Source organism: Artibeus jamaicensis, unplaced genomic scaffold (genome assembly GCF_021234435.1).
Source record: "Artibeus jamaicensis isolate MK-2021 breed Jamaican fruit bat unplaced genomic scaffold, CSHL_Jam_final scaffold_369, whole genome shotgun sequence".
NCBI classification, from domain to species: domain Eukaryota; kingdom Metazoa; phylum Chordata; class Mammalia; order Chiroptera; family Phyllostomidae; genus Artibeus; species Artibeus jamaicensis.
The window spans coordinates 11,006,678-11,150,856 of record NW_026522042.1 but is presented as its reverse complement, the minus strand read 5'-3'; the positions used below and the strand labels follow the sequence as shown (position 1 = coordinate 11,150,856).

The following is a 144,179-nucleotide window of genomic DNA, read 5'->3' as shown; positions in this document are numbered from 1 at the left end:
TCCAGCCACCAGCCTCTCTGTCAAGTTTCTTAGTGAAAGAAATATACAATTCTTAAAGCATAATAATGAAGTTCTTAAATAACACTGAGTTAATAAAAATTAAACAAAGGATTGCACAACTTCCACTGAGTGACAATGAAGTGACATGGACCACAATTACCCTCCCACCTGAAATCAATAAAACGCTGGACAAAATATATAAAACAATGGTTTGCAAGACATGGAACATTAGGTAATGAAGGACAATGAACATTCAAAGATGAGAAACAAATGAGTTCCACAATTGTCTCAGTTTACTGCCTAGAGTAAGTTTACTTGCAGAAGGTACTGGAAAGAACAGGGATGCCCAGAGAGCTCTTTAGGTAAGTGGATAGTCCACAAGTCTCCAACTGGGGGTTGAGCAATATGTGTGAGGAAACGACCCAAGGCAGGGGGAGAAAAATGAGATTAGATTAAAGGGATCAATACCCAAAGATTATACGATATCAAAATAACCAGTTTCTGCCCTGGCTGGTGTGGCTCAGTGGATTGAGTGTCAGCCTTCCAGCCAAAGAGTTGCTGGTTCAATTCCCAGTCAGGGCACGTGCCTGGGTTGCAGGCCAGATCCCCACTTGGGGGTGCACAAAAGCCAACCACACACCGATGTTTCTTTCTATCTCTTTCTCCCTCCCTTCCCCTCTCTCTAAAAATAAATAAATACTCTTTAAAAATATACAACAAATTTTTAAAAAATAACCAGCTTCTGTTTCCACAAAACAGAGAAGAGAACTTCCGTAATTCATGGTTACCAGGTAGCATATACTCAAGAGTTTTACCTTGGTAAAGGGGAAAAATTAGTCCTAGACTAACAGCCATTCTGGTCTTGCCTAACAAAACCTAAAAGCAAGTCCCAAGAGGATCATACAATTAGATTAGTTAACTTAATGATGCTATAACAGAAACTATTCAAAAAAAAAGGAAAGAAGAAAAAATGGTAAACAAAGCATCAGTGATACATGGAACTTCGAGTGGCCTGCAAAATGTGTAATTAGAGTTCCTGAAGTAGGAAGACAAAATAGAAATAATGGTCAAAAAAAAAAATGAAAATTGTAAACTCACAGATCTCAGACATTCAACAAAACCCGAGAAAAAGAAACATGAAGAAAAAAAGTAAAGCATATCTTGAGATTACATAAAGCCAACAATTAAAATGAAAATATTAAAAGCAGGGAGAGAGCCCTGGCTGGTGTGGCTCAGTGAACTGAGCGAACACAAGGTCATCAGTTTGATTCCCAGTCTGGGCACATGCCTGGGTTACCAGCCAAGTCCCCAGTTGGGGGCATGCGAGAGGCAATTGATTAATTTCACTCTCAAACACTGACATTTCTTTCCTCTTTCTCCCTCCCTTCCCTCTCTCTAAAAATGAATAAATATAATCTTTTTTTAAAAAGTCAGGTAAAGGAAAAAGGGTCATTATATGCAAAGGAACAATGATAAAAATTACAGCAGACATCTAGTGAAAACAAAGCAGTCAAAAGGAACTAGAACAACATGTTAAAAGTATTGAAATAGAATTCTATACCCAGCTAAAATATTTTTAAATGCGAAATAAAGACTTTTTCAAAGATATGAAACCTAAAAGAGTATATTACCAGCACACATTCATTATAAGCAGTGTCAGATAACACCCATGTCCTAATCTTGGAATCTGTAAATACTTTACTTTATGCAGCAAAAACCACCTTACAGTGGTGGTTTTTGCTGCAATCACTTCATGATTAAGTTAAGGATGCCAGGATGGGATTATCCAGGTGGGCCCAATGTAATCACACAGGTCCTTGTAAGAAAGAGGCAGGAGGGTCAGAATCAGGGAAAGCCATGTGACAATGGAAGGGGAGATAATTAAGGGAATGTACTAATAATATTATGCTCTCAGCTTTGAAGATGGAGGAAGGAACCATGAGCCAAGGTCTCTAGAAGCAAAAAAGAGGTGGGAAAATGGACTTTCCCCTGGGATGTCCAGATGGAACCAACCCTGAAGTCCCCCTGATTTTAGCCCAGTGGGACTGGGTTTAGACCTCTGACCCCCAGAACTGTAAGATAATAATTTTGCATTGTTTTAAGGCCTAAGTGTGTGGTAATTTGTTCCAGCAGAAATAGGGAAGTAATGCAGATGATCACCTTGTTAACACTAATCGAAATAAACCTATTTTAATACCAGTTAGTAGATTTTAGGGTAAAGAATATTGCCAGGGACAGAGAAACTCATTACATAGTGATGATGGAGTCAAGTCTTCTAGAAGACATACCCATTCCAAAGATGCATGTATTTAACAACAGAACTACGAAAATGCATAAAACAAAAACTGATAGAACTTCAGGAGAAATTGTCCAAATCCATAATTATAATTGCAAATTTCAGTGTCCATCTCTCCGTAATTGATAGGAAAAGTGAGTGGAAAATCGGTAAAGACACAAATATCTTGAATGACACTTTCTAGTCACTTGACCTAATTGATATTTCTAGAACACTCTCCACAACAACGGAACATACATTCAAGTACACCCAAGACAATAAAACAAGTCTGTATCAATTTAAGAGGACTTACACCATACGAAGTATTTCTCTGACCAAAATGGAATTAAATTAGAAGTCAATAATAGCAAAGTATCTGGGAAATCCCCAAATATTTGAAAACCAAGCAACATACTTATTTTTGATAGCTTCATTTAGACCTAAGTGACAAAAATATGCATATATATTTAAGGAGTATAACTAATACACTTCTAAATAACACATGGCTCAAAAAGGAAATCAAAGATAAATTAGAAAGTATTTTTAAATGAAAACATATCAAAATGTGTGAGATTCAGTTAAAGTGGAACTTAGAGATAAATGTACAGCAGTAACTACCTGTATTAGAAGTTCTCAAATCAATGATTTCAGCCAATATCTTAAGAAACAAAAAAAAAAAAAAGAAAAGCAAATTAAACTAAGGAAATACAGTAAAGCAATAGGAAGGAAGTAATAAATATCAGAGCAAAATTCAGTGAATAGAAAATCATAAAAACAAAAGCAAAATCAATGAAACCAAAAACTACTTACTGGAGAAGATCAATGAAATTGATTAATGTCTAGGCAGAATTAACAGGAGAAAATCAGAGAAAACAAAAATTAATATTAGGAATGACAGGTGACTACATTTTAAATTCTACAGACCAATTCTATGATCAAAAGAATCATAAAGAAATATATGAACAACTTCATGCCAATAAATTTAACCACTTAGATAAAATGGACAATTGTTTGAAAGATACAAACTAATAAAGTTCATTCATCATAGGTTAGTCTAAAAATAGTTATGCTGAGTAAAAGAAACCAGACAGAAAAGAATACAAATGTATGATTTCATTTATATAAAATTTTAGAAGATGAAACAAATCTGAGAGAAAGCAGATCAGCTGTTGCCGGGGGGGGGGTTGTGTGTGGTCAGGGGGCTTGGTTGGAGGCAGGAAGAGGAATACAAGAAGGGCAAGAGGAAACTTTTGAGGTAGCTAATATGCTCATTATCTTGATTGTTATAATCATTTCTTGGGTATATATATGTGTCTAGACTTTATCAAATTGTACATTTTATGTCAATTGGTAAACCAATTTCATTGATAAAACTGGGTTGGTTGGTTTTTTCAGCCTGAAGGGTTGTTTTATAAATCTCAACTCAATCTACCCATTTTTAAAGTTTGAATTTGCAGGACCATCCAGCTATAGTGAAAAATGAGGCCCACTTGAAACAGGGAGCTCTGTGCCTGCCGTACGCACATACGTGCACAGAAAGAGTTCCATCCTGAAGGGAACATAGGGAGGGAGGCTGTGGGCAGCAAGCTTTTCTGGAGCTACCCCAAGTGCTACCAACACAAAAACTGTTTACTTACCCACCGTCTCCCCAGGCAATACTTTGTGGACCAAGTGAGTGAAATAAATTTTCTTTACTCCTGGCCAGAAGCAGGAGAGCTTGTCCAACTAGCTCATTGGTCAGTTGCACCATCCTGGGCAGGTCACGTGCTCAGCAAACTCTCTTCCAAGTATGTGTCCAGCTAAGCCCCCAAGGGCATTGCTCAGGATCTTGCTGTAGGCATCCAAAGATTTGCGTTCTTTCTTTTTTTTTTTTAAAGCTGGGTGTCTCCACTGAGGGGATCAGGTCTGGTGTCTGGAACACAGTGATGTTTTGTTTGATCTCTTAAGGCAATTGAGATGTTGTAACTCACTTGTGACTGATTTGGTTTCACTCCAAAAGTATTTCCCTCCAGGCTAGACTTGGCTTAGGTGTCCTGGAAATCAGTAGAACTAAACGTGGGTAAAAAAATAAAGAGGTCTGATGGGTGAAAAGAACTTAAGTTCTCTCTGTATAGGAATATTTTAATTACTTGGGAAGTCACGCCTCTCCCCATTATAGTCAGAGGAGAGGTTTCCTTCCACCGGGGTGGGGAGTGGAGCTGCGGGGAATGCTGCCCCGGTGCCCAGAAATGCCACCACGGTTGCCGTTGGCAATCCCTTATTGTGCAATGGCCTTTCTCAGGAAGATGAATACAAGCTGTACATACCAAGCATCAATCAAACACTCAGCAACCACCCATCTCATTAAGCAGAAATTGAAAGGACCCCAGGAAAAAGAAATACAACTAGATCAGGAGTTTGGGGGAGAAGGGAGCAAGGGAAAGGCACTTCCTGCAAAAAACCCAAAGCTGAGTATGGTACATTTTCCTCCCATTCAAGGCAAAGGATACATATGTACGTACGTACATATGTGTGTAAGTACATATTTTTCCACAGCCCTTCATTGCAGCCAGGGCAGTCACTGCTGCTTGTTGATTGAGAACATTGACTAGAAAATCCCTGCTTTATGGTCAGTCCTTCCCAGCAGCTCAGGAACACAGGCATCAATGCAAACCAAGAGCATAAAATAATAAAGAAACAGACCAAGGAAGGTGAAAGAATATTTTATATTCTTTCCAGGTGCTTATTATATACTTTATATTTTTATACATCTTTATACTCCATAATAATTTGACATTATTTAGGCGTTTACGCATCTCTATGATTTATGGGAAAATGACCTCACATTACCTTATAGTTTTTAACTGCATAGTTTATGTAGGAGGTTTTGCCTCCCAGATCTTATCTGACATTCCGAAGAGCTCTGGAATGGTAATAACAGTGTGCTGGTAGTCATTCTCCCATTGCAGTACAGGCAGCATATGGCAAGGTGGAGGAGCACACTGCTCTGGAGCCAGACTGCCTACGTAGGTTGCTTGGTTGGTTGGCTGGTTGATTTCCCCCAAATAAGTAATTCGAATAATTCATTTCTATAGCTTCCATTTTATTTCCTTTTCACTCTCCATTCCCCTCTCCTTGGGCAACCATCAGATTGTTCTCTGTATGTATGGGTCTGTTTTGTTTTATTTTCTTTATTCATTTGTTTTGTTTTCTTAGAGTATACAAATACGTAAACTCATGATATTTGTCTTTCTCTGTCTGCCTTATTTCACTTAGCATAATGACCTCTAAGGTGATTCGTGTTCTCACAAATGGCAAGATGTCATTCTTTCTTATGGCTGAGTAATATTCATATTACTGTGCAAAAACTTTTTAGTCTAATGTTGTCCCATGCACACGTATATATCACATCTTCTTTATCCATTCATCTGTCTAGGTTGCTTCTACACCTTAGCTATTGTAAATAAAGCCGCAATGAACATAAGGGTACATACATCTTTTCAAATCAGTGTTCGTTTTATGAATAAATACCCAGAAGTTGTATTGCTAGGTCATATCACAGCTCTATTTTTAATTTTTTTAGGAACCTCCATACTGTTTGCTATAGTGGCTGCACCAATTTACAATCTCACTAACCATGTACAAGGGCTCCCTTTTCTCCACATGTCACCAGTACTTGTTATTTGTTGGGGGTTTTTTGATGATGGGCATTCTGACAGGTGTGAGGTAGTATCTCATTGTGGTTTTAATTTGCATTTACCTGATCATTAGTGATGTTGAACATCTTTCTACCTGTCTGTTGGCCATCTTTGGAGAAATATCTATTCAGGTCCTCTGTTGATTTTTTAATGAGATTGTTTAGTTTTTTTTGAAGTTAAGTTGTATGAGTTTCTTATATATTTTGAATATTACCCCCTTATTGAATATATCATTATGAATATCTTTGCCCAATCAGTAGATTATCTTTTCATTGTGATGATGGTTTCCTTCTGTGCAAAAACTTTTTAGTTTGATGTAGTCCCATTTGTTTATGTTTTAAGTTGTTGCTCTTGTCCTAGGAGACATGTCCAAAAAGGTATTGCTAGAACCAATGTTAAAGAGTTTATGGTCTAAGTTTTCCTCTAGGAGTTTTATGGTTTCAGGCCTTATATTTAAATTGTAATCCATTTTGAGTTTATTTTTAAGTATGATATAACTTCATTATTTTCACATACTTGTCCAGTTTTCCCAACACTATTTATTGAAGAGACCACCTTTACCCCATTATATGTCCTTGCCTCCTTTGTCACAGATTAATTAACCTCATAAACAAAGACTTATTTCCGAGCTCTCTATTCTAACCCACTGATTTCCATAGCTGTTTTTCTGGCAGTACTGTACTGTTTTGATTGTTGCAGATTTCTTGTAGTAGACTAAAATCAGGGAGCATGATATCTCCTACTTCGTTCTTTCTGAAGGTTTGTTTCTTTGGCTACTCAGGGCCTTTTTGTGATTCCATATAAAATTGAGATTTAGTTTTTCTAGTTCTGAGGAGAATGACATTGCTATTTTCACAGGGATTGCACTGAATCTGTAGACCAGTCTAGGTGGTAAGGATGTTTTAACACTACTAACCTTTCCAATCCTTGAGCATGGGATATCCTTCTAAAGGCCATTTTAAATTATCTCTGTCAACCTGTTTCACTGGTAAAACCCCTCATTTGGGAGCCACAGCAGAAAGACTTGCTGTAAGGAAAGTCTCCCGGGCTGAGCAACATAGTCCTGGCTTCTCTCAGAGCAGAAGATGCACCTGTGGAAAGAACTGAGCACTAGGACTTTTCTAATCCAGACCTGCCTTGTCGGGCAGCAGGGCACTTTCCCTCTGCCCTCTTGAGCTCTTAGCTAAGACCCCTGTAGTCAAAGATAGATTCACAAGACCAAAATAAAAAAGTTTATTAACATGCATACCTCATGCATTCATGAGAGATACCCAGGGAAAAATGATCAAACAAAGAGATGGCTTTAGAATTCCAGATTAAATACCCTCTTACTAAGGAAAAGGGAGGAGGAATGTAGGCCTCATAGGGGAAAGTAACTGAATTGGGGAAGGAGGCCCAGACCCTTAGAAGAACAGCTGAGAGTTTTGATCATCTGCACAAAGGTCGTCTGAGTGTAGTGTGGACTTCCAGTCTCTTCTCCTGAATCAGAGCCAATACTCCCTGCCGGATGAAACTCCCAAGGAGAGGATTTATGGCAAATGAGTTCGTTTTAGAGGATCTGCCTCCTGGCAGATAAGGGCACACCAGACAAGGCCTCTTTCTGCATTTACTGCATTTCTGTTTTTCAAATGCCTACAGCTCAAAATAATCAATATACAAAACAGTGTATTTGGGGGTGGCATGTCCTAAACCCCTGCAGTCACAGCCGGGGTGGCACAGTCTACTGCCCTTCAGCCTCAATTAGTTGTGACACCTCATGCAAGTCCCTTTACCTCCCTGGAACTCCATTTCTTCACCTGCAAAATGATATCACACTCTGGTGTTCCGTTTGTGAGGTTCTACAGTCAGAGATTTAACAATAAAATCCACTTCTGGTTGCGCCCTGGATCTCTGAGCTCTTAGAAAAGGAGTCAGAATTCAGAAGAAAATAAAAATCCACTACAGAATACCATTGTACTTGGATTTGTTTTTGAAGCATTTCACCTTTTGTGTACTATACTTAGCACATACTGACAAAGACACAATTACCCTGAGCTATAAAGAGCCCAAATTGTAAGGGCAGAAATGATTTAGTAAGAAAAACTTGTATTGGCCCTGTGGCCAAAAACTCCTTGCAAGGTACAGTGATCAATCAGGCCACCATTGAGTGTTCAGACTCTTTCTTGGTAGAAAGAAACAAATTCCTATTTTGAATGTTGCATGCAGTCCTCGGTACTAGGCCCTACACAGGTGATCTTAAAGTTTATTGTTATTGCTTTGATTTATCTGGTCTTAATTTCTTGTAATATAAGAATTAGATTCTTAGATTCTATTAACATAATAATATCACATAGCAAAACATCACTTAGCAAGCATCACAGAAGTACTACCATCCAATGTGTTTAGTTGCACACCAAGGAACCAACACGAGCCAGTGTTAGCTGAAGACGAATGTCTTTCTGGAAGGATGTCACTGTGGGATGAATTTTTTTTTTCCTGAGACCTCGAAGTCAGGGATATTATCCAAATCATACCTTCAGACTCCTGCGGCTGCCACCTGGGGAACCCAGTCAGAGAACATCAGTTAACCTTTTCTATTTATTTTTCCAACTTTATTAAGATATAATGGGCATATAACATCTAAGTTTAAGGTATACAACATAATGATCTGATACTGGGTTGGCCAAAATTATTCCCATGCACAGCCTCACCTTCTGGGACTGTAACAGGAGACCTGTTCCCAGTCCCTTTGACCCTTCCTAACCATCCCCTCGGCTGCTATTCAGACCGCATCTGCAGAAAGCTTTGTGCTACAGGGGAAAGATGTAACAAGTTGAAGGGGTTGAATCTGCCCCACAGCTGGCTGCACCAGGCAGGAAGAAGGTGCCACACACTGGGCTTCCTCTCCAAATGGTTGTAGAAGTCAGCCAGCGAGCCTTGTTCTCAACAACAAATGAAATGGGGGGACATAGAGCCCTCTCTAAAGAGTCAAATTTGAAGAAATTTGACACAGCAAAGAAAGAGAAGGATGAACATGTGCAAGAGGTGAGTACCATTGTCACTGGTAGAAACATCAAGGTCGCAAACTAGTCTAGGGAAGTCTGGCCCAGTATTTCTATTCTTTGAACTTTGTGCCAGCAAAATGAAGAGCCCTATGCACCCCACCCCTGCACCTCCCCAAACTTCCCACTTTGTGTTTATCTGTGAAAAGAATATAAGCTGTTGGCTATTTCTAACAACACTTGACAATAAGCAGGGCAATGGTCTAAATTACTCTAAAATGAAAAAAAAAAAAACCATCTGGAAAGACATTTAGCAAGCTAACGTGTGGTTCCTGGTGTGTTCCAAAGAGAGAGGATTTAAACAGAAGGCCCTCCCTGCTTCCCATTCGAGGAGGAGCTCAAGGTATCAAACTCCAAACCAGGGCCCCTCGGAGCAGTGCAATGAGGTCACTGCAGACCAGGCAATGAGGTGAGTGGACCTTAGCCAAGAAAACTCTTTGAAGGTGTCCCTTCTGGTGACTGAACAGATTGTCCCCTGAGGTTGATGCAAACACAGATTTAAGAAAAAAACCACACACGCACTCAGGAAAGCTACTGCGTACAGCACAGGGATGATAACCTGCCTGCTGGCTTCACCTCTGCCCATGGGCTCCAGGCTGTTGTTCATTAACTAATTCCTCTGCTTACCCTAAACTCTAGATCCTTCCATCGTGATGAAGAGGTTGATGGGTGTCAACTGAGTTTGTTTATCATAAAAACGGTATGAAGGCTTCCTTCCACTTCATAAGAACCCAGGAGTTGAAAATGTGTGTATTTACTACCAAAGACTCCCAGGTCTCTATTTACCAGAATAATCTCCCTAAAAAGTCACTTTTACTACCTGATGCTCAGAAGCCAGTGATGTCTCCCCATAGCACATAAAAATGCTTTATAAATAGCCTCTCTGGCATGAGTCTGGTCCTGGACAGAAGCATTCTGTTCATTGGAGGCCAGCTTCACACTCTCCCACCAACACACCTTATCATTGACATCTATGCCTGAGCACGAGCTAACTTCTCTGCTAAGTGGACCTGCTCATCCCTACTTGTACTTCAAGGTGAGCTTGAGTCCTATCCTTTTCACACAGCCCTCTCTCCCATGGTGGACACACACTTTATTTCCATCCAGTTGTTCATGGAAGCTTTACTGAAGAGAGCTGGGGACCTCCGAGCCCTAAGATCATGGCATCTGTGACCTAGCAACCTGCAGGAACCTGGTTGCCTGAAACCTGATCCAAACACCAGGGTAAAACATATTTCTAATCAAAAATAGAGATGACGTAAAAATAACTCACAGGACATGAGTACAAAGGAGTTGGGGGTATTTCCGTGAGTGGCCGAATAGATCAAGAAAAAAAAATTAACAATACAAAAAAATACACTGGATTGAACAGTTACTACATATTAACTGTCAAAAGAAAATAACAAATACCTTCCTTCTTATTCCAGGCTTAGAGATCTGGTATTATTTGCCCATGGACACATCAAATTCAGTATGTTCAACACTAAACTCAGAATGTCTTACCCTCCATCCCCTAGACGAACTTGCTTTTGTTCTTGTATGCCTTTTCTTGGTCACTGCCACTACTATGCATCAGTCTCCGAGACCTGGGAGACCTCCCTCCTAACTCCTCCCCATCCCTATTCCAACTACCCATTCTCCAGCCAAGCCAGTCCGAGACCTGTGGAATCTAAGACCTAAAATATCTCTTTTATCTATGTCCTCTTATGCAAATGCATCACCCCCACTTTCTAGGCCTTACAATTTCTCACCTGTTTCGCTCCAGTGGTGTTCCATGAGATCTCCTGTCTACAGTTCATCCTCCACCATGCTTCTAGAGAGAGCTTTCAAAGATGTAAACCTTAACATGACATTTAAAAACTTCCTATGGGTCCCCGTAACTCAGATTAAAGACTGAATCTCTTAATATGTCACTCAAAGCCTATCATGATTCAGCCCCCACTTATCTTTCAAGTTATACGTCTGTGTATTTTCTAATATAGAAAACTTCCCAGACCTTCTCCACTGAGCTCCTCTCTTACATACTCCATAGCAAGCTATCTCAAACACTGACATCTCTGACTAGGTACCTGCCCTGCCAGACTGTGCACACTTTGCTTATTGCCAAAAAGTTTTACATGAAGACATGAACTAGAATTCTTCAACTGCCTTCCCATCCAGCCAGGCCACTTACGAGGGAAGTAACAGGAAGTAGGAGGGACAATGGAGAAGAACTGAGGGACAAAGAAGAGGGGAGTCCTGACATTGGAGGGGGAAAGCATAGGGCATTGTGGCCTCTGTTAGTGCATGAAGAAAAACACTGTCCACAACCCAAGCTTGACCACGTGACCCCAGCCAGGATCAAGGAATTGAACCCTTGATATGAGTCATCTTCAAACAATATAGGCAGCAAGTCTCCCCCTGAGCATGTCTGGAAAAAGCGACTAAACAAGCATTTGCTGGATGGATATGGATTAATTCCAAGAAACAAAAGTTTCCTTGTGAATTGTCTTGATCACAGGCCAACAGGTGATTGCATTTAAAGAACTACAGAGTTTTCTAAAGAGTTCTTAAAATGTTCTCATCACTGAAATTTCCAAGGGCAGATCAACATTTCAAAATGAATACTCTGGTCCCAACACAGTAAAAACAACTCCTAGTAAATACAACCATTAAATGTAGTTCTCTGTGTTCTCTCCACACAAACATCCTTATCATTGGTCTCAACATCGAACCAAGCCCAAGTTTATAGCATGAAAAGTAAGACTTTCTAAAATTCTACCTTCTGCAGGAAGAAGACCAGCACACACGAACATTTTGGCCACTTAGTAAACCTATTCTCAACAAAGCTCTCTGCCCCCAAATCTCCAGGGCTTGTAGAGAACAAAACGCAGACTGCAGTTCGAGCTTTGTCGCTGACTCTGCCGCCTGCGGTTTCAGATCCATCTCTTAGCTTTTCCGTGTGATTGACATGTTCTTCTTTACCAACATGGGGTATGAAATAAGGCTGTCTTTTTAAATGTTCACATTCAGTAGCCGTGCCTCCTACTCCTCCACTGTGAAAAAGTACTGTCTCCTTCTTCATGGTGTCTCAACTCCTGTTCTAAGAGAAACAAAACAAGTCTTACGCAGCCCAAGCAGTCAGTCGGGTCATTATCCTGGTGCTGGAAGGAGACTGGACACGATGAGAAGGCCATCCCCTGACGAGTGCCAGGATCCTCGGCAGGTGCTGTGGATGGCATGGCTGTAGAAAGCAGGTGGTTTGATAGTTAAGATATAATGCTTGGTCATTGTTGTGAGAGCAGCGGTGATTCATGACATCTGTGCTGGCCACCCATCCACTGCAGAAAGGGACCTAGATAGCAAGCCACAGCTGCACCACTGGTGTGGCAGGAGTTTCTCAAGGCAGGATAAGGTCGGCGATACTCAACAACACAGCAAGGGCAAACTTACTAGTTACCTGGCTTGTTCTAAGTGACTATACGCAACTGTCTTTGGAGGTATGTCCACAGTGCCAGGAAGGCGGCATCAGGAGGAACTTGCACATGCCGTGCTCCAAGCCACAACCACTTTCTTGCCTTGGTTCCTTTCCCACGTGGGGAATGTCCCCACCTACCAGCGGACCCACACTCTGAGCCTCCTCAGTTTATCGGAGAAGTGGTCTGTGAAGACTAGTCTGTAAAACAGAGGGTGTTGCCCTCACCATCCTAATTCTCCTACCAGTCTCCTCAGACCTTTGCAAATTGCTCACTACCTCAACCCATACATACATCCTAACTGAGGCAGGTGTCTCCGTCAGAGCCCTGGCAGCAAAGAGATGGCACACATGCCAGCTGAGGACAGTCAAAATGGGACTATTTAACATTGTACAGGCAAGAAAATGCAATGCCATAATAGGGACAAAGGTGTAAGAGGCAAGGGGTTGGAGTAGATATCGGAACCTAAAGAGGGTAATTGTAATAAGAGGGCTACCCAGCAGGGGCTGTGGCCTTCAGTAGAGGGACAGAGACGCAAGTGATCCTCAGCGTCCCATACAGCTGTGGGAATAAGCATGCCAACCTCGCTCTTCTCCTGCCCCTCCATTTCCTGCTGGTTGTATCCATTGGCCAAATGCCCAGGAAGCTGGAAGGCAGGAGATCACAATCTCTACATGTTAGCCTCCGGAGGGCAGAGCAGAGCAAAAAGGACAAAGAATAGCACTGGAGGGTAGAGGTGTGGGGGGCAGACCCAACCCAGAGAGTAGGGAGAGAATGTCACATGTATCAGTGGTCTTCACGGTATGTTTCAGGGACTGGTGCCAGTCTGTGAAATGCTGGTGGCCGAACTGCCGTGAAATTAGCACGGAGTTGGAGAGTGTGTGTTTAGAAGCCAGGATAGCGATTTGCCATGACACTTAAGTGCGTAATCATAGACTCAGCTCATTAAATAGCAGACAGAGCAGTTCAGGGCCGTTGGTTCGGGTGAACTGCACGTGGCAGCAGCTACATTCTGGTGAAGCACAGACGGGCTCCGGCCAACACATGAGAGACTTTTAAGATATGTTTGTCAACTGTAACCCAAACTTTTATTTTAAAACCTGTTTTTGCAACTTACTAGTCTATCATTTGAATTGCTAAGTGTGTATATAAAAAAACACATACTTTTCCTTTATTAGATAAATTAGAAAATAGTATCTGTATAATGGTTTTCATATCTGATGTTGGACAAGTAGCTTGTATTTTTCTGCAGATAATGCCAAGAAAGAATTTTAACACAACCGTTTGAAGGATTTGGAAAGCCATGAAAAGCAGTAGAAACTGGACAGTAGTCAGTCTTGGAAAGAAAACTAAATTGGATGAAATTTGTGTATATATTGCTTTTTTGCCTGAGGATACTTCCCAGTCCACACAAGCATAAGGCAGCTGGACCTTACACAGAAAAGACCCAGTGTTATTGGTCTGAGGACTCAAAGTATGGAGTTTGAAAAATGGGTCAATGAATTTATTAACAGATAATAGAAATTATCCAGTATAAAAAGAGGGAAAAAAGGTGGAAAGGAGATGAACAATATATTTAGAATCCCAGAAGAAGAAAAAGAATAAGAATGAAAAACTCTTTGAAGAAGCAATGGCCAAACATTTCCCAGATTTTGTGAAAAACAACATACAAATCCAAAATGCTTAGCCAAACCTCAACAGAATAAATACCCCCCCCCCAAAAAACCAAACCACACACCCATAGGCACACAATTTAAAGCCAAAAATAAAAAGAAACTCTAGAAAACACTAAGAGAAAATAGGTATATTACTCGAAGGCAAGCAGTGACCGAGATGATGAGTGAGTGCACTGCTTGTGAAAAACAACCCAGGCAATAGCTTCAACTTCACACACAGTCTACTGAAGACCGCACAGTCGTCTGGTCTCTGCAGTCAGGCAAACCAAAGAAGCAAAAGGCAAAAAGATACAAAATTAATAAAACTAAACCCTCTCCAATCACAGATACCATAAATGAAAATCCATAAATGAAAATCCTTAGGAATCTGTAAGACTATAGAAATAATAAGCAATTTTATCAAAACTATAGGATAAAAAGTCAACATAAAAATCTACTGGATAGCATTTCCATATACTCATAAGAAACCATTGAAAAATCAATTTTAAAAACAACTTAATTTACAATGGTATCAAAAACCATAAAATACTTAGGGATACATTTAACAGAAATATGCAAAACTCCCACAATCAAAACTATAAAATATGTGAGGATAAAAATTAGAGACCTAAGTAAATGGAGAGCTATACCATCTTCATGCATTAGAAAACTCAATATTGTTAAAATGTCAATTCTCCAAAAATTGGATCTATAGATTCACAGCAATCCCATTTATTATTCCTACAGATATTATTTTTTAAGGATTTTATTTATCTATCTTTAGAGGGGAAGGGAAGGAGAGAGGGAGAGAAACATCAGTGTGTGGTTGCCTCTCACACGTGAAATCAAACCGCGATTGTCTGGTTCACAGGCCCACGCTCAATCCACTGAGCTACACCAGCCAGGGCAGATTTTTTTAAAAATATGTTTTTATTTATTTTTAGAGAGAGGGGAAGGGAAGGAGAAAGAGTGGAAGAGAAACATCAGTGTGTGGTTGCCTCTCACACGTCCCCCACTGGGGACCTGGCCTGCAACCCAGGCACGTCCCCTGACTGGGAATCAAACCAGTGACCCTTTGCTTCACAGGCCTGTGCTCAATCCACTGAGCTACACCAGCCAGGGCTCCTGCAGATATTTTTACAGATGCTGACTAGATTATTCTAAAAATGTATGAGAACTTAACCTCAACTTCTATTTCACCATTCACAAAAGTTAATTTGATAACTTAACAATAAAAGCTAAAACTGTAAAGTATCTAGGAGGACCTAGGAGAGGATCTTTGTGACCTGCAGAAGAAGTTCTAAAACTGGTGAAACTAAATTATTTTTTAAAAATCAGAAAGAAAAAAAAAGCTAATTGATATAAACAAGAGTTAAATTCCTGGGGAATCTCATCCATGTTTTGGTGAAGCTGAGCAGAACGAAGCCAGGCCCCTCTGGGCCCGCCGTGTTGCAGGGGGGCTTTAGGGAGTGGGAGGGGCAGGGTGGAACTCACTGGAGTGACCAAAACGCTCCTCACCTCGAAAATGGTTGTGTTACACAGGTATGTGCATTTGAAAAATCCCATCCCAGTCAGTGTACACTTAAGATTCTACACTTCACTATGTAATTTTTAACTAATGAAACTACAAATATGTTAAACTCCAGTGAGTAAGTTTCTTTTTCACAGTAGTATGGTGAAGCGATTCTGAAGCTACTTTCTGTACATTCTAGCTATGGACAAATGAGAAATTATGTCTTACAGAGGGAGGTACTAGAATGTATCCTGTGGCGTTGGATTGGACTGGATTAATCTGCATATATTCATGGAGAGATTTACATATGCATATGTGTGTGTGCATGTGTGTATGAGTGTGCATGTTAGCACTACCCCTGAGGGGGCCTACAAGCAACGACATTATGTGTAACTATAAGCACACCTAGTTCTTTGATCTTGGTTTACACCATTATTTACTAAACAGCCAGGGTTGCTTAGAGAAAAGGCCGGTTCCAAGCTTGAAGAAGAAAGAATACAAGAGGATCCTGTAAATTCTCGTCATGAAAATTAAAGAAATACTTACAGAATAAAAGATCATATCAAAAGAACAAGGAGCCAGTTTGAAGGAGTTCCCACTGGCCATATTTAGGACAAATGGTAAAATCAACTGATGTTAAATATAGTGGGTAAAAATCTGATTTATATAATCTCCAAGTAACTCTCACAAAATACAGCTCTCCTTTTCGGGGGAGAGGTCTGGTGGACACCACTACCCAGGAGATCTAAGATGAAGTCACTAGTACTGGGACAAAGTGCACCAGGTGTGTCCAGATGTGATTTACTGCGAAGGAAACTTCCCCTATCCCCACCCAAAACACGTGGCCTGAAATTAATCATACCCACGCTGAGGGACATGCCACAAAACAACTTGCTCTTCTCTCAAAAAATGTCAAGGTTAAGAAAGACAAGAAACACCAAGGAACTATTTCAGGTTAAAAAATACCCAAGAGACCTGACAAGTCCTGCTCTGTGTGAGAACTGGATGGGATCCTGGAACATTACTGAGATAAGAGATGAAATTTGAATATGAACTACGGATTAGTTAACAGCATTACAGTAATGTTAAATTTCCTGAATTTAATAACTTCATTTCCAGATAATCTACATGAAATGAGCTAGCAGAAAAGGGATGGAACTTACAATCAAATGCTCCAGAAAAAAATATACAGCCGAACACATTGATCTGAGAGAAAAAGAGAAAAGAGAAGATGCTAAAGTAAATGGGCCAAAATGGAAACTGATGAAGAAATACTGGATCTTCTTGTAAGATTCTTGCAACTTTTCTATAAGTTTGAAATTGCACTAAAGTAAAAACTGAAGATGAATAATTAAAATTATATAATATTTTAAATATTTATTAAGTGACCAACAAATCAGTGTTATTTTACTGGAGAACATGTAACTTATTTTTTTAGAAATTATTTTCAAAAATAAAATTCTTAAAAATTTAAAGTACTGTATCTGAGACAAACCTTTTAATTCTCCTTTATATTATTTGAACATTAAAAATAATAAAAGCAAAATATTTTTGGTACACATTCAATTACTGAATCAATTTTTTAATCTTTGTCTATAGTATCATGTATTTTCATGAAGAATTTTTAAAATATAAAGTTATTATTTTTAATTTTCTCCAAAAATTGCCTGCATTATTCCTTGTTGAATTTTATGATTAATAAATGTGAAATTCATGACAGCTTCAACTGACCCCCTTTCCCTTGGCCATAATATTTTTATTCGAGAAACCATTCTCTCCAAGCTGCTGGAAGCTCTGAGCAAAGTCTGCTAAATAGTGCCTACTCCCAAATTTTAATCTTTAAGTTGAGATCTGTAAATTTTTCAACCCAAATATTTTTACAGGTACTTTTTTCCCCCAGAGTACTATCTTCAACAAATATTTTTAGAGGATAAAATTTAATTTAAAAGCCATCCTTTTTATGATTCTTCTACATGTTTAATCAAGTTTAGATTATGTAACATCATAGGCCTTCTCGATCTCAATCCATTCTAAAATGGAATATAAACTTATCAAATTGAAAATAAACTCTTTATCAGAAGACTTTTTTCATATGTTGAGCTATTTCACCATTTGAGCTCTCATTAATTAATTTGTTCACTTCTTCCTTTACTTTTGTGTGAATAAATAACAATACCTCCCTGTTTATAAGCTTTGGTTTTAATAATTGCAGTTTGCCATAAACTTTAAAAGTTAATGGTTTGGTTGCTCCCTTTGTTGAATAATTTGATTAAATATTTCCAGCTAACTTTTAAAAAAATGCAATAAAAATTTAGAGGATTTCTTTCTCATAGTTGACATTTAAGTTGACTTTCCATGTAATTCTTCAAACATTTACAAGATGTTAAAAGCTCAAACATTCATACAATCCAATTGATAGTGCAGAGAAAGTACATACTGACAAGCTAAAGTTTTTGTTTGTTTTTTAATATCAGTTTCATTACACATACCCCCAAAATGATAATTCAGTTACTCTGTGTACTTACAAAAATATTTGCAATATTTAATCACTATCATCTTCTATTGTAATTGGCAAAATTTGTTTGGATGCAATTAGGAGTTGTAAGTGCCCCAAAATCAATTATATTTCTGCTTCACAGGTTTCACTGGAACATATTTTTACCATGGTTCCAGGCTCTGACAAAATTTGTATTCATAACAGCACCACAGCAATAATTTCATCTTCAACATTGAATTGTTTAAATATTTTATTTACTTATTTTTAGAAAGAGGGGAAAGGAGGGAGAAAGAGAGGGAGAGAAACATTGATCAGCTGCCTTCTGCACACTGCCATGAGGGGACCCAGCCTGCAACTCAGGCATGTGGCCTGACTGGGATCGAACCTGCAAGCTCTTGGTCCATAGGCCAGTGCTCAATCCACTGAGCCAGACCAGCCAGGGCTTCAATGTTGAATTTTTAACTGAATTTATCACAGTATTACAATGATGTCAATAGAAGTTCAATGACTTCCGAAAGCTTTACTTTGATTTCATGAATTTTTCAGATGGAAGAAGAATTTAATCATTACCTGGAATTAACTTGACTGATTTTCTACTTGAAGTATCTGATGACCTTGACATAAAACTGGAATTATTTAACCATTTGCAAAATTCTTCTCTCACTAATGAATCCAACACTTCAACATCACTTTGTACATAAGAAATCTTGAAATTGAAAATGATTGAAATTAATTTAGAAGAACAGACGCTTGATCTAAATGAAAAGTCTCACTTCAAAGAGCAATGTGTAAATGTTACCTTTCCACAGCTGCATAGGTTAAATTGTCTTCTTTGGCCACAATCCTCTTAAAATAACTTTTAACTTTGAAGTGGGTGCTGTTGCTTCTTCAGCAGATGTGTGTCTCTGCTTTTTGTATGTTTAGTGATACCACTGAAACCCTGGATGTCAACAAACATTTGTGCAAGTTTTGTACTTGTAATCAACTATCTTGAGAAAGGAAGGTTTGGGACATTATTTTTTATGAAATATGCTCTTTCAAGTCTTTGGTTTTACTTTGTTGTTACAGCTTTTGCCTTTGAGCTTGTTCATGCTGAAAGTACTCATTGCATATTTCAAAGTAGCATTTCCTTCATGGCATATCCTTTAAGGAGAGTTCGTACTATTTTCTGTATAGCAATCTGTCTCAGGACTGTTCAGCCCTTATATCCAACATATATTTTGTGTATACCTAACCTGTAATTTCCTATGTTTCCCACTAATGGACAGACTCAGGGTTTCATGAATCTCTCTGGCCGTGGTACATGCCTGGGCGTAACTGGCTGGTTGGCCACGTGGCCAGCAGAGGCAACCACTTGTCAAAGAGCAGAAGGAGTTAGCTCAAGTGGGGATACATTTCCTCTTCACAACTAGCCTTCTGCACGCTGTTCTTGACCAGAGGTTAATGGCATTGCACCTGGAAACAGCTGGGAAAAGAGGTATCAGTTATCATTTGGCCTCTTTCTGACTTAACCCGAAGTCAAGTAAAAACTGTTCACTACGCACATATCTTACAATGTGACATGACAGATGCTAAAAGCACAAGGTGAAGGGCTACTCTATCTCATATCCATGCTGTATAACAAATTTCCCTCATCTATGGCATGGGAGTAATAAGAGGTCTACTCATGGGAGTGTTGTAAGGAATAAGAGTTAATATATGTAAATATACCTGGGGCAAGGATACTGTTTTTATCAGAATTAGGTATTATTCTTATTGCTTTCTAGGAAAAAGAAAAAAAAAACACTGTGATTCCTTCAACAACTCCTCATTGTAATTGTCAGAAACCAGCAGTTTCCAGACCCTTCACTGCCATGAATGCTGCCTTAGTGTTCTCCGGGCCAGTTCCTGCCCTCTTACAGTTGTATTTCTACAGATAATACTCCTGTTGCTGCAACCGCAGGAATCAGCTTTCATGGGGAGCCTTGTTACATATTTGCTGGGTCATATTAAACCTAACTTTTTAAAGTAAGTGTATTTCACATAAACTGTTATAAGCCATAATTTCTCCATTTCAAACTCAAACAGCTAGCTTTATGAAAGAACATTCAGAATTTTCTATCTGCCCCTGAATTTTTCATTTTATCTGATCCTTTTAGTTTTTGTTCATAGTTCTATTTCTTTCTAGATCTTTGTGATCATCCAATTATTAGCTTCGGGTTCTTTGTCATCAAGAACATGGGTTTTGATTCAAATAGTTGTAGGCTTAAAAACCAGTTCTACCTTTCATTAACTATGTGAACTTGACCAAGTTCAACCTAAGTCTCAGCTTTCTCAACTGTCAAATAAGAATAATACTATTTTTGCATCACAGGATTCTTGGGATAACTAAATGATAAAATAGCTTGGTATATCTCTTGATATCTTACTGTAGAATAAAGTAACTGCTGTAAATATATTTACTATATTAACATAACACTAAATGTTTTATTTATTACAATAATTAATAAAATACTATGATGGAGCTCTATTCACCAGGCTAAGGGTGATCCCTGTGAAGTTCTAATAGAGACTCTCATCCAGGGAGGCAGGTGATGGTTGAACAGCTACACAGGGACCTATCGACCAATTTCAGAAGCCTACCAGGAAGAAATAAGGTCACTCTGTTAAAAGAATCAACACAAATTTTGGTTGGCATTTATGCTCGGTTCTTTCATTTTTTGATGTGTTACTTTCGTATCCCTTATTCCCATTTTACTCTTCAGCTCTTTGCATCCAAATCAGTGTATGCACCCCAGAAAGTAAGTTCTTGGGCAGAAAACCTGTCTTCTGTCCAGCACCATAAATAAGCACAGAATGGGTGTTCAGGAAGTATTTGATATGATGGTTTTCCTGACAGCAGTTAACACGTACTGAATTCCATCTAAGACCACATGCACAATACTAATGTAAGCACTTACACGGTTCTCGCCCCGTGCCAGGCAGACGTCTCGGTGCTGCACATAAACCTGTCCGATCCTCTAACAGCCCTACAGCTGGCCCTCCTCTTATCCCACTTCAAAAATGAGGAAACTAAGTTCCAGGGAAGTTATGTTTTTGTCCAAGTGGCAGAGCTGGGTCACAACCAGAGACTGTGGCTCCAGAGTCCATGTTTTCCACGTCTAACTAGGCTGCCCTCCTGCTGGCAGAGACAGTGCCTCGCCCAGCGAGCTCACTGGGCACAGACGATACACTGGAGGGAGCACACTGGGATGGAAACCTGCGGTGTGCAAAGCATGCATAGTAAACACATTGCAAGAAACAGATTGCAAATGCTGCAAATACTATCCCAGTCAGAAGAGAAAAAAAAGCCCCCTATTTCAGCTGCACACACAGAGCAGGCATTCCTTACACACAGAGATAACACTCACTGCCCTGCTGGGCTGGTGGATTTCCTCCCCGTTCTGGGGCCCTGTGAAAGTACCCCAGGATAACACACATGTTCCAACTCTCTGAGCCCACTTTCTCTCTCCATCTACGTTGTTTTCAAAGCACCCTACACAAGCGAATCCTTGCTCCCAATGTCCGGGTGGACTTTGGGGGTGGCAGGAAGGAGGGGTGGTAGGGAAGGTCACACTGGATCTCGTACATCGTGTCTGAATGTACAAAGCACAGGGTGTCTCAAGGTATTTCTCCCTCACTGCACAGGCCAAAACACAAAACATAGTTGTCCCGTTCACTACTGTTCTGGCAACCCGTGCTTGGTTTATCTTTTCTTTGCCCTACATTTTTTCCCCCAAAACCCTTTCAACACAGCTTTTCCCAATGCAATATAACGAGGAGGAACAGAGGTAGAGAAGAGATGACTGCGCCTTGTCACATTCTCCACGGTGCTAGGTGACCTGCACCTCATGAGCAGCCACCCCCATCCCTAGACCCCAAGCTGCCTGAGTGCCCTCCCCCACTGGCACCGGGCCGGTCAGACTGCAGCCTGGGCAGCTGACGCTGTCCCCCTTCCCCTGTGCTCCATTTCCCTTTCCTCTGAGTGCCTTCGCTACTGCCCCCACAGCTTCAGGCCCTGGTCCAGCAACTGCTATGGACAGTGCCCTTCTGCCAATGAGCCAGAACGCCCCGAAAATGCCAGAATCTTGCTTAAAAAGCCTACTGGGAAAGTCCGTTCTTTAGGAGCCCAACTCATACCTCCTCCTAGCAGAAGCACAGCAGTGCTCTGGCAGTGCCAGTACTCCGTACTTATGACTGCATCTGTGCCCCTTCAGGGAGAAGCACACTACAATTGAGACCTTGGAGTGTGTAACCTGAGGCCAAAGATCAGTAACTGGAGGAGGGGAGAAAGGACCATCTTCTTCAGTCTCTCACAGATACTCCAGGACTCCCTGCATTATCTCCAGGGAAGGGCTGCTCAGCTGTTCGCTGAAGCCCACAGCTGTGACCCTGGTCCCTCCAACTCCAAACCCAGCATTCTTTCCACTGAGCCAGAAAGAACACTCTCCCAGATCTCTCAGGAAGAAAATCAGTTCCTTCTCAACTCTCCCACAGCACATTGTGGAAACACTCCCACCTCCCACAACCTCAACTACTGTCATAGCTGCCTTTCTTCATTGCTCTCTGGGAGGGTAAGGCCAATGTCTTGTTCTACTTTACAGACAACCCCCTCTCTCCCACCCTGGAGGTCCTCAACAGTATTTGCTGTATGGGTAAGACAGACAAGAAAGCTTCCATTAATATTCAGGACCAGGCTCAGACATAAAGGGGGTTGGAGACAGCTTGCCTTTTTCCAAGGTGATCTGGTGCTAATATGACCCACCCACCCAGCACCACTGAAAACATAATGGGTATCTCCTCCTTCTATCGTTCTATGGGATTTAGTAACAGCCGCTATTATAATACTTAACACAATATGTCAATACAATTTTTGTCCTATTTCTGTACTAGATTGTGACTTCATCAAGGATAGGAGAGCATGTGAGTCCTGTGTGATGATCGAATAACAGTGTTGGATAAATGCTTCTTGAATGAATGAATGAACTGTAGATTGCATAAATGAGATTCTCCACTTTCAATAGGAAGTAGGGTGTGTTGATGTTGGAGGTTGTTAGAGACTTAGACCTATAGAATGTTGGTGTTTAAAGGCACTTGAGAAGTGAAGCCCAGCCCTGGTTGGTGTAGCTCAGTGGATAGAGCTACACCAGCAAAACAAAGGGTTGCTGGTTCAATTCCCAGTCAGGGCACATGCCTGGGTTGTGCATCAGGTCCCCAGTAGGGGATGTGCAAGACACAATCACACATTGATGTTTCTCTCCCTCTCTCCTTCCCTTCCCCTCTCTATAAAAATAAAAAGAAATAAAATTAAAAAAAAAAAGAAGTGAAGCCCATCTCTTCATTTAACTCAGGGGAAGCCTAGGGAAATTGAGCAATTTGCCCAAAGTCACACAGTTAGTCATGAGAAAGGGACCACAGGCCTTTCCAATTCAGTGAGTCCCTTTGAGAATTTGAGACAAAAAAGAGGGAAGACTTAGGAAGCTCCACAGTGACCTCCTTTCTCCATCGGCCCAGGCTTCCCTAGACGCAGCCCTGAACCGCCGTCCTTGCCCACAGGCCGGGCGTGGGAGGCGGCCCCAGGAGGCAGGAAGGGTCTGCGCTGAGGGGGAAGAGGAGAACTACCCCTACTGACGTCCTCTTCCTTTTCCCCAACAATTCCTCCCACTCTCCGGATTCTTCCTGCATATGAAAGGTGGATGAAGTTTTTTAGTCAAGGAAGTTTCGGGACAAAATTCTTTATAATGGTGAAAAATTTACCCAATATAAATGTCCAAAATAGGAGAACAGTTAAAAAAAATCATCATACAATCAATGACATATTATTTCCTTATTGAAATATCATACTTGGATAATATAATGAATTCATACCTGACATAAAAATATTAATATTAGCTATTTAATGAGTGATAAGTCTATGCTAGACACAAATTAAGACATATCTATATCTGATCTTATAGGTATATATGTTACATAGAGAGATACATAATCTCATTTAGTCCTGACAGAAATCTTGTGAAGAAGATACTGTAACTACCCCCATTTTATAGATGCAGACATTGAGGTTTACTTGCCCAAGCTAATACAACAGGTAAAAGCAGATTTTTTTCTAAAATCTCTACAACCTAGAGATTTTAGAAAATGTTTTTATTATAATGTTAGGTTTTTAAAATGAGATGCGCAGCTTTATGTATTACATTATTCCAACCACCTATGTTATTAAAAGGAAATACCACCAAAGGTAATTGTCCGTGCCCAGTGAAAGTATATGTACCTTTTGTTTTCTAAGGGTGCTCAGTGTGTTTCAGATATTCTACAATGAATACATGTCTTCTATTATTGTTCATCTTGTTTATTTATTTAAAGAGACAATAAAAACTTCTATAAAAGTATTGCTCCTAGGAAAAGGGCAGGTGAACCACCAGAATTTGAGAAAGAAAAAAAAAGGGGGATACCTCAGAGAAAGCACATGGGAAAGCGAGGGGCTGAGCCGCTCTGGCTGCCTGTACCCCATTCTCGCCTCTGCCCCAAGATCAAGTTCAGGCCCTGCCTTCACTAGGAAGAACTATCCAACTTGGGACCTGGGGGAGGAGGACAGAAAACCTACACAAAATAATCAATAACATAAGTGGTAAATATGGAGATAAATATAAGAGCCATTTCTTAATATTTTAAGTTTTTAAATAATAATTGACTTTTAAATCAAACCAAAAAAAAAGTACTCTGAGGTTTATACCATATGGAGAAGTAAAATCCATCACAATAATAGAACAAAGACGGACAGGGGAAAGAGGAAGTGGTATATTGCTGTAAAGTTTTAAAATTTTATGGGAAGTAGTATAAAATCAACTTCTTACCTAACCCCTCTAACCCCAACATTTTCTTATTCCCTCGAGTCCCAGTGAACTCAGTCTTCTTCCTCATCATCACTTCCATTCCCTGTACTTCAACTCTGCTAGAATTAATCCCAAGTCAGCAGGACCCCCTGACCACAATATAGAACCACAGATGCTACAGTGAGAAGAGTTGGACATTATCCACTGCAAAACTTCACCTTATAGATAAAGAAAGAGAATTCAGACCTTTAGCTTCTTTCCCTGCAATGATGGGCTTCCCATGATTCTTTGCCTCCATGACCAAGGCTCCGCTTGCCTTGCCAATTCCTGTGCAAGCATCCCCATTCACTTTCTCCAACTTCATCTTTTTATACTCACTGCTGCTATTAATTGCTTAGGAAATTCACTAATAACATCAAGAACCTCTATTGATATTTTCTGCATCTAACTTCAGCCAAGTTTTCAAGCATTGCTTTGCATTTCTTTTGTTCACCTGTACTTAACTTCTTCATGGAATCTATAACTTCAGTCTCAGATGCTTACCTTTCAGTCTTCCTGTATCTTCTCTTATTCTCTTTTCTCCTGCAGCAGACTTTTGTAAAGGTTTTGTTTTCTGACATTGGAATCTTCCATACACCCTTCTATGTTTCCTAGTCCCCAATGCACACACACCTTCTCCCAGTTGTTCAGGCAGAAAAGCTATGAACTCCCAGTTATTTCAACACCAATTTCAGCTGTAATTAAATTCCCACATCAACTGACTTTAAAATAGGAAGGTTATCCAGGTCAGCCTGACCTAATCACGGTAACCCTTTAAACCTGGGTCTAGAGATCAGCAAGAAAGGGAAATTTAAATCACTGATTGGTATTCAATGCCAGAGATACTCTCCACTGCTGGCCTTGATGGTGCCAGTAGCCTCTGCTCTCAGGCTGGTCACTACCTGAAGCCAGCAAAGAAACAAAGGCCTCACTATGACAACCACAACAAACTGGACATTTTCCACAGCCATGTGAGTTTGGAGGAGGACCCCAAGCTCTAGATGAGAAATCAGTCTGACCGATAACTAGGTGTGAGTCTTTAAAACCCTAAGCAGAGAACCCAAGGATTCCGACCTACAGAACTGTGTCATTTTCAGCCACTAAGTTTGTGGTAGTTGGTTACACAGCAGAAAAAACTACACCCACCTATTTCCTTCGGGTGAAAGCAGAAACCAGTCCTCTGTGGGATGCACGCATGTGGTTTGGATTCTGTTAAAAACAAGACAACAGGCCCAAAGTAGAGTCCCTTATGCTAAGCCTCATGCCACCAAACTAAGACTTAAATAGTTTCGTGTCTCCCAGAAATGGAATCTTAAATCAGTCAATCAGAAATTGCCTGATCAACACTAGTTAAGGTCTTTTACCTGATGGGACCCCACCATCCCCTAAAAATAAAGTTAATTTGCAATAACTGACCTGCTTTTTTGCCTCATATGACTTTCTTGTTTCCCCTCTCTTCTGCCTGTCTTTTGTTTTGTACAGCCCCTTGGACTGCCCTTCTATCTGCTAGGTAGGATACTACCAGATGCAAATTGATTTTTGCTCAAATAAACTCTTACGGTTTTAAATAAGCCTCCGTTTGTCTTTCAACAATTCCAGTGTCAGAAGAGGGAACTGAAGGAGACTCCTGTGGCCCAGAGGACTAATGAGCAACCAAGCAGAGATACCTGTGGAGCCCCTTCCACTCGCTGCTTTCTCTCTCCGCATCTGCATCAGCGGGGAAATCCCTCTCAGATCCTAGCCCTGTAGGTTTTGCATTAGGAAATTTTAGGCTTTACTTGAGCATTTCTTTTTCTGGACTGGTTCAGATTGGGTCCAACTTAGAAACTGGTCTGGGTGGGACTGGGTTCTCCTTAGAAACCAGACTAGGTCCAGTGTGAGACTTCAAGTGAGCAAAATTTTAAGGCTAAAAAATATGTTATCTTACAAAAAATAATCTGGAATTTTACAGGCCACAGTAGAGAACTTTTAACCTAGAACAGCTTATTCATTTTGCCCTAGAGAAAGGGTGCTCTCAGCCAGGCATTCCCTATGAAAGGAAAAGGGAAAATTATTTTTACTCCTCTACAGTTTTGCTGACCAGTAGGAGACCCACTGAAACACGCGCTCCCTCCAGATCCTGCAGACAGCAGGCATCCTGGGAAAACTGGTAGCAGCCAGCAAAGTGTGAAAATCCTCAAAGTCAGCTCTCCTGACTACAGCCTCATGTACACTCACTCCTAACCAGGTTGTCATGAATCTTCCAGAGGAGGCTAATTTTGAATCATGAAATGCCTCCTGGTAATTCCTGTTTGAGTCTCTGGCTCAGGACTGGAAAGGGGACAGCCATGGAGGTCAATTAAATTTAAGGATCTGTAGACCACACTATTTCAGCTACCCTTGCCTTGTGTCCCTTTCTCTGTACAGAGCCTAGATGTAAGCTTTTGCACATTTGGACTTGTGAGGCTATGATCGGGAATCTCTCCTTATTTAACTCTTAAGATATTGCAGAGTCTGCTGCTAAAGCAATAATAGCTGCCCAGGAAAAATCTCTAAACTCTTTGGCTGAAGTTGCTCTTGATACTAGGATAGCCCTTGATTGCCTTTTTTTTTTTTTTTTTTTTTTTTTTTTTTTTTTTTGGGGAGGGGTAATGTCCTCCTTGGGGCTGCCAGCGGTCTTTGTCGCGGGGCTTTTGTTGCCTTTTACTTGAGCAGGGATGTGTTTATGCTATGGCCAACACCACTTGCTGCACTTTGGCGTTTCTGGGAAAACTGAGGCTCAGCATTACAAGATCACTGAACAGACCACATGACTTAAGAAAGTGACTACCTCAAATGGAGTCTTTCTTTGACATACTTAATTCTGATTGGTTTAGGTCTTGGATGCCGTGGCTTTGAAATTCATTCCAGACAATGGAAATAATCCTGCTTATGACAATCATAATAGTCTTTCTGGTGTATTGTACTCTCTCAAAAGTTTAAATGCTTGTTCATGGCCACTAACTACTAAGTGAATGCTCTCCCTAAGAATAGAGCATCAGAAAAGCAAGAACAACCAACTTAAAGAATGTGATGACTTGTGAATATCACACAGGAATTCAGCATAAACACAAGAACTACAGAGCAGTAGGTGGAAGTAGCATTTATACCTTAAATTTATACATCATCTCTCAGTTATACTGAGAGTCTAAGGGGCTAATTGTTAAAGACAAAACAAGAGGCCCAAATTAGAGTCACGTATGCTGAGCCCCACATCACCAAACTGAGACTTATTTCTGCTCCGCGTGAAATGGCAACTTGAGCCAGTCAATCCAGAACCACCCGATCAACACTAGTGAGGTGACCTGCCTGATAGACCTTTGCTGCTCCCTAAAAAAAGGTAACTTTGCAATAACCAACCTGCTCTTTTTGCCTCATATAATTTGTTTCTGCTCTCTTCTGTTTATAAACGTTTCTTATTTTGTACAGCTCCTTGGAGCTCCTTTCCAATTGCTAGATTGGATGCTGCCCAATTCCAATCAATGTTTGCTCAGAGGAACACTTTAAATGTTTAATATGCCTCAATTTATCTTTTAACACCTTTCAGATCCACTTGTGCCATATTCAGGAGCCAATGGCCTAATAACAAGGGACTGGGATGGTCTCCCTCTCCTAGGGGTGTTGGTGGCAGCTGCTGGAAGTTGAGGTCCCAGTGTAGAAGTGAGAACCATACAGGCGGTCGGCTAGTGGTGAACAGTGAGAGCCGACATTCCCTGATCCTTATCCTGAATAATCCGGGGCCCTGAAACATGTTGGGTTTCCTCTTTATTCACTTATTCTATCAGACTTGTGAGTTTTTGAGACAATTCCAGTTCTAGTCTTTGTCTGCCTATAATCGAATGAGACATCCTGAGTGAAGATCACCTCACTTAACACTGTCAACCCCATGAACCATGACACATAACAGTAATAAATGATTCTTTTGGTCAATTTTATGCCACAAAGTTCAAGATGGCTTGTCATGCAGCAGGGGAGTTTGTAGTCTAGTGGAGGGCTGCCATTGAACAATCATTAAAAAGTTCAATTATAAGGCACCAGAAAAGTCTCTCATCCCCTGGCTCACAAGACACTTCCTCATCCTGGCTCCTCTCTTCCTTTGTCATCTTCCCTGTCCTCATTAAAGGTGTCACTGTCCTGACCAAGCTGAGGCTGATACATTTTCTTGACCCAATTTCTTCACACCCACACTCAATCAGTTATCACATGCCGTTGATTCTCTTTCCAGAGGTGCCTCACATCTGGCTGTCTCTCACTGTCAGCACTGCCACCCGGGCCCAGTCCAAGCCCGCAAAACCTCATCCTGGGTGTCCTGAAGTGACTTCCCCAACTGGCCACTCACTTCCTTGCCTATCCACTGCTGTCTGACATCCCCTATTTTTCTCTCCCCTGCTAAAAAACTAAACAACAACAACAAAACTGTACTATCTCTTCACTGCCTGAAAAATACAGTGCAAATATCTCTGGCCCTTCATCAGCTGCTGCTGAACGATGCTCTGGCTTCGCCTCCTGCACAGTTCTGCTGCCTGCTGCACTCAGATCATCTGGCTTCTCACTGTGCTACGACCTCACCCCTCTTTGATGCCTCCAAGCTCTCTTTCTCTCCACTTAAGGTGTCTTTTTCCTGACCCAGTGCATCCAGGAGTCTACCTGCTGTGATCTCCCAAGGCTCCTATGGTTGAGATTGTCGCTAGTCCTGTGGCTAGGCAACAGTGATTATATGTACCCCTTAAAAAGAATAAGCATGCCCTCCCCTGGACTTTTTTCTTTTTGGCTGGCTGGGATGTGGTAAGGGCTGGATCAACTATTTTAATTTTAGAGGTGAAGCTACATGTTGAAAAGGGAAGAGATACAGTCTGACCTCCTACCTCTGGACAGAGGAAATAAGCTTCTACTATGCTATGCTACTGGATTTGGGGTCTCTTTGCTACTGCAGTTTAGTCTATATCCTAGCTAATACCATGGCTAATCTTTATATCAAGAGTTTGTTGTGTGGAAGACTTCGTGAGTCACATCCTTTAATCCTCACAATATTATGAGGAAGATAATATGAGAGATGAGGAAACTGAAGCTCAGAAAGGGTTTGCAACTTGCCTAAGGCCACATAGCTAGTAGGTAGTGAAATTAGAACTCAAGTGCAGGCCAGGTGATTTTAAAAACTATATTTTTAAAAAATTTTTATTTACTTATTTTTCAGGTACAGTTTTCTGTCTATTTCTCCCATCCCAGCCCAACCTGCCCTGTGCTCCCCACCTCCCTCCCATTTCCACCCCCCTTAGTTCTTGTCCTTGTGTTCTTCATACTTGGTCCTCCAAATCCCTCCCCTTTTTTCCCCTTAAATTCCCTCCCCTCTCCCCTCTGGTCACTGTCCCCCTATTCTCTATTTCAGTGTCTTTTGTTTTTATTCTGCTTGCTTGTTTTGTTGTTTAGCTTCCTGTTAAAGGTGAGATCATGTGGTATTTGTCTTTCAACACCTGGCCTATTTCACTCAGCATAATGCTTTCCAGTTCCATCCATGTTGTTGCAAAGGGTAGTAGCTCCTTCTTAAAATTATACTTTTTAAAATAGATTTTATTTTTAGAGAGATGGATAAGGGAAGGAGAATGAGAGGGAGTGAAACATCAATGTGTGGTTGCCTCTAGAGCACTCCATACTGGGGATATGGACTGCAACCCAGACATGTGCCCTGACTGGGAATCAAATCAGTGTTGCTTTGGTTCTCAGGCCTGTGGCTCAATCCACTGAACTACACTGGCCAGGGCAGAAACTATACTTTTAATAAGTACTTGTTCCTTTGCTCTGACCCACAGTCATAAAGGCATAGATAGACCTCACTGTGGTTAGCCAAGTGTCCTCCTAAATACTTCGGAAAATGCGTTGTATATAATGGATGCTCAATATGTTTGTTGGATGCGTGATTGATTGGTTTTAGAACAACTGTCTTTTTAAAAGTTTCTAACTATACTATGATACCGTTGTCTCTGGCTACCCAGCAGCCCTGCATCCCTATTTTGTACAACACTCTCAGAGAGAAAATTTTCTCTCTGAAGAATATCATTTTTGCAGTACCTTTGGTCCATGTCTTTATCCATGTCTATACACAATTAATAGAGAACCTATGAGATTACAGCAGGCAGTTGGGGGAAGCATTCAGCCTGTTGCAGTCATCTGTATTTATTTACACAGCTGTTCTTCCCCTTGTTCGAGCAGAAGACTCTGGCTCAGAAATCAGAGATGGAAATAAAATTAGGGGGCTTTTTTGAAGACTGCTGTGCAGGATCCTACACCCTGGGCTCTCAGCAGGGGTGCTGGGGTTCAGGGACTTTCAAAGTCTTCCTTTGTGCTGTATTAAGGGTACCAGAACAAAGTGAATGGTGCTGAGAGCTTGGGGCTGTGGGAGAGGTTATTATGAAGTGCTGATGTCCTGCCGAGAGGACTGAATGTGTTCCCTTCTTCGGGGCTCTTATCTGGAGCCCTCAGACAGAAAGGGAACAGACGAGAATGCCTGAACTGTTCTAGCGTTGCCTTCAGGCCTCTCCTGGGAAAACTTGTAGCAATAAACACAAATCAAGAGGAAAGTTAAAGAATGATTTTTTTAAAAGGTCTTCAAACAGCCAGGCTTTATTTTTTCAAGTGGGGGCACTAAAAGAAGAATTTAGAGCCAATTTTCTTTCTAATTAAGTTCCACAGACCTCCCAAAATACAACACAGATGCTGCGGCGCGATGAACATGAACAAGGTCTTCAGTGGAGTTCACTTGAACTCTGTAGCACTGAGAATGGTTTTTAAAACCAAAACCAAAAACAAAAAACATAAAAACCAGCACACACACAGAGTGAGAGAAGGACCATAAAAGCTTGTTGTAATCCCGACTTGCATGAGTTCTCTGGGAAGTTATGCAATAAAGCTGACCTGCTTTTCATCAGTGCATTCAAAGATAATTGTCTCTTCTCTTTTGATTCTAATGATGTATATTTACGATTATTCTTGCTTTTCTAGGAGCACCTGCTGTATTAAGATAATAGTTTAAAAGTAAACATTATTCTGCTTCAGAACATATGTTTGAGGATAAGGCCCTGTCCTGGAATTCCTAGAGGAACACCAGGCTTAGGAGGAGTTAGATGATTATTGAAGAGGCATGTTTGACCAACGGGTGGGCAGTCTTAGTGCAGCCAGATCTCATGGGATAGGAGTAGAATGGATAGAGGGCAGATGACTGGCCCTGGCTTCAAGTTCAAAGTATTAGAGAGGATGCTGGGTCTCTCCCCCCACCAGTTTTAGGGTCCACAGCAATAATCCCAGAGATACCATCAAGGACATGAAAAACACACTGTGTAGAGGGAACGAATCATGCATGAAAGTTGGTATCATTTCGGGGTTAATTGATCTGAGGTGGGAGGGTCGGAAGAATCGAGCTGGGTGATAGATGCCAAGGAAGACACATGCTGCTGCCTTGAAATTAGCACCACGGGACATAGCTGAACTCGATGTGCGAATCTAACAGGAAGCAGTTGAAGTTTGGACTGAGAGTTATTTGACTGTGAGATAGTATTCAGACATTTGTAAATCATTTCAATGAAGAAAAAAGTCAATGGAGAAATGTATCATTATGAATTCTCTCAAGTTTGCATTGGGCTGAGAGAATATACTGCCATAATTAACGCGGAAATTAGTTGAAGGCAACTCAGGCTTTGCATGTGGAATGAACAGAGGTAGATGTCTGTCCCTAATATCTGGGAATTATGTCTCTTGTTTTAAAAAATGAAATAATTTACTCCTATCAGCATCAAACTGTCAGAAGGGAAAACCTGTTTCCTTTCCTATGAAAAGTAACTTTTCAAGGGCTCTTCCCAACCCCTCATTCACTCCTCCTCCTCCTTTGGCAAATTTGGGAAAAATAAAGTAGACCTTATTGATTCCATTTTTCCTTGTTCTTAGAAGGGAGTGGGCCAGGAGGAGCCCTGATTCCAGAAGTCTTACCTGACAGCTCCCACGTCAAGAGGCTGTCCCCAGGCCAAGGTTGTATGTGACTCAGGCAGGAGTCAGTGGGGCACGGGGTATCTGCTGAAATCTGAGTATCAGCCCATAAGCCCGTTTGAAGGTCATTCCTAACTATGCTACTCAACCTTGTTCTCTACTAAAGCTTACATTTGGATTTCTCATACGCCTAATTCTCTAGATTTTTTTTCTCAATTTGTCCAGAACCTGGACACAGAAAAGAAGTGATACATTGTATACTGAAAAAAATCCCCCCAAAGCCCTGGCTGGTGTAGCTCAGTGGATTGAGTGCGGGCTTGCGAACCAGACAATCGCAGTTCAATTCCCAGTCAGGGCACATGCCTGGGTTGCAGGCCGGTTCCCAGCAGGGGATGCACGAAAGGCAACCATATATTGATGTTTTTCTCCCTCTCTCCTTCCCTTCCCCTCTAAAGATAAATAAATAAAATCTTTTAAAAAAAATCCCCCCAAAATATTGGGATTTAATGAGATATTGTAATGTATAAGTTGATTTGGTATAAGTACACATGAAAAAATAATTAAGCGAGAATAGCCAAGACAATTGAAAAAACAAGAGTAATTAAAGAATGTCTTTAAAAAAAGGGTGTCATGCTCTCTGACATTAGGTGTGGCAGTCGTGGTTTCATGTTGATTTCCACTATAATCTCAAATAATCATGTCCTCATTTTTTAAAAAAGATTTTATTTCTTTTTTTGCGGGGGGGTGGGAAGGGAGGGAGAAAGAGATGAAGAGAAGCAATTGATAAGTGAGAGAAACATCAGTCAGTTGCCTCTCTCATGCTCCCAACTGGGAACCTGGCCTGCAACCCAGGCATGGGTTCTGATCAGGAATTGAACCAGTGACCTTTTGGTTTGCAGACAAGCACTCTACCCACTAAGCCACACCAGAGAGGACCATGTCCTCATTTTTAATTGCTCTATAATTGGCCACTTTAATTCATTTTAGTAGAACTAAAAAAAAAAGGACTTTATATTATGAAACTACAATAATTTAAATTATGATATTGGCATATTGAATATGTGGATAGATTGTTACCAAACAAGAGGTCCGAGGGAGGGGCAATACAATATTCGGCCCACCTAGGGATGCCAAAAACTGCAATACAACAGGGGCCCCTCCCAAGGACAAAATATTAATATCTACTGGGTTCTTCTGTCCGCCGCCAATTGGAAAGACATCTCTCAATGCCAGAGATTTGTGAAAAGGAAACAAAATGCTTATTTAATGCTACTCAGGCCTAATGCCACCACTAAAATATCAAAGTCCTTTAGGGTATACACCTACACCCACACAGCTCTCCCTTCTCCCACTGTCCCAACTCCGGGTACCGTAAATCAGGAAAAGAGCACATGTCTGTGTTGCAGGCCGCTGGCACCGTCAGCTGTGTCACTGTGCAGGCAGGATCTCTCTCTAGTTAATCCAAAGTACTGTGGTACCCTCTCATGGTCCACTGGCAAGAGTTCTTTGTACCAAGTTCCAGTCAAAGTCTCTCCTGCTTTCCAGGCCATGTGGCCAAAGGGGGCACCCCAAAGCCACGTGGGCCTCTTCTACCAAAGCTGCAGGGGTTCGCACTCCACCAAAAGCATGTGGCTTTCTTCTTCACCTGGCGGCAGGGATCTCCATTCTGCCCTAAACGGCGTGACCCTCTCCTCACCTGGGCAGTTATCCCCTCATGTCCCGGAGCCAGTCTTTTCCAAGCTCTCACACAGGCCCTCTCACTCAGGAGCGCAGCCCTAGTTACATCCTGGGTCTCCGCTACGCTCTTCTCCCTCTCCCTCTCCCTCTCCGGCTCAAAACTTGGCCACAGCTATTTAACATATCTATGAAACCAGTTAAAGGTTATAGATATGTTAAATAATCATTCCAGAGGTTAGCTACAAAACTGTTGCTATGCAAAACAGCTCTCAATAGCCTTGGCTCTATTCATCCCTTCCCCCTGGGGGGGGGGGTGAGGACATCCTATATGTCTCTCCAATATTCCTATACACTTTGAATTCTGGACACCATTCTAAATCCTTTTTTGCCCCCCCCTTGGCTGCACCCTGTATCAAGATCAGTAGATTAGAGTGGAAAGTCAAGAAATAGACCTAAATATATGTGGAAATTGAACAGTTATAACAAGTGGTATTTAAATTAAATTTAGAAAAGAAAGGTTATTTAACAAGTTGTATTAGGGCAGCTGAGGGGAAAAATTAAGTTGGGCCCTTACTTTATAGACAGATAACTCCAGATAGATTAAATGTTTAAATTCAAGGAGTAAAATAATAAAAATTCAAGAAGAAATCACTGTAGTCTTTTTTATTATCCCCCAGCAGAAAATTTTTCTAAATACCTAAAACTTCCCCCAAACCACAAAAATACTGATCATTTCAATAAAATAAAAATCGAAATTTATATGTAGCAAAATCCTTTATGACCAAAACCGAAAGAGAAATGACAAAGTGGTGAAAATATTAGAAATTTAAATCACAAAATTAAGGCCAAACTTCTCTAATACATCCATTCTGTAAAACAGTGTGGGGACTGAAATAATATTAGTTCTTTTCCTCCCACATTCTGAGTTCTTCTGGCTGGGCTAATCATCAAATTGACAGATGAACAAGATAAAACCAAGGTTTTAATCCACGCATAAGGGGAGTTCACATAAACAGGAAAATTCCAAAGACGGTGAGGCAACACTGGGTATATAAGGCGTTTTGCACAGGGGAGAAAAGGTGGGAACGAGGTATTCGATTTCCGAAGTGAGAATGGGTGATTTACAGGTAGTTGAGGAAGAGACTGTGCACTGCAGGGGAATTCTTGCTTGGGGACTCAGAGACAATGGGACCGGGGTACCTCGCCAACAGGCCCGGCCTGAAGCCTTCTATTTACCATATTTAATTCAAGTGAGGCTAAGGCAGGCCACATCCTAAGTTCTTCCTGAAGCAGGTTTCTTTTTTTTTTAATCACTTTTTTAAATTAATGTTCCAATACAATTGTCTCCATGTTCCCACCACCACTTACCCACCCCCACCTCCCACCCTGAACCCTACTCCCCTTTGGTGAAGCAGGTTTCTCTGTCTGAACACCTTGGGTAGGAAATGGGGGAGGGTCAAGGTTTCTTTCTGAGTTTTGTTTCTTAATAAACAACTTAAAATCAATATCCCAAAAAGGCAAATTCAGGGTGGCAAAGTTTTTATTCCATTCAACGTAAAAAACAACAACAAAACCTAACAATTCGGTGGGTGAACAATCAAATGGTATGAAAGAGAAATGGCTCTTAAAGACAGGAAAGGGTGCCCAGTATCATTCATCAGAAGAAACATAGAACTCTACAGTGACTTGGGCTTTTTCTGCCTATTGAACTGGCAAAAATGAAAAAACCTGCATAGAACAGTGTGTGGGGGAACCAGCATGACCCACGTGTTATGGGCCAGAGCATAAACTGACACATTCTCTATGAGAATAATTGGACCATATCTGGTATAAATGTGAGTATCCTCTGACCCAGAAACTCCTCTTCTGCATTGTGTTCTACAAATGTGTTTGGATGTGTGCAAAATACATAAGGTATTCACTACAGCACTGTTATAAGAGTGAAAGATAGAAAACTATCAAAATATTCATTATTAGGGAACTGATACAGGGTGCAGGGGCGGGGGAGGGTTAAAAAAAGATTTGGAATGGTGTCCAGGATTCAAAGTGTATAGGAATATTGGAGAGACATATAAGATGTCCTCAAACACCCCCCCCCCCCCAGGGGGAAGGGACGAATGGAGCAGAGCCATTGAGAGCTGTTTTGCAGCTAACCTCTGGAATGATTATTTAACATATCTATAACCTTTAACTGGTTTCATAGATATGTTAAATACCTATGGCCAAGTTTGGAGCCGGGGAGAAGGTAGTGGCTGGGACTCAGGATGTAACTAGGGGCTGTGCACCTGAGGGAGAAGGCCTGTGTGAGAGCTTGGAAAAGACTGGCTCCGGGACATGAGGCAATAACTGCCCAGGTGAAGGGAGAGCCACGCGGTTTCAGCAGAGTGAGGACCCCCTCTTAGTAAGGTGAAAGAGGGAGCCACGTGGTTTTGGCAGGGTGCGGACCCTCTCTTTCCCAGGTGAAAGGGAAAAACCACGCAGCTTTGCCAGAATGGAGATCCCTGCAGCCAGGTGAAAAAGAAAGCCACATGCTTTTGGTGGAGTGCAAACCCCTGCAGCTTTGGTAGAAGATGCCCACGCGGCTTTGGGGTGCCCCCTTTGGCCGAGTGGCCTGGAAAGCAAGAGAGACTTTGACTGGAACTGGGTACAAAGAACCCTTTTCAGTGGACCGTGAGAGGGTACCACAGTACTTTGGATTAACTCGAGATCCCACACAGTGACACAGCTGACAGTGCCAGCGGCCTGAAACACAGACGTGTGCTCTTTTCCTGATTTACAGTACCTGGAGTTGGGACAGTGGGAGAAGGGAGAGCTGTGTGGGTGTAGGTGTATACCCTAAAGGACTTTGCTATTTTAGTGGAGGCGATAGGCCTAAATAGCATTGAATAAACATTTTGTTTCCTTTTCACAAATCTCTGGCATTGAGAGATGTCTTTCCAATTGGCGGCGGATAGAAGAACCCAGTAGATATTAGTATTTTGTCCTTGGGAGAGGCCCCTGTTGTATAGCAGTTTTGGGCATCCCTAGGTGGGCCAAATATTATATTGCCCCTCCCTCGGACCGTTTGTTCAGTAACAGAACTGATTAAATAAATTATGATAAATCTCAATAAAACATAAGCTCTGTGTGGAAAGGAATTTTTGTTTCTTTTGTTCAGACACATCAGAGCTTAGAAATGTGCTTCGCACATGGTGTTTCAATAAATATTTGTTGACTCTATCCATACAATAGAACTTTAAGTAGGAATAAAAGAATAAGGAACCTTCTAAATACAGATATGAAATGATGTCAAAAATATATTAGGGAAGAACAGAAGGGTGAAAAACAATGTATATTATATACTATTTTGTATGTGTGTCTGTACGGTTTATATGTTTGCTTGTATATACATAAATGTTTCCATTTTTGAATACTCAACCTCTTGTTTACCATATTTTAGCATCTTTGTATCTTAAAATTGATTTTTTTTCCTCACTAGAGGATGTGCTTATTGATGGGGGAAGGAAGAGGGAGGGAGGGAGGGAGACACTGAGAGAAACATCAATGGAGAGAGAAACATCAATACAGAGAGAAACATCCATCAATTGCCTCTCATACAAGCCCTGATGGGGGACTGAACTCGCATCCCAGGCATGTGCCCTGACCAGAAATGCAACCTGCAACCTTTCGGTTTACAAGACAATGCTCCAACCAACTGAGCCACACCATCCAGGGCTGTGTCTTTACACTGTGAACCATGTGAATGTATTCACTATTCAGAACATAAATACAACTTAAGCTATTAAAAACTAAATAGTTCATCATCTTGATTGTGGTTGTGGTTCCATGGGTGTGTGCAGATGTCAAAACTTATCAGATGGTACAATTTCAATGTGAAGTTGATTGTATATCAATTGTGTTTCAGTAGAGCTGCTTTAAAAATATGGCAAAGGAGGAAAACATTGACCATTCAGTAAGCGGTGTGGGAACATTTGGCTACCATTTTAGATCCATTTCATGACTGCTGTGATGTTAGATCCTTACATCACAGCAGTCATGAAAACAAATTCCAGTTGGATTAAAGTGCTAGATGAAAAACAAAAACAAAACCCTATAAAAAATGTTGGAAGATGCCAACGTAAGAAACATCCAAAGCTGTAAGAATTTTTATGAGTTTACTGGAGCCAAATTGACAATTGCCAGGAAGCAAAATCTCAGTGGATTGAGAACATGCTCCAGACAAGGGCAGTTTTGCACCTTATTTTACACATCACAGTCTCAGGAGGAGGCTTAAGGGGTTATGTGAAGTTCATTAGTGATGGATTAGGAAGGTGGGAGAAAGCAAAAGAAAAAAAAACCCAGGGAAAACTTCCGGGAGTGGGTAAAGTAGAACAAAAATACACATACTTCTCTTACAAAGGTGGGTACAGTATAGTTAACAGTTAACAATTAACAGTTAATGATAACAATAACAATGCAGGGCTTGGTGGTCTCCTGTTCTGGTGGGAGACTGTGCTCTGAGGGTCTGGAAAAAGGAAGTTACCATGACATTCCAAAGGCATGATGTCACAGATGCAAAAAAACAATAGACAGGCTCAGTTAAAGCAAAGGCTGACTTTGTCAAGAAACTACCGGCCCAAGACAGGACTATCTGCCATGATCTGCTTTACTGTGTGGCCAGTGGACACGAGGTCCTCCCAGAGTCTCAAGAAAAGCATTTCCAGAGACCTGCACACAGGAGGATGAAGTGTGGTTGCAAGGTTCACTGAAGCTTCAGCAAACACAAAGGACTGCCCTCAGGTGCCTGGAGTCTGCGATTCAGCCCTTCACACGGCCAGGTGATTCAGCGCCATCCTGTTGTGGAATAAGTCCAGCCTTGTCTTCACCAAGCCCAGAAAGGCCAGGGTCCAGAGATTCTGTGCCATCAGCTCAGTCCATGCCAAAGCTTAGTTTGGCTCAGTCTCTGTCCCCATCCAGTTAGCTTAGTCTCTGTTACCAGCAGTGCTCTGCTGTGCCCAGGCCCAGCTCAGAGCCCAGGCTTCAGCTCCTTGCTGGTGCTAGGGCCACGTGGCTGCTACGAAGCCAGATCACATGAATGAACGGCGAATGAACAGGTGTTACTAAGAGAGGGGACTTTGTTAAGCTTTGATTATATTACTTCAGGCTTTCATATGAAGCACTCTCTTTTCCAGTCCTTTGCAAGTTTGTGCTGGGCCCTCCCCCAACTAATCCAGTCTTTTCCCCAGACTAGACACCTCCCTTTTATGGGTGCCATCTTGGCTCCTACTGTGCATCCCTCAAAGTAGAAGGACCCCCAACTGAACCGTCTTGGCTTTTACTGGGCATGTGCCCAGCAAAGGGACTACCTCCTCATTCCCCCTATAGTTTGGGCAGGTGAACCAGTTATGCCCTGGGGAGATTGGAAAGCTGATCCTTCTTCCCTGTGGTTGGGGGGAGGACAGAGGGATGTTAATCCCCTTGGCAGGACAAGGCTGCTATTCCGTGAATAGTACGAAGCTATAGCTTCCAACCTAATTAAATAGCCAGCCTTCTCTTCTACTCCTATGTAGCTACCTATGGTAACAGAAAGTGTTCAGACCATCCTGTGTGGTTACATTCAGTTTCTGACTTTGTAAGGCCTCTGTGCAGGCCTCCCCTGAGCTCACCAGGGTTAGAATGTGTCCCTGTTCATCCACAAAGCAAGCATTGGAGAATATAGTTCTTTTATACCTTTAAGCAGGGGAAGGTCTTTTCAAGAAATACTCAAAACACAGAAGCCATGGAGAAAAAGGTAACAATAGCAGACTTCCCTACCTAAAATTTAAATGCTCATCTGAAAAAAGACAGCATGAACAAAGACTGTGTCACTGACCAAAACCTCAGGATACCCAGTGGAATATCACTGCCCCATCCGCGAGAGTCCGGTGGTGCCCAGAAGGGAAGTACATGGAAAGAAACCGAGAGACAGCAAGCGTTCTCCACCTTGCTGCACCATTTTTCCTTTTGGCAGTCTAATGAGGCCTCATTTCAGAATAAAATAAAAAATATAAGTACATAAAAGAAAATACAGTAGATAACAAAGGGAACCAAATATGTTGAAATACGATTACATCTCATATATGTGCTCCTTTACTGACAAAAGTAAAGTTACAGTGTCAGGCCTAATAATGACTGCAATTTTATAGTAACGAAGAGCACGGATAACATTTTGAGATAGCTGGAACAATCGGAAGGAGATATACTATCGTGTTTTTTATTGGGGGCGAGGTCCACAGACTGCAAATACTAATGTGGTTTGTGGCCTACGTTCCTAATTGAAGAAATTACTGAACTTGGATTAAAAGTTCATGAAGACAACGTTGTGATGTTTTGTCCCACCTAAGTTCACACACCCCTGGGTGCTCTCCCCAGAAGCCCCTTCAGAGGGCTTCTCCAACCTGAGCTTCAGAATTCCAAGGAAATGTCCTGACAGAACCTCGAAAGACAAAGTCATGCAAAGTCCAATCAAATGCGGTAGCTGCCCTGTGGTTGCTTAAAAAGTCCAACCTGATTTGAATGTTAGGTTTAAAAAAAAAACAGCCCTGGCTGGTGTTGAGTCAGGGCACATGCCTGGGGTGCAGGCCAGGTCCCCAGTTGGGAAAGGTACATGAAAGGCAACCACACCTTGATGCATCTTTCCCTCTCCCTTTTCCGCTCTCTAAAAATAAATAAATAAAATCTTAAAAAAAAACTTCCAGAAGTCAAGTTATACGACCACCCTGCTTTCTACTTTTCAAATTCATGACACAGAGCTTCTCAGCGTGGCAGTCCAGGGTTGAGAAGCCACGCCTGGACGCCTGTAACTTTCACGTCACATCCAGCCCAAATCTCTGGTCCATGCGTAACACTGATGAGCTGGAAATGCAGAGCTGGAAACATAACTCCAGAACATTTTGGGGGGATAGCATCCCCCAAGTTATTTGGACGGCATAATGATTTTCTTAGTAGACAAGTACATGTGGTCCTGGGGAGGTTTAGAATGAAAGTCAGAGATGATATAAATTAAACCTGTAGAACTCTACGCTTGTGCTAAGTCTAAACAGAATCAGTCACTGCTTGATATTTGAAGTCCTTGCCATGTTTAAGATAATTTGACATATTAGGCAACACTTCTGCATTTTCATCCCTTACCTCACTGCCTCCCTCCAATTCCTCTGCATCTCCTCTGCGTGGAGACGTTGGAGAGCTCCAAGGCTCCGTCCTTGCTGATCTGTCGATCCTTCATCATCTGCTCTCACTCACACCCTGTCAAGATGACATCTCTTCATTATTAATATTAAGCTTTACAATAGCTTTAAACACTATCTAGATGTTGATAACACTAAATCTCATCTCAAACCAGACCTCTACCCTGAATTTCTTCTCTTATATCAAACAGGCTATCTCATAGCTTGATTTGATTTTCTGCCCTGACCACGTCCTACGCAAATCTGTTCCTGGTCTTCCCCAATCAGTAAATCACAAGTACAGTCCTACAATTTATTGGGCAAAAAGACCTTGCTGTCCTTTTTGAACCAATAAACAACTATAAAAATGTGGCTAAAATATGGGGCAGAATAATAGAGATTCCATTAGATATCATTCCAATTTTGTAATGATGTCATAGAACCCTCTGCAATAGTGCACTAGCACGTATAATGTTCACCAAAATAACTGCAACTCGAAGTTTTAGTTGTTCCATTCCATTTCCATGATGAATCTCCTCTGTCTTTATTTTATGCACTCACGCATTCCCTCAGCATGCACATGTGGAGCTGCAGCTTGCAATTTCACATGTGTAAAAAGCCCCAAAACTCAGGGTTGCAGAGTCCTCTTGTTACAGAACAGACATTGCGGGGGGTGGTGAACAATATATTATTACCAAAAGAACCTCCCTTTTTTCCCCATGGATTTCTCCCCCATACTAGGTTCTCTTTGCCCACTGCCAGAGAAAAGACGTCTCTCAATGACAGGAATTGATGAAAAGAAAAAAGAGTTATTTATTTAAAAGTTATACAGATTTAGAGCAATGACTTAATGTCGTCATTAAAATACTAAGGTTCTTTAGAACACTCACAAATGCACACAGTCCTTTGTTCTCCCCGTGCCCAATCTGGGGTACCATATCTCAGAAAAAGAAGTCAAAGTCCATGATTCAGGCTCCCAGCACCATCAGCTGTGTTACTGCCACCATCTCCAGTTAATCCAAAGCCATGTGGCACTTCTCATGGCCCACCAGCAAGAGTCCTTTTACGCCTTCAATCCAAGGCCATGTCCCTCCTGCTGTCTAAGCCCCGTGGCAAAAGGGAGCACTCTAGAGCTGCGTGGTTCCAACTTTCTCTCAAGCTGCATGGTCCTGACCTGGTACAGCTGCCATACCTGGGTTTAAATCCCCACACCAGTCTTCCTCTTCAGCCCTATTTCCAACTCCCCCCACAATCAGTTACACCTGCCAGCATTCTCGAACTTGTCCAGCTTCACTGGGTTGCCATAGTAAGTCCGGGCAGGTATGGCCCGGTTGCATGGAGCCAATCATCTCACGCAGGCACTCTAACCAGGGGGAGTTTCTTCCCAGTTACATCCTGGTTTGAAGTCACTCTCATACCCCTGGCTCAAAGTATGGCCACAGCTATTTAACATATCTATGAAACCAATGAAAGGCTATAGATATGTTAATGACCATGCCAGAGGTTAGTGGCAAAGCTGTTGCTGTACAGAACAGCTCTCAATGGCCCTGCTCCATGTGTTCCTTCTCCCAACTCAAACTGGTGGGGGTGAGGACATCATTATATATTTTTCTTTAATATTTCGTGGACACCCTGAGTTCTGGTCCCCATTACAAATCCCCATTTGGGGACTCCCATCTTGACTGCACCCTGTTACACTCTCCTTGAATGTCCCTGCCACCTCCATTTGGCAACCTGAGAAGGTCCAAAACAGAACTCCTCATTCACCAACCTCTACCCTGAACCTTTGTCTCTGCACCCCATTTTGGTTAAGCTCTATTCTCCAGGTGCTCAAGCCTAAAACCTTAATTTTATCTTTCACTACTCTCTTTCCTATGCTCTTTCCAATTTATAATAAAATCCTGACAGTCGTCTTTCAAACTCTATCCCACTTCTCACCACCTCTCTGGTTAGTTGCCTTCACCAGGGCCCCTGTTGTCTTTCATTGCTGCTTTTTCAGGAACCTCCTAATCTTTCACCCTATGAAGCATCCTTCATGCACCAGCCAGAGTTACCCTTTTATTTACTTATTCAGTATTATTTTGTTGTTGTTGTTCCATTTACGTTTGCATTCATTGGTTGATTCTTGCGTGTGCACTGACTAGGGATCAAACCCACTACATTGGCACATCAGGATGATGCTCTGACCAACTGAGCTACCCATCCAGGGCTGTTTTTATTCTTTTGAGGATTATTTGTGCCCTCGCCCACTCTCTTGTTTGTTCTTCTCCCCTTTGTCACCCTAATCACACCAATTTTGATTCGTGCAGCAAACATGAATGTGGAAATCTCCAGGCAGCCCTCCGCAATTTAAGAGGAGACTGGAAGAAGGACCTTCTTCCTTAAAGCCCCAATAGCTCAAATAATGATTGTGACCTCATCAAGAAGACCCAAGAGATATTTCTAAAAGGCCAGCAAGGAAGTAATGAATTCTCTGTGAGGAGAAGCTGGGAAAACCAGGTAGATGTTCCTGGTGGGTGAAAGGAAAGCCAGAGGTGTAGCTCCGGGCCTGAGGGTCAGTGGCTCCCAGGCCAGGGCCAGTTCCAGGAGTGTAGTCATTGTAGTTTGTGGTAGAAGGTGCAAAGAGTTGTTAACCTGGGCCACACTTACTCTTCAAAGTGCTTCTTTTCCTTAACCCCAGTCCCACACATTTTAACATCTGGGCAAACCCCAGGAGCAGATTAGATTGGGACCACAATGCAGTCACTAAACTGCTCCAGAACAATGGGCTTCATCTGGTAGCTCTGATTCCCTGGAAGAAGTTGAAAACAGAATCAGCATTAAAAGTTCTCAGTCCTGTTGGATCTGGCGGAGGAGAGATGCAGGACTAAGCAGCCCTAGAGAAAGGGGAAACTCTGGCCACCATGTCAAGGATGTGAGGAGTGAGCTCTGTCTTCAACATTACATTTGAAAATCATGACAGACGTCTAAAAAAGGATTCCAGCAGATTATCTAATGAAGGTATTCACTCTCACCCTAGCTGGCGTGGCTCAGTGGATTGAGAACTGCCCTGTGAACCAAAAGGTCGCAGGTTTGATTCCCAGTCAGGGCACATGCCAGGATTGCAGGCCAGGTCCCCAGTCTGGGGTGTGCGAGAAGCAACCCATCGATGCATCTCTCACACATTGATGTTTCTCTCCCTCTCTTTCCTCCTTCCTTCTCCTCTCTCTAAAAGTATATAAGTAAAATTTTTTGAAAATATTCACTCTCTGTCATACCTGGCAAAGGTGCTTTTTCTCATCTTCTCTACCTGCCACATAAATGTTAGCACTTGTTAGCACTGGAGCTCTGATCTCACCAATGCAGTCGAGAATTACAGATTAGCGAGATAAAAGTGGGTGAGAATTTTATTAGTATGTCCTCAAGGGAGAGGACGGTTCGGCTGAGAATAGCGAGAAAGGCTTAGCATAGAAGAAGCAACAGGAGAGCCTAGGCTTGGCTGCCTTCGCTCACCGGGAAGTCAGGGAAAAGGGGCCTCCGGGACGGGTTCAGAGGATAAGCTTGGGACAAGTTGCCAGCTGCCCATTGCCTTAGGGTTTAGGAGATGTGTGCCTGTGAAGAAAGGGGACTAAGGTGGGGGTGCAGGGCAGCGGGGAGAAGAAAGGAAAGGGGATGGCGCCAGCTGCTCCCCAGAGGGAGAGCACATCTGCAGGGTTCCTTTGTCTGGGGGCTCTTATCTCTTTCTTAGGGGCAGGAGAGGTCTCGGGGGAGGGCTTCAGGAGGGTGTTCATCAGTTCTCCAGGGTGGCCCTTCCAGGGTTGAGGTCTCCACTGATTGGGCGGTGACAGGGCAGGGAGTCTTTAGTTATTGCAATGGGTTCTGGCAACCCCCCTTCCCCGCCTGGTTTTGCTGCCTTTCGGGGGCCTAGAGCTGAAACACAACTGAGGCCTAGATATTATCTATGGGGAGGAAAGGCCGGGAGTTTGGTCCTCTGCCAAGTACTGGGGGGCCTACAGCCCTGGTAACAATCTGCACCTGGGTATTCATTGTTTGGCCATTGAGTTCAGCTGTCTGTTGAGTTCCCCTATTCTACTTGCAAAGGAATTCTCCTAGCTTTTTATTATCCTATCTCTCCCTTAGTGAATCTGAAACCAGAAAAGTCAGCATTCATGCTGCCTGTCACTCCCAGAATTAACAAGCAGACACAAGGACTGAATCTTCATGGGGGCTTTATTCAGATGCCAGCGATCTGTGAAGATGGTGGTTATGTATCTTCAAAAACCAGTGTAACATCTCATTTCACACTGACCGTTTTATAAGGAGAAGAAAGGGTAGGTAAGACGTTTAGAAAAAAGTTTAATCGGATAAGAGTTGCTATCCAGGCAGTGATATTCCTAATATTCCTAGTTTTTCTTTATCTATTGATCAGTAATTCTTTATCTGTGTTAAGAAGTTCCCTTCCTGGAACACAATACCTCAGATATGGCTCCTTCACTTGCAGACCCCTGGGGCATGAAGGTTGAACTTCTGGTCGACCTCCTGGAGTCAGGTAAGTCTTGCATTCTAGTTCTTGGAATAACAGCTTTCTGCATGTATTAATCATCTAAGCCTATCAACTGAGGCTAAAATCTTTAACTCTTGAGTTCTCCTATCAAATCTATTGCCCATGAAACAGATCTTCCTCTAATGGAATAGAAGAAAACCAGGTTTTTTGACCAGAGTGTGGAATGAAGTGGGGGTGGGAAGGGTAAGAAGGCATTCTGTTTGTTTCTGCTAATACAGGTGCTGGAATATGGAAAATAAGGCCACCAGCTGATTGCTTCCCTGCTGTCTTTGTGACATTTGGATATATTCCTTTTGGCCCATGAAAATTGGGTAGCCCTTGGAAGGTCTTAGGGGCTGATTTTATTGTGTTTGGTGTTATTGCTTGTTATGACAGATTCTAGAAAATAGATTGAGTGTTCCGTAACACATTAAGACAAGGCCTCTGTTCACTTCAAAAGTCCCACCTAAAGACTTTTTCCAACCTAAGAAATGCTGTTTCCAACTTCTCTGCTTGTCCCAAATATCATATGCTGTATCCCTTTGGTCTTTTCTTCCACCTTTGCCAAGTATTCACAGCCAACTTGGAGCCCCTGCTGGTCCCTCTGCGTCTGGGCTCCCTCGCTGTTTTTAACTGTGGAAAAACTCCCTCATTTTCAAAGCTTCTTCTGAAATGCTGCCTCTTCCATGAAACCCTACCTTCCCCCCAACAACTGCAATGACTCTTTCTCCTTACTGTCCAGAGAGTTTCATTTTTTAATCTCTCACCAGGTTTTGTTTCGTTATGTATTTCACATCTGTCTTCCCTACCGTATTGTAAGATCCTTGGAGACTGCCACCACCTGGCCCCTCTGTGTGCCCTAACCTTCCCTCCGGTGCCTTCAAACCTGCGAGAGTTTGTAGAATTCTGAGGGTGGTTTTTCACTGGGTGTGTGACTTCCAGCTAAGCAGAATTGTGTGGCACTCGAGTGCCTGGGCTTTCTATACAAGTGGCCTGAAACGGCATGCTGGTCTAACAGCTTACCCAGCTGGCGACCTTGGCTGGTTGCTCAGAACCTCAGTTCCTTCATTGGTAAAGTGGGAATAATAAAACTTAGTAACAACAGGGTTGTTGTGACAAGGCAAATGTAACACACTTGGCACAGTGCCTGGCACAGAGGAAAGACTGAATAAATGGTAGCCATTTTTATTATTATTACTCTTACCATTAACATTAAGCCTCTGTACAGAGACCAAAATATTCTCACCACATATTAATTCATTTAAATAAATTAGGAGAGAATTAGCTGGAGAGGGGATTTTGCTAGCTCTGCCAATTCTAAGCATTCCCCTATAAAGAGCAAACACCTCTAGGAAGAGTAATCACTATAAAGTAATGCTATCCAATAGAAATATGGCTCACCTGCGTAATTTAAAATTTTCTGACTTCCGCCAAGATGGAGGCATAGGTGGAGATGCCGTGCTTCCTCACACAACCAAGTTTAGAGACAACTAAATAATAGCAACAGAACACAGAAAATTGAACTTTTCGGAAGTCTGTTAACAACAAATTCTTCAGCCTGACCAGTAAGGGGTGAAACCAGCAGCTGGTGGAGCGGGGTTGCACAGGAAAACTTGGTCAGATGGACTCAGGCGCAGAATCCAGGCGCGCAGAATCCAGGCGCAGGGTTGGACCTAGTGAGCGACCTACCGAGCGACCCAGCGAGCGACCGTAGGGAAACAGCGAGGGAGCAGGGCTGCCGGTTGACTGTCGTCGCACATTTGAGCACAGATAGACAAGCAAGGGAGTGGGCAATTGGACCGGGACCCAGCGGGTCCACACAGCAAGCGGCAGGGAGGGCGCCGCCATTTTCCTGCTCTGACCCCACCTCCACATACAGCGTCATAACCCAGCGACTCTGAGTGGCCCGGCCCTGGTGAACCACCTAAGGCACTGCTCCTCACCCAGCGGTGCGAAACAGCAGAAGGGGTCGCCATTTCCCCGCTCTAACCACGCCCCCACATACAACGTCACAACCCAGCGACCTGGGAGTGCAAGGCGCCGCTCCTCACACTTAAAGGGCACGACGAACAAACCAAAAATGGCTCAAGAAGATCTCAAAGCCCCAGAGCCTAGAAATCTAAGCAATGAAGAAATAGCAAAACTCTCAGACGCACAGTTTAAAACACTGGTCATCAGGATCCTCACAGAACTGGTTGATTATAGCCACAAATTAGACAAACATATGAAGGTGAAACTAATTGAAATGAATGGAATTGCACAGGACATCAATAGCAATGAAAAGGAAACTGGGACTCAAATCAATGGAGTGGACCAGAAGAAAGCAAATAATGGCCAAACAGAAAAGAGTCAAGGAGCAAGAATTCAAAGAAATGAGGAGAGTCTTAGGAACCTCCAGGACATCTTTAAACACTCCATCATCCGAATTATAGGGGTACCAAAAGGGGGAAAGGCACAGCCACCAGTGGAAAACTTATTTGAACAAATAATAAAGGAGAATTTCCCCAATCTGGCAAAGGAAATAGACTTCCAGGAAATCCAGGAAGCTCAGAGAGTACCAAAGAAGTTGGACCCAAGAAGGAACACACCAAGGCATATCATAATCATATTAGCCAAAATTAAAATGAAGGAGAGAATCCTAGAAGCAGCAAGAGCTAAGGGGACAATCACCTACAAAGGAGTCCCCATCAGACTGTCAGCGGATTTCTCAAAAGAGACCCTACAGGCAAGAAGGGGCTGGAAAGAAGTATTCCAAGTCATGAAATCCAAAGACCTACAACCAAGATTGCTCTATCCAGAAAAACTTTCATTTAGAATGGAAGGGCAGATAAAGTGCTTCTCAGATAAGATCAAATTCAAGGAGTTCATCATCACCAAGCCCTTATTATATGAAATCTTAAAGGGACTTATCTAAGAAAAAGAAGTTAAAGAAACATGAACAGTGTAAGGAGAACAAACTCGCAGTTATTAACAACCACACCTAAAACAAAAGCAAACTAAAAGGACAGCTAGATCAGGAGTGGAAACATAGAAATGAAGATCTCAAGGAGGGTTAGCAACAGGGGAGTGGGAGGAGGAGAAGGGGGGAGAAGGTACAGAAAATAAGTAGCATAGACAGTAGATAGAAAATAGATGGGGGGGGGCAAGAATAGCATGAGAAATATAGAATCTAAAGGACTTGAGACACATGATCATAAACTAAAGGGGGGGTAATGGTGGGGACGGGGGGGTAGGGTGGAGGGGAATGAAGGGGGGGAATAGAACAACTGTAACAGCATAATAAAAAAAATAATAAATAAAATAAAATAAAATTTTCTATTAGTCCCATTAAAAGAACTATAAAGAACAGATGAAACTGTATATTTTAATAATATGTTTTATTTAACCCAATATCTGAAATATTGTCATTACAACATATAATCAATATAAATAATTATTAATGAGATACTTCTCATTTTTTTAGATTAAGTTTTCAAAGTCCTGTGTACTTGGCACTCACAGCACACCTTCATTTGCGCTAGCAACATTCAGATGCTTAATAGCTACATGTGGCCAGTGGCTACCATATCGGACAACACAGCTTTACAACCCTGAAACATCCGTCTCGTAAGTGAACCAAATCATACCAGGCTTTCACTGAACATTACTGGTATTATAAGACAATATGTTTCCCCCAAAATGATTGGGGCTGGAGTGAGCACTGGGTTCTGGTCTTGACTTTAACATTCACTTGTTTGACTTTGGGCAAACCATTAAGTGGGCCTGTTCATTTCCCATACCTCTCATGGGGCTTAATTGGGTCACAAGGTCATATATGACCAGTCCCTTAGTCCTGTCTGTTTTATCACCACCACCATCCCCACACTCCAGGCCAAGGGCTGGACCTGAAGTACAGATTACCTGTGGTTGAATTTTCTAAAAGAAATGACACTTCCGTAAGACTTACTGAGGCATCCCCTGTACTGTGTGGAGTTCTTAGAGTGTGTCTTTTCCTTAGAGGTTGTTCTAGTTTATGAGAATGTTATTCTTAGAATCTGAGAACTTTTGAGTTTTCTGATCTAGGTGTTTCCATACCTTGCCCTGGGAACCGGCTCCAAATGGAGGTCCAGATGCTAGCAGTGGAACCAGGGAAGAGGGACAGGGAAGGGACGCGGGAGGAACGCCAAATCTGGTGGCGCGGGGCTCCCTAACCTAGGCTTATCTTTGATGTGCTACACTGCTGTTTTGATGTGCTACAAAACTGCTCTGCCTGGTTTCAGGAATTGTAAACCATCTCCCACGCCTAAGGCTGAGTGAGCCACCTCTGGAATGTGAGCCACAAAGAGACAAAGCTTGTCTCTGGTAGCAAACGCTGCCTCTGCTTCATCCCCTTGCCCCCAAAGTATGATAGGATGGTCAGAGACAAGTGAGACCCCTCAGAGGAGGGGCAACCTAGGCCAGACACAATCACTTGGGAGGCCATCACGGAAGGATTCAAGGGGCTGTGACAAAGAGGGAGTGATGGACCCTCACCCCCCGGCTATTCTGACATAGCCCAAGTCCCCATGTCCTCTGGGAGAAGTGCTTCCTGGCTCTAATCCACTTAAGCCTGAATACCTGTGATGTGGAAGACAGTGCAGCTAGCTCAGGGCCCAGGAAATATGGCAAGATAAAGAATTCTTAACAATCCTGTGAGACCTGCTTTGCTGAGAATGCTTTTAGTTAAATGATAGGGGCCCAAGCAGAAAAAAGAGTTTATGTTTCCAAAGTTCTGTAGCCTTTTAGCTGATAGACCCTGACTTAGGAGAAGCCCTAATGGTTTTTTGTATACTATCTACTGTTTACTGCCTGACAGTGATTAATAAGTTGTACCTGAACTCCTGTGCAAAAAAAACAATAAAAGCCTGTCTAAGCAAGGGTCAGGGCGCTCTTTCTCTCCTTGAGAGAGAGTTGCCAGGCCGCTCCAAGCCACTCTCCTCTTGAGAGGGTGGCCAGGTCGTTCAGAGGCTCTGCCACCTTGAGGGAGTAGCCACGCCGGCCCTTTCCCTCCACAGGACTCGGTAGTCCACGTGAATTTGTCTCATGTCTCACCCATGATGCCGCGGGCACTGCTGGTCAGTGCACGTGTCACTGCTTGTTTCTTCCTGAGATTTAATTGAACAAGGGGTTAAAACCAGTTTGAAACCCAGTTTTTATTTCACCTTTCATTTAGAGGGGGGGACCGTAAGTTTTGCCCAAACTTACACAACCCAGTCTCAGACTCTTTTTCTTCAATGCCATATTGCCTCCTCTACTTTCACCTGTTGATGTTAAGCGATTTTTGAAGAACCTACCGGATTTACCTAATAGAAACATCCTTTTTCAACTGAGTGCTCTTGATAGGAATGAACTGGCCGCCCTGAGTGAACTTCACTTGAGCAGGTGTGATCTTGTGTGGGAAGGCAGGTGGATGAGGAAGAAGGCTTGCCTCTGCCTCTTCTGCGGCCTGGAGGTGACCTGCCTCACCACCTGACAGCGGTTATTCTGCCTGGCCAAAAAGAAAATGGGATCAGTAGGGATCTGGAGGCTTTCTTCCCTGGTATTTCTACTTAGAATCGATCTATAAACACATTAGCAAAAGATGAACATTAACTCAGGAGCGCAACACAAATCTTGAATGTACATTTTAATGCATAAAATAACTTTATTCTGACCTTCCCCTAGATGACTCTAATAGCATCCAATAACCAAAACCTATTTCAGCCATGAAGGTTGATTCGTGTTCATCGCTTAGACAGTTTCTACCATTCACCCTGTTTTCTTAACTCAAAGCTGCATTTTCTCTTGCTTAAAAATTTGCATATTTTCTCAGTGCCTGTTTCTGACTCACAATAAACAATGCCTAGACCTCCTGCCAAAAAAATGTCAAAATGCGAAATAGTTGCTATAATAGTCGTTTTTGTGATGGCAACTTTGAGCTTTGTGCTTTTAAATTATAATTACTTTTTTCCTTACAAAAGATGTGTATCTGTCTTGATTGCTGTAATTATGGTTCTATACGAGCAAACGCTTACAAAAGATTCATGCCATCGCTGTGCTTCATAAAACCCGTGGCCTTCAATAAGCTTCCTCTAGTGAGTGTTTATATGTTTGGGTTTAATTTGGGGCAGAGAAATTTAATGAAAAGCTGTTAATCGTTGAGTGCATATAAAAACTTGTGTCTTTAACTAAATAGGCCAAAGTGAATAGGGCAAGCCCATTATTGGCATGACATGATTTAGAATCATTGTATGTTAATATGGAAAGTGACTCGAGAGAAATAATCTAATCTAATCTCATTTTACAGATAACATTCAAAATGGAGAGGGAGGAACATGTGGTTTAGTGATAGAAAACCCAAGCTCTAAAGCAGGACCTGGCACAGGTTTAGGAATCAGTACAAGATGACCACACTTCCTCATTCATCCCCATTTTCAAGGATGATGAGTTGAATCCACGAACTGATGAAGAGCCTCGGGGGCTTTCCCTGTGGCTTTGATCACCACCTTCCACCCCTTCCATTAGAGCAGCCTCACTTGTATCTACTTCATACTGTAATGATTGAAAAGAGAATCCCTTGGCTTCCTCCCCCACCTTCTAAAAGTTCGATGTTATTGAGCTCCTTTCTCCAAGTCCTAGGATTGGAGATGGATTGATGAACTCTCACTGCTGTGGTTGTGTTGTGCTCATGTATTCCTGCAGCGACTCTTCACCGAGTATTGGTTGACTGGGTATGCAGTAGTTACAAACACAGGCTCAGCTCTCAGAGATCCCACAGCCTAGGAAGGGAGAGTTTCAGGACAGGGTGGTAGCTGGAAATGTAAGTCCGGGGAGCCTTGGGAGCCCACAGGAGGGGCAATTGACCTGGCACAGATTGGAGGGGGAGGAGTTTAGGACTGACTTACCAAAAGGAATAACTGATGGAAGACCTTCCTTTTAATGTTCTTTACTTTCTTTTCTATTTGTCTTTAAAAAAAGCTACTGGGGCTTTTTTTGGAAAATGATGAGAAACCAAAGTTCCAAAAAGTGTAAAGAACACTGCCTGGAATCCTGGGCCAATGGCCGAATCTCTGGAAAGCTCCATGTGCCTCAAAGCATGTCACAAATTTAAATTAGGTAATATGTGTAAAATTGCTCATGCAACTATCAAGCCTTGTATAAATGTTGACTGTTACTGTCGCTAGCACTTTGCTGAAGGCTTACACTCTAATTAACCTACACAATCTTTCCCGATTAACCCAAAATTCATCTCCTTCAGAGTGTTGGCTCCTGTTGAGTAACTGGGGAAAATGCCATTTCCCAATATGACCTGTAATTAATATCAATAATGTCTTCATTAAAAAAGAGACCCTTCTAGTTTTAATATAGAGAAACTGTGTTTAAATTTTCTGAACCCCCCCCATTATGTCCAACTCTTAGCTAACTTGTGATAAAATGGTTAGCACAACTTCTCACCACTTGCAGATCTATTTAGGGGTTCCTCTTCTTCTTCCCCTTTATGTTGGGGTTTACCAGGCCCCCGGCCTTGCTCAGACTGCCCTCTTAAATTTCACCAGCAGTCACACACTAGAGTGTGCTAGGGGAACAGGCTGGTCGCTGCAGTGAATGAACTGGGCCGGCCAAGGACCTGGGTGAGCACACGGTGCATGTAACGGAAGTCTTGATTTCATGCCAGCTTACCCCTTGCAGGGCTTCAATATTGTGAGATTGCCTACATTTTCCAATGGGATTTATTTTTTTTTTAAATAAATAAACTGTCCCAATGTGCAAATGCTCCTCCTCTCCCTTGGCTTCCTAACTCAAGTCTTATTTACTTAAAGGGTTTGCATCAACCTACAAGTAAAATGACTTCTGTGCTTAAATCCTGTGGCTCCCTCTTGCCTAGCAACAGAGTTCAAGCTCTTTACTTTGGCATTTGGGGTCTTCTCTGCATACAGTGTTGAGCCAGGCACAGTTCCTTCCGGAGCTCTCAGTCTCGAAGGGAACCTGGTATAAGGCCTCAGCACAGAGCCCCACAACTCTCCGTGGGGAGCTCCCACGGCGCACTGCATAACAATGTGTTTGTGGGCTCCTTGAGGAAAGGGGCTGATAGTACACAGAGCACAGTACTTGCTCATGGTTTGTTGAATGAATGAATGAAGTAAAGGTTAATTATAGTTCACGTCTATTTGGGCTTTTCAGGCTTCATACAGGCTTAAAATAAACCTAGTCAGTTAAAAATCCAACTAACCAGAGTTCACTACAGATTTTTCAAAATATTCAAACCCAAGAAGGAAAGAATTTTTTTTAAAGATTTTATTTATTTATCTTTAGAGGGGAAGGGAAGGAGAGAGGGAGAGAAATATCAATGTATGGTTGCCTCTCATGCGTCCCCTGCTGGGAACTGACCTGCAACCCAGGCATGTGCCCTGACTGGGAATCAAACCGCGATACTCTGGTTCACAGGCCCGCGCTCAATACACTGAGCTATACCAGCCAGGGCGAAAGAATTTTAAAACAAAACGAAAAAACCGATTACCACAAGCGTTACTTCTAGTCTCACTATTTCTAGTACTTCCGCTGAGGTTACACCTGGTCCCATCCTCTGTGGTAACATTCTACAATTTCCAACTTCTGGAAGGAGAATTGACATTCTTTATAATGATTCTAAAATGCAATATGATTCAAGAAATGATGAGATTCCTCATGAAATTAAAAATAAAAGTGGCAAATATCCAATAAACGTTAAAAGATGTGCTAATCCATTTACTTCCTCAAATTCCAGAATTCCCTTATCTTGAATGCTGAAATCTGACTGTTCTGTCCTGTATTACAGCACCTACTTGTTAATTATCATCACTCACACTTCAACCTAATGAATGGCAGAGTCCATTTAAGGATAGGTTGGATTTGGTTATTTCTTGTTAGAGTAACATTTTTCCTCAAAAAGAAAATTTTACCTACAACAAACTCTATAATAGTATTGATATATTTGAAGAAATTTTTTGAACGATTTTTCAAAAGGGGCAGTATTTTCCAACATATATTTTTCACTCTGAAATACCAAAACTAGTGATTCCCTGGCTCTGTCTTCTACCCAGAGTAGCTTTGAATAAAGTGAAGTATACAGAGGCTTGTTCATGATTGCTTGATATTTTACTCATTTAGTATTTCTGTGAAGGAAAAAATGTTTCAATGCTCAAGGATTTTATTTAAAAGTAGGGCGGAGGTAGAAATATGCGTTGAGTAACCCCAGGTTGCCCCGAGGGCATTATTGTTAGAGTTTTCCAAAAGAGAAAGTGGAACTTAAAAAAAAAGTAATTCCCAATGTTTCTCCCAGACTAAAACCTTGTAATTCAGATGGACTCTGAACGGAGACTCTTTGCATCTCACATTCTCATTAGGTTTTATTACAGCCAACAAAACTTTCAGCGATGAATTACTTCCCTTCTCAAGGGTACACCAGGCTCCCACAATGTCTGTGCAAACCAACATAAAGAAATGGCTTTTAACAGAACTTTAGGGATTAGGAAAAGGGGGTGCTAGAGCCTTCTCATCTCTGTGCTAACCTACATGTGCTTTTACTGGTCCCTTTTCTGCCCTGTGAAAAAACAGGATTAAAAAGCAGAAATGCCACTTGGCTTGTAACTCCATTTAAAATAACTTAAATATTTCTCTTTTAAACCCCCTTGAAATATAGGTCATGTCCACAAGAAAGGTAGACAAATTAGCCTAAAACCCATGGCCCAGAAGGGACTTTGTATAGTAAATAAATGCTTTAAAATGCAGTCACTGTGTTAAGAAACAGCATCAGCACCACGCACCTGGACCGCAAGTGCCAGCATAAAACCCAGTAGTTTTGTTTTAACACAGAAGGTTGAAAAGCATTTTCTTTCATACCCTTATATTATGCCATCCATTTATGAGTCACTTAATGTTTACTATATGTCAGGAGTAAGACTGGTTCTTGTCCTCAAAGAACTTACAATCTAATCAAGGAGCCAAAATTTAACAGGATTTTCTAAAGAAAGGAACAGTAGAAGACTATAATTAAGCGTTGAACAACGTGATATAGATATAGATGCTAAGTGACCTAGGATATCAGTGGAAGAGAAAGATTGTGGAAGGCTGAGACTGTTGAGAGTATGTATTTTCAATAAACTCTTAAAATTATGCCACATTTAAAAGTTGTTATACTATTTACATGATCCACCATTGCTTTCCAACAGTTCGAAGGGGACGTGGAACTGTGGAAGCAGGCAGGAGACATGTCTTTAGAATCTCCCTTGGATTTACTGAGGAAGGAAAAAGCCATACTTTCTTCTTGGGTAACAGACACAGAGAATAAGTAGATCTTGCCTGGGGAATATGAAACTTAATGATCAGGAATACAGACCTCTGGCTGTAAGTTTTGGTGTGGGCTTTTGTTCCTATTAAACTTTTTTCTTCGTGTTAAAGTTTTACAGCTGAGTCAGGATCAAAAAGAAAGTTTTAATTTATTTCCCTTCTTAAGAAAAGTACACCAGAAGTGTAAGATACATTCTCAAGGCAATGAGAATTTTCTAGGTGCTAAACATGGCGGAGGGGATACATGGAGCATCCTTTAAAACTCAGGCGTCTATCTGCACAGCAACGTATCTTTTGAAATCACAAAACTTCCCATATTCATAAAGTACTCCTGCTCATAAAGTACTCCTGCTCATAAAGTACTTTTGACCACAGTTTAGCAAAGAGCCTGGTCTCTGTGTCTAACCATTTTAGTCTTTGCAAACCAGATATTTTGAGCTAAATTAGACTTGTTGTAATAGAGTCTTTAAACTGCTTAAAAAGAGGCATGTCTCCCCACGTGTTCTGAGTAACTTTAGGCAACTTTAGAGAATTGTAGTAGGCATTTTTCCCCTCCATACTTGATTGCGTTCCGAGTTGTCCCAAGAAATGCCACTTGTTTCCCCAATTCTAAAGAGGCACTCTTTCGTAACAGTTGTACAACCAGGCAAAAGAGCACACTCTCGAGTTTCCTTAAAGGGAGGAAACCTGCAATAATGTGGCATAATTAAATTTAGCCTCAGAAAAGTCTCCTTTGCAATGTTCTAATCAAGACTCGCAGCTTTCTGAGCGTGTGTGTTCGCTTCATTCTTCAATTCTTCCTGGTCCCGCTTTTGCATTTTTAATGAAAGCGAACTGGCAAAGCGTGAAAGTGGTCCAAGGAGCAAAACAAAGCCCGCAAGCATGCTCCTGGTGCGCCAAGACTAATCAATATTCCAGAAACCTCGGGCTTCCCGGCTGCGTCCCCGCGCTGTTTGCATTTCTCCCCGCTCCCGCTGCCCGCGCACAGGCTCCGCCCCTTTCCTTAAGTCGCCCCGATAGTAGCCCGCGGTCGCAGAGCACATGCACGCCTGGCTCGCGGCGCTGGGTCGCTCCGCGCTTACCTGCCCGGGAATTCGCGGTGTCAGTGCCTGGGGTCCTTCCGCCACCCTTCGCGAGACCCGGGAAGGTGAGTCTCCCGTCCTCGGTGCCGCCGGGGTGCATTTCTCTCCCCGTCTCTGCCAAACGGATTTGGTTTCCCAAGCCGAGGAGCGGCGAGAGTAAAAGCCATTTTGGTAGCGAGAGTCCGTGTTGGCAGTTTAATGCCAGGAGCCTGTGGGGTCTCTGTGTGTCGCGTCTTGTGCTAACTTGGAGTTTGGTCATTCAGGGAGGTGAGGGGCAGGCAGCGGCTCGAGATCTAGAAAATAATCGGGGCTGAGCTGGTCTGTTTCAGAGCGACGGACTGGTGAGGGGAATCTGAGATTAAGGGGGGAACTCTGACCTCTGGTGTCTTGTGGTCCTCGTTTCTCCCTAAATTTTTCATCTGCCGTGAGGTGTTAAAGAAGATTGTAGGTCTTATTATTCGCTGACCCCACCTTATAATTTTATTTGAAACTCAAATCTGTTCAGCAAGTCTTCTTCCCGAGGCGAGAGCTTCGCTGTTACCTCCCCTGCTGTTGCACACTGCACACGCTGGTAGCTTGCGCTGCCAGATACCGCGTCGCGGGCACAACTGGCTTTTTTCTCGGCTTGATCCGTGGTGGAGATTAAGAATTAGAAATCTTGTAAACCGCAGGAGGTATCCCTTGATTTTTCAAAACAGGGTTTCCACCTCTGGAAAGAATTACTTGGATATATTTTAATAACCTAGGAACACTTTAAAGAAACGAGAAACCACACGCTGTAATGTCTGGAGTGAAAACCAGCGTCATCTCATCTGTTCTAGAAATCCTACAGTTTAAAATACAAGTCGGTGATAGTTTCCTCAGAAGACTTAAGGACACTTTGTGTGTTTGCCACAAAGACCAATACTACTTTGTACTTCTACTTGTAACAAAAAATGAAAATTAATTATGATTTCAGATAACTTATAAATGTGCCCACTTTTCTTATTTCACCAAAAAAAAAAAAATTAAAAAGTTACCCCGTGAAATAGTCAAATGTGTTTCCCAAGTCCTGTGGCTACTTGTGTCCTTTTTCGTGGCCATATTTGTTAGTTGATGTTATAATGATTATTTTAATGGAGAAAATAGTTGTTTTATTATGTATAACAGAAATCTCCAACTGAGAACTATCGGTACTCATTTCCATTGGCCTGGTTGTGCCTGCCCCATGCATACAGCATAAGCCATCAAGTAATCATTGAGCATTTCCTGTGCATTCAATTCAATTGGATGTTTACTGAGGGGGAATATTGTGCAAAGCATCCAGCTAGGTTCTGGGGGAGGGGCTACTCAGTCCACCCGGCTCTGATGAACCCTTTATAGCCTCTCTGGAGGGGGAAAGACACATCTTTTAAAAATAGGGCACAGGTTTCTGCTCATATATTCTGAATTTGTGCACAGTTCTCACACGTGGTCTGTAAAATAAGCACATTCTAGGCACTGTGACTCCAGCCCTTGATTGCTACTGGGATTACGCAGTTTGCCAATAGCTGCTGCCAGTGTGGAGCTCACTGACTTCTCACCCCCAGAGGGCTAACTCTTGCCTCTTTCTCTCCCCTCTAGCTGTGTTCTCCAACCTCAAAGAGGTCTGGTGTTTTGGGGGTGATTCCTAGACATTGAAGTGCAAAGAAGAGACACTCCTAGAGAGGTCAAGTATGACGAAAAGCAATGGAGAAGAGCCCAGGATGGGAGGCAGGATGGAGAGATTCCAGCAAGGAGTCCGCAAACGCACACTCTTGGCCAAGAAGAAAGTGCAGAACATCACAAAGGAGGACGTTAAAAGTTACCTGTTTCGGAATGCTTTTGTGCTGCTCACTGTCACTGCGGTCATTGTGGGTAAGTCACGGGATGACAACCGAAAAAACTGGATCTTGTTGCTCCAGGGCACCTGGCTGCCTGGGAATGTTATCAGATAGACTGATGGCAGTATTCGGAGTGGTACCCCAGCCCAGGCTTTTCGCTGCCTTTGAAGATTTTTTTCCCATTAAATGACCAGCTGTTGGCCTGTTTGGACCAATAAACTCTTGGGGATCTGAAAGAGGCATCATTAGGCATCATGCAAATCAATTGATAGTGTGGAAAGGGAAGTAAATCAAATGTTTTCCTATCTCATAGAAAAACAAGAGTAATCATTCAATCATTAGGCCTCAGCAGTTAAATAACAATAAAAAAAAAAGCAAGCTAGATTTGGCCAAAATGTAATTATTATACAATGTCACTTTCAGTTAAAACTAATTTATACAATGAGTGTACCCAAAATGAGATACAGGTCCCTGAGAGTCATTATTACCTAACTGGTGCTGACTTGAAGCTGAGTATCCAATGTTTAGTTGTGAGTGTGGAATCTTTTAATGTGCATGCACTCTCTCCCAAAGTGACTGGGAAAGGGGAAGTGGGGAAATGTTAACACAGATCTTTCATTCATTGCCTTGTAGTGCCTGCCATAAATAGCTATACCTTTTTGGAAACATTTTATCCTCACAAATTCAGTGTGGTGGACAGCAGTCCATACTAACTAAACATTGGTGCTCTGTTTGATGTATTGGTATCTGAAATAATAGTTTGTTACTTATGGGTGGCATTGATCCTATGTTGTAATATAGCTTAAAAAAAACTGCTCACATACTTGGAACTTTTGGCTGAACCCACATAGAAATCCTTTGGCACATAAACATGCTTTTAACTTAACTTTCTAATAATCTGTCAGCAAAAATGGCATTTGTGTACAGTTTCAGTCTCTACTTCGGTGTTTGCCAAGATCTCCAGCAGATATAAAGAGGAAATGACAATAAAAACTAAGAAAATTCTGTAGTATGTAAATGCATTTATAACTTTCACCCTCCCCCATAGGATTCTCAAATCTCAGTTAAGTCGGAAAATAGCAGAAGAGTAGCTTGTCACAAGACTTTAGATATATTCCATTTCAACATCTTTGGCTCCCTTTTTAAAAATTCTTTTTCTAAAGATCTTATTTATTTATTTTTAGAGATAAGGGAAAGAAGGGAGAATATTGAAGGGAAACATTGATGTGTGAGAGAAAGATTAGCCAGTTGTCTCTCACATGCACCCTACTGGGGACCTAGCCCATAACCCAGGCATGTGCCCTGACTGGGAATCGAACCAGTAACCTTTCAGTTTACAAGCTGGTGCTCAATCCACTGAGCTATACCAGCCAGGGCTTGGCTTTTGTTAGTACTGATTGCTGATGAATGACTTTAGTTCATTTTAGTTCATTTTGAAGACAAAGTGTCCTGACTGAGTGAGGGAAGTAATGGCTTTCTTTAGTAGGTTCCCAGGTTCAAGTACATTCCTGGAGTAAGTATTGCAGGACTGTGTCATTGCCTTGAAAGTTGATGTAAAATGTACACTCACCTTGTTTTTTGCTTTGAATTACAGTCCTTGTCGAGACAAGAAACAGCTGTATAATAATAGTGCACAGTTATATATAGTACTATTCCAGCTGCTTTCTAGGGGTTCTGTACAGATTAGCTTACTTAATCCCTAAACAAGTCTATGCCATGAGTGGGTAGGGATGGTTACTACGATCTTCATTTTACAGATGAGGAGACTGAACAAGGAGAGATCGAGTACCTTGACCTAGAACGTGCAGCTGGTAGTAAATTCCGGAGCTAGAGTCCAACTCGGGCTGTCTCGTGCCAGAGGTGACTCTCTTAACCACTGTGCCTTCCCGCCACTCTGCTCTGCGGACTAGGTAGCATCTTGTTAGAGGTGCCAGGCCAGGAAACCTTGCTGCTTCTTGGTGGAGGCTGACCAGCAAGCAGTGCTGGATGTATTCGTATAGTGCCGTCACCTTACTGTGTGATTTATCTGTTTAAACTCAGCAGAAAACTTACAAATCTCCTACCAGTGATTAAACTGCATCCCTCTCATTCATTAAACAAAAATACCCACTGATTTTGTGATCCTATACATGTAATAATAGAGCTCAGTGAGTATGTTTGGAAAAGGTGCAGAAATGATGATTCAAAATGGTATTCTGAACACTAGAAGAGTTCAATCTCCAGGATAAACATGTTTCAGTTAAATATTCCTCTATTTCAGAGGAATAAAAAGTGGTAAAAACCTGAGCATAGAAAGCAGACTGATGGAGAAGGAAGTTTGTGATTATGCAGCAATAACGGCCCTAATAGAAGGGAGATAATGCCAAGATTAGAGAATCCATTTTCTCTGTGAGTTCCGGGATCATTTCCCAGCCCAGTGAGGACTTTCCTGGGATCTGTGAGAACCGCAGTGAGCTGGCTGGGCCGGAGCAGATAACTTGGCAAGATGCCCTGGTGGTTGGCTTTTCGAATGGAAACTGAGGAGGCAGAAGTAACTAGAAGAAGGCACTAACAAAGGAACCAATAGAAAGAGCTCATTGACAGTCAGAGGGACCACTGAGCCTGCACCAAAGACTTGGAATCACAAATAGACAACTTAGTAGCAAACAGATTTAGGAGAGAAGGAAGAACCCTTCAGTTATCTCTTGGAGCATCTTCCGTGGAGGGCACAGGGGAAAAACAAAGGCTCCATTTAGCTTGTCACTGACCACATGTCTACATCAGCCCTAAAAGAAATAATAGGGAAAGAATGTGTCTAAACATTGACCCTCAAAATAATATTGAAACAATTAAACATGAAATAAACTTAAAAATGAAAATAAATTGACCTCAATTCCCTAATTTATTTGCTGCAGTACAAGAATAAACTGAAAAGAGGCTAGCAAGGAAGAATAAAATAATTATTTTCCCCAAAGATAAGATGAGAAGGACTAGAGCAATTTTTTCACTTCAAATTATTAAGTTTTAATCACTTAAAAGTAAAAATAGACTGGGAAAACCTATATATTGGGATAAATTTTTGATCCCAGTATATAGGAATCAAAACAGATTTTCGATCTGTTTTGTCTTTTAGAAATAAAGTGAATGCACCTTTAGTACGTAGACATGGGAACTAGAAAACATTATGGAGGAGTATAGACATGAGAATCCATATGTTCAGAATAAAGCAGAGAACTGTCAGTATTTTATATCAGCTCCTCTGCTAGCACAGGCTTAAATCCACATGTGCAACTTGATGTCATCTCTAAGTGATGTGGAAGTCTGCATGTGCCACGCCCGTGTAACGCAGCCCACGTAGTAGGAGCAGGTTAGCTAAGGGCCGCATCCCTTTAAGGGGTTTCATTACAAGAGCCGTAAAGTGCCTTCCGAGGCTGGTGCAGATATCTGCCCGACAACCACACTGAGGAGAGCAGTTGCCGTCTTTCTTCCTCCAGGAAGCACGTTCTTATTTCACATCATGGTCAGTTGTGTCAGCATGACCTCAGACCTCTCGCTGGAAGACATGGAAAGTCCTTTGTCATGCCCCTGTCACAGAAGGCCTCCTCTTCCCCCATCCAGAGAATCAATTGCACAAGAAAGATGAAATCTCAGGCCACAGAAATGGCTCATAAGCTCAGCTGCAAGGGGAGGGAATCTGTAAATAGAATCCCATGGAACTGGATGGTGGTTTTACCTGCAGGAGTTCACTCTAACACGGCAGCTAGCACCTTCCTCGGTTGTCAGTATACACATGTGCACGCCTGTACACACACAGAGGTTATGTTTGGGGTGCCTTAAATGGAGTTGAGAGAAATTGGTGAATTTTCAGAAAAGAAAACTTACTGCCTAACTGTGCATAAAGCACCCTTGGCAACTAATCTTTGACTGAAATGGCACTGAAATCCAGTGCAATTTCATAATGTCTCTGAAGGACATGTGTATGAGGAACTAGTCACCATGCAGCCTCTCAAGATAGGAGTTGGGTGCTTGGGGGATGGGATGAAAGAGCTAGCACTTTCTTCTAAATAGTTTTTTTACATAGTTTCACTTAACCACATTCATGTGTTATCTTCTATTACCTATTATCTGCTAAATAAATAAGTTTTTTTTAAGATTTTATTTATTTATTTTTAGAGAGGGGAAGGGAAGGAGAAAGAGAGGGAGAGAGACATCAATGTGTGGTTGCCTCTCACATGCCCCAAATCGGGGGCCCGGCCTGCAACCGAGGCATGTGCCCTGACTGGGAATCGAACCATGACCCTTTGGTTCACAGGCCCGTGCTCATTCCACTGAGCTACACCAGCCAGGGCAATAAATACGTTTTTAAAAAAAGATTCAAATGCTATTCAGCAATTTAATAAATATTAAATGTGGTGTGTCCGGCCCCGTGCTGCTAGGCAACAGGGCGTCTACCCTCAGGTAGTTTAGTGGGAGAGATGGATGCAAATGAGATAACAAAGGACTATACAAGTTTTCAGGTGGTATTAGGGGAGTTTGTAATTCACTCGAAACGTCTTTTTTCAATGAGATCATATTATATGCACTGTTCTGTATATGTCTTTCTGTATTGGCACTTCAGAGGTTCCACTTTCTCATTAACAACCTAAATGTGCCGTGTGGAGGAATAAAAGATACTGCTTGAGGCCTGGATTCATGAGCCAGCTGTACTAGTTAGTAGCCATGTGCTCCTCGAGAAGGTGCATCTCCGCGCCAAGCCTTGGTTTCCTCATCTGCATTACATGTATAACATACACTGCCAACTCGCACTGCGCACCACACCCTGTTGTATGGGTTGTTCGTGCATTAGTTTATTTAGTACTTTCATTCTCATCTTACACGTGAGCAGACTGAGGCTCAGATTCTTATCCCACAGTCGCTGCACGCTGACCGGGATTCAGATCCACCATGCTGTTCCCACATTCACATCTTACCCAGCACACGGTCCTGGGTGCTGGTTGCCGTCCTCAGGGAACGCCAGTCTTGTTTTATTGAAGCAGTTGGTCAAGGGCGTGCACCGACCTATCAGCAGGAGAACGGAAAGGAGGCGTTGAGAGGACACCTCTTTACCAGGGTCTTCCTGAATCCTGGTGATGGATCTCATGGATTGACAGAAAAAGTGCCCTGCCAGGCAGTGGTCCGATTCCTGGTTTAGGTGACCAAGGGGTGATGGTGCCACCAGTAGAGGTGGAATACAGGAAGCAGTGGGAGGAGGGATAACAAGTTCGGTTTGGGGCGTGTTGAGTTTGAGACGTGGGTTTGAGCAGCAGAGATACAGTGCAAGAGGCTCACCATAAAGATCTGTGAGGTATTCCCACTGTCTCTAGACTGAGCAAGGACAGGTGCTGTCTCTGAACATTCACTGAATGACGGTCAATGAACAGGGATCTCCTACTACACGCACTACCTCGTAAGTCTGTGCTCAGGACCGTATGAACTCCAGGGCCCTCGATGACGAAGGGTGGTCATCCCCCAGGAATGCCTCCACGGTGTATCCTGTTTCTCCGACACACAAGCAACATTTCAGGTTCACAGATGTGGTTCACTATCAGCTGGTACTTGAAAGGGACGGGCACCAGGACCAGACTAAGCCAAGTACTTGAGTTAGTGGTGTGGGTGCAGACAGGTGCCCTTGCTGACATCCTCTCAGCTTACCCAAAAAAGGCGTCTGCACAAGGCTACACAACAGGAATCCAGAGAATGGTGAATGGGTTTCCAGGTTCTGATTAATGGTTTCCTCAATACTTCCTGGAGATGAGAAGGAACAGAGAGAGCTTCAGGACCAGGGCTGGGGAGTGGGGCGGCTCCCCGGCAGAAGACTGGGAGAGAAGGGTTAGGCCTCCAGAGCTGAGAAGTGGTGGATGCTCACTTTCCTCTCTGGAGGGATGAGTCAGGAACAGGGTTTAGGGACTAGAGTCCGACCTGCCTTTCTTCCCTCTTCCTTCCTTCCTTCCTTCCTTCCTTCCTTCCTTCCTTCCTTCCTTCCTTCCTTCCTTCCTTCCTTCCTTCCTTCCTTCCTTCCTCCCTCTCTCCCTCCCCCCCCAAGCTGTTAAAGCTCCCACTTTTCTCCCCTTCCCTACCTCCCCCAGCCCCACCTTCTCCCCTCCCTCAGCCAATCCCCACATTGTTGTCTGTGTTCATGTCCAAGTGCAAATAGAGCCTGATGTCTCTCTGCTTGGTCTTCTCCCCTCCCCCCGGGAGCAGAAACACAGGAAAATTGTCAGGGACAGCAATAGCTGTCATGCACTCCTGGCACACTTAGACCCTAGCCTCTCTCCCTCCTTCTCCAGAGGCATTCTGGGGGGCTGCCCCCAGTTGTAGGGGTGTCATCCGGTACAGCCTTGCGGGGTGGGTCAGAGCTGGGGATCCTGGAGTCAGACACTGAGGGTTGTGTCCCAGTTCTAGAACTGAGCCTCTGTGTCTTCATGTGTAAAATAGAGTAATTGTGACACCTCTCTACCAAGATGCATATCCCAGTTCTGCCACTTACAACCATGTAACCTTAAATAATTTCATAAATGCCTGGCATGCAAAATGTCCATAGAAACTCTAAAGCCCTTGTGTGTTTCTGCTTTTGTCTCTGCTCTGGTATGGTGTGAACATACACACTAATTTGAAGCTGCCAGTCTGCCAGGAAACTGGGACCCAGGGGCGTGGGGAGAAGAGGGGGCAGGAAGGGGAGAGGACAGTCACCTGGTTTAGGTCTAGGAGTGGCTCCTATTTCCTCTGCTAGAGAAGTGAGCCAAGAGGGTTGTAGGAAGAGACGTAATAAGTTGTAAAGGGCTTTGAGAAGCAGAGATGAAAGCCGCAGAGTAAGTGATCCTGTTCTTATCTATCCTCTTCCCTACCTGGCCTCCTGGGCCAGAGCAGAAAGTAGTCCCCAGGCAGCTGCTATCACAGCACAGACGGCTCCACTGGCGAGAGCGCCTGGCGGCAGATTCCTCTCTCAGCAACAGGGGACGCTGAAAAAAATGTTTTAACATATTCAGTAGTTCATTTTCGTTCACGCCACTTGGGACGAACATGAGAGTCACCGCCTCCCTTTCTCCTTTTCTCTAGTGTTTTGGTGTCTGCTGCTCCTTAACTGCCACCCCCATCAGACGGGATGAGGGGTTTGGGAAATTTGGGAGAAATGTTCCTGGTTTCTAGCAGAATTAGTAAAAGTTATTTTGAAGGCTTAATGTTCTGAGATGATCTATGGATTTTATTTTGCTCTATTTTCTTCCTGCTAATTCAAATAATGAGAAAACAGAGCAGGCAATTTTCAATTTGTTTCTTTTTCAAGTAGATAATCAAATAAGCAGGTATGTCCGGAACAATTACCTGCCGTGATAATACCTTCCATTGTAGAGCAAGGCAAACCCTTGGCCAGCGCTCCCCCTCCTCACTAGTATCTTCGAGTGTCCGGGATGCAGCTGAGAAAGTTTGGAGAGTCTGGAGTCCTGGTTATGGATCGAGCTCTGCCACCCACTGACTCACTTTATGACTTCAGACAAATCTCTGGGCCTCATATTTTTTCAGCAGCAAAGTACACTTGGACTTATGTCTGCTTCCAACTGCAGAATTCTCTCATTGGAAGTCGAATTTGCTTTGCTCTAAAGGAGAATGTGCGGAGTTAGATTGACAGGTGTTTTCTAGTCCATGGACTGTACCATCAGAAGGACCTTTTCCCTCTGCCCACGACCTCCCAACCCATCCTGTCCAATCTAACAAGCAGCCTTTTCCTCCTGCTTTGAATTCTTGAGGACCATCAAGTGCCTGACTCTGGAGGGGACGACCACGGTTTGAGGACACACGTGAGGGAGGCACACCTCTCCAGAAGCCACCGCTGCCTGCCGGCCTTCTTCTAGACCCTGTGAACCAGGGGAGGGAAGTCGTGGGCCTTTGTTTTTATGATCGAGTAAATAAGGTTGGGCAGAGCCCATGCTGTTCGGAAGAGGCTACTGGAATGTAAGCACCGCCTTTTCCAAGTTGTGCGTTCCAGTTATTGGAGCACTCACTATTTGTGGAACCCTGGGATGCTATCAGTCATCAAGTGTTTGGCCTGGCAGCTAGGTGAGCGTGTTGGTGCTGAGAGATGAGGAAACACATGGAGCGCTTCGGGACACAAAGTTCAGCAACTTGTGCTCACCAAGGATAAAAATTGTTTGATGTCAAGCGTCAGTGCTATTAAAGTTGCCCAGAGCTTATCTCTCAGACCAAGAATATTCCTACCACTGTGCCCAATCAAGAGATAGACTCAAGCCCTTGCCGGGTAGCTTAGTTGTTTGGAGTGTCATCCTGATACGCCAAGGTTGCAGGTTTGATCCCTGGTCAGGGCACATATAAGAATCAGCCAGTGAATGCATAAATAAATGAAACCACGAATTGATGTTTCTCTCCCCCCACCCCTTTTCCCCCTTCCTCTCTCTCCTCCCTCTCTAAAGTCAATAAGTTAAAACTTTTAAAAAAGAACAACAACAACAAAAAGATACACCCAAGTGGTTTTGAAATGAGAGAAGAGTAAAAAACGCCAGAACTAGATAAAGGAAGCTGTGCCCTGGATGAGTTGAGATGAGGTGGGGAGAGGCATCCCTTGTGTTCTCTCCGTGTACCGTATCAAAGAGTCAAAGGTAAATTTAGGAGCAGCAAGTTGAAAGGCACACTTCAGTCTTGAATTTCAAGACTGAGTTTCGGTCTCCAGAGAAGGCCATTCTTCTCGTCCCCAAGGAGACTCCAGTTCTCCGGCAGCGCCTCCAGCCCTCAGACCGCTGCTGCTTCCCAGGGAGAAACCAGTGGGCCGTCAGTGAGCGACTTTGTACACAGCATCTTGTCTGATGAGGCTCATTTGTCCCTAATGAGAGCAGAGGTGGACAATTGCTGCCCTTCTCACCCTGCTTTTAGGCACATCGCATCGCTTGAAATTCCATCTTCGAAGCAAGGAAGGCAAAACCCCAGGGATATATATGCTTGTGGTGTCTTCAGCTTACTGATGCCAATGAAGGTAAAGGAGGTCTTTCAAGAAACTGCCCCTGACCAAAGTCGCCGTCTTATCTGTTTTTGGAGTTTTGTGTTCTTAGGTTTGCTTTCTTAAGGCAAACGAAGTAGTCATGCAAACAGAGCTGAGATTCAGTGTAGTTCCCAGGGCGTTGCGCTGCTCCGTACGAGGGGCTGGGTGGTGGGTGAGCGGGTGCCTTCTGCCCGGGGGCTCATGGCGTGCGTTTTCAGCTCCATGTTCTTGCAACTCCAGCAGCAAACTGGTGGAAGCAGCACGTGAGCCTATAGGGATTGAGTTCAAAGTTTTTTTAGATTCACTTCCTTGTCTCCAGAAAAAAAGCTCTTTGGTCAGAAAGCAACCTGCTCACCATAAATTGGAGCACCCGTGACCTTCCTCTTCGTGGCCCAAATTGAGTAAACTCATTGTTGAAGCAAAATAAAGCAGCGTTGACAGAAACCAAGCCAGACCCAAAGTGGCTTTTTAGAAAGATCAAAGTGGCTTTTTAGACACTGTGCCATCAAAGTGTCTAGCAGAAGAGATGTAGAATACAATTCAGTCAGATTTATTTTTTAGTCGTGGACCATTTCTTTTTACTTACTTATTTTGTTGCTTTACTTATGAAATAAATGCATTTATGCTGCCCCAAATCAAAAAGCACAAAATGGCATAGAACAAGAGAGTGGGAGTGTCCCACCCACCCGTTCCTGGGTATTTGGTTTGCCCAGTTGTAAGTGTCCTGTGTGCCTTTAGAGGTATTTTATGAGCACAAGAGTAAATACTTTTTTTTTTTGTCTTTTGTATACAAATGGTGGCATATTGCATACAGCCCACTTCACACCTTGTATTTTCCATGGTTCTTCAGTATTATTTCTTACTAGCACGCATAAAGCCTCCTCGTTCTCTCTCGGGCCGAAGTTGTATGGGTGTACCACCCTGTATTTCAGCAATTCCCTGTTGATGGACGCTTAGGTTGTTCCCAACCCTTAGATATTATTTTTAAAAACAATTTTGTGTAGAAGTTATTTATGTAAGTAACTGTGAGTTACATTCCTAGAAGTGAAATTGCTGAGACCGAAGGTATACACATTTGTGATTGGATAAGTATTGCTAATTTACACGCCATAGAAGTTGTAATTTACTCTCCCAAACTGTGGGATTTAAAAAACAGCTTGGCTCCCTGCTGCCGCTGCCACAGGTGAGGATGAATGGACTTCATCATTCGTGGGGGCTGCAACCAAATAACACACAGAAAAAACACATAAGGGGAACTTAGCAATTTTACTTATATGTTATTTCCAGTTTCTACTCACTCAGAACAATATTTTTCACCAGAAAGAAAGGTAAAGAGGTTCTGATTATTTTATTTTTGATAATTTTTGTTTTTCAAATGGAAGGGTTTTTTTCAAAGATTTATTTATTTACTTTTAGAGAGGGGGGAAAGATGGGAGAAGGAGGAGAGAAACAGCAATGTGCAAGAGAGGCGGTACATCAATCAGTTGCCTCTCACACGCCCCCTACTGGGAACCTGGCCCACGACCCAGGCTGTATCCTGACTGGGAATCAAACCCACAACCTTTCAGTTCACAGACCAGCACTCAATCCACTGAACCACACCAGCCAGGGCTAGAAGATTTTTTTTTTATTTTGTTGGGGTTTTTTTCTGTCAGCAGTTTGAGTTTCAGCATCATGTAGAAGATTTTTTTAAATGACAATATCTTGGGCCTTGAAAAAAAACTGTAGGATTCTTTGTAAATTAAATTACTGTTGCACACAGCCTACTACGTTAGTGCAGTTTTAGGAAGAGGTCACCAGGCCTTTCATTTCCTCCGGTAGAGTTGTCTCTCGGGTGGCATGCCCCACGCACTTGAGTCTGCAACTGCGCCCTGCTTGGTCGTCAGCCACTCAGGGCTGGTCCTTCTGGGCACCACGGGTGGAACAAGGCTGCAGCAGGTGGGAACACCTCCAGCAACAGGAAATACCAAAGGACAAAAGAGTGAGCCAAGCCAGGGCCCAAATCTCTGAAGGACGTGGGAACTGGGTGGGGGTGGGGGTTGAAAGGTTACCTCAAACACTAGCTTCTCACCAGAAAATGCCTGGAAGTCTGGGCTGAAACAAAAGACCAGGGGCCGGCAGATTCCTTTTGCAGGTAAATTCATTATTAGGCCCTTGACCTCCTTGTAAAAACAATCTAATGGAATTGTACATCCACCAGCTTCATGAGGCTGGTATGAGACAGGCTTAGGACTTCTCCAAACTGGGCCACAATGTAGTTCTGAAATAACACTTTTATTTACTCTCTCAAATAGTTATTTATGGCATGCCTGTCTTAATAACTGGAATGGCAAACTCAACAGCATTTTTGACTTACGCGTTTTCATATGCATTATCCGGGACTTTAGAACTCATTAGTAGAAAGGAGATGAATTCATATAAAGAAGCTAAGCTTTATAATGCTTTTTATGGTTTATATGGTTCTTTTCAACTTAGAATATTTAGCTAAGACTATCAAAGTTCAAGAGGATCTTAGATACGGCCTATTTATCAATCCCTCCCATTTTTCAGATTTTTTTAAGAGGCTCAAAATGATTACGTCATTGGAAGGTAAGGGCTGTGGCCACAGGCACATCAAAATTTGGGACTGCATTCTGCCAACATCACTTAGTGGCCGTGTAACCTTGGAGAAATAGCTTATTCCTTCTGGGGCTCAGTCTCCTCATCTATCTGATGCTGATGTTAAATCCTGCAGGTTAGATATGAAGGTTAAGTCATTTCAATAAAGTATTTACCAGCATAATTTACTGGAAGTATCAGGTCCGGAAACCTCATTTCTGACTCTCAGTCCATGACCTTTCTACAGCATCAGTCACACCGGCTGGGCCTTCGCATTCAGAAAACCCCCCTTGTGAGAGAGTTAGGGATCGGGAGCTACCACTCCTCGTTTGTGAATCCAGAAATCTAAGCATAAGAGAAATCATAGTTGACTCAAGAACCAGTTTCATGGATCATGACAGAAATCACGGTGTGGAGCCCTGGCTGGTGTAGCTCAGTGGATTGAGCGCGGGCCTGCGAACCACACGATCGCGGTTCGATTCCCAGTCAGGGCACATGCCTGGGTTGCAGGCCGGTTCCCTGCAGGCCAGTTCCCAGCAGGGGACGCACAAAAGGCAACCATACATTGATGTGCTCTCTCCCTCTCTCCTTCCCCCCTTCCCCTCTAAAGATAAATAAATAATAAAATATTTTTTAAAAAAATCACGGTGTGGAAGAGAGGGATGTTCTAGGAGCAGACCCCTGGGCTCGTGGTGGGCAGTGGAGAACGAGATCCCCCCTCCATCCAGGAAACTTCGACAGCAGCTGGGGGCTGGGCTCTGGTGGATACTGGTCGCCCCAGAGGAAGCGGTCCACCTGTCTGTTCCTTCGTTCAATAGCGTAGTAGCACCCACTGTGCCAGGAGCTGTTTCGAGGGCTCAGTCCACAGTGAACAAAGTGGAAAAAACAAACAATCAAAACCTCTGGTCTTGTGGAGCTTATATTTTAGAGACATAATAATACATAGTAAGTATAATAAATTAGAAAATTATATTGTATTTTGCAAGGTGGTAAGAATTACTGAAACAAAGCCAGATGAGGGAGAAGAAAGTTCAAAGTGGGCCTTTGAAGAAAGATGACATTTGAATTATCTTTTTAATTTTATTTAATTGATTATTCTATGACTGTTGTCCCAATTTTTCCCCCTTTGCCCCGCTCCATCAGCACCCTCCACTCCCTCAGGCAGCCCTCACACCTTTGTTCATGTCCATGGGTCATGCATATAAGTTCTTTGGCTCCTCCATTCCCTATACTGTACTTCACATCCCCATGGCCATTCTGTAACTGCCTATCTACTTCTTAGTCCCCTCACCTCTTCACCCATTCCCCCACACCCCTCCATCTGGCAACCATTAAATGCTCTCTGCATCCATGATTCTGTCTCTGTTCTTCTTGTTTGCTTAGTTTGTTTTTTAGATTCAATTGTTGGTAGATATGTATTTATTGCCATTTTATTATTCACAGTTTTGTTTTTCTTTTTTCTTCAATAAGTTCATTTAACATTTAATATAATAATGGTTTGGGGAATGATGAATTTTGTTATTTTTTTCTAGTCTGGGAAGCTCTTTATCTGTCCTTCAATTCTAAATGATAGCTTTGCTGGGTAGAGCAATCTTGGCTGTAGGTCCCTTTTCATGACTTGGAATATTTCTTGCCAATCCCTTCTAGCCTGCAAAGTTTCTTTTGAGAAATCAGCTGACAGTCTTATGGAAACTCCCCTGTAGGTAACTACTTTTCTCTTGCTGCTTTTAAGATTTTTCTCTTGTTTCTTTTAAGATTCTTTCTTTGTCTTTAACCTTTGGCATTTTAATTATAATGTATCTTGGAGTGGGCCTCTTTGCATCCATCTCGTTTGGGACTTTCTGTGCTTCCTGGACTTGCGTGTCTATTTCCCTCACCAAATTAGGGAAGAACAAGAAATTAGAGCTCTATTTGAAAATAAATACATAAATAAAATAAAACTTCCCTAATTTGGTGAAGGAATTTGAACTAAGTCTTAAAGGAAGTAAACCTTGTGACTATATGGGAAGAATGTCCTAGGCAGAGAGAAGAGGCAGTATGGGGTCCCAAAGAGGGCTCATGTCAACAAGGAAGCAGAAGTTGAAACAGCTGAGGGGAAGGGGAAAAGGAGATGAGTTCTGGGTATAGGGGAGCTAGGGAAGCAGGCCAGGTACAGAAGTTTTGCTTGGCCCGAAGCTTTCGCTCCACATAAGATGGGTGAGCCACTGGAGGGAGCAGAGAGGAATGACATTCTGACCTAGATTTTAAAAGGGGCCCTCTGGATATTATGTTGGGAGTAGACTATAGGAGGACCAAAGTGGAAGCAGGGAAACCAGTTAGAAGGCTGCCGCAGTAGTCAGGCAAAAAAGAGAGTGATGTTTAAATCTTGGAGACTTCTTTATTTCTGGGTTGGGGGAGGGAGAACTGAGGCATGCCAAAGGTCACATAGAGAGGAAAAGGCAGGGCTAGAACTAGAATCCGAACTTCACTCACTCACCGAACACCTAGAGGGCGTCTTCTCCAGGAGTTTGTCTGTACTACAGGAGAAGCAGCTTGGTGAGGAAATCTGGAGACTTGGCAGGTTCGACAGACCCCTGACCACTCTCGGCAGCTCACTTGTGAGTAGAGGTGGGACCTGTGACTTTGCTTCTAACTGAGGGAAGATGGCAAAGGTGATGGATGTCACTCTGGCAATTTTGCTACATCACACATCGTACCTAACACATCACATCTCATGATAGTTGTAACCTTGAGACAAATTAGTGCTAGGCATGTGTCTTTGTTGTTGTTGTTGTTGTTGTTGTTACAAAAATGAAAAAATTCCTAGCCGGGAAATAGTAGTATTTTTTCATATAAAACCAGTGGTCCACTATCAACAAAACTATTTGATACTGTTATTTCCTTGAACCATCTTGCATACTAGTGGCAGCATGGTGGCCTTTCTGGCTAAAGGTCAATAGGCCAAGTTTTTTGTATCAGTTTGAGTGCCTGTTGTCTGGTTTGCAGTGCCAGTCTGGCAGGCTCGTGGGCCCATCTGGGTGGGCGTTTGGTAGTTTTCTTATGGCCAGTCTCAGAATGCGAGGTCTTTCAAGATCAATGCATTATTACTTAAGATTCTCTTCTGGCGTATGACCTCTTTGAGGGCAACCTCTCTTCTTCTGGAGAATTTTGCATTTCAAGTAATAATTCCAGAAGGCATTGGCCTGCCAATCGATTCATGATACAGTTTGGAGATGAGGTAGGAACTTTACTAAAATTTCACTATTTCAAAATCCAGCATTTACTGAAAGATAAATTGGGTGGTTTGGTCCAAATTTTACTTCAAATCGTGACATATTCTTTTACTTTTAAATATTTTCTGACTTTTTAATATTTTCAGTATTTTTTTCAGATTAAATATGGACCCTGTTCTTAAAATAAGTCGTAACTTTTAACTTGCGCATGTGTTTGACTGCCAACCGTAAGCCCACGAGGCCTTCTCGCTGAGGCTCCGGTGCACGTATTGTGTCTTGGTTCAGAAAGTGAAGTGATATTTCATCTTCCAAAGAAGCGTTTGTTGTATAGACTCCCCAGGGGAAACAGTAAACCCCTGAAGGACTCTCTTCTTGAGCTTTGCACATTAGAAGAGAAAAATAAAAATTCATCCTTTTTTTTTTCATAGCATTCAACCAGCAGGGTTCATTTTGAGCACGTTCCAGTTAAGATATTCCCCACACTCTAGAAATCTTGTTCGAATGTTAACATGGGAATGAGAGGACACTGTTGACCGAGAGTGCGCCATCTGGCCATTGCCTGTGGGTCTGTGTATTGCATAGCATCACCGAGATGGAAGCTTGGCAAAGTGTGCTTCAGCCCTAACAAATCCCGTTGGGAACTCACTCTGATTATTATTGTTATTTTTGCAGAATAATCAATACTAAAGCATCCATTGTTTTGCACCGAAGAGCTGGTGGCCACAAAGGTTTCTATTAGCTCTGGGAACAGCAATGGATGGGCTTCAGATATGCACCCACTTGGCCTTGCCAAGGCGATGAGCCACCACCGAACCGGTGGAGCAGGCCTCCCAGTGCACCGCCACCAACCAATCAGGAGGGCAGGGCGGGGGTTAGGGGGGACTCTGGGATGCCTGCATATCGGGCTTTGGGAACGGGTGTCAGGGAAGGTTTTTGTCATGGCTGGCGTAGAACGTCATCAGAAACCCCTAACGGCTTACCCCAAAAAAGCAGCCTTCGAGTGCCGAGCCCTGCCTCTTGATCTGACGCCCGTAGCTGGCTGACCTCATCTCCCCCCTCACATTGCCCATAGGAGCAGAGAGCTGGGCAAAAAAAGACTTGTGTATTCATGGCACAGATGGATTGAAAAAAATGCTAGGTGTTGACTTCCTTAAATAAAATCAACAAAACTGTTTCCCACTTTCAGCTCTGCATTTAGTGAACCTAATTCAAAATAGAGTAAAAAGCAGGCATTCACTTGGGCCCTTGAGATTAGTGCCACGACTGTGAAGAGGCGGCAAGCCCAGCGTGGTGAGGGCGAGCGTGGGCCTGGCGCTGGACAGCATGGGCAGAGGTGAAGACTACCTCGGCCAGCCCTGGCCCAGGGGGAGCAGCCCACCTCTCTCTGTGTGGTTTGGGCAGCGCCCCTGGCCTTGCAGTGAGTCCGGTTTTTCCTCTGGGAGCCCTGGCCTCCGTGGGGTCTGGGAGGCAGCTGAGGACCAATAGCTGCCCTCATTACACATGCAGAGCTCATTTTAGGTAATTAATATCCCTTTCACCTTTGCTGCTCACAGTTTCCAAGAATTAAAGCGTGCGCCCTGGAGGGAAAAGGCGAGCTATTGTAATGAACACATTTTATATAGATTTAGTTAAATCATCCCATTAAAGGGGATTTAGTGTAACCCTTTTCAACCGTGATCTGGGACAGGTAACCCTATGCTGAAGTTCGCATGTGTAGGAGCTGTGATGGGTCCCAGGTTGTGCTGGGTGCCTCCCAGGATTTTGATGAGATTATTCCTCCGGCGCTTCCACAGTTTAGAGGTTAGAGATGCTGGGGACTCAGGAGCCAGGTTCGTTTGAGAATTGTTCTCGGGGCCCAGGCTACGAGGATATGTTGGTGTTCGAAAGGCACCAAAGTGGCTTTGTTTAGAATCCCTCTTACTAGCTCCCTACCCTTGAGCAAGTAAACCAGTGTCTGAGCATCCCTGTCATAGTGTTGCAAGTGGACACAACAATGTCTGCCTCCTAGAGTGGCGAGGAAGATCAGGCCACCATTAACCCGTAGTGAGGCCTCAATGAATTTCCCTTCCCCAACAGGATCTCTTCCCCAAGTGTGGACAGGGCTCACTCGGTAAACCCAGAGATAGTAAACGGGCCAAAAACATAGGGAGAAAACTCATTTAAAGTATTAACACTGTTTATTACTCTCTAAACAACTCCCGTCTTCAAAGCCTTTGACTAGAACTATCCCTTATAAATAAATGATGTCTCCAGTGCCACTCCCACTATGAATAGGAGCTTTTAGGAAATGCGGGTTCTGCACTGGGGAATGTAAAGAAATAAAGGCGTTCTACAGTCGTTGGTGTCAGGGCCGTGCTTCCGAGCAAGACCAGCTTGTTGACTAGGAGACAGAAGAAAGATATCACCACCTCTTGAGCCTTGGGCTCCCTGACCGGCTTGCTGTTGCTCTGCTTGATATTTAAGAGATGTCCCTCCCACATTGCCCAGAACCGTTCACTGAGCCGGCCGACTTTCCCTCTAAGACAGGGGTGAAAAGCCGTTGCCCTGAGTCAGTATGGGGTTTGCTGAGGGGAGAGAAGAGGAGGTGCACAGAGCACTGGAGGAGAGAAAGGGGCTGCGCCCACACAGCCTGGGCTATTGTGGGGAGGGGAGTGGAGTCCGTGTGGGCAAAGGTGAGGCTTGGGGGATGGGACCAGCTGCCCCTAGAGTTACAAAGAATAATCCCTCCCTCCATCCACACTGACTTAGCTCTTGCTCCTAGAATCGTATGACTAGTAGAACAGCTAGTCTATCGATTTTTGTGTAAATTATAACTTAAATACTTTTACTGAACTAGCCTGGATCCTGTCCACCCCTGGAAATGTTGTATACAAATAAATACATTTCTAGAAATAGCCAGTAAAGATGAATTTATAAAACCAAGCTTGTATTAAATTGTTATTCGGAGGATATCGAAAATTCCTAATAGATTGATGTGTTCAAATTCCAAATGACCGAAGTGAACTTCTTGTGTTTACTGTGCATATTTTTTGTTATGACTGAATGACGGAAGTTTAAATGCATTTAAACAGAGGTCAGAAAAGAATCAACTCCAGTGAAATTACATTTGGCTAAAAGTAAAATAAAATTTATAAACCTTTATTGATTTACTCGCTATAAGATGAAGCACTTATCTCACTGAAACTTGGCCTTTATATCAATAAGCAGGGAAGACTGGAATATAACCAGAGCCTCGTATAATTCCTATGGTGCAGTGTCGAATATGCTCACTGTAACTCAAAACTCAATGCCATACCTAAACCAAGTCCAGGGAGATCACAAGTTAAATATGTTAAAGCAAGCAAACAATCAAAAAGGGAAAATTAATTAAAGATTTGTGAAACTTGGGATGTGGAGAGAAACTAAAATTTATAACTCTTTTTTCTCCCTGGGGATCAAACTGCCAACCTAGGTATGTGCCCTGACTGTGAATTGAACCTGCAGCCTTTTGTTACTTGGTCAGGCATTTATAGCTCTTAAAGAAATCATTTAATTAAAAAGGTTCACTGATATTATTTAATGAAAAGGAAAACTACCTGTATATTTTAAAATAATAATATATGGCAGGCAAATTAGAAAAATAGGTTTAGCAAATATTTTATATGTAGGCAAAGGGTAATTATCTTGATTATTTAAAGAATCTATACCAAATACATACATACACATATAAACAAACTATTTGGATTTAGAAAACACTTGGGGAAGATACAATTAGGAGAAATGATCAACATTATTAGGTAGCAAGTGAATTCAAAGGAAAACAAAATGCATTCTGTTTACTCATCACACTTACAAATTTTGCCTGTTTTAACAATTTTTTTATGATAATACACCCAGCTTCTGATGTATAGGAAATAAAGCCTTCTCATTCACTAATGGAGCCCTGAACTGTTGGGGCAACCTATTGGGAAAGCAATTCGATAACATGAATTGGGGAGGTCAGATTCGTTAATTCACTGGTTCCCTTTCTCTAAACTACACTAAAAGTATATATTCCTAGATATAAAACAGCCTATATATATGTATTCATCATGGTGTTCTTTACAAAGGTGAAAAATGCTTAACAACCTAAGTGTTCAACAACAAAGTATCAAGTAAATTTTAATACAGTCCTTGGGTCTGATGTCATGAGGTTGAAGTTGATCATGACCATGCATGGAAAAGTGTATTGCATGTAATTTCCATGGAACATTCTGGAAAGAACCAGAGGCGCTAACAGTGGTTGTCTTTCCCCTACTTGGAGAGGCAGGAAGTATGTGAGGAGATCTGAGTCCAAACTGCCTGGGTTTGGATCCCAGCTCTGTCCCTTGAGTAGTTATTTGACGTTGATATTGAGTAGCAGTTGGAACTGGGCAAGTTTTAAGTTCACTGTGATGAGATTTCTCCACTGGTAAGTTGGTGATTAAACAGTACTTACCTCTGGGATTTTTTGGTGAGGATTAAATTTTCTAACACAAGTAAAGAGTTGCCAACAGTGCCTGGCATATACTAAGAGCTCAGTGAAACATGAGCTATTTGCTATTTAAGTGGTAGAACCAATATGGGCAGACTTCTGCCGACACTTTTCTACATTTTCCAAATGAACTTTACTCTCTTGAATGTAGTACTGTTACATTGGAGGCGGGGGAGGCAATATTTTCCTAAAGGTCCTGAAAACTGGGTCAGCTAGGTTTTCTAGTCACATAGATTCAGATCCTTAACTGCAGTGTCACAGTATGTAATCAAAACATAGATACTTCATGGTTGCTGTGACCCAAGAGCTGACACTGGAGTTGCAGTGACAGTTGAAGTGAACTTGTGTTCCATTTCATAAGCGAAGAAGCCCATTTCATAAGAAGTTGGGATCGTCCAGTTTCCTTAAAGGACTGTGCATTCTTTGGGAAAGCTGGTGTTGAGCCAGTATTCTCTCCCCACCCCCTAACCAGTGCCTTCCAGACAACTCAATACTTCTCTATAACACACCTTTCCGTAATAGCTATGCAAAAACATTGAATATATTTACAATAATGGAATAACTAAATTTTCTAGGGCAAGGAAAGTAAATTGGGGAAAGGGGAGAAGGAGTAAATGTATTCAGTATGTTTGTTCATTTCCAAACATTTTTGCATAATTTGATTTACATATAAAGTTATTATTTAAAAAATATTTTGTAAATTTCCAAGAGCAGAAGGGTAATTAAAGAGAAGATCGCTTTCTCTTTCCCCTAATTTTCCCTAGGTTTTTAGAGAAAATTTTTGGGCAAAGTCTCTGCACATTTTGCAGTCTTCTCTTGCCAGCAGCTGACAAGTCTGTACAATACAGTTGCCAAGGTGACATCAAGAGCATGAAGACAGAAAATATAGGGTGCAGGGAGGGAAGTGATGAAGATGGATTAGCAATGTGAACAGGAAGAGTTTTTTTTTTAATGGAAAAAAATTAAATGATACCACCCTTTAGAAGTGGGTATGCCAGCCATTCTAACACCGATGGGTATGAAGGATCTTCACTATAACAAGGCTTTTATTGTTGTGTATCGCCATGTTCAGAAATGCATCATTCTCTATAGCATGCCCAGTCTTGGTAATAACTCCGTACCGAGCCATGTCAAAATTGATTCCACTGTATTCAAGTTAGATGAAGAAATTTTTCATTTGCTAAAACCAGGAAAAGTTGGGTTTTTTCCCCTATAAGTTCTACTTGAAGCCCTGGACTCAGCCAGACCCTTCCAGACTGACTGATAACCAAGGCACACACCTTCCTCTGCAAACGGCACAGATATCTGTTGCTTAAATAAATTGACTCTTGTCAGACAGGCACAGTCCCCGGGCAAACATTGCTCTCATTTTTCTGGGACTGTTACTTCAGTTTCAAAAAAGACTCAACTTTTCTTCTTTTTCCCCCTCAGGTACAATCCTTGGATTTGCACTCCGGCCGTACAGAATGAGCTACCGGGAAGTCAAGTACTTTTCCTTCCCTGGGGAGCTCCTGATGCGGATGCTGCAGATGCTGGTGCTGCCTCTCATCGTCTCCAGTCTCGTCACAGGTACCAGGCAGTTCTGTTAAAAGTGTGCTCGAAGATTGCTTAGAAAAACAGAGAGCTTTAGGTTTCTGCTGGATGCATGCTCTGTTCTAGAAAAAAAAAGTCCCTTCAAAATGATGGAAAGGCAGCTTTAGTAATGCATGAATGATAATAACTTGTATTTTACCAATCACAAGAGGAAACATTTAAACAAGTATGTAATCTGTTCTGCCTCCCTATAAAAAAAGGTGCCCTGCTAAACACTACACAACCAGCCTTCTCTGCCCACAGCGATCTAGTTAACAAGAGCGTACAACAGGTCTGTTTTCTCACCCTCTTATCCCACCCAGATAACATCTGGTTGGACAGCCTATTAGCTATTGATGCAAGAATGCTTGTTCTCAGAGCCACCAGGACTTGAGCGGGAGCCTTCTGGGAAGCCTCATCAAGAGGTAATGCTCACGACACACTCACCAACTCTGCTGCCACCAACACTGCCTTTTCCTGGTGAACCCGCATGATTTCATGTCCTTTGCCAGTTGCCCCCCACCTCCCACCTCCCCGTCACCTTTTATGCCTGTGGGAGAAGGGGGAGGGGGTGGGAGATTTTCCCATCCTGATATTTGGTCAGTTGACACTTGCATTTTCAACGAGTGCAAACTTGGCAGGATAGGATTCTATTTTCTATGACAGCAAGATAACAATTCACGCCTGCATGGGAAATGGTTAGTCATTCCTACGTGTGATTACTGAACACAAACAGAGCTGAGAAGTTGCAGGAAAATGTTACTATACATTCCTTTCTGCCCACTCTTCTCCTTCCCCACAGCCCATCTCTGGCTTAGAGGAGGAATGCCAGCAGGCTGGTTTCCAGGTCTGTAGCCAGAGCCCAAAACTCAGGGATTACTGACCCTGCTCTATTTCCCACCTTCGGCTCACCGTCCCCCCCTAGGCAAGCCACCCCACCTCTGTGAGCGGGCTCTGCACACCTTTTCTTCTCGCAGGGAGTTCTAAAGGATATGTATACCCTCCTTTCAAGATCTGTGCATAGTAAGAACTTCATAGTACCACTCGAAAGTCACGGAGCAAAATTCTAGGTATACTTCATGCCTCAGGGGATTGGCCATTGTTTGGACAGAAACTATGTCAGATTTTTCCTTAATGCCTAGCAGATCGCTGCTGGCTTCCACTTGCCCAGGTCTTTAAACAAGTGATTGCATGTACAGGAAGCTCAAACAAGGGGAAGAATTGCCCATGAAACAATCGTGTGGACAGGAGGTGGTGGTGGTGGGGCACTGGTGTTTGAAACTGGCTTGGCGCATCGCTAACCAGGGGTGATCTCTGCAGACTCAGCTCTTAACACGGAGGCTAGATTAATGTTGACGTGAGGGCACAACTTCATTTTATTATCCACATGCTGCCATTTTACCCGGAACAAGTTCTTTGCAGGAAGCATTAGAGGACAGAACTCACTTCGCCATTTTCTGTGGAATAGGAAGTCCCTCTTCACCGTCTCACTGGCTGGCACCTGAATTGAGTCCCTGCAGTTCTCCAGGACGCAAACTGAGGGGGTCCTGGATTCTCCATCCTATCTCTTCAAGGGCGGGGTCAGTGTTCAGAGGCTTCCACTCTCTGGTAATTGTGCTAAAAAACCCCTGTTCCCCTTTATAAGGGGAAAGCCCTCATTAGGTATCATTTGAGGAAATATCATTAACACTTCCCCTTAGAAGCAATCCTGGTTAATGGTTACATTGAAGTGGGATTTCCCAGTGTTTTCAAATACTTAATACACTAAGTTTATTGAAGGAATAAGAGAGTTCACTGAGTAACTTTGCAGGAAAAACTACTCTGATGCAATCCCTTTTGCATGGTTAAAAAAAAATTTGTGGGCAAACCTCAGAGAAGTCATCAATGTTTATAGTACTGTTGTTAAAGAAAAAGGAATTATAAGCTGCAAACAACCTCTAGGAAATGAGCTTTTAAAATGTAACCTAATCCCAAGTTAGGAATACTGTCACTCAGATGTCTGCTTTTCCAGGACTGTGTTAAGACAAGGGGCATAATTATTTTGTTTTCCAAAGGTCTTTTTAAGGTGTTGGTTTCAAAGGAGTAATTTCCAAGCTACACAGCAATTTAGATACTTATGATTGATTGGGATGCATGGTTGATTCAATAAGAATTCCCTTCAAAGTTTTAAGTTCAGTGATTCTAAACCAAAGTGGGGTGTGACCCAATGAGAATGAGAAGGAAGGGTATTTCTGCAAATTACACAGACCCCGGAGGATCCCTGGGTGTGTTGGGAGATGTCACTAGCAAATGTGTTGCCCAGGGAGGGTCAAAGTCAAGGTCCACTATTTTACAATGGAAAATCAAATTCAGCTGCCTCCAGTGGCCAAGCAGGTGACCTCTATACATGAAACTGTCATTTCAGGCCACTGCTTGTTTTCCTCCTTTGCTAGAGTCATGGATACAGGGAAACATTTCTCTTCAGTGGGAAAAGTGACATGGACAAGTGTGATGATAAGTGGAAGGTGACCCTGCTTGCAGAACGGAGTAGACAAAGGGAAGCAAGGAGACTCTTGTGACCGGAAAATGATCAGCTCCCGCCAAGTGTTTCCATGTGCCAACAAGCACCAAGTCTCCTAATTTTTCAAGAGAATCCAGAAACCCGTTATTTTATAAGAACCTCTGGATGTTCATGTGCTGGCACAGTGGGCAGGACACAGCACTGCAAGGGAAACGGAGCACGTCTGCAGACCTAGTGCAGCCCTTGGGCCACCAATGTCAGGACACAGGCTGGAGTGTCGGGGCTGAGGAACCGAGAAACGGGTGCCCCCCTCAGGCTCGTGGGGGGCTTCTTATGTCGCCTTTCCCACTGTTGACAGGTCCATGTCAGAGCTTAACTCAACATGGAACAGCTGTCGGACACCACGCTTATTGCTCTCAAAACAAACGGCCATTGGAAAACCTCTCCCCTCCACCGCCTGGGTTTCGCCACGCTGCATCGTGGCTAAGCTGGTCTTTTTTGTCACCGGATGAGAACGCCAGAATAAGAACTCAGAGGTCACACTTCTGCAGAATGTGTTTCCTAGTGGGACAGTGCTTGACAGACGGGGTGCGCTGGTGTTCCAAAGCCCCGGGTGCGTGCTGACAGATGTGGAAATGCGGGAAACCCGTATTGCATGTCTTGGATTAGACATTTGGTTTTAGAAGATTCTGTACACTTAATTGTACTAAAAGGCCCATGTAAACTCTGAGTTAGGTGTTTGTACTTGAAACATCACGTCTGAGTTGTGGCTCCAAAGCCCCGGGAGCCACATTCTCTCCTTCCCGGATTTGAGAGTCGAATCCTTCCGAACAGCGTCGTCCGTGTGTATTAGCATTCCAGAAGCTGCCAGAAGCTGCCAGAGAGACCTGGGAGAAAGCCTCATGGCTAGATTGGTAACTTTTTTTGTTAAACAAGAAGAGTATGTCTGTGCCAATCCACCACAATAAAATAGGAGTTTGGCACAAATTTCTATTGATTTGGTCAGGATAGACAGCCAAGTGAGATATTTCATGCCAGAAATATGAGTTGGTTTGGCTGGCTGTGTCTGATTAAATTCCCTAGATAATAATTAAATTCCGGTTCAGGTTGTGCTGTGCAGACGTAGTTACCGCCTCCCCTTGACTCCCAAATCTTCTCGGAAAACTAGTGCTGTCTTCTTTTCTGATTCTAAGTGAATATTCTTCCCAATCACTCACCGAAAAGGAAATCCTGTGAGTCTCCAGTTTTCGGACTGGCGGGGTGGGGGTCTTCACTTTTGACAAGCAATCACTGTGGAGTTGGGCAAATTGTAAGTAAGAGGTTGGTGGGGGGCCGTCAACAGCAGCAGTGAAGGGAACGGCAGTGTCCGGGTAAGGCGCACCGAAGGCAGGGTTACAAAATGCGGGAAGTTTATCTTCCAGCATTCATGTGTTCACGTCAGACACCAAGCTAGGCACAGGGTGCACTTGAACAGAAAGGTATCGTGATGCCCAAGGAGATGTGTGTTTGGATGTTGGGCGGGGAGGGGAAGCTTCCCTGCACCACTTAAATCACACAATATATGTAAATGCCAATTTCAACTCGGAGGGAGGGAGTCAGGCGGGTCCTCTGTACTCCCAGCAAAAAAGAGACAGCTTGATTTTAAAAACATGATCCCAAATCTGATTTTTCTGAGTCATGGCATCTCCATCATGTACTGAGAATGTCCTTCACATCAACGTACACTTCCTCTAATGCCTCTGGTTGTTATGGGAAGTGGGTGCCCTGTTCCTTGTCTTGTGAGGGCGATACTAATAGGAGGTAATCGCAGTGGACGACTAGATGATCCTATTGGTTGAGAGCCGAGGGGAACTGCTGATGTTGACGAGGCGTTAAATGCCCGTGAGCACCCAAACAAGACTTTGTTTTACCTGGAATCCAAAGGATTGAAAGAGAGTCCAGAAGGATGACTTTGCGTGATTTAAGATTAAGGAAGGGTCTCTGCACCACCAGAATAAATAAATACCGTTGTATTCACCCCAGTTTGGGAAACAGTGATCTAGTCCAACCTCCTTTCCTAGTCATTGTTCAGCTTCTGCCTAAACATTTCCAGGGATAAGAGATCTTAGGGACTCGTTTGTCCTTGGAAACCTTATGGTTCTGTGTTGCATCCAAAATGAAACAAACACACTTAAAAAACATCAAGAAAACAAAGCACCTGCCTGCCTGCCTGGAATCCCTGCTCCGTGGGTCAGGCTTCGGATGTGTTGCATATTCCTGAGGCAGCTCCCTTCCGAACCTGTGACAGGAGACTTAACTCAACTTGAAGCCCACAAGCTGCGGTCACCAGCAAAGGGCTCCCTTCCCTGAGAAGGTAAGAGTAGAGACAGTAAGTGTACCTTAGAGAAGGACCCTTGGCTTCAGAAAGAATGACAGTCACAATAAGAGTGCCATTTTCCTCATTTCATATAACGCAAGAGGGAAAAAATTAGCTTGGCAATTCTTAATTTGTGGACATGTGAAGGGTTTGTTTAGGACTTGCCAAAACTTAAGAAAAATTTGATGTATTAAACTACTCCTTGCCCGGCTCCTGTAGATAGCGGAGGCCTGTTTGAAAATGCTCCAGGCACTTCTGTATAAGAAAAGGGACTGTCAACCGTCATTTATCCCCTCTTCCCCACATGTAGATTTTATTGGAGGAAAAAAAGAACTGAAAAGTATCTGTTTTGGGTGGGGAGGCGGTTCTTTGTGCCTCCCTTTCTTTCTCTGTGAAATGAAGGTGAACACAGTACCCATGCCATGGGGTTGTTGTGAGGATTTACACCTGGAACATAGTACCTGCTCAGTGAGCGGTCGCTACTGGCAATAAAGAGTCGCTGCAGTAAGAGCTGTCCTGTTGGTCCACATCCCATAAACGAAAATTCTAGGGCAAGTAGAGAGAGCTCAGTTCAGGGGCCTGTCGCCAAGCCTCCTGGTCCCACGCATCTCATTTGTCTGGTCCTTGCAGCAATCACATTCCTAGTAAAGCCAGAAGTTCATCGAGTAACAACATGGGGGCCATAGAATTCCTTCCTCGCCACTCACTGGAGGGGACCCGGTTCTGCCCTGCAGCATGGGGTGTGATTCCCTTACCGCCGCTGCATAATTCTAAATATTACCTTTTCTTATACAACTCCCCGTCTTCCCTGAGAAATGGCAGCCCCAGTGCGTGGCACCTGTAGTCGAGGTGGCAGCAAATTCCATGCACTGCTCACCCGCCAGGAGCAGAGCCCTTCCAGCTAGCCCGGCTCGTTTGAAGCCAACTGGCTGGTCCTCTATTTTCTCTCCAGCGCTATTGAGAAACCTGGGAGGGGAGATCAAGCAATGCCCGTGGAGAGGGAGGTTGTAGGATAAAACGGGAAGATCCGTCTGCAGGGTAAAGAGGTCACCTGGCTTCTTCACATCGAATAAGAAAGGAAATCTGGGGAATTCAATGCATTTAAAAAAAAAATTTTTTTAAGTGGATTTGGGCTTTGGTAAGGTATAGACAGAGTCATTTCATTCTAGCTGTCCTGGAAAATGTCTGCCTTTCCTTTGCAGACAGTCTAATTCAATGAGCATCGCTAAGGTTTTCTGTGGACCAGCCACTTTTCTAGGACCCGAGGATACCAAAGGGAGGAAGTCAAGGTCCCTGACCTCAAGGAGTTCAAAGTCTGGTTGGGACATAGACTTGTGGCCGAAACAGCACAGGGTAAGGGAGACCCAGGCAGGACTGGCCCTAGAGGGGCAGGAAGCAGGGGACAGGCGATGCCACCATCCCTCTTCCTGACTCTGGTTTTATGCCTCCCTAGTGAGTGAGCAGCTCTATCAGCAAAGAAGGTTTTGTTCGGTTTTGGTTTTTGGTCCTGCCTTGTTTTTCTCACACCTGCCTTTTTCGCCATTAAATACAATAAGAGCCAGAGTGGGACCCTGTGAAGTTCCAGCAAAAGTCTCCTCAGGCCATGTGGCCTCCCAGATGGGGAAGTCAGAGAGAAGAGGCTCCTGACAGGGTTTCAACCCTGGAAACCTGCCCTTTTGGACGGGAGCCTCTCAGCTTTTCGGGGGCGAGCCAGGCAACAGGAAGCTGCCTGAGCTGGAAGGCAAGGAGAGGTAGAACTGGAACCTGGCTCCTGGCATCCAGAGTGGGAGTCCCCTCCCCAGCACACCCAGAAGGTGGCCGTCAGCTGCCACCTGCACGTTCCATCCTCGGTTAGTCTGCGCCCTCTAAGGCCTGCCAGTGGTCCTGATTGCCCTTATGGAGCAGTGGAGAACCTCGGCTCTTCAGATGCTTCAGGAGGGCACCTGAGCGCAGCCCAGGTGTGCCCGTTCTGGGCACGTGCCCGACTCCTCTGGGCCCTTCACCACCCTGGTTGTGCTCCCCTGCACCCCTTTGCGTTCCCAGAATTGAACCCAATGTCCCAGATGTCACGTGGCCTGGTAGGAACAGAGACCTGGACCCAGCCCTCTGCGAATACCAGCAGGGATTGGGCCAGCTGTTGTATAAACTGCCGCAAACCATTGGCTCAGAGGATTTCAGCCTGTGGTCACCTAATCCCTCAGAATGGAACATTTACGGGAAAAAAAATTTTTCTGGTACAAATGGAATTGTTCTTGAGTTGAAAGATCAGAAGGCCCAGGCTGAAGGGTCTGTGCGAGTGAGACTTGCCAGGAAGCTCAGGCCTGCATGACTTGGGATTTTCTCATGCAAATTGTAGCAGCTTCAAGTTTGCCTGTGGTTTTGATCAGTTCTGGTTTGAAAGAAATTTCTGGAAGTTTCTTTAAAAAAGAAAAAGCAAAAAAGAAATGTCAAAGCTTCCTTTAAAATTAAATTATTCCCTAGGAAAGATAAGATTTTACCAATTTGGTGATTTCCTTCAAATCACTGTTGGAACTGCAGTGTTGGGAAGAGATGCTTTCCTCCCGTGGATGCAGTGGCGGTGGTCCGGAGAGCGAGCTGCCTGATGGATTCTGACCAGCCCTGTGTGTTAAGGACTAGAAGTGGTGGGTCGTAGCTGAGGGTGGGGGATGCTTCTGCAGGAACCACCAACTTATGCATTTCTAACTTCTGGCGTTCACATGAGAATTTTTACGGTCCGATTCAGATCAGTTACATTGTGTGGGATGCAGCCCTCGGGCTCCACCGCACACCCACCCCAGAATTCTTCAGTCGGCCTGAAGTGACGCTTGGGAATTGAAGTTTCTTTATAGTTCTCCAGATGACGTTCCTGTGCGCCCAGGGCTGAGAGCCGCCACTTTACAGCTTTTCTGTCATTGTTCTTTGGGGTGTCACTACTTAGTTCAGGTCCTTATTAATTCAGATACCCTCTCTCCCAGGAAGCCTTCCCTGGCTTTCTTCTGGCCCCTACTAATACATGCTTCCAAAGGAATAGCTTCATTATTCCATACGGTTTTCTGAGTGCTTACCATTTGTATAAGTAAAACATCATAAAATACACAAAGCAAACCACAAAGCTACTCCCACACACACTGAGATACCAGTCTAGTGACTCAGATTCAGTGGACTTGTGTTAGGGGACCTGCTGATCTGGGAAACTGTTGGGAACCTACACTTACTGTAGAAGACTTCTCTGTCTCATAGGTCAAGTAAAAAGCTGCTGGGCTTTCTCCCAGCAGAGAGACAGACAGACTCAGAGAGAAAAGGTTCCACAGCCAGACAAGGCTTTCTGTGACAAGGTCATGGGTTGTATGTTTCCAGGGGACAGTACCCTGCCTTCCCTGTGTTCCAGGTGTCGTGGGCACTTCAGTAAGTAGAAAGGGGGTTTGGGGTGGTGGTGTTCTCTGCTGGGGGATTGGTCTGCCGGCATGATCCAGCCAGTTTTGGGGTCTGGGTAGAATCTAGGTTTCTGCAGATTCCTGTCTCCAGGCAAGATAAACTTCTTGGTAGCTTCCTCATTGAGAAGGTCTTTGCAATAATCTCAGGGCCCCAGGCTGCAAGGCGGTGCCCTGCCCACAACTGAGCTTGTTTTCCTCACCCAACAACCTCACCCCAGTGGGACTCTGCTTTCCAATGTTCATTTCCTGGGCTTCCTCATACGGGTGAGATGGTTTGCCACCTTTGTATTTATTTTTTAAACAAATATTTGAGTTTCCATCTGAGTATTCTTTGGAGAAGAGACACTTCCCCTAATTTACTAAGGGGGTTTCCTCTCACAGGGCATTGGATTGAGAGCAGCCAGCACCCAAGCTCTGTCTGGGGGCAAGCGAGACAGTCAGAGGGAACTGCTGCCTAGTCTCTGGGGATGAGTGTTCTACACGAAGAGCAGAGCGATGGAAGGCCTCCTACATCCAGCCTGTTGAGGTGACTTCCACGTCACCAGGAGTTGTCAGCATCGCATGACTGCATGTGTGTGCACATGCACAGTCTTGTTTGATCTGTGATATCCCTGGGCCCCCTTCCACACATACGTCCCCTCCAAAAACTGGATTATTTTAAAGCAAATACCAACTATTTCATTACATTTCTAAAAACAAAGGAAACATGAAAGGTGTGATATGTTAAATGATTTTAACATGTTTTATGTTTTTTAATGTCACACACACACACGCTTCAACAGCTGTCAGTCACTTGAAGAAGGTCTTGCCTACCGAGCTCTTCACTCTCTTTCCATTTCTGGCGCTCACGTCCCCACCAGTGCGTCGTCTTGGTGATCAACGCTCCCCTGCGGCCGGAGCGTGACAGGTCTTCAGTAGGAAATAATGCAAGAAAGTGTGTATGCTGTGAAGTTTGGGCACACAGCATGCCATTTTGACACAGTCTGAGTGTGTGTTTGTGCACACATAGCTGTGTGTATTTGTTCTCTTTCTTTCTGCCATCTCTAAAAAGTACTGTAGCCTGACTGTGCCTCTGCTGATGGTGATTCCTTTTGAATGCACAACTTTTCTAGAATTCGTTCCTGTACTTTATAAGGTTTCACAACTCAGTTGTTTCTAGTTAAGCTGTAATTTGAGTGCATTGTTCTCAGAGGTGTTTGTGCTGAGAGCTCAAGTTTTATTATTTTGAAACTATCTTCCTTGAGGTATATTTTAAAAATTTCCCTAAATTGTAATATAGTGATACATTCAAACAATTCTTATTATCAGCATACCCAATCTACCCACACTGAGTATTTAAGAAAAAAAATGGAAATGTTAGAGTTTTTATACCGGAATCTTGGAGTCTACGCTTAATGACGTCCCTGGGAGTGTTTCTTTGGTGTGCACCCCAAAGACAGCCTGAGGGACAGACATCAATGCTGTCATTCTTACACATGTTTAGGAACAAAACTGAAAATCTATAACACTGCTCTAGCTGCATTGAAAGTGTCTGCACGTTGGACCCTGTGACACAGAAACACGTTTACTATGAGATGATGTGGCTCTTGCACAGTGTGAGAGCAGAACTACAAGCGCATTTCCATGAACGGAGTGCACTCTGACATCTAAGCGTGACTGACAGTTTCAAGTTCTCTAATATCAGTGAGGTGTCCTATTTTCAAGCCCTTATCCTACTATTCAGGTGAGTAGAAGGCAAGAGAGGCTTTAAAATTTTATAGTGAAAAATGTATGAATTATGAGAATTCATTCTGTTGACTTTCATCTATTCCTGTTTTCCCTCTGACCAGGACACACAGTGTCTTCATTTGTTTTAGTAGAAAACGTTTGGGTTGAACTTGCAGAACACAGATGTTCTATGGGAACATGGCTTGAAATCACTATGTAATTTTCCATTAATTAAACATCTGAACACTAACTTAACAGCTACCAGTGAGGTCAACATCCCTACCAGTGTGTCATCTTGATTATCAACACTCCCCTGCGGCCCAAGCATGACAGGTCTTTAGTAGGAAATAATGCAATAAAGTGTGTATGCTATGAAGTTTGGGAACACAGTGTGCCTGGAAAGTAATGTGTACATTACGGAAGCACATGTTCCTTCTGTGAAAGGCGAGGACGTAGCAATGCATGTCAGACTTTCAACATCTTGAGGCATACTTCTTACCCAATCTTGCCATTCACTACTAAGCTCCTTTTAAATAGAAACCTATTTGATAGTAGAAGAAGAGGTTCTCTCATTTATATGAGGTCCCAAAAGTTATTCCTTGGAACTGGTAGATAGGTTTATCTTGTTTCAAGATTGCACTTATTTTTTAAGAGCTTTATGGAGATATAATTCACATGCATACAATATGAATTACTCATACTAAGTGTATAATTCAGCGGCTTTATTCAAAGGTGTGCATCCATCACCACAGTCAATTTGGAACAAATAATATTAGCTATAAACCCTGAAGGACCCCATTCCTCTGGCACAGGGCAAACACCAATTTTCTTCCTCTATAGATCTGTCTATTCAGGACACTTCATAGAAATAGAATCATACAGTATATGGTTCTTTGTGATGGCTTCTTTCACTTAGCATAATGTCTTCAAGGATCATCCATACTTTTGCATGTATCAATGTCTCATTTGTTTTTATGGCCAATTGTGTTCCATTGTGTGCATAGCACATTGTATTTATTCATTAGTTGGTGGACATTTGGGTTGTTCACTTTTTTTTTGTCTGTTATGAGGAATGTTTTTATGAACCTGCTGGACATATGTTTTTATTTCTCTTGGATATGTACCTTGGAGTAAAATCACTGCATCCTATTGCTTAACCTTTGAAGAACTGCCAGGCTGTTTTCCAAAGTGGGTGCAATATTTCCCTCCCACCAGCAGTGTCGGAGGGTCCTGATTTCTCCACACTCTCGCCAACATTTGTTTTTAATCTGTCTTTTTTGTTATAGCCATCCTAGCGGTACTTTACTGGGGTTTTGTTTTGCATCTCCTTAATGGCCCGTGATGCTGAGCCTCTTTTCAAGTGCTCATGGAGCATTTGTATGTCTTCTTTGGAGAAATGTCTGCTCTAGAGGTGTACAACCTTTTGGCATTTCTAGGCCTCAGTGGGAGAAGAAGCGTTATGTTGGGCCACACATTAAATGCACACACGATAACGAAAACTGATGAGCAAAAATAAGGCTTTAAGTAAATTTACAATGTTACGTCAGGCTCGTGGGCGGCTGGTTGGACTCTATTCAGATCTTGTGCTCATTTTTTAATTGGGTTGTCTTTATTATTGAGCATTATATATCAAAATTAAGCTTCCTAAATGCTCTAAACACTAGACCATAATAGTGATGACTATAAGCTTGTCATAAATCAGAGTTAGAATCACTCTTGAGAAAGATCGTTTACTGTGATTATGTCCTATTATAGATAAGCACTTATTTTATTTTATTTTTTAATATGTTTTATTGATCGTGCCATTACAGTTGTTCCATTTCCCCCCTTTGTTCCCCTCCACCCTGCACACCCTGTCCCTGCATTCCCCGCCCTTAGTTCATGTCTATGTGTCATAAGTTCTTTAGCTTCTACATTTCCCATACTATTCTTGCCCTCCTCCCTATTTTCTCCCCACCGACTATGCTACTTATTCTCTGTACCTTCAGCCCCTCTCCTTTTCCCACTCTCTTGTTGCTAACCCTCCATGTGATCTCCAATTCTGTGGTTCTGCTCCTGATCTAGCTGTCTGCTGAGTTTGCTTTTGTTTTAGGTGTGGTTGTTAATAACTGTGAGTTGGCTGTCCTGAATTTCACTGTTCATATTTTTTATCTTCTTTTTCTTAGATAAGTCCCTTTAACATTTCATATAATAAGAGCTTGGTGATGATGAACTGCTTGAACTTGACCTTATCTGAGTGAGAAGCACTTTATCTGCCCTTCCATTCTAAATGAAAGCTTTTCTGCATAGAGCAATGTTGGATGTAGGTCTTTGGATTTCATGACTTGGAATACTTCTTTCCAGTCCCTTCTTGCCTGTAAGGTCTCTTTTGAGAAATCCGCTGACAGTCTGATGGGAACTCTTTTGTAGGTGACTGTCTCCTTATTTCTTGCTGTTTCTGGAATTCTTTCCTTCATTTCAATCTTGGCTAATGTAATTATGATGTGTTTTGTTATGTTCCTCCTTGGTCCACCTTCTTTGGGACTCTCTGAGCTCCTGGACTTCCTGGAAGTCTATTTCCTTTGCCAGATTGGGGAAGTTTTCCTTCATTATTTATTCAAATAAGTTTTCCACTTGTTGGTCTTCCTTTTCCCCTTCTGGTACTCCTATAATTTGGATGTCGGACCATTTAAAGATGTCCTGGAGGTTCCTAAGCCTCTCCTCATTTTTTTGAATTCTTGTTTCTTCATTCTTTTCTGTTTGGTTGTTTCTTCTTTCTGGTCCACTCCATTGATTTGAGTTCCAGTTTTTTTTTCCCATCACTATTGGTTCCCTGTGCATTTTGCTTCATTTCACTTAGTGTAGCCTTCATTTTTTCATCGAATTTGCAACAAAAATCAACCAGTTCTGTGAGCATCCTGATCACCAGTGTTTTGAGCTGTGCATCTGATAGGTTGGCTATCTCTTGGTCGCTTAAAAGTATTGGCTCTGGGGCTTTGATGTGTTCTTCTGGTTGAGCCATAATTTTTTGGTCAGGTCGCACCTTACATAGTGAGGGGTGGAGCCTTATGTGTTCACCAGGGCGGGACAACACAGTCACTAGGTTGTGACAGTGTATGTGGGGGTAAAGTCAGAAAGGGAATAATGGCGTTTGCTCTGCTCTCTCTCTCAAATTTCAATCCCCTCTACCACTTCCCACAAGCAAATTGGGCCCTTCTGGTGCTGGTTCCTGGGTGGGTGGGCTTGTGTTCATTCTAGGACCCTGTGAGTCTCTCCAACAAATTCTCCTGTAAGGCTGGAAGTCTCTCCCGGGACCTCAGCCCCTGCAAGTGTTTTCAAACGGTGCTTTTGGGCTTTATTTCCTGTCGCTGGGGCCCTGGGTGGTGCGGTCTGTCTCCCTGCCCATTTTTTTGCCTGGTTTATCTACGTGTGAATGTGTGTCTGGAGTCAGCCAGCAGCCTTGTGAGCCTTACTGGGTCTGCTTGTTTCGTCTCCGCACCCACCCGGGTCCACTAACTGCTGCCTTTTCCTGCCAGGACCCCTCTCTGCCGGCCACTGACTTTGCTCCTTCTACTGGTCTGGACGAACGGTTCATTGTTGTTGGACTTTGGTACAGTTCAATTTTCTGTCTGTTTTGGTTGTGGTTTTGTTTCTAAATCTATGTTGTCTTTAAATTTGGTTGTGCGAGGAGGTATAGCATTTCCACCCATGCCTCCATCTTGGCCGGAAGTCCTGCAGTCCAGTTAGAAGCAAGCTGCTCCCTTCCTCACTCCCTCAATTAGTGGTCTAGATAAGCTCTTAAGTTCTTGTTTCAAAGGATAAAGCAAATGGTAAAACACTGGTAAAAATGACTAGTTCTATAACATTATATTCTTTTGAAATAAAACTTCTCCCTCCCCACCAAAAAGGAAATAGTTGGTTGGCATTTTCTAATACAGTGGCATTTTGTTAGTCTTTGTTGTAGGAAGACTCTTTTGCCTGCAAAGGCTCGTGTTTTAAGTAAACTTTTAAAGTCATAAGATATGTACTTATATTATGTTTGTACTGGGTATTTGTACTTACTGTTGTACTGGGTGTTATAATTGTGCATGTTATATTTCAAAATGGTAAAATTCAAATATCAAGTCTTTGGCTGTACTAAAATAATTGTTGTAACCCTTTAAAATATAGATATAAATGCATCAATTATAAATTTTTGGTACATTAAAATACAGTATGTTCATTTCTTTAGTTATAGTGAATAAAAGTAAAGTTAAAAATAAGGCAGGTGACACAACAGTGTGAATACACTTCACGTTTCTGAACTGTGCACATTTAAAAATGGTTAAGACAGTAAATTTTATGGGTTTTTTTACCACAATTAAAAATGGTTTTCAGTGAGTTAGGTGTAATATTTTCACGTCAAGTCTTTTGACAGGGGCATTCCAAACAGCTGTTTGCTTATCGGTGTAACCCTCCCACAGTTGGAGTTTTCACACGAAGCTGTGGAAGGGCATCATCATACACTGCTCGAATCCTATGGCTTTTTCCTGATTTTCTCCCTAACTTCCCTTTCGGAAACATGCGGTGCAGATACTTGGGGTATCCTGAGTGTTAGTTCCTGAGGACTAACCAGGGTGGTGAAGGGCCCAGTGATCAAATAATTTCTCTCCCCTTCCTCAGGGGCCCCTGTGGTTTGCCCTGAGGAGGTGGTTGGGTGGGGGTGGGGGAAGCGACAGGAGAAAGCTCAAGTTCATCCCAGGTCGCAGATGCTAAAACTGGAGCGCTGATACAAATCTCACTGGTAGGAGGTGGATTTTAGGGGCTCTGCAGTGGTCGGGTGCATTTCAATGTACAGAAGGGTCCCGTGACTGGAAGCGGGGCTTTCACAGTGCTATTGAACTAGATAGATGTATTATGTCCTTTTACAATGAGCTCCGATTCCAGGTCAGTTATTTCCAATTCAGAAAGAAAGTAAATGTTTACTCTCCTTAGGTGTCAGCACTTGAGTGACTGTAAGAACCACCCCTCAGGTTGTATTCTTTTAGGACACCCCCCTTCTTAAAGCGCTAGCTAGACCTCAGATTCTGTTCTTGAACGCTGCATCATCGAAGAACGACTTCTATTGCCTTTTCACCATTAGTAAGAGCCAAAGTGAAGTCTGCAAACTGACTGTTCTCAGTAATTTGGGTTTTTTTCATTCTGCTTCTATCTTGTGTCTGGAAATCCCAGCAGTGAGTTTTACTTGATGGGCCATTTTATCATGGTACTGATTATTGCTAACTTTTATGCCTAAATATGGCTATAGTCCAAGCAACTTCTTGCATTGATTGTTGACATTATCTTACAGGTATCTAAATAATGCACAGACTAATTACAAGTCATTTCTTTGTGTAAGTCAAAGAAAACCCCCAAAGACTCTTTGGTGTAAGCTAAATGTAAGCCACTGAATAGTCTTTAAAGAAACAAGACTACATTGGTAGGGGAACCACAGACGGCTGGGTCTTCTGCGATTGGTGCCAAGGGGGGTAACATTGGTGCTGGTGCCAGAGGCAGGATGGATTATTGTCAGACAAAGGAAACTCTGGGATTCTAAAGAGCACTAATACAGTACCACACAGGCTATCCTCAATAACAAGGGCTGGCTTTTTTTCACTAACAATTGGTTTCCTCTGTTTATTTTGCTGTTTCAGATTATCCTTTCTGTGTTGAAATCCACACAAGGGTCATAACATTAAAATCCTCAAGAAAAATAAAATAAAATAAAACTATCCCAAGCTTTTTGGAAAACTAACTGTTGCACATTGCTCAGTAATGTCTGCCCCTCCATGATTGGACCAAACCACATTCTGGTATGTGTGTTGGCCTTATTCTTCAGCCCTGTGACTTGCTTTTGGTCACTCAGGGCCAGAGAATCTGCTCCAAGTGCAAGCCACATGAAGGCAGACAGTGCGTCTCCGCTCAGATCAAGCGTTGTGGCCGAGTTCCTCAATACGTGACACACTGGCCCGGCACCACGCAGCACAATGCAGCGGCTTGCACGTGCTAACAGTGACAATTTAACCTCTCTCCTGGGCAGTGGGATTTGGATATTAGAAGGAAAGCGATTTTCAGCATCATATTTGTGGTCTCTTTAAGGAGAAAACTCTAACAGTGGTTTCTAAATCTTTGAAAATGTGTTATTTCAAAATTTCTAGTTCAAGAGTACTCACAAATAATGCTCAATGGGGTATTTTTGAGGGGGGGGGAGAGATTCCTTGAAACTTTGCGGGTACAAGTCATTCCTGCCTCTGTGGCTTGTAAACAGGAGGGATTTTACAAGTACACTTCCTCTCGTGCTGTTGGGATGTCAAGTTCAAGTCAGAGGTAGAATTGGCCCCATGGGAGGTTTCTCATTGAAATCATCTCTGTCCACAGCCCAGTGCCACTAGCCACGAGGTATGTATTGTAATAAAATGAGATCCCATATGACACTACTTTATAAAACACATACTTGTGAGAGTTGTAATGGAATTAGACTCTGCCCACCCCACGCTCACACACCAGAGATGCAGAGAATGTTTCATGATCCTGCACAATCAAGTTTTAGATTTTCATTGGCTTTTCTTTAATTACCCTCCTGGAAATGTGTAGGGTTTTTTTGTTTGTTTTCTTTTGTTTTGTTTTTAGTAGTTTCAAGTAAGAATCTAATGTGATTGTTTTCCTCTTGAAATACTCAAGGAGCCCTGCAAATATTCAACAAACACTCACTGTTAACCAATTTCTGTTTTCAGCTGTATGCCAGTCATAATGCAACTTATTAATAGGACTGAATGAAATCATTTAATCATTTGCAATGTACAAAAGGTAAAATTCGCTGCTATGAATTTCTCAGGAGCAAAGCATACCTGATCTTTCCAAATAAATATTTTCATTTTTGACATTCAATCAAGATACGCTCAAATTCAAATATATCTTTTGTTAAGTAGGTTGTTTCTTTTGGCATTCGAAATGATTCTCCAAACTTTGCTCAGAAAAGAGAGGGGAGATCAAGTGTATTAAAGCAAATTGAATCCATTTTACTTTGGTATTTTATTCCTGCCAGCTCGCACCAAGGAGTGCATTGCGTATAAAAACTTAGACAGAATTGGTGATTCTCTCATGGACAGAGGTTTTTGTCAGCCCCAGAAAAAGGCAGACTTTGGTCAGATTTGACTGAAAGACTATTTTCTTACCAAATGTCCACACTCCAGTCCTTCTTCTTTACTTTATTTTTACAACTGAAATCAGTTTTTGAGAAAAGGCAGCAGTTATAATCATGATACTTTAAAGAGAGCAGTATTTTTTATTGCAATTTATCACATTAACCTCAAGGCTTTTTTTGTGTCTTGTTTTTAATTGATCCCAACCATTATGTGGAGGAAGCTGAAGGATTGCTGTGAGTCCGTAGTGAGAGTTTTAGGGCCCTGTCATTGCATCACCCATTATTTCCTGTAGCATTAGAAAGTAGGGGCTGATAGAAACTGTTCTGCATTTCCATGTAATCACTTAGAATTTTCTTTTAATTAAGGCATTAATTAGCATTAAATTTTCCACTGGTTTATATTTATCCTTTGGACATAGGGGCAAGCACATAAACTTGCAAGAAAGTATTTTATCCTTCTGAGCACTTCTGTTATTGTTTTTTAAGATAATTGTACTGTCTCAATGTTGAAAGGAAGTAAAAAAGATTTGTACATTCAATTGTTTTGTCCACAGGCAGGACTATGCCACTCTGATCAACAAACTTAAGTTTAAAGACTTTAACTTAGGAACTTTTCAAGGAAAGTTGAGATTTGTGTCAATGACCCTTTCTTACTGATGACCAGTATTATTTGGAATACAAATTAATTTGAGCCTGAGAAATATACCATTTTTGCTCCTATAATTAGTCCCACCTTTGGACGAGCTCCAAATGCATTCCGTACTGCACCCTTAGGTAGAAGACCACACTGTCTTCTCTGTACAGTGTAAGAGTTTGGCTTTTACAAGCTTTGGTTACCCTTGGGAGGTATTTAAGGCTTTGGTGGGCCTTGTTTACACAGTGCACTTATAGGACAAACCCTCTGGCCTTCTTGTGACACTGAGCTACTAACGCCAACTTCCCCCATGCACAGATAGTTAAAATCCACATTCAAGACTTGCAGCCTCCTTAGCAGAGGCTGGAAAACGATTTGCTGAGGCTCGAACAGGCCCAGCGTGTGATGGCCATGAGAGATAGCGGATTCTCTCTCCATTTTTTCTTTCAACCACATACATTGAGAAAAGACTCAGCTGAGGAACGTGTAGGGCTTGATGTCCCATGGCTCTAACTGCATTAATGACTTGTGTGGTTCAAGGGTGATTGAGCTTTCGATGGACAAAAACAATACAACCCCCCCCAAAAAAAACATTCAAAGCAAAGAGCACAAACATACTTTTTTTTTTTACTATATGTAATGAACAGCCCTACTTGTATGGCTTGGTTATGTTCTTTGTGTGTTTAATTATGAAAGTCACAGGTCTGTCCTAGTTAGTGAACTTATCTGATTAGCTCTTGGGTAAAAGATTCTCTGAAAAGTTAATTATGTCTAGCACAGAAATGGATAATAGATTAAATTCCTGTTTTTAGTCTTCCCAAAGGAAAACACAGTCACCTTCCTTTGGTTGATAAGGTTGAGATTAGAAAGTAAGCGGGGCTCTAGCTATTCTCTAGCTTCTCTGTCTGCTAAAAACGAAGGTTTTTCTATCTCTTTCAGGAACTTTTTTCCCAACAAATTTCTTCTAAAACAGTTCTTAACTATGTTGAAAGACAAGGTACAATATATACAGTTCACGTTGAGAAAATACCCTGAAGAGAAGTCTAAATCAAGATTCTCAAAATTTTTTGAGTCCCACAAAACTTGAATGATACAAACTCACTCTTTGTTAGTCACAGTAGCTAACCTAATCTCTCACTTTTGTTTTTAGTGGTGTGGGGAGCCAGAACGTGTATAGTTTAAAAGGACTCTAAAGATTTTTCCGATACCCTAAGACTAATGTGCCTGACTCCCCAACCCTTGAGGGAAAGGTACTTTTCCAATTGAGAATAATTGTGTGAGTTTTCCAAAAATAAAGAATTATAAAATGCTCCACATGGATTGCATCCATGCATTTAAAATTTGATTCACACTCTTAGGGATATTAATTTACTTGCGTTCACTTTCAGGAATAAATTTCTGGATAGATGTGAAAGTCAAGTTTGGGACAATCAGTCTACTGCACTGTTTTTATCAGGGGCATTCAACTCTTAGTGTGGAGGCTGTGGGGAACCTAGATTAAATGTTGGGTGGACTTGTCCACTGTCTCCACCTTGACCTCCAGCTCCAAGGTGAGAGTGAAAGCCTTCTGTCCTAGATACAGGATAGAGATTTCCTATAGTCTCGGGGGACTGGTTTGTGTTGCAGTCATTGATGTCTAAAAAGATAAGGATTCTTTTCCCTAAATATGATCATAATCTCTATTATCACATGTTTAAAAATGAACAATAATCCCTTCATAATATTATCCAGGCAGTTTTCAAAAATCCCCGTTTCTTTTTATCTCTTTAGTTTGTTGGTTTGAATTACGCCACATGTGTATTGCTTTACTCATCCTTTCGGTCTCTTCATCTACAGGTTCTTTTTCTTCCTCTTCTCTACCTTTTTCTGTGTCTTCCCCACAACCTGGACTTTGCTAATTACAGCTCCCTAGGATAGCTTAACATCTTTCTCTGTCGCTGGGACCAACTTCTTTAGACTCACAAAAATTCTTTTGTTTCAAGAGGGGAGGAAGCCGCACGACGAGTCGCTAAGTGTGTGCTTACCTGGGGTTGTCTGCAAAGCTGCTTAGAGACACGCTTCACGCTTCGTAGTCCTAGACCCTTCTCCTTCCTAGAAAGGACCTACTGATCTCTTTCAAGGTAGGAAGATTTTACAAGAGCTGGTTCATTATTGTGAAGATGATGAGTGCATGTAGAACAAAGGTACACTCAGCTGTTTAGATTCAGAAAGGGTAGGAAAACTATTGAAGAGTTGTTTTATAAATTAAAGGAAATGCAGAAACCAGGGGCTAAGCCAGGAACTTGGCCCCCTGCTCTGACTCCTCTCCATCCCCGGGCTGGTTGGCTTGACCTCCTCAGCCCGGACTTCTGACTATGGCCGTTGCCTCTCCCTTGGTCCGCACAGCACCATCTCAATTCAACGCTGCAGCAGCAACTCCCTCACCAGTCCCCATGCCTACCCCCTCTCCCCTCGGGACTTGTCCTTCTCCAACCTGGTTTTTCACATGAAGGCAGGATGAACTTCCTCAAACTCGACTCGGAGCTTATCCCCCGTCACTTTTGCACTAAAGGTCGTCTCATATGGCTCCTGCTTCTCTCTTTTCATCTCACTTCTCATTGCACCCGCTCATGTCTTCCTGGACTCCCTGAAACCCCTCCCCTTTACCCTCAAGTCTTACTCTGGAAGTCACTTCTGTCAGGCAACCTCCTGACCCAGAAGGTGTCCCCACTGGCCTCCTCCATCTCCTCCAGCCAACTACAAGTTTCATGAAAGCAAAGGACCATTTTGCTTGGCACTTCATCCCTAGGGGCGGGAACAATCATTTTCTGAGGTCCTAGAGAGTCCTCAGTTATTGCAGAAAGCGTCGTGAAAGTCTCCACTTTCATGTACAAACGTATGATACACTGCCTGACGTGTTTCAGAGAGGCTAACAAAGGTCCGGCCCCTCCGGAAACTGTTACACTGCTTCCTTGTGCACCACCAGACCAGAGGAGCCACCCTCTGGACTCTGAACTTGGAGAAATATCGCACCCTACTGCCAATTCATGTATTTGGCTTATTTTTTTACTTCTTTTTAAATAAGCAAAGAGCTTTGCCATGCTTTTTCTGGAAAAATCACTGATTCGATCTTTCCGTTAATATTTTGTGGAGTGCCTACTAAATCCTCGGCATGCAATTCTGCCCTAGGATGTGTGTGCCGTTTAACACAGCAAGCATTCCAGGGGCGTTCTCTGACTCCCGGCCAGTTTGCCTCCCTGATAGGCATTTCTGGATATGAGGAAAGATTTATTTTGGCCCCCTTAGCTCCAACTGGTATGCACGTGCACACACCCGCACTCACACTCACTCCGTATTTTCTCCTTCAGTGCCTAAGATCATCTGTTCAGAGTTCAGAGAGTGAGTTTATACTGCAGCAGAATAGCTGGCTCTCAGTAACTGTCAAGGAGAGAAAGGGCAACTTTCCCTCCCCTGGAACTCAGTGCAACAGCTTAAAAATAGAACAATGTGTGTTTGGAGTTTTCTTTTTATCCTCTGCATCAATAACAGGTATACAGTTACAGACACAAAGAGCTAGATTCACATTTTCTGCACGCCTCGGGAGAATTCCCAGAGTTATTCGGGAGCAAGATCTGGGCCTAAAACGTTTAGTAAAAAGAAAGTAATCCAATATAGCTCTGTGATACTAACACCGCTGGGTCACATGGCTTCATTATCCTCCCCCACAGTGACTCTAGGGTCCAAATGCACGGTGGGAGAAAAAGTCGCCAAGACTGATTCCTAGGCACCAGAAAACAAAACACAGTTAAAACCCCTAAAAGTTGAATTAGAGAAACTAACATGGGAATTGCAGGCTTTGGACTGGTTAGGGTAGGGGGCTGTGAGTGGACACGATTCCACCCGAGAGCATAGGTACAAATTTGTAAAACAAGGGTGAGAGGTCAGATTGATTTGCTAGCATGCTTTCTAATGCCTTTTTCGTTCTCAAGTTGTAATACAACCTCTTAGAAGCGTTGACCTCACCTGCACTTTGTGATTCAATTCCCTGGTCTGCTTTGTGGGCTTTGTGGCCTGGCCGTGATTCGTGATTAGTAAGCGGTGTTCATGAAGACGATCACACGTACTGTCAATTTGCAGAGTGGCAGGAAGTGGCGTCCCCTGCTGGTACACTTCTAGGCAGTTGCTTCCGATTCTTTCTCATCCGCTCCTGAGGAAACGGCGCCCTAATAAATTTGAGCAGATGCTAGGTGTTTGGCAGCGTTTTGAAGGGTGCTAGTGTTCAGATTTGGGGTTCCTTCATGTCTCATAATGAAAATTCTACAGCTTCTATGCCTTTGATGTGTTCCAGTGTTCGCATAAATAGTTAACGTGTGACTCCACACTTCCCCCTGGGAGTTCTCCTAACCTATTTATTGATTCTGACGCCACCGCTACTAAATCCTTGGCTCTCAAAGTCCAGCTGGTAAACATGCACAGGCGGATCCAATTTGGCACTAAATGGGACTCCTTTCTAAGTGAGCGTTTCCAGTTGCCCCTGACAGCCAAGTCAAGCGTGGCCAGAACTCGAGCTTATCGGTTATTACAGTTCCCCAAGCCCCCTCTCCAGGGCTCCTCTCTTCTGCCAGATACGTGTCCCCCTATCCCAGCCCCCAACGTGGCTCACCCAACCCTGGAATGCTGTACTCCCAGGGGCTGAGCACAGAGAGCAAGCCCTGGGTTGTAGTTCCGTCTACAGCCCTGGGCCTGGCACATAGTAAGTGCTCAATAAATCTGCCTCCAATGAACCAAGGATGATTATCGATGAAAAAACAAAAATGGTCATGTGTTCTTATTAATCAGCTTTAACGTCAGAAGACAAAATCCACTTCTGAGGGGGTTCTTACACCCCTCCAAGGGCTGTTAGGGAATGTAGAGAAAACTGAGCCCCATAGAGTCCACCATGAGTTGAATGGACTGGTGGAAACATTCTCAGGCCTCAAATCCCTCCGTGGTATGTGAAGGGGTGGGTTTGTGTATCCAGCAGACCAGTTCCCTGTGAATGGCGATGCCATTCATCTCACTTCCTTACACAGCTTATCTCCCTACTTGAAATATTTGACATTTCTGCAGCTTGGAGAGTCAGTCCACCAGCATTCCTGCGGCATTTACACAGACTGTGGATTCACTACTAAGGCCTCCCCTGCCCCGCTCCCTTTACATTTGCTGTCAAACCTCGCGGCAGCTCTGGGCTCTCACCGGATACGCAGGAAACAGGCCTGCAGCATGTGCCATCTGTCTCCACACTTCTCTCTCTCCCTTGTCCCCACTGCACCGTGCTCCGGGGCATGCACTGCAGCCGTGGTTGTTCATTCATTCCGTGTTGGGCTCCTCCAGTCGGCTGGGCTAGGGGCTGGGCTAGGTGCTGAGGAAGGAAGTCACAGAGCTGTTAAACCACACAGACTCCAGGCCCTGGCTCTCCCCGCCCCGCCCCCTGTGGAGAAATGAGGTGTTTACATCCGAAAAGTAGAAGGGGGGCCAGCAGGGAGTGCAGAGCTAATGATCAAAAAAGAGGAGGCTCCCTCTGGCTGCTTTTCCTTGTGGTAATCCCTGTTTGGGTCTTAAGAACACAAACTTTGGAGCTACGAGACTCATTTCCTTCTTTTAAAAAAATATATAATCTTCATTTTATTTTTTCTATTACCATTTAGTCCCCTCTTGCCCCCTCCCCCCAGCAATCACCACACTGTTGTCCGTGAGTCCTCTTTTTGCTCAATCCCTCCACCCCCACTAGCTGCGATCTGTTCTCCATCCTACCAGACTCCTTTCTGTGCAAGTCACAGCACTGACTAGCTGTGGGGGAAGTCGCTTCAGCATTCGAGGTTCATTTATGGAGTGGAGATAATAGTGGTGATAGTAATAGAATGTTTGTCATCCATGCCACATGGGGACCCCAGAGGGAGCTCAGTGGCAATCATAGCTGTAAGCATGGTTATGAGAACCACAGTGCTGTAAATGTCAAGTTCAAAGGCCATTTTGGCTTCCTTGCTGGAGAGTGTCAGGGGTCAGGCCTGTCCTTGCTCGTGCACCCGGGGTCTGCCTAGAGAGGATCCTTTCCTCACTCTTGGCCCAGGCCACGCGAGGACCTTCTCCGTGACCATGCCTCGGCTTTGTCGCCAGCTGGTAGCCTGTTTCTCAGATCGTGTTGCTTGTTACTTCACCTCCTTTCGGCTGACTTGCTACTTCCTAAGTCACATGTGCAGCAGCTTGTCGGTATTTCCAGACCGAGAAAGCTGCTTGGGGATGACCCTGAGTAAACAGTGGAAGTCACTCTATTTTTCTATGTTAGAATAAAAAAACCACTTGCCAAGAAAGCTCATGACCTCCTGAGACTGGGAAAACTTCATCTGTGGTAAACCAGTTTCAAATTGGTGTGCCGAAGCGACGCTTGAAAGGGCTTTGCAAAAGGCCGCGGTGAAGCTTCCGTTCTGCCCGAGCCTACCACGAACTGCTGGTGTCATTCTGTGCATCACGGAACCTCTTGATTTCTTGGCCTCGCTCTCCAAAACCTGGATGTCCTCAGCCACGACAGCCCCAGTTTTAGGCATTTAATCTTGGCTTTTTGATAACAGACTTGGTTTCCAAGGGCGTTTGCAGACTTCCCGTGGGATTGCGTTCTCTGCAATCAAGATTCCATAGCTACATGGTTCCCTGAGCCTGGGACAGGGCCCGGCTCACAGTCCCTCCTCAGTAATGAGCTGTAAGTGTGTGAGAACATTGGCGTTGCGGTTCAGACTGCGTTTACTCTCTTCCACCCAGAAGTAGTAAACACGATCATCTTGATTGCAGATTTATTCTTTGATTGATTAGTGACTTTTTTACATGCATGATCCTTGCTAGCAGTTATCAAGTATAAAGGGCATTCCTGGCATCGAGCACACCTACTTGTTATTCCTTCTGCATCCTCGTTATTGTCTCTGTTTTACAGACAAGGAGACTTCCCAAGGTCTCCCTGCTGTCAAGTGGCTGAGCCTGAATTCACACTCAGAGCCATTTGTCACTAAAGCCCCCCCTCTGTAATGGTGGGCAACCCCTAATGCAAAGTGGCCTCTAGCTTTGTACTGGATCCATTGCCTTAATTTATGCCTGTGATGAAAAGCCTATTCTCCACTTGAGTTAAACATGTTCCACAACTTTCTCATACTTGTGCACTTAATTTATGTCACATGTAGTTGAACATTTGATTATTTGGTGAGAATATGACTTAATCCACTCAACCAAAGAACTTTTTGAGAGTAGGAACTACTGTTGGTATATTCCCATCCCAGTACTAGTTGCAATAATGAGCTCTTGTTACAGTGGATGTTACTGAAATAACCCATGGGTTCGTGGGTTGGGTAGAGTTGCTTCATCGTTCTCATCCTCTGAACTTGCAGTTTGCCATCATCCTTCATTGGTCATGTATCTGTTGAGTCACTGCCGTGATGGCCCCTGGCACAGAGAAATAAATAGAGATAATCATGTACGTTTATCATTGAAGAACTGTAATCTGGAAAGTCACAGCTGTCTACACAAATTATTGTGTGGAGAGAGTAAAGAAAGGCATTACTTTTTTTCCAGAGTTCAGTTTTTTATTGCATGTGTGACGGGAGGTTTGGTCAAAAAGACCAAAGCCGTGTGCTCATTGGACTCCTCAGATTCATCTTTCTTTGCTTCTGCTTTCTCCATCTCAGCAGGGGCAGCAGTGGTGGAGTGGGCAGAAGTTCCTGCTGGTGCAGCGCCAGCTGCTGGGGCAGGTCCACCAGCCCCTCTGTTGCAGAGGGAGGTCCTGGTGTTGACACTGGCCAGAGCCTTTGCAAACAAGCCTGGCCAGAAAGCCTCAACATTCACGCCGGCTGCTTTAATGAGGGTATTGACCTTCTGCTCCCCAACCCTCACATCATCACACTAAAGGATGAGGGCCGAGTAGATGCAGGCCAGCTCTGAGACCATGCGCAATAAGGAATCGCTATGTAGTGTACAAATACTTCCTATAATAACGTTCTGCCATACAATTCCTGATACATTTTGTTTTGATTATTCCAAACATTTCTGAGCCTTCAGTAATACCTTGACAATAAAATAGAACCTAATAAAACAGTGAAGTAGGTTTTCAACTGGCTGAACATTTGGATTTACTGAGTGTGTAAGGCGCCATGTCAACCTGGAAAGACACCTGGTGAAGTACCTGGTGTATCTTTTGAAACCCTGCTCTGTTCCATATTTTTATCAACAACTTAAAGACCTGAAAGACACATACATTGTGTTTTCAGATGGCATAAGCCCTGCCATAGTGGTTTCTACCACATATGTCTATGATCATGATTCAGAATGACTTCAGGGGGCTGCAATGCTGGATGGAAACCAACAAGATGAAATTGAGCAGGGAATAAGTGTACATTTTTGCTTTTAGACTCAAGGCAATTGCATGATTGCAAGATGGGGAACGACTGAGCTTGGCAGCAGTTCATGTGACTAAAAGCTCAATATGAACTAATAGTGGGATGTGGTGGCTAAAAAAAAATGAATACAGTCATGTGCTTCCTCAGTAGAATTAATAGTTCTCTACCGTACTCTACACTGGTCACACTGTATTGGAGGTAATTTGTTTAGTTCTGAGAAAGTTCAGAAACGACTTTGACAAAGCAAAGTGGCTGCTAAGAGGGTGTTGAACCCAATCCAAGACACATTTATTTCCTGGACTCCTGTTTTGGGCAGGCCGTGTGCTAAGTGGTGTGGAGAAGAAAGATGGGAAGAGACTGCCGGTCTGTAGCCCCAAGGAGCTGGGAGTTTAAATACAAAGCCCGACAGGTATATACATTTTGGTAAAACGCAGCAGGCGATGGAAGCCAAGAAGCACAGGGAAAGTGCTGTGGGAGTTCGGGAGCTGGGCTAGTGGTAGGATTTCCACAGGAAATGAGGACGAGGGCAAAGGAAGCCTTAAAAGCAAAGACACAGAGACAGGAAAACTCAGCACGTCTAGGGAACATGGAGTGGTCTGGGCTGCCTGGAAGAACAGGGTTGACTGTAGTAGGAAATGAAGCTGAGAAGAGAGGGTGTGGACCAGAGTATGAGGTACTGACTGGTAGGCAGGGGAGGGATTATAGGTTGGTGAGCATCTGGAAATAATGATACATGAGGATCCTTTGGAGAAATGATGTGTGTTTAGTCTAGAAACAAGAAGACCAAGGTCCCTCTGGGAAATGTGGACCAGACTTACTCTGCATTCCTCCAGAACCAAAAACTATCACAGGGGAAAAGTGTTATAAAGAGTAAGATTTTGTTTTTTTCTAAGCATCATTTTTAAAAAAATCAAAGCTGCCCAGCAATGGAGAGCTAGCTTGGGCGATGGTGTCTTCATGGATGGGCCTAAGGGAAGTTTGAGACTGACACTCTGAAGGGCATGCAGGGAGGCAATGCTACAGCCTCGCCAAGGGACCTGGGCGTTCTAGGAAGTGCCCAAGGCCTTCCAATGTGTAGTTATCCGCAGTGGAGTTTTCCCTTCTTCTTTGTTAGGTCGTCAATTAGTATATCGACTTCTGAAGCTGGTACTTTATGACCCTTTCTCATATGACCTCATTGAACTTCATCTCAGTTCAATGAGATGTCAAACTAACTCCAGGGCAGGTGTCCCGGGCTTTGACCGTAGCCACTCATCACCATCGCTTGACTTACCAACACATGCACCATCCTTTTTTACTATGAGGTATGGCATTCTTTGAATATGACCACAGGTCTTTGGGAGAATTCTCCATTAGGTGAATCAAACACAAATCAACAGTTGATAAAGTCCAGTGCAAAGAAGCCTTAATTGGCAAAGGGTCTCCGTGGCTGTAGGTGCAGGGGGTTGCTCAGTGGGTTCCAGAAGCAGAAAGGCTTGAGTTTCAGTGCCAGCAATCCCAGTGGCTTGCTGTGTGATCCCGAGCAAATGATGTGACCTCCCTGTTTCCTAATCCGTAAGTGGGGATGACCCTTGTTAATCCTAACCTCGCAGGCTGTTGGGAGGATGACGTGGGATCACGCATTTAGCCTGCACCTGGCAGCACAGGGTCCAGGTTTACGTATCGAGTTCTCCCATTTTACAGTGGCCTTCCCAGGAGCCCTTCCAGGCTAAAAATATTTTTGCAAATGGAAACATCACCATCCTGACGTGGCGAATTTATATGTGCCAGACACTGTTCTGAGGCTTCACACGTTGAACTCATTTAATCCTCAGAACAACCCCATAAAGTAAACTCTGCTATTATCCCTCATGACGGAGAAACTGAGAGGTTACCTGTCTTGACCAGTCCAAGCTAATGAATGAGGGCGCCAGGATCCAAACCAAGCCAACTACAGAGGTTATTACAACTGTTTCCTCACAGTTTCAAATTTGGGAAACAAACCAATTTTCCAACTTTCTTCCCAAGTTCATTTCAAATACTCTGCTGTATAATTTCATCCAATTTTATTTGTTCAGGACCATTTCGCATTAATATGTTTTCAAGTCATACTTATTATGTTAAAACACAAGGGCCCTAATGATCATGTCTTTAGCCAGAGCATTAATAAAGGAGCATTTATTAAGGAGGTCCTTAATAAAAGCCGAATGATGCATGAATAAGTGAAAAAAATTTAAATGGTAGAAGCAGTTCGTATATAGCCGCTTGTAAAGGAAGCAAGTTATCCTGAACATAACTTCTCTACCATTGTGAAGGCTAAAAAAATAATACTAATAAAAACAATATTTTTTCTTCCACCTTCTATGTTCCTCTAGCTGAGTTAGTAATCAAGTTGACAGAGATGGATGGACACGAGAAAATCAAATCTTGACCCATGCACACGGGCAGTTCACATAAGCATGAAAATTCCAAAGACAGTGAGGCAGCACTAGGCGTGTAAGACCTTTTAGACAGAGGAGAAAAGGTGGGAACGAGGTATTTGATTTCAGAAGTACAAATGGATGGTTTACAGGTAGTTGAGGAAGAGGGGATTGTGCATGGCAGGAAAATTCTTGCTAGGTGCCTCGGAGACAGTGGGACTGGGGAAACTAGCCAACGGGCCCCTGCCCGACACCCTCCCCTCTGCCCTTCTGAAGTCAAATTAGACTCAGGTGGATATGGTAAGATTTCTTTTGTGGAGCAGGTTTTTCCATCTGAAACTCTTAGGCAGGATATGGGGGAGGACCAAAGGGTCTTTCTGCGTCTTGTTTCTCTTTTTTTATTTTTTTTATTTTTTATTTTTTGACTAGAAAGTTATTTAAAATAAATCCCTTTGATCTGTGGATAGATATTTGTACACGTTTTTTAAGTACAGTTTTCTTTTGTCAATTTCTCCCATCCCAACCCCCCTCCGCCCTGTCTCCCCACCTCCCTCCCATCCCCTTGTTTCTCTTAATAACCCACTAAAAATCAGTGTCCCGAAAGGCAGCTGTAGGTTCCCAGAACTTGAGTTTCCTTCACCACCTCCTGCCATTGTTTGTCTTCGAACGGTCATAGCCTTTTGTGTCGCTCATTTGAAATCAATGTCTTGCGCCCTGAGCCCCTTTACCTTATTTATAACCCCCACAATTCTCTTTAGGAATGATGTCCTTTCTCTCTCTCTCTCTCTCTCTCTCTCTCTCTCTCTTATCATTTGGTGTTACCAGATATTACTCCGAAGTACCCGCCTACTGGTAGTGTGTATTTCTCAGACACTGGTGGCTGCATCGTTCCCCACCCTATCCACAAATTCCAAGTTAACGAATAATTTTACCAATCCAGTCCATGCCTCAGCCTCAGCCTCAGCCTCAGCCTCAGGTCAACCAAACGCCATGTCTACACCCCTTCCTCGACACCCTCCGAGATCCCTGAGGTCTATTCAGAAAAAGTGAAGTTCGATGTTAGCGGCTGCCCGTAATTTTCTTTGGAGTAATTTTGGGAATTCCTAAATACCCCTTGAGAAAAACATCAAGAGACAAAACTGAGTCACATAGAAACTATGTACCCAAATGTTATGAGACTAAAGCAGAATATGCGGAAACAACCCCTTTCCGTAGAAGGAAAAGAGCCCTGAGCGTTCAGCCGCTGCCGGTGGAATATATCAGCGATCATTCCATTCTATTGTCGGGGCCAAAAATGCAGCTTTTCCTGTTCCAAGGAGAGCGAGTTCTCCTACTACAAGTGAGGCAGAGACTAGGGGAGCCAACCGTTTCCAGACTTTTCCACAGTCTTTTCTACTCGGTAAAGGGGGGCCGCATTGTTCGGGTCAGGTAGCTGGGCATAATCTCCCAGCCTGTGGGTGCGACTATTCCTTTGTAGATTAGATAAGAACAACTGATGAACTTTTAAAGACTGAGAAAACTAATCAGAACTGAAGGGGGGTGGGAGTGTTGGCCGCAGCCCCAGAAATATGCTGACTGAGATAAAAGCACCTACTGAACTTTTTCTCCTTCCTCGCTTCTCTGCTCTTGAGTCACCCTTTCTTTCTCTGTCCTTTCCTCCTGTCATTCTCTCAGCTCTCTTGTCACCACCATCTTCTCTTGCTCCTCTTGTCGACCCCAACTCTATCCCCAAAGACTTAATTTTGCACCCTTTCTTAACTAGCCAAAACGTGGACTTAAATTTTTTAATTTATTCTTTTATATAATATATAAGATTCTACATTCTGGACTTAATTTGGAAAATAGATGAGGCAAACACATTTTAGTCTCAATCATTTCTTTTTTTATATATAAGAAACATATCTTTTAAAAAATATCTTCATTTCAGTCTCAAGCAACAGCCTCAGCCTCACTCGGTCCATTGCAGAGCAGGCAGGTTGGGTCGTGGTTCTGGAGTCTGTGGTGGCGGGGCATCGGGGGTGGAGGCGGACTTCGGGTCCCGTGGCGCTCATGCCTCCTCCGGCCCCAGACACCTCTGCTGCTTCCCAGCCTCGTTTCAAGGCCTGGAGTCACACTCCTGCTTCAGCTGTTCTGGGAATGCGAACCAGGCTGCGCTGGTTTTTAACGTCCACTTGTTGCTTTCAGTTTCGATGAGCCTTTCCGTTCCTTTTCCTCTTGAGGGACAGACCTTCCATGGGAAGAAAGGGCACCCCTCGAGTCTGCCGTGTTCTGCAGTCAACTTGAGATGCCTTTTGATGGACTTTGAACAAGCCTGGCCCAGCGGTAGAACTGGGTCCCATTCCGCGTTCTGCCTGCCAGGACACGTGCTGTCTTCACCACCGTCTTCCTAAGCAGATCTCTCAGGGCCCAGCGAGTGAAGGTCTTGTCCAAGCAAGTAAGGGAGCCCTTTTGGAAACTGCAACCTACTCATCTAGTGGTTGGTCGTAAATCATGACTCTTAGCGGGGGGAAAAGGTAGAGGAGGTTGGAGCTCTGGCCCTCGAAGAATTTCTTCTCATTAAATCAAAGCACTTTGCTGTTCTCCTCACTCTCTCTTCTTACTGTGCATTGAAGTCACCTTACTGTCCCCATTGAGGTCACTGCTCCAGGTAGGTGCTGGGTGGTGGCCCACCGCATGTTTGTGTGTCTTTCCACAAGATACAGGTTTCTTTTCCCAGCCGAGCTTCACAGGTGTAACCATGAGTTGGTCGGATCGGCACTTTGCCCCCACTGCCCAAGCCACACTTGTCGGGGCTATTTTCCATGGTCCTGAGTTCCTCAGCCTTGGCGAGAGGACAGTGATGGCTTTGTGCGCGGCTGTTACAATGCGGTAACCAAAGAAAGGGTCTCGGTCTGGGGCTGTCAGCTGTTACTAATCACACTCCCCGGCTCCTCCTGGGTCCCGCTCGCCTCTGCCTCCTGCTCCGCTGAGCACACATAAAGAAGATGAATGACTCCCTGGTTCCTCTTCAGAAAAGCATATTGTGCAGCACATTCCAACACCGTGAGCAAAGGGCGGGCTAGTGGGAGGGGTGAATGGGTGTCTAAACCACACTCAGCGGGCCTTGCATGCTGCTGTGGGCCAGGGAGAACAGAATTTCGGAGCTGGCCCTTGAGAGAGTTTCCTGAGACCTTGCTGAGCGGAAGAGGAAGTCCCTGCAGTGGGCTGTCTGGCAGATCGCCATTCTGGAACCATTGCAGGGCTTGTTGGGCTTGTAATGAGGTCTGATGGGTGGGTAGGACTAGCGTAGAGAAAAGCAGAGCTCGACCACCCGGGACCTGGGCAGCTGGTTACCTAGGAGCAGCAGTCTGCACCGCAGAGTAAAGGAGAAGGGCCTTGGAAGCTCTTTGTCATTAGAGGCACCAGCACTTGACGTTGAACTTGAGTCTCCCCACTCTGCCTCCCTGTATGAAAGTTTATTTTCAAAGGACAACTGTAGCCAGGGGAAAAGGATTGGCTTGTCTGCTTAGTCCTACTCAACAGAGGATAAAAAGTGATTTATGTGATTTGTCTACCGTGAATACTGTTGTCTGCTTCACTGATATTTTTATTATAACTTCTATTTCAAAAGAGAATGGTTCCCCTTCACCTTTCTACCCTTCTTTTTAATAGTGAGCACTACAGCTCGAGGAAAAACTTTTGTTGACAAGTTTTCAGGGCCAGATGAAAAACTCAGTTCGCCCGACAAATAATGTGCCATCGTCGCCAGCAGTGAGTTTGTGCTGAGGCCTCCTGGTCATCCCCCTGCACTGCAACCCCGTCAAACGAGGCGGTGTGACCGGAGAATGAAACGTCAAGTTCCGGGAGTCTAGGAACAGGCACAAGGGGAAGGAAACTGTGGCCAGGGTGAAAATACGGGATTTAATTGACTGTGAATTCCACAGACTCGTTCCCTGCTCTCTGTGGAGATGGTTTAACTCTCTTCACTAAGAATCACTGATTATGGTAAAAGTCGTCTTTGCTCAAAATTCCAGGAAGCAAGCGTTTTCTGAAACATTTTGCCTCATTACAATGCATGAAAATACTGGTCATGCCCACTTAATTGATTTATGATTTGCATCACAAGCACTTGGTAGACCACACCCCTCCTTTCCATTCCCTTCTCTGTGCTTATTTTTTAATGTATTCACTCGTCCTTCTGTTAACATGTGGACAGATGGGACTATAACAATTACTCATACAGGCTCATCTGCAAGAGTGAACCAGGTTAGCAAAAGAGGGAAAATAGTATGGGAGTGGGAGAGGGAGAAGGCAGGGGGAGAGGGAGGGGTGCCCCTGGTGGCGGGAGCAGAGGTCTGCCAGCACCCTGCCCTCCTGACTGGCCCGGAGGCACCTGCTGAGAATGACCGCCCAGCTCTGCAGGTGAACTTCCAGTGATGCTGGGTCACTGTCTCCACCAGGTCTGTCTCTCATTCTTCAAGATTGCATGAACCTCACTATTTTGGATTAATTGGGGGAAGAGCAATTAAAATTGATGAGTCAGGCCGTCAGAGTATTTTGTAACAAAAGCAACATTAGAACTTGTAATTTATAACCTAATCTAAATGTTTTTGTTCTTCTAAGTGCGTGGCCTCTACCCAGCACAACAGCAATAATGGGGATGAGGATGACTGTCAACACATATCTTGGGGGTGCCTCGCTGCACAGGCATTTTCCTAGGCATAAGACTGCGTCGATAAATGGAACAGCTGGTTCTGCTCTCTTGGCACTCGACTTCTAGTAAAGAGAGGCATGTAACAGTCCTAGCTAGCATTTATCCGGGGCCAACTTTGTGCCAATTCCTGTAAGTTTTCCTAGGCGTACAATGGAGGTCTGATCAGCTCCTTGTCTGGGGGCAATGGAGGCTTAGAGAGTCAAATAACTCTTAGCAAGTAGCTTGCTTATTATTTGTCTGTTTAATTACTAATAACAGCTGACATTTGCTGAATGCTCACTATGTGCCAAACACTATGCTAAATGCTTTCTGTACGGAATATTTTTATGCAAGGAAAGCCCTGTGAGGAGCTTTCATTATTCTCCTTCTACAGATGAGGAAACTGAGGCTCCCAGAGCTTACACAAGACCAGAGACAGCAGCAGGGTCCAAGTATTCTGTCCTCGGAGCCTGAACTCACAGTCACTGTGCCATAATTTTTTTTTAAATGTGCTTCTAAAAGTGCATGAGGTTGGCCATGAGTAGTTTGAAACATTGCCTTTTAGATTAAGTTCAGAGATGATAACCTACTTATTAATTGTGATTAAAAACCGAAATGAAGTACAATCACGTCTTACCAACAATTTCTAACCTAACTTTTAAAGCTTTGCCTTCTGCTCCAGAACCCACACAGAGGGTTCCTTTCCCTCTGGGGAGAAGGGCACTTTCCTTTTTTTTTTTTTTTTTGCAGTCTAGTCTTAAGGAGTCCTGAGAAGATTTGTTAGTGAAAAGAACAACCCGGTGGAGCTATAGACAGAGATTCTATGTGACTTGCTTGTTTTGTGTTCTCTCCCAGCCCCTCACTCCCTGTCCACTGAGCTTTCTGCCCTCCTTCCCAAGGGCCCTGGGCGCATGTGCTCCAGCACTGGACAGCTGCTTTTCAATCTGTAAATATGAAGCATGTTGTAGTTTTAGAGTTTAACTTTATTTTCAGGAAAAAACACGTCTCCTTATATTCAAATGAATATGGTACATGTTAGAGCTCAGCCTTGATTTCCTTGTTATAAGCTTGCCGGTCCCGAAACTTTGGGAGGGCTGAGAACAGGACACTCTCATCAGAGGAGTGTTTGGGAAGCCCATTGTGGAGAAGGAATGTGTCTAAAATTATGTAAAAACTGAAACCAAACAATAGTTTTAAACCAGCCATTGCCATCCTTATTCTGTTTTTCCTGGTGCTGATCCAATGGCCCTGGACGAGCAATGGAACACCATGAGGATGAGGAGAACAACGGTTCATAACTCACGACTTCCTCATTAGAGTTCATGTTTCAAAACCAGAGACAGGAAGTACTGGGGGAAATGACACATTAATGTGTAGGACATAGGTTTTTAGCAGAGGGAGAATAAAATCCATTCAAGTAATAGAGCCTTGGGAACTTGACATTATCTATATACTATTCTTTAATACTTGGCTGCATACATATTTCATTTACTCAGGAAGCCATGCAAAAGATCATGCCAAAAGAAATCTGATTTAAACTATAGACTTACAGAGTTCCACTTACGTATTTATAAAACACTTCTTCCCCATCCCCACCCCTCAAAAAAACCATAAATTTGGTGTATGTTTGCTGTGCTAAACTGATTGCCAACTTCATAAATAATAAGGTAAGTGAATATTTACGCATTTGCATCAAGAAACTCTCTTCCTCTCTTTTTACAGTGACTGTTGCCTAAAATACCCAGATATTTGAAGCGAGTCTTCATTTTTTATATTCTGGAAAACATCTTGCTTGATCTCCTTTAGATGCGTAACTCATTGATGAACATGTACGAGGTTTGCAGAAATGATTGACTGATTGCTTTCTTGATGACTGGTTGTTGCTGGGCTGGTTTTTGGAAAGGAAAATAAGACGTGTGTGTCCACAGCCAGCAAGTATTCACAGCTCTCCACACTCCAAGCTCTGGGCTGCTTTCCTGGGACAGGGAGGAGTTTGATCTGATTGGCCAGTTCTCCAGTTAGTCCTTCTGGTGACCAGGGTTACTCACTTTCCCGCAAGGTAGGGAATGCTGAGGAATGTGTCACAGTTTTTCCACAGTTACCTCCTCCTGGAATTTTTCCTCCAGCCAGCTGGCTCATCTCAGCCTTGAACTCAAATGCAAGAAAGTTAAGAAAGCTAGCACGGAAAACAAGCAAAGGAAATGTGGGTAGCTCTGGCTTGTCCATAAAAAGAGAGGTATAGTAGAAGTATAGAGAGGTATAGTAGAAAGTGGGTTCAAATCCTGCTGTTGCCGTTTACTAGCCATGCAATACTAGGCTTCTCTGGCCTCTTGTATCTTCATCTTTAAAGTGGTATCGCCAGTATACAATATCCCGTTCTCATGAAATTAGATGAATATGCGCCATTGGTTGCAGGTAGAATTTGGTGAGTGAGTTAGTGAACCAGCATTAAAAATTCAACTCAAGATATGCAAAACAGCCCTGGCTGGTGTGGCTCAGTGGATTGAGCACTGGCCTGTGAACCAAAGGGTGGCTGGTTCGATTCCCAGTCATGGCACATACCTGGGTTACAGGCTAGGTCTCCAGTAGGGGGCACATGAGAGGCAACCACACATTGATATTTCTCTCCCTCTCTTTCTCCCTCCCTTCCCCTCTCTAAAATAAATAAATAAAATCTTTGAAAAAAAGATACGCGAAACATTGAAACATAGAAACATGTCACTGTAATTGGAGGACTAATGACAGCACTTGTAACAACTGTACAAGATAGACTTTCTTTGGGTTTCAAGCTGACAGATTATTTTCATGATAAAGATGTTAGAGTGTCTTCAATGGGGCTAGTTTAGCTAAGGCCAGATCAAAAGAAGCAAAGAAGACCCACGAAGGTCGTTACCTTTATGACTTGCTCTGGAATGCATTTCACACATTTAGGCGAACACTGGCTGCATGACGCACTCCGTAAACACCGACACCCCAGAAATCTCCTATCCCCCCGCCGCCTCGCGCCCTTTTCTTCCATGAATTCTCAAGTGACAATGCACAAAAAGCAAACTTTCCCCTTTTCAGACATGTAGGACATTTCCTGCACTAGTTCCCTTTTCTACAGTGACTGTGTACTTCTCTTTGTCCCCAGACACTCCGACCTTTGGTGTAGAGCTTTGTCCCCACTCTCACAGGGCTGGGGAAAGGAGGTGGTCCGTTAGTGGAAGGGAGAGGGGTAGTGACACACTACTCATGTTGGGTTTTGCCTTCTCCAGCTCTTCCTCCGCTCTCTCCTGTCACGGCCATTCTGCCTCAGGCCTGGTGTGTGGGCAGATTAGCCACATCTGCCCTGCAGTTGCCCTGAAGACAGTGTGTGGCCTTGTTTCTGGTGGTCCCTTTGGTTTTACAAGCCTGTCTCAGAGAAAAGGGGGATGGTCAGGGTTGGAAGGAGGGAGGAGGAAGACACTGGGGTACCAGGAACAGAGGTGGAGCAGCAGCCCCCGTTAGGGGAAGGACCTACATGGAGAATTGGTTAATGAAGATGTCTCCCCCACACACACCCCTCGAAACCGTAGCAGCTGCTGCTTTATTCTCTCTCAAAGGGAAAAAGCCAGTATGTCGAGGTTGGTGAGGCATCTCATTTGACTATTGGGTCTCTTTCTGGAGTCACTGCTAAAACAAATGTCTTGATAGTTGTCTTCAGCTCTTTTGGAGTTAGAAAGTAGGGAGAAATGACTTTCATGTTGGTTTTCATTTAAAAAATTAAACTAAACCCCTGTGGACTTGGTTTCTTAGAGATAATCACACTTTAGCTGTGGATTCTGGGATAACCCCACCCTCCACCCTTTGTAGGAGGGAGGGAGACTGGAGACTCCTCCTCTTTTCTTCCACGTTGGCTCCAGTGCTCTCTGATTAGCTGTAGGTCGGTAGTAGTGGGCAGGAGCAGCAGAGAAGAGCTGGAGGACGGAACAGCCCACACAGTAGAAAGCAAGAGGGAAGGAAAGCAGTGGGAGGAAGAACATCCCGCTGCCTGTACCCACTAGCAGAGCTACCCAGACCACCGTGCCCACATGGCTCCCCACCAAAGAGGGGTGGGCATCAGCGGTGACGGTCTCGGGGAACGATGGGGAAGAGAGGGCCTGTTCTAAAGGAAATCACTTCAGGCACAGGGAAGCCGAGATATGCTTGAGATGGGGTTCAGTCCTGAGGATGAAAATGGGGGTGGGACACTGGAAACAGATTAGCTCGTTTTTAATGGTGACGTGTTGAAGTGGTGCCATCCCCACAAAGGATACTTGTCCCTCAGCTTCAGGAAGCCTAAGGCAAGGCTAAAGGAAGCTAAGTTCACACGTTAAAGCCAGGCTTGGCCTCCTGGTTTGTAGGAGATGCAGTCATTTTTGTGGGGGGAAGGGGGTGCAGAAAGTACACCAAGCTTAGTCACACAAGACCTGGGTTCAAGCTCCCGCTCCGTTTTCTCCGGTGTTGACTGAGGCAGGGCTGTCCAGCCACTGCGTGCAGCCCAGGACGGCTGTGAGTGTGGCCCAGTACAGAATCCTAAATTTACCCAAAACATTGTGAGATGTTTTTATAATTACGTGATGCAGTGTATTTAATGTGTGGCCAAGACAACTCTTCTTCTTCCAGTGTGGCCCAGAGACATCAAAATGTGGGACACCCCTGCCTTGGAGTGTTACTTCGTTGTTTTTTAATCTGCCTTTTAGGGGGTTGTGGTTAAAAGAACGTATCAGGTACTAAGTGGTGCTTCATATGAAAATTAAAATGATATGATTCAAATACAAATGAAATGATAAACTGAAGATCATGGCTTCAATTTCCACATAAGCTCACTACTATTGTATTAAGATTTGGGGGGCAAATCCAGCCAGCTGTCTGGCAGTCATAGACACTGTTTTTTTCAGTACTTTACCTTCCTCTGAATATTTCAGCAGGAACAAGGTCACAGCCTGAACATTCAACCATTATCAGAATCTGATACTGATCCTTGAAATAAAATACAAACTTTTAATATATTTCTAGAAACACAATTCTGAATAGTAAAGAAAGTAGTAAAATTAACTACTTTCTCCTATGATTGGATTTTACCATTTTAGAGGGAAGAGAGAAAAGGAACTAAGAACAAGCTAATGAAACAGAAAAGCCCATAATCTTATCTTTTGAGATGTTTGTGCCCTTTACATTTTTTCCACTCAGAGGCACTGAGATAAGTTCTGTTTGCTAGAACAGTTAGGAAAATCTTAAAAGTCATACCTCCTAAGATAACTTGCCTGAGGTAAACTCTGAAAATGAGGAGGAGGAAAATGTTTAACACAAGAGGAGGTTCTCCAGGCCTAGGGAATAAGGTGGTGGAAGGCAGGGACGAGAAGGAGAAGCACCCCATCCAAATAATTCTTTAGAAAAAGCTTTGATTAAGTGAGATTAAATGAAACAGCAGAGAAGCTATTTGAGAACTTTGGCCCTTGTAACCCAATGTCTGCCTGAAATACAAAGTGAAGATAAATCAGTAGGTAATGGGAATAATTGCTTACATTTTACAAAATAAAAAAAAAAGGACTCTGCACCCTGGCTGCTGTGGCTCAGTGGATTGAGCACTGACCTGCAAACCAAAAGGTTGCTGCTTGGATTCCCGGGCAGGGCACATGCCTGGGTTGTGGGCCAGGTTCCCAGTTGGGAGCGTGCGAGAGTCAGCTGATTGATGTGTCTCTCACACATCAGTGTTCCCCTTTCTCCCTCCCTTCCTCTCTCTAAAAATAAATAAAATCTTTAAAAAAAGGGCTCTCCGGTACATTTATAAAATCCTAACTGTTGTAAAAGAATGTAAGGGCAGTTCATCTGTATGAGTCGCCACAGTGCTTGGATTTGAGCAATGCTTAGATTATCCTGCCAGAAAGCTTTTTAAGTGCTTCTCTCTTTGTCCACAGACACACACACAACACACTACTCTTCACATTCATAGCTCCCCCAACTAGTAGTAATCTGGGAAAGAACTTGATTGCCCTTTCAAATCATTAGGGAGACACGTGAAATCCATTCTTGAGGCAGAACACAGGTGCTGTGTGTCTGCAAATGCCACTGATGCAGGGCCTTTCTGTGGCTTTTCCCTTTCACCTTGCGTGATGCTCTGACTACATTTGCTGCCCGGTTCTCATAATCCTGTGGACCTTGTGTGTAAAATCCTGTGGCCAGGTGGGCTGTGGGTAGGGAAGTGTAGGGGCAAATATGGTTCCCATCACCTTCCACTGGAGAATTCCCTGGACTGACTTCCTGAAAATGTCCTTCTGTTTGCCTTCCCCAGGAATGGCGGCTCTAGATAGTAAGGCATCAGGGAAGATGGGCATGCGAGCTGTAGTCTATTACATGACTACGACCATCATTGCCGTGGTGATCGGCATAATCATTGTCATCATCATCCATCCTGGGAAGGGCACAAAGGAAAACATGCACAGAGAAGGCAAAATTGTACAAGTGACAGCTGCAGATGCCTTCCTGGACTTGATCAGGTACGTCCTTGCAAGCCCATCCCTCTGGGTATATTTTGACCACCCAGCCCTTCTGATTTGGGGGAGCTAATCGAATCCTGGGGATGGTGTCCAGTCTGAACCAGCTTTGCTGGGCTTGAAATGAGGGTCTCAACTTTACTTCATCCTAACAGAAATGAAAACAAAGATCCATTCTTTGCTCTTATGTGAAAGTGGTAAGAAGACCAAGGAGTGGATATGAATGAGTTTTGAGAGCTCTGCTTCTAGGATTCAGCAACTGATCACTCAGTTTTCATCTCAGCTGTGCAACTCACCTTGGAACAGTTACAATCCTTCACTCACTTTTCTCAAGTCTTGCTCTTTAAGGCTAGTTTTCACTCTAGTGCAACCTGTTCGTTAGACTCCTCTAATTTAGAACTTGTGATCTGAATCAGATTCAGTTGTAAACAACAATTTCTTTCCAAAAGGGACTTTACGATCATCTGTTCATACCTGTTTTAAGGTCTTTTTTTGTTTTGGTACTATTCATGAAGATAGAAGTTGGCAGATCAGTAATAAAAGATTAAAGGATGGTTTCTTTAGCATTGTTTTATGTACAAACCATATGCTGATTACAACTGAGTCTTATCTAATATTGAAACAGGCTTTATAATAGAGTTAATCTTACACAGAACTATGACATAAGCCAAAGTTGGATCTGGAACCTTCCTGCTTGCTCTCTCCACTCTTGCATCAGTCAGGTCCTGGCAGGAGGCATACTGCATTTTTAAAAAGATCTTTGAAAAGGGCTTGCAACAGTGCAAGGAGGATTAAGGGAACCTGCAAGGGCTAGCGAGGTACCAGAGGACCAGCAGCGATAGGAAGCTATTTCATTACCACTCCTAGCTCCGAGGGGTAAAAGCATGAGCTGCCACTGGTACTCAGGAAGAGCTGTGGCCTTGGGAGAAGACCCTGAGGAGAGAGGCCAGGGCTGTAGTTTGGAGGGAATGAAGGAGCAGCTGCTCCACCTGTCAGAGAGAGAGCTGGGCGGGTATGAACATCACTTCTCTCTTTCCTATCCTGTGATTTTTCAGAGCATCCCACTATACAAACCCAACAGGAAGCCATATGGCAAGAGAACCCACAGGCTGCAGGCCAAGGGGTCAGCCCCCCCAGGACACAGAGAGAGTGAAGAGTGGATCTAGAAGGGCAAATGGAATATATCCCTGCACAGGCTCGAGATTCCCCACCTGCTTAGCATCCCCCGCCCACAGCGTAGCCCCACCCAGCGTGTCGTCCCCAAACCCAGCCCTTTCCTCACATCCTTACAACCTACTTGCAAAGTGGCTGGTTTGCCAATCCTACACACCAACCCTAAAGGAATCCTCACTGATCATCTGAAAGAAACTCCTTCTAGGGACTTGATTTCACGTAGATTCAAGAGAGGTTTGAGGAATAAAGGGTCTCTTTGACTACACCTCTCAGTTCCTCCCACAGGTGACTTTGTACCACCTGTATGTAAGCTCAACCCAGCCCCACAAAGCCTCCTCTTGAAAGCCTTGTTCAGGGAGTCAAACGCAATGACCCGAAGGTAACAAGCTACCCTATAAAATTCCATATCAAGTTGTCACCCAGTATGTTTTTATTTAGTTCGTACAGTTCATTAAGGATTCTCACCATTTTTCATAACTTTATTTATCCTCAGATAGTTTGAATTGGAAGTATTTTTTCCTTCTTATTGAATTTATTGGGGGCTGACACTGGTTTACAAAGTGTTCGGGTTTCAGGTGCACGATTCCCCAGCACATCATCTGTACCCTGTGTTGTGTATCCACCAAACCAAGTCAGATCTCCTTCTAGAAGTTTTTTGTTACATTCTCTTTCTGTATCATTTCTACTCCTTGTTTGAAGAATTGGGATCTTGTCGTTCGCGTCTAGATGATCCTTCTGCCCTTCCTTGTCCCAGTGGCAACTATATGACTAACCTGTGCCCACCCAATCACTTGGCTTAAGCATCTATCCTGAGATCTCCAGAACTCACATTTCTGTTGAGGTTTATAGGAACAGATCCATAGAGTGTGGGTGGGAGGAAAAAGGAAACAAGATGGTCTAGGCAGTAGGAAGAAAGGGACAAGAATTTACAGCCCTTGAGTGTGACTTTGACAGCATGCAACTGCTAGTTTCAGGCTCTGCAACTGCCAGGGTCATGTCTCCTTGTCCCCACAGTCTTCGATCTTGGAGCACTTATGCAAGTTTAATCCAATTTCCTCTTTAACAGGTGAGTCAGCTGAGACCTAAATGGGTGCCATGATTTGGCCAAAGTTATGCATCTGGTTAGAGACTCCCCAGCTACAGTGTTGCTCCTTATCTCTCCCCACCATAAACTCAAACACTGCTCTGAGGAAGTCACAGATCTTGCTACACAGGACTCAAGGTCAAATTTTGTGGTCCTTCTTCCCAGCAGTCAACAGAGGAGCCTCAGAAGCTCCAGTAGTACATTGTCACTGTCCCATCCCCCAGCGGACCTTTAGGAGGACTTTTCTGTGAATGAAATTCCATACTGCAACCGTGACTTTTAATTCAGAATGCCATATCTGGTCCCTAGACGTATGGCACAATACCAAAGTGACCATTATGGAATAATACTGCAATTAACCAGAGTGCTTCTGGCAAAAGATAGTTCCATTTTTACTTTGATTTTTCTAAGGAACAAGGTTTTAATGACAATGTCTGGACAAAGAATCCCATTCTCTGACAAGAAAACAAATGAGTTGAATTTGGGATTTCCCTGAAAAATATGAATTACATGGACCACAGTTAGGAATGGCCATATGTCCCATTTTAAGTTATAAAATCCACAAAAAACCTTTCTCATTTTTCTGTTTGCTGCTTAGTTCAATGCAGTCTTTACCATAAGCACAATGAAAAAGTGTTTAAGGAGATAACATATTATTTGGGAAATTTTTTTATAAGTAACTATCATTTTCTTTGCAGGAATATGTTCCCTCCAAATCTGGTGGAAGCCTGCTTTAAACAGGTAAACACTCCATAGCTACCAATTTACCTTAGTAATTCTTCTTTGGTGTCCAACAGAAGGTCCAACTGAGTGGAACCCTTTTTTGTATTTTTTTTTCCATTTCTCTGTAATAAGAAGCACTTCTCAACCAGAAGGGAAAGTATTAGGTTTTCTAATGAATTTAGAAGGGAGGAGTGGGTCTTACTGAAGGCCTGTTAGTTGCCAAACGCTGCATGTCTTACATACAAATAGCTTCTCGAATTTTTGTTGATTTGTAAGAAGCCAGATCAGGAGACTTCCTCTCTCTCCCCGCCCCCACACCCACCGTTGCGTTGATGCAAAAACATCAGCGGGCCATTATTTAAAAGTGCGTTCTAAAGGGGTAACTATATCAAAAAGCAAAGGCATCTTCGTGTGTTGAACGCCAGCGGTGTGCCAAACACTGACATCATATTCAGTCCCTCACATGAGTGTGACGGGTGTCACTGTCTTCCCTTCACTGATGAGGCAACTCATCCGTGATACCTCAGAGGGACCGTGCATGTAACGGGCACGAGATCTCCCTAGGAGTAACCGGCAGACCCAGATTCAAATCCATTCCTGACTCCAAATTCCTGCTCCAACAGTCTGCTTCCAGAAAGGGGTACCCATGGTGATGAGACCCCTGCCAAGAGACTATAGTGAGATCCAGGTCCTCTGAGCCCCCCATATATCCAAGCACCTCGTGGCTCTCTGTGTTGTGGATGCAAATATATTTTGCTATTAGAGGATAACATTGGTAAAGTCCGTTCTGATGTCACTTGAATAAAAAAAAAGCTTTCTTGCCCAGATATTACAAGGAAATAATTAGACTTCCTGGGTTCAATAGTAACTCCCCAACATTTTTCTAGATGATGTCATTTCACCCTTCTTTTAATTCCCTAACCTTCCTGCTTAGGATGTGTGGAGCAAACAAGACCACCCCCGACCTCATGGAAGACCAAGTGTTAACACATATAAGCCGCCATTTGTTTGTTCCCACGTTTTTAACATTTTATTGACCACTTTTGATAGGTAATACATGCACACACTGCAAAATTTGAACACAGCAGACCCCAACCATTCTGGCACCAGGGAATTTCGTGGAAGACTATTTTTCCATGGGGAGTGGGGTGGGGGAGGGGGATGGCTTGGGGGATGATTCAAGTGCATTACACTCAAGCTCGTCCTCTGCTCTGCAGTCCGGTTCCTAACAGGCCTGGACCGGTACAGATCCAAGGCCCGGAGTTTGGAGACTCCTGTTCTAACAGAATCCTTTCTTTATTTAAAAAAAAAAAAAAGCCTAAGAGGCCAAAACCTAACTTTTTAATTCAAAAACAACTGTAACCACAAATAATAAACCCTTTTCAGTCTGACCAGCCAACCCCAGCACCATGGGGCTAGCTATTCCAGTCAGCCAGCTGGCTCTGGGTGACACTGAAGTGCTGATTTCCAGCAGCACTGGGGGAAGTACAGACTCATACAGATTCCTTGTGTTTGGTTTTGGGTGGCAGTTACAGGATTTTGAAGGGGAAGCAAATGGACCTTCCCAGATCTATTTGTCTTAGATCAGAAATCACAAGCAGCTGCAATTTCTGTGCAGGCTATAAACTGTGTCTAAGGAAACACAGTTGGCGGCAGAGGAAATGCTAATCAAGGTTGAAAATTGACCCAAGACAATCCATAAATACATAAACACTTTAATGGAATAGAGATTTGAGAGTTGACCAGAATAGTAAACAACAAGGGGCCAGTTTCTTTGTTACTTGAAATTACCAGCAGTACCACTGACTGTTCGGGGCTATGCCCTTGGTATTGATAGCTGGCCATGTCCATGTTCGGGAGTAATCTGTTTCCTATTGGACAACAAAGTCTCCCATTTATCCTCGGTGAAGAAATGGCCCAGCACTGCATGTACAGCTGTGCTTTCGTCCCCTACTCTCCAGATCCGGTCAGGGTCCGTGTATTACTGTCTCTGATGCTTTACAATCAGCATGGAGGCCAGGGGTTCTACTTGCATTAAAATCATAGAGGGATGGGTTTGATTGTTTTATTTTGCCTCAGTAATATACTCCTGTCTGGGACATCTCCATAGAATCTATGGGAAAAGGCCGTCTCTTGAATGAGAACAGAAACGCCGCGATGGACTTGAGAAGCGGGCGGTCAGCTGTCGATCAACTATTAATCAAGCCCCTCTTCTTAAGAACTAATACTATTGGGAATGCCTTAAAGACCATTGTCCGGAGAGTTAACATTTTTAATATCCACTGAAATTTCCAGCTAAGTCTATTCCCTGAAGGGCTTTGTTATTGAGTACTACTAGCCAGCATCAGTGTGGTACTTGAACGTTTAAAGTCCATTGCACTCATTTTATTAGGGTTCCAGAGCAAAGCAAAAGCACCTGTGTGTGTGCAGTCAAGCATCTTCAACCAGATGTGGCATTCTTACTGTGATTTGTTATATATATGTGAGTGAGTGTGTGTATGTGTGTGCGCTTAGGAAGTCATAAGGTTTGTCACAGATTAGATGGTAGGTAGGTAATAGATAGATAGATACATAGATAGATAGATAGATGATACTTTTATAACACTATTATTTGAATGAAGAGTAATGTATATCACAGAAAATTTGGACAACAGAAAAGTACAAAGAAGGAAAAAATATTACTTGTAATCCACATTGTGCCTTTTCTATTTAAGTTTAAAACCAACTATGAGAAGAGAAGCATTAAGGCGCCCGCCCAGCCCAACGACACGCTCGTGGGTGCCGTGATGAACAACGTGTCCGAGGCCATGCAGACGCTCTCGCGGATCACGGAGGAGATGGTCCCAGTCCCAGGGTCAGTGAATGGGGTCAATGCCCTGGGCCTCGTCGTCTTCTCGATGTGCTTCGGCTTGGTGATTGGAAACATGAAGGAGCAGGGACAGGCCCTGAAAGACTTCTTTGATTCTCTCAATGAAGCCATCATGAGACTGGTAGCGGTGATAATGTGGTATGTATTTCCGTTTGCCATATGTGTGGTATACCAGGTGCTTGTTACCATCGACCTGTGTTCTGTTCTGAGGAAGATGCCCCGGGCAGTGAGGCCTGTTGCAAGGATCTCCTTCTGGTAAGCACAGGAAAATGAATGACTCTCTGGGCTGACAGTGGTCTCAAACCTACCTGCACACCTCTCTCAATAAATTTGCTTCCTGGGTTTCGAAAGGCGTCAATTCTTTTACCTCTGTGCTGATGGGATCCTATCCCTCATTCCTCCATTTCATATCTATTTAGTTTTTTATTTAAGGCATATTCATCAAGTGTCTACTATACACCCAGCATATAATGCCAGGCTCTATGGATACAGCAATGAAGACAACATGGAAGATGTCCTGGATCTTACATCCTTTTAAGGGAAACAAAATAAACAAAAAACCCAATCAACTATATGGTTTAGTCACAAGTGCAGTGGAAAAAGTAAAACAGCAGGTGTGATGTGATGTGATGTGACATGATGTGACGTGATAAAAAGTGACTGGGGAGGAGGCACAAAATTTGCCTTGAAAAAGCCTCTGAGGAGGTAACCTTTTCTGCTAAGGCCTGAAAGACCAGGAGCAGCTGGCCATACAACATATGGGAGAAGAGCGCTCTGAGTAGCAGGAGAAACAAATGCAAGGGCCCTGGACCACCAGAAAGACTGCGCTTGCCCTCCCCTGTCTGAACCCTAAGAAAGAGATCCAGTGTGGTTCTGTGGCGTGCCTGAAGCCCTCCAGGGAAGCCATAGAGAATGCCAGGCTACAGCTTAGGATAAAGTTCCTTCAGATAAAGTCAAGAGCAGGAGACACAGGGAAGACTCAATCCAAAGAGAGGCATTGACCTTGGAAAGTAAATTCCCTGCAGTAGGGGGAGAGCCCTTTCGCTTGGTTAGCCTTCATTTCCAATCCAGACCCATTCCAGGCACCTGGGGCAGGAAGTCATCCATTTCTAAGAAAAATGCTCAGCAACATGGTTCAAAATATTCTTTGTCTTTATTGCCACCAAAGCCCAGAGAAGTTCGTTTTTCAGAAGTCTGTACAAAACAGATACGAAAAGTTGGGCATGAAGACGGATCAAAATATAGTCTCCGCAGGAGCCCCCAAGCGGAATCCTGGGGACCCTCCTTTGAACTCTCAACAGGGCTGAAAGTGGACATTTATCTTCATGGTATTAAACTGCCTGCACCTTTCACCTCTTTCATGAAAGAAGCCCATTCAAGGTTTGCTGAATGAGCCTCACATGCAGCATTTCTAGCTGTACTTTTTGCCTGCACATTCAACATTGAATTATTACATTTCTGCAAACAGGTATTCTTATAATTTCCTGGCTCGTGTTTTTAAAGGACTTTTTAAAAGCAGCATTGTATTTTTCTATTTGAAATAAATCCTCCACAGTTTCCAGCAGACCAGGGCAACGGCCTCTCTGGTTTTGGGAATGTGAGTTTGGATGTCGTTGGCTGCACATGCCAGGCAGGGAGTTGAATGCTGGGCAGTGGGGCATTTAACCAACAGGGTTGTCTCAGCATGCACAAGTCATTTCGTGTCTCAGTCCTTCATTTTTGCCGAGTCTGCAGGGGAAAGATCACTAATGGCAGTAACAGCCTGTGGGTAATGATGAGTTAATTAGAACACCTGTAACCTGACTGTATTAGTACATACATGCACGTTATTAATTTTAATGGCTCTGAGTTTATTTTATGGTTGCCTTCTATTTATGGCAAACGGTACTAGTTTTCCACTTGCACTGTAACAAATTTCCTCTTAGGAGAAATTTACTTAAATGAAAGAGTTGATTTGAAGACTGCTATTAGGTCACATTGTAAGTCATGTGTAACATGGGGAAAAATGAAAGTGGTGCTTGAACAAGAGAGCGGACTGCAGATCTAAAGCACTGACATCGCATTGACTTGGGCGTCAAGCTCTGATGTGGGGAAGGTCGTTTTGGTGGATTCCGGCGGCTCGGAGCCCTTGGCAGGGCAGCAGGAGGCAGGGCTGTGGGTGGCATCTGAGGTCCAGAAACAGGACCCAGGGGTAGTAAGAGCCGTCTAGAAAAACAGAGGTGGGTGACCAAACCTCCACACCTGTCTTTTCTCACCGGTTTAGGGGGAAACAAATGTGACCTAAAGAAAGGCTGTGTGGAAAGAAAACCTGATTCTGCAGTATTTATATCTAAGTTTCTATTTAAAAATAGAAAAGAAAGAAGTTCCCAAGTCCTAACAGTATCCTGGGCAGGAAAGTTTGGAAATCAGCTGTTTGCCTTGTTCTCACCACGGGGTAACTTCTGCAGGTAGAAGAGCTTGTGGCAAGTAGACATCCCACCGTGCCTGTGTTGCTTCCACGCAGGTACGCCCCCCTGGGCATCCTCTTCCTGATTGCAGGGAAGATTGTCGAGATGGAAGACATGGGCGTGATTGGAGGCCAGCTGGCCATGTACACCTTGACGGTCATCGTGGGCTTACTCATTCACGCCGTCATCGTCCTGCCCCTCCTGTATTTCTTTGTAACTCGGAAAAACCCCTGGGTGTTCATAGGAGGGCTGCTGCAAGCGCTTATCACAGCTCTAGGAACCTCCTCCAGGTACGTGTCTGTGCGGCTTACTCCGATCCACAAGATGTGACTCAAACATGACTTTGAACCAGAGCCCTCAGGTTCAGAATAACAAGACATGTTGGTGGGGGGAGGGGAAACTTAAACTTCCAGGTGTGAGAGTTGCCTTTGGCACCTCCGATGCTAATCAGACTTGTTGGGGAGTCAAGGAACGCCTGGTTATATGCAGAGTGGGAATCAACTCTCCTTCCCTGCACGCCATCCTCTCCCTCTTCCAGCTGACATTTGCCTGAGGGACAGACGGCAGTCACTGGGCACTGGCTGTTGTGACGGGGAAATAACGATGAGGGGTGCTTCACAGAGGAACCCAGAAGCAGGGGCAGTGCCAGATGACCCAGGGAGGGGCCCACATGCTTTCCTGCTCCTTATGTGCTGACTCAGTTCCCTCTAAAGGCAGGAACTCTCTGTGCAAACCACCAAGCACGCAGGCACGGTCGGCACTGTCGGGACGGTCAGCTGACATGCCCTGTGTTCCTGTCCTCAGTTCTGCCACCCTGCCCATCACCTTCAAGTGCCTGGAAGAGAACAATGGCGTGGACAAACGTGTCACCAGATTCGTGCTCCCGGTCGGGGCCACCATTAACATGGATGGGACCGCCCTCTACGAGGCTTTGGCTGCCATTTTCATCGCTCAAGTTAACAACTTTGAGCTGAACTTTGGACAGATTATTACAATCAGGTATAAGGGAAGTCCTGCACAATATTCTCTTAAGAATCACTGTAAACGATGAGATGGTGATCAGGGATTTGGGGAAGAAAGTGGTGAGGAAGGGCTCATACATAATTCGGAGGTTGGGGTTTGTGGGAATGGTTTGATTTTTTGATATTTAGATTTTTATTTTTTAATTATAGATGTGCACATTAATTAATAATGAAATTCCAATAATATAGAAACCATAAGGTGAACAGTGAAACTTGCCTGCCGCCACCTCTCCCCATCCTTCCACAGGTGATCCCTGATGATGTTTGGGGTAGAAAGACCTTGTCTTGTACATAAACACACACACACCTTTACCTGTGATTCATGGAATCATACCATCCATAGTGAGTGCCAGTTGATTGACTTACTTAGCAGTATATCACCCATGAATACATCTAGCTCTTTCTCTTTGAAGAAATACAGGGAAATAGAAATGTCTTTCTGTAGAATATATGGTATGGCTATTTCTCTTCTTAAAAAATGTTAGTTTATCCTTGAATTTTAAAAGGCATTAAAATATGTTAGCTTTTATTGGCAATATTAGAAAATAAAGCTATATTTGAAAAACTAGGTTAATGTGTTCTTCTGGGTTAAGTTTTAAGCGGTATAAAGTAGATGACAGGCCACGCTGACCAGAGAGGTTGAGAAGTTGATTTCTGCGGACTCTTTTTTTAGCTGTTACATTTGAGGTGTCTAGTGAAAGGTGGTTCCCCCCACACCTTCCCTTAGTCACCTAGTGTCCCTCAGAGGCAGCCACCACTGCCTGCTGGTTTCCTGAGAATTCACAGGGCCCGCCCGCCTCCAGGCGCATGTGTGGGCAGCGTCCCTCCGAGCGTCAGCCTGCACACAGACCGGCGAGGGATTGCAGAGGGGAGCTGGAGCCTCAGTCCAGATCGGACCCTGCTCATCACTGTGTGTGTGTTAAGTGTTGTTAGCAGTTCATTTTGGAGATCAAAATAAGTCAGATTTCCTTCACTACTTTTTATTATAAAAACTGTCTCGTATAAAAAAAGTTGACTGGGGTGGGGGGAAAGGCGGAAAACTGTACTTGAACAACAATGGGGAAAAAAGAAAGTTGAAAGAATATTACAACAAATATCTTCTACCCAGATCCAACGATCGTTAACATTTTACCACTTTTGTGCCTTTTCTCTCACTCTCTCCTCTCCTCCCTCTCTGTCCCCCCTTCTCCCTGCCTCTCTCTCTCTCTCTCTCTCGCTGTCTCCCTCCCCTGTCATGACATTTCACTTGTACACAGTTCAGCATGCATCTCCTAAGAATAAGGATAGTCTTCTACACAACCACAATAGTAAGAATCTTAAAAATACTTGCAGAATATCTATCTAGTCTAGACATTTAAATTTCCCCAAAGTATCTTTTATAGCTTTTTCCCCTAGACCAAGATCAAATTCAGATTTATGCCTTGCATTGGGTCTTTATGTCACTTTAATCTTTTTAAATCTCTACCAGCTCCCACACATGAGTGTGTGTGTGCCATCGGTTACTTTCAAATGTCCTGTTAGAAACCGATCATGGCCGGAGGTGACGGGCCTGGGAGCTCCAGGAGCCCCAGGCCCAGCCTGGCCACACTGGGGTCGGGAGGTCAGTGCCTTGGCTCTCTGTAAGCTGCTCTCAGACAGGCCCTGACACTCAAGTCAAAAAGCCCTGAGCTGCAGTTGCATGTGACAGAGTGAAAAAATAATACCAACAACAACCGTGACTTCAGTCAGACCAAACTGCGTTTCTCTCATGTGGAGCGGCTCCCAAGCTCGTGGTTCCGCGACCCCTGGGGTGTTACCCTCACCCAGATGGTCCAGCAGAGCTGGTCACCATCTCCAAATTTTAGCCCTAGGGAAGAGGAGGAGTTGCACGGCCTGCAACCGGCTCGATCACTTTCACTCCTGCCTCATTGGCCAGCACTTTGTCTAAAGAGGTTCCAAGGGAGACTGGGAAACGTTGCCCTCATTCTGCAGCTATACACCAGCTACAAAGTCCATTACCGTGGGAGGGGACAGCGTGAGGGACCTACAAACAGTCTCTTCCCCAGACCTGTTACTTTATTAATACCTTAGATCTAGGAAATACTTGACTGTTTTTGAGCCTATCAAGTAGGTATGTAACAAATGGAGTCCCAGATAGGGTAGGTGCCTGACAAAACAGGCCCACACTTACTCCATAAAAAATACTTACGGTGCTACAGAAATTTGTTCATGATCCTTTTGCTTTTTAGTTGGTAAATCTGATATTTTTCTGACCTCATTAACCACACAATCCTCTACTTGGACGTAGGAGTTATTAGAAGCAAGTTGTTACTGAACTACACAGTGTTTTAGACCTTACAAAACGCAGGGTCCAGCAGGGCCCATGCTTATGATTTTGTAATAAAAAGAAGGGGCGTTATTTGTGCCGGGCCCTGAATTTTCAGGTGTGCAAAAAGTGTGTAGCCACCAGTCTCCTCATTTAGAAAGGGCCGTCGTAGTAGGACCTACTTCCTGAGGGGTGTCGTGAGGAGCAAATGAGATAAGCCATGTTCAGCATGTCAGGTGGCACTTAATAAGCAGTTAATCAATACTAGTTAGTATGATTATTCGTTTGGTGGGGTTTTGTACAGTCTCACATTTTTCTAAAGCATATCCTCTTCTGTTAATCTGGTAAGACATTGCACTGTGTGTGTTTGCAGGGTGTACTTTCTATTTGGGGAGATTTGTACAAATGTTTTCTGTTTGGGGATTTCTTTGAACAGCATCACAGCGACGGCTGCCAGCATCGGGGCAGCTGGGATTCCTCAGGCGGGTCTGGTCACCATGGTCATCGTGCTGACATCTGTGGGCCTGCCCACCGACGACATCACACTCATCATTGCAGTGGACTGGTTCCTGTGAGTATGCTTGGGCTGTGTCTGGGCTCCCGGTCACTGGGCGCCCCTCTGCCATTCTAGGGCACCACGCAGCCTGCCATGCCTGCCAAAAAGCCTCCACAAAGAGGGGCAGCTGGGCCAGAAATTAAATTGTCTTTCTTGCTTGATCCCGCCCTCATCTGGAGACCAAGCCCCAGGCGCCATGTGCGTTCACTCCCTTATCAGCCTGCGGGGCACATGCATCTGGCTGCTACACCTCTCACTCCATAAAGCCATCCGGTGATTGGGAAACCCGGTCTGCAAAGCCAACGGCACTCAGCAAGGCCAGTCTGAATTGCACAACGTCCCCAGAGCGGCTAGGACGGAACTGCAGGCCTCACACGCTGGCTCTAGCCCTGCCTCCTTGTGCTTCCCATTCCAAAGGCGTCACATGGCACAGATGTTCCCCTCCGAGCCCAGCAGGGAGCCCCTGCAGACAGAAGAGAGCTAGCCTCCTGAGTGGGTTGAGTTTTGGCCCTGAGGAAGGTTCAAAAAAGTACCCTCTAGGGCCCATCCCTTTGCCCTTTTCCCCCTCACCCTTCCAGCTGACATTCTCTGCCTTTTTTCCCTCTTAAGTTCCCACCCACTTGCAAAAATAAATAAATCTCTGCCCAGGATTTCCAAAGTGAATGCCTAGAAGGACACAGTAGATGCCGGAGCCAACATATGTTGTGACTTCACTACATCTAATGACTACATTCAATGTAGTGACCACGAGGAAGAGCCCGAGAGTGTGCCCAAGGCAGAAGGGCCAGGGGTGGGGGTAATCAGCAGGAGTTCCCAGGGCCACTTGGGCCTGCATCTACATCACAGCCCTGTGTGACATGGGCAGGTCACCCAGCCACCCTGGTTTTCTCCTCTGCAAAACGGGGGCGATAATGTCATCCACCTCCTTGTGGTGCTGTGAGGATTAAGGTGCGAGGAGAGCACACAGTCACTGTCTGGCCCGTGGTCCACACGCAGCTAATGGGAGGACTTCTACGGCAGGAAGCCGGGCTTCTCAGAGTTCAGTCTCAGGGCTCCTTTGCACTTAAAAACTACCGAGGACCAAAAGACATTTATCTAGGTCGTATCGATCAGTATTTACCATATTAGAAAAACTTAGAAATTGTTAAATGTTGAATTCATTTATGAGGTATAATAATAAATCCCATACTTGTCAAAATAACGTTTTTATGAAAAAAATACTACTTTCCAAACCAAAAATTTAGGGAAAAGAGTGATGCCAGTTTATATTTTTGTAAATCACCTTACTATCTGGCTTGATACAAGACAGATGGAGGCTCCCAGCTGCTTCTGTATTCAGTCCGTCGTGGGATCTTTTGTGTTGCATCATCGTCTTTGCAGAACTCCGCTAGACATTCCTGAGGAACTGAGAGTAAACCGGGCAAATAACATCCTAGCATTATTACGAAAATGGTTTTGATGTCAGGGGTCCCCAGAGGTCTCTGGACCGCACTTTGAGAAGAGCCGGTGTGAAGAAAGGAGAGTTGAGGAAAGAGAGTCGAATAGAAATTTTAAATAAAAGGAGAAAGGGAGAGTCATTCCCCCAGCTGGTAATACTCTAACTAGTAACTGAAATTTAGTCCTTTGTATGTCCTTGTCACTTGTAATAATTGCTATGATAAAGGTTATGTGTCTGTTATTTAATGATGCATTTGGAGGGTACACCCAGTAGAATTTTAGGAGATGCTTCCGAATACTTCCCCGGGGGTTCAGAAGGTGAGCTGGCATCACATGATGTTGTTCATGGTAGCCTCACTGTCCCTCTTCCCGCCCTTCCCCAGGGACCGCCTCCGCACCACCACCAATGTGCTGGGAGACTCCCTGGGGGCCGGCATTGTTGAGCATTTGTCTCGACATGAACTGAAGAACCAAGATGCCGAGATGGGTAACTCAGTGATTGAAGAAAATGAAATGAAGAAACCCTATCAGCTGATCGCCCAGGAAAGCGAAACTGAGAAACCCATCGACAGTGAAACCAAGATGTAGACTAACAGAAAGAATGGCTTTCTTGAGCACCAGGCATTTGAAAACCACAACAAAATGCTTCCATCTCGTTCCAACTCCTTCTCTTCAGTAAGCCCCTCACCCCCCTTTTCCTCCCAACTGTCACAGGATTTGAAAGTCTGCATCCAAAAGCAAGGGAGGATTTTGCAGCGGCCAAAATGTATAGTTTTCATCCCACATTTGAAAGTTTTAAGTCATTTCATTTAGTCTTATCTATATAATAAGGTACTGAGATCAAAAGTAGTCTTGATCAGGTCTTGCAAGTTCATGTGACACAATCCTGTAAATGTGATATTTTTTATAAGTTAAGGAGCCAAACAAATAGTAGGCTAAAAACAGGCATTTAAATCAACATTCAGAATTTAGAATTCTGAATTCAGAATTTAGAATTCTTTGGATTTCTTTAGAACACACTTCAGTTTTAGTATCAAAACAACACAACTTGATAGACTGCCATCAGTTAACAGTTGGATGGGGGGTGTCTTCCCCTTCTGGTCCTGATGTGTGTTCTTGTTTTATTAGCAGCAGGACAATATGAATACACACCTAGCACAGCTCTGAGCAGGTACATAAAGTGAAATTTCCACGTGGCCACAGGCAAGCTAGGTTTTATCTCTGGGCCTCAGTGTCCTCAACTGTCAAATGGGTGAGCTCACTAAATGCCTCCGTGGTCTCTGGTAGCCCAATGTCCTGTGGCATCATTGCAAGAGTCTGTCCTCGATTTCTCCTGGGAACATCCAAAGGCACGTGTCGTCCCATGAAGGATGGGACATTCAGAAAGGGCTTTATTGGAAATGAACACTTCTAAGTAAGGGTGGGATGGCGGCGTGTTTTACTAGGTCCTGTGTCCAAAATGTCAGTTGTACAAGTCACCAGGCCAGAGGCCATTCTGGGAGTGGAAAGATTCACAATTTCTTCACTCACTTCTCCCCAGCAGGGAAGTTTTCCCTTCTTCCTACCCTCTACTGGACTGCTCTGGGAAGGATGTCTCCCACCACTCCTCAACTGACAATAGACTTTTAGAAACTAAAATGTAAGACTAGCAACTAGCAAGGGTGCTCCTGGTCTTACTATGGAACACTAAAGAGCCAGCTAGGAAAGAATGAAGCGCGGTTGACGTGATAAAGAGAGGATTTTAAAACACCAAGGTTATATGTAGGTCATCTTTAAGGAAGAATTTTTTAATAAAAGAGGTTTATTTTTTTAAGCTGGAAACACTTTTTTCTCTTCAATTCAAAAACATTCCCCAAGGAAGTCTGCATATCAAAATATAAGGTTACTCCTTATATATTTCAAACAAGTCAAATGAATGCGCTCTCTCTAATAGAGGTCTGTGGGCTGGGTGGGTGGTCTCTTATTTGAAAAGGTTTTTGACTATAATCAAAAGTTCTTAGAATGAGGGAAACAAGATACTTCTTTGTGTTGGAATTCTACTTACCAAATCATTCAAAACCTTCAACCGGAGTGGGGTTTGCTTTTGTTTTCTCTGAGTCCCTGAAAGAAGTGGTGGAGGATGAATCAGCACGAAGATGTTGCCAATGTGACTCCAACAAAAAAAACCGCAGGGGCACTGGTTTCGGGTGAGGCAGCTCCCAGGTTTAGAGATTAATTTTTCACCCCCCAAAGGGATATCCACTCAAGGACGTGGAGTGGGAGCTGTCAGACAATACCATCTGTGTCTGAGTTTCTGATTGAAAATGGTGAAGCATGGACTTAATTATGCTAACAGACTGGAAATCTAGACGCACCCTCTGGTACCCCATTAGAGATATTTTTATAGACCCGAGCATTCTATTTGCACAGAGGTCTGGTTGCGGTGCAGTAGCCTGTCAAGGCTCGGTTTGGGAAATACACTACAAAAGTCACCGTACGTGGACGTCCCTTTTGACGCCAGTAGGGCAGAAATTAATCATGTCAATTAATTCTGTTAGGCAGTGTGATCTTTTTTGATACTAACCATTTCTTACGGAAAGCAAGTCCTTTAGGATGCCCCCTCGCCAGCCCATCACAGGCTCTGTGTGTACATGCACCCGTGTGGACTGAGAAGCATTACCTTGTAGATGTATTTTCAATAAAGGAAAAAAATAGTTTTACATTATTCCTTTGTGTGTTGTGGTTATTCTTCTCCTGGAAGGAAAATAAATTTTCCTTTCGTGAAAGCATTGCAGTGAGCTCAGGGCAATGTTGGGAAACGATACCAGGCAGATTTGTTTCGGTTTTACTAGGTAAAAATCTCAGAAGGCCCAGATGGGAAGGCAGCCACAAGAAAATAAGTAAGACCACACTCTCCCTGCCCAACTCCTAGAACTGGACTGGAAACAGGAGCGGGTAAGAGGAGCCCTTGGCCGTAACAAGCTGCCCTTACTTGTCCACATCAGATTCACATTTCTCAAACTGAATCATTCCTAGGTCGGCATCAAAAAAGTGAAATGCCGCCATGGGTTCTTCAAAAAAAAAAAAAAAGGTTCCTATCTGACTTTAAATTACTTAGATTTATCTATGGGGTTATTACTGCCACTTGTGAAGAGTTGAGCAAGATCTCAAGGATGTATCAGAAACAGCCATCGTGCTGGTGACCTGCTCCAGTCAAAAGGATGACTTGGGGATGTCGGTTCTTTTCCACCAAGCTTTTGAATCTAATTGGCAGCTCATGTCATGGACTGCCCTGCCTGAAGTCTCTGGAGACCCTTTCATCCGACCCTCTGTTGGCATGTGGCAGCCTCTGCTAGGACACAACCCCCAGGACATCCACACAAAGGCGTCAGTGAATTCATATAGCCCTTGAAAGTATGGGCAAGTTTTGTGCATTTGCCTTTTTCTGGGGTAGAAATCTTTCATTTCCACCCATTTCTCTAAAGGATCTTCTGGCCAAAAGATGTACAACTCACACAGTGCAACCAGTGCATCCTGATGACATTTCCACAGGCATCTGTGATGTCCGGGTGGCAGATTGGGACAATGGCAGGGAGCTGCACACAGCCCAAGGGAACCAAACCGGCTCAGACCACCCTGCGGGGATCCACAAGGCTCACCTGTGCACACCTGGGGCATCCTGGACACCGGCCTTCAGGGAGATGCCCAAGAAAAATGTGCTGCTAGGGCAGCTTCCTGCTGCGGCCACCAGTTTCCCCGCTGCCCACAGAGTCTGAGAAACCAGTCACCCACCTGTGGAAGATCTGTGTCCCCGAAGGGACGGCAGCTGTCTGCCAGTGTGTCACTTGGAGGCCGTGGAGAGAAGCGAGTGTAGAGTGTGGGAGTCACAGATCTGCTCCCACATGGACCCATGGACGTTTTTCAGGTTAACGTTTGTTAAATGTCTAATAAGTAAATACCTTCCTGACAGATGTCTGAAGCCTTACACTTGTAGAAGTTTGGGTCTCTGTGCTCCCCTGCCCGTATTTATCCATGCATCACCCCTTTTCCACCCCAAGCAGGATTCCCACGCCCAAGCGGAAGTCCCCCTTTCCCAGTGAACCTCTTTTCTGTGAAGTTTTCGTTCCTATGCACCACGTGGAAAACAGGGGTTTTAACGCTATTAATTGCATGGGTCTGAAGAGCGCTCGGAGGGGAAAAGGGCTCATTTCCCAAGGCTGGGGGCAGGATCAAGGAGGATACTACCGGGGGAGTTGGCGGGGACCGTGTGCACGCCCCCTTTCCGGGCGCCTACTGGGCTCTTGACCCGAGGTGGATGTCAGTCGTCTGGCTCGGCAGCAGCGCGCGGCCCCTTCTCCACCAGGGTGGTCCCAGATCTGGGGCAACAATGACCAACTCTGTGTGGCCTGCTGGGGCGGGGGGAGGGGGGAGCCAGAGCAGTTGGGAGGTGTCACCGCGAAGGCAGACTTGGAATGAATAAGCTGACAGACAGCAAGGAAGGAAGAGTGAAGGAATCGGATGGGTAGTGCTGTAAGATGGGTAGTGGGAGAGGAGAAATCTCGGGGAGAATAGGTGAGGTAGGTTGCGGGGCGGGGGAGGGGCGCGGGGCGGGGGGCGATACCTACAATAGCCAGCAGGGGGAGCTCCGGGCTCTTCCAGAGGCAGGACTATTTCCTGTTCAATAGAATTCGCTTTGAGTCTGCAGGGCAGAGGGGTAATCAATATGTGAAAGCCATCAGGGGTTTAAAATTCTTCACTGTCCCCGTTTCCCTCTTCCTTCTGGTCCCCCCGCTTCTGCAGCGGTCTCTTCCAGGAGCCCCTTCCTTTCTGTTTCCCAGACACAGACAGGTGCTCAGAAAACAGTGAGGAAACATTTTCAGAGGGACTTCCTCTTCCTCCCCACGAGACTGCTGTCTCACCTTCAGTTTGGGAACAGTAGCATTTCACTGAATTTGCACACACAAGGAGGGGTGTTCATAAGATACAAGACACCCAGTTACGTTTGAATTTCAGATAAGTAACAGAAAATGTTTTATCATAAAGATTAAATAACAATTGTTTTCATGTATTTCCCCTAACATTGCATGGGGCAAACTGTATTTTTCCTCATTAACCTGGCAATCCTTCATAAAGTGAAATGAAGATTCAATGAAGTGGATGTTACAGGTGAAGCAGCCTGTGGCATTATTAAACATGACAATCTAATGTTTAATTTCTCTCTGCTTGCAAAAATAAAGTTTCAAAGGCAGCCCAGCTCTGGGACACTTTCTACTATTTATTTGTTCTGGAGACGTTACCCTTCGTTATGTGCTTATAAACCTTGCAGCTGCACTTAAAAAGCCCGCTCAATCACCTTTAAGACTTCACAGAATGATCTTAAATAAATTGAACACTTTTCAGTTGCCCATGCTTGAAATATTTTAAGACTCACATCTGTTTTTTCCTTCTCTCCCTTTTCCTCCTTTCCTTCTCTTGCTCCTGCCTCCGGTCCTTCCTTTCCACTTCAATCATAAAATACTGTCTGTAATCCATCACGAGGCTGGAAGATTTGGCATCCACATACTGTTTTCCAATGGTGAACACATTCTTTTTGCATTTGGGGTTCTCCTTTTACACAAGCTCCCATATTTTTTCATATTGCACTATTTGGAGACCATGATTTTCCAGTCATAAAGGTGGGAATGAGACATTTTTCAGAGTCTGTTCAGGGAACTCCAGCAACCACGGATAGATACTATGCCCTTAAAAGCCCCTCCTTTAGGCCCAAGCTGAAGAATATGAACTGGTACTGCACAAGGGGGACAAAACCTGCCCCTTAAAATCATAAACATTTTTCCAAGTATTGCCATATCAAAGAGAGTGGTGAGTGTCATAGAAGATGGCGTCAGATGACAATCGTTCAATTTCTTTTCCAACTCAGTGGATTCAGGGCATCACACCACGTCCTGAAGGCAGCCAGCCAGGGATGTGCAGACATGGCAGGAGAGAACGAAAACCATCCAGGAGTCCCGACAGCCCCCAGAAGGAACTGAGGACGGGGCTGCCCCAGGGAGAACTCCACACTCAGAGACTCTGTCGGCAGCCCACGTCTGCAAACTCACCAGATTCCCCTGCCTCAGCACTGCAGTGTCTCTGTGAGGCAGTTTCATTGAAGCTGAGGACAAGCTGTTAGCCAAAGAAGTAGAAAACTCAAGAAAGTCTGCATGTGTGTTAGAAAATGAACACAGCTAGACTGAAAATAGCCCCCCCGCTTCCTGGAACCTAAAGGCCCTTAGCTCCAGAGTGGAGGAGGTTGGGCCCAAACCCATGCGCAGCGCTGGGTGGAATCCACAGCTGCTGCCCACAGAGTCCTTGAGAAGTTTCATCAGGGTCCCTGGACCGTCTTGGCTAACTTTAGGACATCTTTTGACATCATGGTAATGGTAGCTTTAATGGGGCTTCTTCACTGGGCAGATAGAGTGGAAAGCAGACCCGGGGGAGGAAACGTGGGTTCTAGACTCTGACTTGCTTTGAACACGCGTCGGTAGCCTGACCCAATTGTTCCGTTTCCCTGGGCCGCAGCGTCGGCACCTGTGCGTGCGGGGTTGGATGAGGACTGCAGCCTCCAGTCCAGCCTTCGTGCCAGGTCCCCCGCATACTACATACAGGAGGTGGCATTGAAGTGGGGTCCATGGCCAGCTAAGTGTGGCATGAATCAGCTTCTTCACCATGAATGGGTATAACGATACCTTCTCGAGAGGATGGAGAATTAAATAGATGATAATATACAATTCTCAGCACAGTTCCTGTCACTGGGGAAGATTCTTAAAATATTTAGAACAAAACAGGCTCCGGGAAGGAGGAAGAGGCGTGGGGGTGACCCTGGGGGGTAAAGAGGTGGCTCGGGCTTCGTCCCCGTCCACTGTCACCAGGACGGAACTCCCAGAGGGGACTGCAGACCTTCATCTTCTGAGAGGGAGGCTTTTCCAGGGCCTGTCGCCCCTGGAAACGCATCCAGAGGAACTGCCAGGCCTCTGGCCCGGGACAGGCAGGCAGCCCCTGCCAGACTTGTCCTTGGCCTTTGTCAGGCCGTCTCACCCAGCAGCCCCGAGCTGCATGGAGGTTTTGTGAAGGGGACCACCCAGCTTCCTCTAAGTGTCCCAGAGAACAAAACTGCCCCTCTGCGTGCCAATGACTTCCCCTCGGCCAGGCCCCCACCCGTCCTCCCTGTCAAGGAGAAATGGAGAGGCAGTCAGGCCTGCTCTGTGGGAACCCAGGGCATCGTGCGCTAATGAGCTGCCCCCACCTCCGGGCCAGCCACCCAATACCTGGGATGCTGCTGCCACCATGTGGCAAAGGTCTTCCTCTAGGCTCCTGAGGGCCATGCCAGAACAGACTTGGGAAGCACAAGAAGCTCATTACTATGGACTAAAGCAAAGCTACAGAGACAGAAAATAGTTCAGAAGTCTAAAGAGAAGGAAGGAACTTGAAGCATTCTGTGTCCACAGCAGTGATTCTCACCGTGTGGTCTGCCTTTAAAATGGGAATTCTCGGCTCTCACCCAGGTCTACAGAATCCAAAAGTGGAGGCAGCGCCCAGCGGACCTGCCTTCACAAGGCCTGCAGGTGGCGCGGGCCCCCACTGAAGTTTGAGAGCCCTAGTCAGGAGCCATCTTGCAGACCTGCGTGAGGACTCTGGGTTTTATTCCAAGTGTGTTGGGATGTCCCTGGCAGTTTGAGTGGCAGGGCATCCTTTATTTTATCTCTAACTTACCTGTTTATGCTGCAGGTGGGCAATCCCAGTCTTCGTGCCCCCACATCACCTTTGGGTAACTTTCTATTTAAAGTTGGGATAACTCTCTAGTTAAATGCTTAGCATCTTTCCATGCAAATCCCCAAGAATTTCTGCTCCCTTCCCTGTTCTCCATGTGCTTCCTCCAGCCCCGAAACTTGCTCCCACCAAGGCAGGGTCCCTGTCAAGCCTGCTGGCCCTCCACCCGATGTCCCTGCGGCATGGGAAATGACAGAGGTCTTGGACAGACACACCACCTCTCTGTGGGCATGGGCAGCTGGCACAGCACAGGCATGGGTCTGAGTTCTGTGACCGTGGGGCTCTCAGCTCCTCAGCCTTCGTGACACCTGCATTCTTGCACATAGATCCTTTCTTCTCGGACCTTCTTTTCACTGCTGCCCCCACAGCTGGAGGGGTGTGTGTCTGCTTCCCACTCCTCTCCCTGCATGAATTCCCCAGAGAATGCCCTGTGGTCTGCTTCACCAGGCCTGGGTCTCCCTAAGCAGAGGAAGACAATGGTGGAATTTAGAAAATCTTCTCTGCACAATGCCTGCTCTCAAGTCTATTGCCTTGAAACAAGATCCTGCTCTGAGAAGCAGAACCTGAATAGGAAGGTTTCTGTCTCCTGTAATTATCCTCATTTCTTGAGGCAGATTGAGTGTGCCTTTGGCTGGCTTGGCAGAAAGTACAGGGTGGGTTTAAAAGTAAGTTTACAGCTGTGAGTGTGCAAAACAGAGTTCATTCTTACATTATTATCATTATTTATTAATGATTGTATTATTTTCCATATGAACAACTGTAAACCTACTTTTGCCCCATCCTGTATATTCAAAAAAGCAAATGAGAAAATCATGTCAACTTTTTCCACCAAAATATTCTATGCTGCTTATAATAATCAAATAATAATAATAATAATAATAATAAGAAGAAGAAGAAGAAGAGGAAGAAGAACTGAGGCCTAGTGGGAGGGAAATTTTATCCGGGTTCTTTTTCATTCAATAGATTTTCCCAGTGTCTTTTCATAGAGTGATGTTTTTACTTCTGCTTAAATCTCTATTTCTCCCATTGAGATTCGTCCATTTATGAAATTCAAACTACTTTGGGCTTATATGTCAGGCCTAGGTGTTTTCACCCCTCGGTTTCCTCCGTTTGTCTTTCAGTGAGGTTGTGACTGGCCCCAGGTCACGCTGCCGGGCCACCCGGGCCTCCTGGCTGCATTTCGGGGCCCGAGAGAGAAAAGGCTAAGGGCCCGCGGCGGAGAGAACCGCTGAGCAGCCGTGGAGTTCCACCCGGTGAAGGAACCCAGGCTGGGGTTGCCGCCCCGCAGGGTCGCGCCCGAATTCAGTCTGGCCATTTTCCCGGAGTAAAAGCCCTCCCGAAGTGGGCAGGAGGCTGGACGTAACAATAATGGAAATGGTTTTCAAATCCACCCCCCAAAAAAGCAAGGAAAACGTGGATTTAGGAAGAAGGTCCCCATTTGTTTTCTGCCCAAAAGGGAATTCGAGACCAGGATGGCGCCCCTCTTGGGCCCTTGTTGGAAGAAATTAGGAATCTAAGGATCTAAGCAGAACGGGAAAGATCACCTCACTCTGGTGTCTCAAACTCGCAGACTCCGAGCAGACGCTTCCCGTCACCGCCTGGTCCCAGCTCTGCGCTCCTGAAAGCGAGCCGCCCGCAGTGGGTGGGCCGGAGCGGGTGCTCCCAGTCCGAGCCTGCCCCCTCCACTTAGGTGCGCTGCGTCCAGGAGCGCACGGGAAGTTCACTGCCCGGACCGAACGTCCCCTTCTCCGGTGCACTGCCCCCGGGATCATCATGTTTTCTGGGGACGTAATTAGGGGACCCTTGGCTCAGGCCCCGCACGCGCGGGCACTCCATACGCTGTAGCTGTCCCCAGGGCTGAAATGCAGCCACAAATCAGTGCGCCCAGACGGCCTCACCGGCGGCTCAGCATCCACGCACCAGCAATTGTAAAAGATTTTTACTACCACCTCTGGCTATTGTTAGTATTGATGTTATTGTTACTTTTGTTTTCACACCGCGGGTCCAGGGTGGCTTTATCTGAACAGACAGGGAGGTGGGGGGAGGGCGGGGGGGGGGGGCGGGAAGAGGATTCTGCCACAGGATGGCAGCAAATAGTCTCCTAAGTCTCTCCCAGCTCTAAAGTTTCGCGAGTCCATGAAAATGATCTATAGCTGGAATGCCGGCAGGCCGGAGGATGGAGTTGTAAAACCAGCGGGTCTTGGGAGCCGGAGGAGCGTCCTGTTCCTTCCCAGGCGTCTGCGGGCGTCCTTTGGAGAGTCCGGCTGCTCCTGGGGCTCAGAGCATTTCTCCACCTCCCTGCCTGTCCCCTCTTGAACCCTCTGCACCCCCTGGATTGCAGCAACCGCGTTTCCTCTCCCTTTCTCCACTACTGTCTCTCTCTCCTTAGCCCTCATCTGGAGGATCCAAAGCCCACCGGTTTTCCGTTTCTCTTCCCGCTATGGCATCCTCTCTCACATCACCAGCCCCTGGCTTTGTGCTCCGAAGCAGTATCCCCCTGACCCCCCGTGCTGCCCCCCACCAGGCCCAGGACTCTG

The 144,179-nt window shown here is 43.9% G+C and overlaps 1 protein-coding gene and 1 pseudogene across 1 annotated transcript; one reads left to right on the top strand and one right to left on the bottom strand.

Annotated features, from left to right (window-relative positions):
• The first annotated feature begins 57,682 nt into the window (after positions 1-57,682).
• Positions 57,683-136,558, top strand: SLC1A3 (solute carrier family 1 member 3). Its single transcript, XM_037129040.2, has 10 exons — positions 57,683-57,848; positions 59,386-59,658; positions 80,362-80,499; positions 120,037-120,241; positions 123,194-123,236; positions 125,933-126,225; positions 128,591-128,824; positions 129,339-129,533; positions 132,298-132,432; positions 134,238-136,558. Exons 2-10 carry the CDS (start codon positions 59,478-59,480, stop codon positions 134,440-134,442), a joined length of 1,629 nt encoding a protein of 542 aa, XP_036984935.1. The 5' UTR covers positions 57,683-57,848; positions 59,386-59,477; the 3' UTR covers positions 134,443-136,558.
• LOC119036977 (60S acidic ribosomal protein P1-like) lies at positions 101,953-106,426 on the bottom strand (annotated as a pseudogene).
• Positions 136,559-144,179: the final 7,621 nt, after the last annotated feature.

What these genes read in the sequence shown, in the direction of transcription:
- SLC1A3 (XM_037129040.2), top strand. Translation starts at nt 59,478, where the DNA reads ATGACGAAAAGCAATGGAGAAGAGCCCAGGATGGGAGGCAGGATGGAG. An exon ending in CTGGTAGCGGTGATAATGTG is followed by an intron (nt 126,226 to 128,590) that starts GTATGTATTTCC and finishes GCTTCCACGCAG; the next exon opens with GTACGCCCCCCTGGGCATCC. An exon ending in ATTGCAGTGGACTGGTTCCT is followed by an intron (nt 132,433 to 134,237) that starts GTGAGTATGCTT and finishes GCCCTTCCCCAG; the next exon opens with GGACCGCCTCCGCACCACCA.